Source organism: Rhineura floridana, chromosome 3 (genome assembly GCF_030035675.1).
Source record: "Rhineura floridana isolate rRhiFlo1 chromosome 3, rRhiFlo1.hap2, whole genome shotgun sequence".
Taxonomy (NCBI): Eukaryota; Metazoa; Chordata; class Lepidosauria; order Squamata; family Rhineuridae; genus Rhineura; species Rhineura floridana.
The window spans coordinates 143,190,798-143,334,976 of NC_084482.1; the positions used below are offsets into that span (position 1 = coordinate 143,190,798).

Genomic DNA, 144,179 nt, shown 5'->3' on the forward strand with positions numbered 1-144,179 from the left:
TGAGTTTTCCTTGAGAGATTAAGGTTATTTAAATGAGCAAATATATCTGCAATGTATGCTAATTTACATAACCAGTTCCAGTCATGTATACGGTCCTGCAGGTTACAAGTTTCATCCAAGAAAACTTGAAGTTCTTCTCGTAGCTCAAACAGACGATTTAGGACTTTGCCCTGCGAAAGCCAACGCACTTCAGTATGAAATAGGAGTTGTGTGTAGTCACTACCCATCTCATCACAAACCTCCCGCCTAAAATTCACAGCTGATGAGCAGGCAGGCCAGGCAGGATGGGGGGAAAAACCACTCTGCAGCCAAAGAGCGGGAGATTCCCCAAGAGGGAAGTGGCTGGCGAGATGGCAGCTGCAGGGCTGAAAATAGAGAAAAAAACCCACTTCCCTGCTTCCTGGTGTGAACATTTTTGTAGTCGAGCATACGCATAAATATCTTTGTGGCGCCATCTGTCTGTTTGTAGAAGCGTTTTTTGGTGGCCAAAGTCATTGCGAGAGAGTCCGAGTCTTATGAGCAGAGCCTGGAAAAGTTACTTTTTTGAACTACAACTCCCATCAGCCCCAGACAGCATGGCCACTGGATTGGGTTGATGGGAGTTGTAGTTCAAAAAAGTAACTTTTCCAAGCTCGGCTTAAGAGAAACTGGAGGGGTGCATTGAGAGCGAAAGAGACTACGCGTTGAATAACATCAGGATAAACCACTGTTATTATATTGATCTTCCGTCACATGATTGTGTGAGAAACTGGAGAAATCACAAGAACTGTGTTTTCTCTTAAAAGAACACACGGACACATTTTTTGCTGCTAAAACCCAATGACAAAGTACAAAAAAACCATTCGGCCGCGTACCCCTTGAAACCCTTTCGCGTACCACCAGGGGTACGCGTACCACACTTTAGGAAACACTGGTCTACAGGATAGAGGAGCCAGAGAGATGATCCGGAAGCTAAAGGCACACTTTTCCAGGTATTGGATACCTGACATAAGTGACAATGGACCCCTGTTCACATGTGAGGGATTCAGAGGATTCTGACAGCATTGGGAATTTGACCAGCTTACCTTCTCCCCAGCATATCCACAGAGTGATGGAAGAGTAGAGTCTGCCATTAAAAAAGGAAAGAAACTGCTACATCAAGCTGTCACCTCAGAGTCTGACTCCTCCTTGTCTGTCCTGGCCATTGAAATACCCTATCGCAGGGATGCCAGCACAGGCCATGATGGGGTGTAGAACCAAATCTCTGCTGCCAGCGTGGAGAGATCTGCTAGCTCCTGAACTACTAGGAAATTGCAGAGAAGAGATGGCTTGCAACCAGATGATAAGTGAAGTACTACAACCATTCGGACAGAGACCTTCTGGCCCTAGTGAAAGATTGCCCAGTGTGGATACAGCCTGTGGAAAGACACAGAAAAACATGGTCACCTGGAGATGTAACAAAAGCAGTAGCTCCTAGATCTTATTAGGTCTTATTCCAGAAGACAGCATGCTATGATGCAAACACAGACATCTTCACTCTTACAAGCAGAAAGAAGAGTAACAGCAGGGTATGTCACACTCAGCAATTACCAGAATCTGGAACTCCCTCAGAGACCAAACCACAAGGACCAGATGAGACCCAAGGGTCAGATTTTGATGAAAATATGTCTAGATTATGCCACCTTTTAAGAAAACCAGCATACCTCAAGGACTATGTAGCTAACTGAGTCCATGATAAAGATGTGACTCAGTAACAACAACAACAACAATCAAGGTCATGTACTTGTAAACTATAGCCTTGGGTGGGAGAGGGTTATAAAGCATTAAGACCAGTAAATATTTAATTGGGTAGTGTCTTTTATGAGTTTATTATTTATTTAAAGGAAAAAATAGGAAGGATGTATCATGAGTAATATAACTGAGTGGAAAAACTCAGTACCTAGAAAGGAAACAAAGTGCTGGGAGAGGAAGTCAGGGACAGAGCTCCGCCCATGTTCTCCCTACAGCTTGCCCAGAGCTGACTGATGTGAACCTACACAGAGTAAATATCTTAACTCTACCTGCAAGCCTACAACTGCTCTGTCTTAATGAAGCAGATATGAAAGAACCACACCAACAATGAAACTGCTGCATTGTCGCCAGCCATTAGAAGCAACAGACACTGAGGACTTGTCATCTCCACTTGGTGCTGCTCTCATTGGCTGGCCCAGGCCTTCTGGACCAAAGCCTAGGGCCTCACAGGCCCTCTCTTTCCCCCCTTATTTTTAAAAAGATGGGAGATAGAAGCCAGGAGATTTCAGCATGGCCCTGAAGAACAAGGCCCCACCCTGGAAATTCAACGCCTGCTATAGCATTCAAGTCACTTCCAGGAAGGTTGGGTCATTAAAGCTTGTTTTTTGAACTGTGAGCAGCCCATTTCCATTCAACCTGGTACCAGAGTGCTATCCAGGCTCTCTGCTCCTTGCCCCACCCCTTTATTTTGATTGGCCAGCAGACTCAGAAAATAATAATAATAATAATAATAATATTTTATTTTTGAGTCGCCTATCTGGCCGAGTTAACGGCCACTCTAGGCTACGTACAACATACAATACCATACAATAAAATCAATGAAGACCACAATTCATCTAAAACCCCACTCTTCAGATTAATAACCACATTAAAACTAACCCACCCCAGAGATCCCATAGGCCTGCCTGAACAGCCAGGTCTTCAGGGCCCGGCGGAAACCTATCAGGGAGGGGGCATGGCGAAGGTCAAAAGGAAGGGAATTCCAGAGGGTGGGGGCCACAATCGAAAATGCCCTCTCTCTGGTCCGCACCAGTCTCGCTGTTTTAACTGGTGGGACTGAGAGAAGGTCTTGTGTGGCTGATCTCGTCAGGCGGCATAATTGGTGATGCTGGAGGCGCTCCTTCAGATAAACTGGACCGAAACCGTATAGGGCTTTAAAGGTCAGCACCAACACCTTGAATTGGGCCCGGTAAGCAACTGGTAGCCAGTGTAGGTCTACTAACACCGGCGTAACATGATCATGGCGGCGGCTGTTCTTAATCAACCGTGCCGCCGCATTCTGTATCAATTGTAATTTCCGGACCGTTTTCAATGGTAACTCCACATAGAGCGCATTACAGTAGTCTAAGCGAGAGGAGACCAGGGCATGTATCACCCGTGGGAGCAGATGGGCAGGAAGGTAGGGCTGCAGCTTTCGTATCAGATGTAATTGATACCCAGCTGCCCGGTTCACTGCCGAGACCTGAGCCTCCATGGACAGCTGGGAGTCAAGAATGACCCCGAGGCTGCGGACCTGGTCTTTCAAGGGCAATCTTACCCCATTGAACACCAGGTCTATATCTCCCAATCTTCCCTTGTCTCCCACGAGTAACACCTCGGTCTTGTCGGGGTTTAGTTTCAGCCTATTCCTTCCCATCCATCCACTTACGGATTCCAGGCACTTGGACATGGTGTCCACAGCCAACTCTGGTGGGGACTTAAAGGAGAGATAGAGCTGAGTGTCATCCGCATATTGGTGGCACTGCAGCCCAAATCTCCTGATGATAGCCCCCAGCGGCTTTACATAGATGTTGAATAGCATGGGGGAGAGGATAGAACCCTGTGGTACTCCACAAGTGAGAGGCCAAGGGTCTGAAACCTCATCCCCCAATGCCACCCATTGGTATCTGTCTGAGAGATAGGAATGGAGCCACCGTAAAACAGTGCCCCTTATTCCTAATCCCTCCAGGGGATCTAAAAGGATAAAAGAGGACAGGAGAAAATAGAGAGTTCTAATTGGACACGTACAGGAAAGAGGAGAAATACCCATCAGAATTTGTGTCCTCTCTTCCCCTGCTGATAATGTCCAGTTAGAACTGTTCTACAATTCTAATTGGATGCTACCAGCAGAGAGAAGGGAATGTGGATCACTGGTAGAGCTTGGAAAAGTTACTTTTTTGAACTACAACTCCCATCAGCCCAATCCACTGGCCATGCCGGCTGGGGCTGATGGGAGTTGTAGTTCAAAAAAAGTAACTTTTCCAAGCTCTGATCACTGGTATAAAAAAAGTAATTACACATGAGAAATCACTTGGGAAAATCTGTCAAAAACAAGATGGCCCTGCAGGAAAAAAGGCACTTAAACTCTGGTCTATTATGTCACAGCCCTAAGAGAAAGTGGTGGCTAAGTTAGATGCAAAGGCTTGAATTCAACTAACTTATTCAGAGTAGACCCACTGAAATTATATATTTATTAAATTTATATCCCGTCCTTCCTCCCAGAAGGAGCCCATTAATGAACCACAGTTAGTCATGGTAATTAATTTCAATGAGTGTACTCTGAGTAAAATTTAGTTGAATACAACCCAAACTTTTATTATTAAAAAACACTGAAATATCTTTTATGGCAGCATTCTGGCATGAAGTCCTTCACAGATTTGACTGTGTCAACAAAACCCTTAAAAAACAGCATTGGGATGCCATGTCTGGGGAAAAGTTGCTTTCTTTCCTCGTCACCTTTGTTAATAGCATGCAAGGTAAAGGAGGCAAAGAAAATGTGTCATCATCAAGTGGAAGCCACATATTCAGATGAAAGATCAAGAGCTCAGAGACACAAATCAATTTTCCCAGATGGAAAACGTGACTGCAAGCTAACTGGCAGAGACAAATTGAGGACAGACACATACAACAGTATCTTGGATAAACTTAAAATGTAACTGGAGAAGTGCTCCTATGCTTATACAGAGGTTGCGAATTTATTGGGATTTCTTGCAAGATGGGATCATTCCTCCAATCCTTTATAAAGCATCTCCTGTGAAAGACTGTGCCGCTACCGCACTCCTAGTCAACATTGTGAAACTATCTTATCCTTCTACACCAGGAATTCTGCTTTGCTTAAGGCCAGGGGTAGATGATAGAGCAACCACACCCCACCACATAAGAGAAAACAGAATTTTTGACACTAAGTTTTGGTTTTATATATTTGCGTGATTTATTTTGCTCTCGTCACAGGAAGAACTATGTAGGGGAGGGCAGTGAAACTCTCTCCTTTCCACTGTAAACATTGGTTACTCCTTCCATTAGGTCATCTGAGGTTTGGCCAGGTATCCCCATTTTCAACCCTAAGCCCTTACAGAAGAAACTTTCAGTTCAAAGTGAGAGTTCAGTATGCAGAAATAAATGTCCAACAGAAAATTTGCATTTGTTCATGGAATTGTTGCACATATATATAGCCCTGCAAATCAGGACTCAGATGCAATTGGAATCTGATTTGTTAATCCAATCTTACAAATGGATTGCAAACCAATCTTACCAAAGGGATAACCTTTGACCTTTCTAGCAAAATAGCTTAGAAGCCTTTCAGCTTTTATTTTTACAGCAGCATCTAGGTGCGTGGCATTGACTTTACAAAGAAAGATCTCAACAAGGATCTCAGTCAACAATAGAACATGTTTGTATTCCCTCTCTTTTTTAATTTGGTAGGTGGCTTGCAGTTTGGTAGGGAAAAGTTGGCCTTCCAGCCCTTTTAGATAGCCACCAGTGCATGTCTTTAGGCTTCAATAGTAGTTCATTTGCGATAGATATCAAGGCTCCATGCACGTGATTGCATCAGCACATTTCTTGTAACATTCCAAATTACTATGGTTGTCTCAGTTAAAACATCACATTTTCTGAGGAATACCGTGCTAAGAGTAGTTATGAAATATAACAATGTACTTTGTTTAAATGTTTCTACTGACAAAAATAAGAACTGGTGTTCAAATTGCACTGTGGCATATTCTAGGATTTTAATGAATTTACCCACCCAGTTTGGAAGCAATACTTTTTAGCTGTTAATACTGTATGTGCATAGATGGCATGCAAAGCTGTGTTTTTTCCAAGAACTCAGCACAGAATACTTTTTATGTGAATCGTGCATGCAAATATAGTTTCACAATTTGAGACATGTTCTTTTGGGGGGGCAGAATTAAAGAGCAGGAATTGTAGGGAATACGCAAGATAGGAATAGCAAGTAATTAGTGGGGAGGCTGTGGATTCAGGTTGCTTCAGTGTCTTTAAGCAATGCATCCCCACCTCCATCCCATATCTAATACACATTTCTTCCCAATCACAAGGACTAGCAACCTGTTCTTCCTGACCCAAAAATAGGAATGAATTGTATGAATTACAAGCCACTTTGATTTGGTAATTTCATTTTCCCTCAATAGTCTAAGAAAATAGAGATATGGATGAAAATGCACAAAGACAGCCTAATTCCACACTATTATCAATTATTTACCCAGATAAAGAAACAGCTGCCTCCTCTTGACAATAAAGAGGAGACTCCACCACCAGCAAGCCCTTGGATTAGTTAACATGCAACTGCTGGCATCCCCAAGGTTAACACCTCACATTGGTAAAGGCAGCTGTTTATGAATAACCAAACATTTTCTGCTCCATCCTCTGCACATTTGAGCTGTTTGCCTCCCACCCCACAAAAAGGTAAGAGCTTCCTACAATCAGTTGCAAAGCCACCAAGATCACGTCCTAGTCTCACCAAATCATAATATTTGCAAATTATTCCAGCTTTTCTTAAAGCTAAGTTAGGAAAACTATAGCAATTGCGGCAATCAGATATGAGCAAAGATTGTGGGTGTTGCTCTCACCAACATGCAATGAGTTTGCCTGTTTTTCTCCTGGGAAATGGGAATGATGTAGTTGGTAACACAGGGCTGCTGTTCCAAATAGTAGAATTTAACCATGTCCTGATGTCATGAAGTTGTGTTCCATGTTCTAAATCACTGGCTGTTGTTGGCAAGGGCAGAAATTAAAAGCATTGTGTGTGCATGGGCACTCAACATAGGGTTACCTAAGGCAGTGTTTGTCAAACTTAGGTCCCCAGATGTTGGTCTACAACTCCCATCATCCCTTGCCATTGGCCAAGCTGGCTAGAGAGGGAGTTGTAGTCTAACAACATCTGGGGATCCAAGGTTGAAGAACACTGAAGTGACCACCTCACTCCATATATCCCTGACCAGAAAGTGCACTTCTTAGATGGGACACTGCTGAGAGTACCACATGCCTCAGAACTGCTTTGTACTAGAAATTGGGTTTTTTAGAGTTGCAAGCTCCAGCCCTCTGGAATCAGTTAGCAGCTGAAATTAGATAGCCCTAGCATCTTTAGACATCGACAGAAGCATGATCTAATCATTTTATGGAATATTAACTGGCCAATTGTAGAAATGTTTCAGTTGTTTAAAAGTCTGTATCTTTTGTATTTTACCCATTTTATCTTATTGTACACCATTTTGATAGCTTTTGATTGTGAGGCCATTTATAAATCTGTGAAATAAATTAATAGAACTGTGTCTTTTGTAATTTGATTTAATTTTAAATTTCCAGGGGTCATCAGAAAGCATTAAAAATGCTGATGATGCTTAGAGGTTTTTTTATATTTCTGTGAAAAATGGAATTTTATAGGGGCTTACGATCACACAAGACATTTAGGTTGTTTTTAACTGCTTTAATTATGTTTTTTAAAATTGTTGTATCCTGCCCTCGGACCTCTGGGTGAAAGGCAGGTAATAAATTCCAACAACAACAACAACAATAATAATAATATCCCACCCTTCCTCCCAGTATTATTAACAATGATACACCATACAGCATTTTTATACTAAAAGAATAAAGATTTTTATTAAGCATTGTAAGTTGCATTCAATAGCCTTCAAATACACCACACCACAATCCATCTACAACCAATCAAACCCAACAGTAGTTCATTCTTGCACAATCCATGAGTTGGGGCAGAACTCCCTTCAACTTACATTAAGATACCTACTTAGCTCTTGCGGGCAGGGAATGGGGAATTACACCTCATTTCTGATCACTAATGTGTGATGAAGAGCATCAGGAGAATTATATGAAAACAAATATAAAGAAATGATTCTGATTTTGAAGTACATTAAGTTTGGAAACACTAACAAAAACATCAAAATGATACAGGTATATTTGCTTATACTAAATTCTTGATGGGAAAGTTCTCAAGAACAAGCCATTTGTTTCCTGCTACAGAAGGGGGGTATTTCTTGAAGATCAAAGCTTTGTTTTTCCACAGAATTTCATATTTGCTAATATGAAGGCATAAAACAGCAACAGAGAACAATAATGCATACAGCAATGAGTACACCAGGGTAACGTTGATATTCAAAACGGCTAGATAATTTTTTTGTTTTAGAATAAATGCAACAGAGGTCAATAATCACAAAATTTTAAGGTTAGAGCAAGATCAGTCAATGACTAAACATAGTTAACATCTTTTATAGGACTATTACTGATTATTAGCTTTTTTTGTTTTGCAAATGGGCACAGTACTTGTAAGAATGGAAGAAAGAGGACAATAACATGCATAATATTAACTACACACTTTAAAAATTATGAACCATGCAGAAGTTCAGCTCAAATAGTAGTACTAATGGTCTACGTCTGATTCAAAACCACATAGTTCATTGATCACGGATGCATGGTATTAGTCACAAAAAGTATCAGAACACATTGTGTTTGTTTTGAAAAGGTCATTTGCATCTTCTATGATTTTAAAGTTAAATCCATTTTCACTTGTTTGTAAAGTATGTATGATGTATATTTAAAATCAGCAGAACTCCAATATTACTATTTTTTATAGTTTGCACATTTTAAACATAAAAAGAACCACATCAAGAGTGATGAAATTTAAGAAAAGAAAGAACTGTGGTTGTGCCTTCCCCCCCATAATCATGAAATCAAAGCCTTAAAGAAAGCTTTGTGACACAATAATGCAAAATCAAATATAATGGCATACATATGGTGCCAAGTACTAAAAATTATATTTTAAGCTATATATACTGAAAGACTGCCAAAATTTGTTGTTTTTTTTTAATATATTTCAAGAAACAAAAACTACGAGCTTTTGTCATAACCAGTTTAAACTTTGTGTATACTTCATTTTAAGTGCGGGAGTCAAATGCTCTTCATTCTCTTTTATTTTTGTTGTATTGTAGCATTTTGACTACAACTGGTTAAAACTAAAAATGTGTTCTTTAAATCTCTGACATCCAAGAGGGATCCGAATTTCCAAAGTCCTCATTTTTCTCTTACGGAAAGGAAAAAATGTACGTAACTGTAGGCTCTCTTTCTTTCCAGATATTCCTAATCCTGACCCTTCCAACATCCTTCACCCTCTATAAAAAATAAGTTTACTCTTCTTTTTTTAAGACAGCGGCCTCAAGAGTATCATCTTTATGGCAAACACTGTCTGTATTTAGTGCATTTAAGTGAGGATTTGTATTGCACGTTTTAGAGTCATTACTCAAGGCACTTTCAGACTGGTTGGAAGCCCTGACGTCTGCTGTATTCCCATTCATCTGGGAAGCTGGTTTCTCCTCGTTCACTACTCCGTTTTCAGCCAGGGATCCTTCTGAAGACACAATAGAGGACTTAGATTCCTCTGATTTTGACTTAAGTTCTTTGGCCACTTCTTCTGCTGAAGTAGCATAAGGAGGCTTGCCCTATTTTAAATAAAATACAGATTAAAAAGGTGGATTATAAGCACAACTGATCAAGGTACTAATATTTCACTTCAATGTCCTTGTTCACAAACTATAGCTTAGGAAACGAGTCAACCTGTGAGCTCCCAGCAATGGCTGCATCAAAGTAGCACATGGCATAGCATAGTGCAGTGGCAGAACAACTGGGGAAGAGCAACGCAGCCACAACCACTTCTCCAGCAGCCCACACACTTTCTCATTTGCATCAAGCCAAAGTTTGGCATAGTTTAGCACTAATGTTTCCTAGGCCTCTTGCTACAGAAAAAAAAGTAACCTTCTGGCACGTTAAAGACTGACAAATTTACTGTGGCATAGGCTTTTGTGGACTCAAGCCTACTTCATGCATCTGAAGCACAAAAGATTATGACACAACAACTTTGTTAGTCTTTCAGGTTCTGCAAGGCTTTTTGCTGTGCTTTGTTGATGCAAGAAACTAACACCAGTATCCCTAATCCTCTGGAAATTACTAGAGAAAAGTCATCCCAGGGTATTTATTATCTTTTATGTGATTGACATAGCAATTTCACCCATGACCTGGAAGTAACATCTCAAAATTTATTAACTGGAACTTGGTGCCCTATAATGGTCTGAAGAGCCCCTTTGGGGTATGAGGATTGTTGTCCAGTCACTTAGAAGCTGCTGATGAGCAACTTAGATTTAATCTTAAACTGCAAGGAGCAAGATCCAACACTGGCTGCATTCACAAGTACCACTAAACCAAACCATGGCTTAGCATGAATGTGCTGACTCCCAAGAAGACTGCAGACACTTTGCTCCTTCCTGCTCATTTTAACTCAGTGCAGGGCAGGTTTGGCTTAGTGTATTGTCTGAACCCGGGATTGTGGTTAAGCTCTCTCCTCCTTAACCACAGGTTGTCCTTGGCTACAGATTGTGTTTCAGGCAGACAGAGCGTAACCACGATCCTGGGTTTGGATGACATGCTAAGCCAAGCCTTGGTGTTAACTGCTGCACTACGCTGAGCTAAAAGGACCAGGGAAGAGCAAAGCAGCTGCGATCTCCTCCCTGGGAGCCAACACATTTGCATGGTTCCGATAAGCTATGGTTTGGCTTTGCCCTGATATGCAAACTAGGCCACTCTGCCAGTGGCACACCACACTTTGATATCACCCACAATTAAAGTACACAAACAGCTTAGATGTGAATCACTATTTAAAAGCAAGTTAATTCTTACAGGCCTCAAAACCTGAAAAAATATCAACCCCCAATTCTGTCGCTTATCCACAGCTCTTTTGTTCAACTATAAAATCAGATATAAAGGCATGTGTGTGCATATATCCACACATACATTGTCCTTTCTATTACTCCCCCTCCCCATCTCAAGCTGTCCATCTCTATATGTACCAATACATGTGTGAAAAAATCATTTTATCATGCACTTCTGACAATCTCATCTGTTTAATGCCATAATATTATATCATAGACTTAATTCAACATCCAGAACTGCTGAGTGAATGGAATTAGAATGCAACAAAAGCAGTGGAAAATGATGAAGTAAGCTGACTATATTGGCAGTAAACATTATTACCCTATTGATTACTGAACTAAAAACAAAAGCTGTAAGATGCAGATTATGTTCTACAATTCTATGTTCTGAATTATTTATAGGACCATCTGAAAGATGAGGGTGCAATTCATGAATTTCAATTTTTTTTCCAGAAATAGGGGAAAAAAGGCAAGGAAAGCAAGTCGAATGAAAGGCTAATATAATTTAGTTCTATAGTCATATAGTTATTTCATTTGTTCTTCCCTCTACTCCTGTATCTACAGTTAAGTTGGTATATGTGTGATTGACTAGCAATACAAACTAAACTCATGTTGCCAATCTTTTCTGACTCTAGGTTTTGTAAACTACTTTTCCCAGTACCTGAATTGCTCCCTGGTTCTTATAAGCTCTACCGTAGTATCTTCCTCCTCTGCCAAACGTTCTTATCACTGGAGTGGAAATAACTCCTCTAGGGCGCCTACATTGAATGAGAAACAAGTTAAAAACACATTTACACTTTAGATCTATGTATCTGTACCTTGTATAGAATAAAGTAAGTTTCTTTTATAAAAAATGACAGTATAGTTTTGTGCTCCTGACAATAAGATGGTTGGTTCTCTATATCTTTTAAATATATTTATTTATTATTTGATTTATATCCTGCCCTTCCACATGATGAGTGGTGGCAACAGCTGACATCTCCCAAGATGGAGAATTACATTCTTCTATGCTTGTTGGTGTTCTTCCTACTTTGCTTCTTTTCTGTGTTACTGCTGTTTCTACAGAGCATCTAACCTAGAAAATTATATTTCTCTCATTATTCATCCTAGAAATCTGTGACAAATTTATTTTTATTATTTTCAAAACCTTTTTATTGTTCAATGTCATATGATGGTGAAGAAAACCATTTGTGTTTCAAACTGGAGGTTATGCTCTATTTCTATTTTGGGCACATTCAGTTTCATGTAAAATCAGACTCATTACAATATGATGCTACTTAAGCAATGACTTTAAGCTGCTGGAAAAAAAGAACTTGGCCTACCCAAGATGCATGTTTTCAGCCTGCTATGCTTAAACTACTCCACTTAAGGAAAGGTGGGCATGGTCAATTAAAAACATAGAGCACACCTAGAATCTTGCTAGAATATATTTCACCTCCCACTGTTTTATCTTGTGCAAATTGAGACACTCCTCATGTCCACTGGAAACTATTCTGCAGAACAGTCAGTGGCATTATTCCACAGTTGTTTTTGGAGTTTTTTTTTACTGTTGCAAAGTGTTGCTGTACTTCACATATTCACAGAAACAGAAGCAAAAGAAAATGATTTACTATAGGAAACTTCCCTAAAATTGAAAAATAAATAAGACATATTTAAAGTTACTAATCTGAACTAAATCAACTGTCTTATAATGTTGCTTCCTCCCTGGTACCACAAGATCAGCACAGCACGTCCTGTTTCTTTTATTTGGGCTGATTGCAGGTGTTGCCACCACTCACCATATACTCAGAGGCACGTTACCAAATTCTTCCAAGCTCCACAGGAAGTGGATTGGACTGTGAAAGACCAACCCAAATTGCATTTGCAGTTTTACAAATTTGTAAGGCAGTCCAGTATTTCAGAGAGGAGTGGTGCATTCACTACAGCTGCCCAATTTCCCTGCTTTCTAAAGTTGGATAGAAATATCTGTGGGCTATAGGTACATTCTTAAACCGCAAGGGTTTTTTTTTGCCTATTAGTGAATTTCTCTGCTTTTTAATCTGGCATGTAAGGAATGGGATCCTGTGCAAGTTTGCTGAGAATGGATTGATCACTTGCTTGCTTATTGAGTTCAGTGGGATTTACTCCCCTGCAATCATGCTTAGATAGGTGAAGCTGACCATGGGGATGGAGGCCTGGAGTGGGCAGGGGAGAAGGAAAAAGGAAGAGAGGAGGAGAGGAAGAAGGGAGGAGAAAGGGAGAGGAGAGGGGAAGGAGGCGAAAGGCAGGTCTGATCATTCGCATGCTTACTGAGTTCAGTGGGATTTACTGCTGTGCAATCATGGTTAGGATAGGTAAAACTGACCATGCGGAAGGAGGAGGAGGAGGAGGAGAGAGTAGAGGGGAGGAGGAGGAGGAGAGAGTAGAGGGAAGGAGGAAGCGGGGAGAGGGGAGCAGAAGGAGGAGATTGGTAGGGGAGGGGTGAAGGAGCAAGAGGGAGTGGATAGGAGGGACGAGAAGGGGAGGACAGGTTTGATCATTTGCATGCTTGAGTTCCATGGGATTTACTCCTGTGCAATCATGCTTAGGATAGGTGAAACTGACCTGAGGGAGGGGCTGGGGGAGGAGGATGAGGGAGGGAATTGGAAGGGGATGGGGAGGGCAAGGGAGGAGTGAATGAAGGGGAGAGAAGGGGCAAGAGTGAGGGGATAGGAGGGAAGGGCAGGTTTGATCATTTGCATGCTTTTTGACTTCAGTGGGATTTACTCCTCTGGACTCATGCTTATGATAGATGAAACGGACCTGGGGGAAGGGCAGGGAGGGGAGGAGAAGGGAAGAAGAGGGAGGGAAGGAGATTGGATGGGTGGGCACTGGGCAGAGGGGAAGCCCTTTCCTTTCCAAAAGGAAAACACTGAACAGTATCATTCTTTTTCAGGGTTTTCCCCACCTTTTTATTCTACAGCAGGAACATGTAGTGCCCCACCCAAATTTAAACCAAAGCTGTCACTGGCCACATCCACACTAGACCTTTATTTCACTTTATACAGTCATGGCTTCTTGCAAAGAATCCTGGGAAGTGTAGTTAGTGAAGGGTGCTGAAAGTTGCTAGCAGATGCCCTGTTCCCCTCACAGAGATTCAATCAGAGCGGCTGACTGTTAAACCACTCTGGCCACTTGAGCTCTGTCAGGGAAATAGGAGTCTCCTCTCAGCACCCTTCACAAACTACACTTCCCAGGATTCTCTGAGGGAAGTCACGACTATCTCACGTGAAATCAAAGTCTGGTGTGGATGTGGCCCCTGAATAGGCAAGCCCAGGAGCTGTGAGTCTGGCTTTTAGAACACTGACAGTTGGTTCTTACTGAGCATGCCCAGCATTATCATAGTTCAATGCTAAATTTCTTAAATTAATTAAAAATCAGCCAGGCATTTTTAAACTGCAGAAGATGAAGGTCAGACTATGTGGCAAGTCAGTAATAGGATTACAGGTACTCTGTGAACGTGGCTGATTTTTAATTAATTTTAACAGATTATGAGAACTCCGACAGAAAAAAGTCCAAAAGCGGTCTGTTTCTCTCTCTCTCTCTCTCTCTTCTTACACTTTGAACTCTCGATTCTCTCTGACTGTTTTGTGTATCACCATGAAAATTTAGAGGGTTGTTAAGCAAACATTTCTGAGTTCAGGACTATGTTTTGTAAGGTTTTGTTTTGAGCTTATGGGAACCACCAGAATGGCATGGGGGTATTTTCAATTTAACATGGCGGAATGAGAAAAATCCACACTGGCTATAGTGTACAGACACTCTTGTGGCTTTCTAATCTTAAAATATATATGATTGTTTTATAATGTGAAATTTGTTTTTACAGTTATATTTCTTCCACTTACATTCTGCAGTTGCTTTATAGAGTCTTAGTAATACAGACATTGAAAACTTGTATGAATAGAAGCTGGCACTTTTTTTTTCATAGTGATCAAAATAATCTTACTGCCAGAACACATTGTCAAATACCGCTAATACTCTTAAAATAGAGTAGAAGGAATTTGTTTTTTCCCCCTGAAATTTCTTCTGAATATTTATTATCTTTATTAATTCTAAATAGAAGTTAACATTACTAATCTCATATTAGTATTGCTTGTTTTTTTTATCTCAACACTAATTACTAATGTATTAACCTGTGTTTGTAATTCAATGTACTTGTATTTCACTGCTGTTTTTAAATAATCTGCCTTAGGTGCCTTAACAAATTATGAGTAAAAACTGGTAAAGTGGTGATATGCAGAGATTTGGACCAGTTCAACTACCCAATATAGAAGATATTAACTGTTATGCTCCCTTAAATTATGATCTAATTAGGCCAAATAATTTTTTATCTGGCTGAAAAATGTTACATTTTCATAGCAGAGCTCCATTTTAAGCCCAAACTTTCCAAAATAAAAAGCTACAATGGTCCTTTTATGAGAGGTTGCTGTTTTGCATTTGGATAAAACCCAGCTGCCATCTCTTTCCCCAATAATAAATCCCAAAGTTAATCCCAACATTAGCATAACATTTATTTCTGCCTACCCTCTTGTTGGCCCTCCAACAGAAACCACCTGCAGAGGAAATGGCCCTCTCCCTCCACGACCACGTCTGCTTCCAGCCCAGTGGCCGACCACAGTGCCAGCTATTTCAAGTTTCCCTCCCTGAGAAGGAATAGGTTGGACACCTGTACAAAGATGAAAAAGAGATATTGTTCTTTGCAATGACACTTTAAAGAATGGAAGTCATTGACTTTCTCTGCAAAAATAGCTCTCCTTCTTAAGATTGAGTTTGCATGGTGTGTGCAGGCATTAACAATTCAATGCAAGTTTTGTGTCATGGTTCCCTTCATTTACTAAAAATGATCTTCTGGTAATTATATCAGCATCATAATTTAAAATAATCTGACACATACTAGAGTTATGATTTACACCCCTGTTCAGGATTAGGTCTGTTAAGATTAGTGGGCAACAGCTACAATCTTGCACCCAATTGATCCAGTTAAGTTTAATGGCCTCAATGGAACTGAGTTCACAATCGGGTACTGGGCTGCAATCCAGGATAAGAAGAGAACATTTGGACAACATGGATTTAGGTTTCCACAAATAAAGGTAGTACCAGCTATTTCTCAACTATATGGCTTGGATCCAAAGGTGACTTAAGTAGAAAGGCACTTCTACCCACCCACATATGGCACTATCTATGAAGTCCTCTATTCCACTGCAGCACTTCCATGTTCAGGAGTACAGGTGACTGCAGTGCTCAGAAGGTGCCAGTAAAGTCCCATTGTGCAAGTGGACTTCCGCTCACGCTTCATTACTTTAATCTATACTGTTGCCATTTGAGGTAGCTCCTAGCCTTTTAAAAAATGCTTAATAATTATACTGTTTTCCATTATGCAACCAGAACCCCATAAATCCCCACTTATGAAACACATCGGTTGGTTAACTTTTAAAAACTTGATTCAAAAACAACAACTGACTTCATTCTCTGAATTCTAGAATGCATCTCAACTCAAATTTGAATGTTCATGTGTGACTATTTACAAATCAATGCTACCTCCAGTAATTATGAAATCATTTCCAATAATCTAAGCAATAAACAGTAGCTACATTGACTAATAATGCTGGTAGCAATCAAAGGCTTAAAATGGGTAGAAGCAATGTGGTTATGAATTAGGCCCCAATGTTAACATACTAATTAGTACTATTCTAGTGAAGGTAGGGAAGCTTATTCCTCTCTATATTCCACAATCAGCTGTAATAGTACACCAGCTGCTTCATGAGGCTTCTGAGAGCCAGAAGTGTGGGTTATTAGCTGAAATGTTGATGTTAGAGGACACATAGGAATTTCCTGGAAGTAATAAAAATGCAGGGATTTCCTGTTCCACCTTTTTTATAAAAAAAAAAAAGAGAGGAAAATTTTCCTTTAGAAGTACATGTCCAGTTTCTGAAACATATGACCCACGTACAAATGAAACAGCAGCAACATTAAGGAACATTTTCCAAAGTATTTATTATCAACAAATTTCAAAACAAGCAAAACCCCCAGTGTTAAAACACACATCACCTTTGCAGAACTGTTCATGCAGAAATCTAAAATGAACATTTAACAAGCACAAAGATTGCAACACTTTTTTAGAGACGAACACATGACAAACGTAGCTTGTCACAAAGTTCTAAGACATTTAGGACAGTAGGAATAGTTAGTGAATAATGCGACAGCAATTTGGGCAGTAGGTTATGTAGGAAATGACAACTATATACAGTTAAACAGGAAGGGAAAAAGGAAACAAGTAACTGATTAAAAGTCTCAGATCAGAATGAGAAAAAGAAGGCTATTGGTGTAAGCTCTAAGAAAAAGGGGTTTGGCATAATTACCGCCCTGAAACTTGCTAGTCCTGTTGCTGTCATTGCCAGAGAAGGCTCCAGAGTGTCCTCCCATAGCAGCCACCCGGAAGGCCCGATAAGCGCCTGTTGCTACTGTTTCCCCATAAGGGCCTCCAAAGCCATAGACTCCTGTGAGACCCAGGGGAAAAGAGACAGGGGAAAACTGTGAGGGGGAGGGGGACATACAGGAATTCCCCTGAAAAATAAGCTGTTGATCTCGGCTTGTGTGAGTACAGTTTATCTCTATAACACCAACGCTGCATTATCTAAGAATATGCTGGATTTAGCAACCAGAGAGAAGACACCAAAGTCTTACCGCCCAGCCAGAAATTGGTGAACGTACAGGATTTGTGAACCATTTACAAATTTACTATTGACCACCAATTGTACAGGTACTTCTCAAGAGGCAGCTTGGCCACTACTATCAAGGAAACGTGGCTTGCATGTATCCTGACCATAAGTAACTTTAATATTAAAATCACCAATCAAACTTCCACTACATGTTAGACACTGATGTGACCACACTTACCAAGCTCTGAATGGCAACAGATTTTACTGAATTTATATTGCCTCCATATTGTGCCAGCACTACAAATACTCGACTACCTTTCGAAGGTTTGAAATATACAGATGCATGAACATTACATCAGGTGTGACTATTGTAGGGTTCACCAACCTTTTTGGACCTGTGGGCACATCTGAAATTTTTGAGGAGGGCCACACCCACTCTGGTTGCTTCCCACCCCCACTGCAACCACCAGACAGAGGAAGTTTGCTCTTCCATAGTGTCGGGAGAAAATAAGGATCCTCTTAAATTTGCGTCATTTAACATGAGATCCTCAAAAAACCACTTGAAGGTTTATTGACTGACTGCATAGTAAAACTCAAGATTTGATACTTCCCAACATTGGCGGAAAACTCGGAGTGAATCTGATTGAACACGTGCTAGAACCTATTTAAGGACTTATTCCGTGGCAGTGCGGGCTCAAAAGAAAGTTTTCTTTTCCGCCTCCATTGCGTCTGCCAAGTCTCGTCCAGCGGAACTGTTTCGAGTGGTCAGGGGCCTCTTAAATTCTGACCCCTGTGAATATGATGGTGACCATGCAACAGTCCGCTGTGATGAATTCGCACGACATTTTGCAGATAAAGTCACTCAGATTCACTCTGACTTAGACACCAACGTTAATACAGTCTCTGTGGATGTAACTTTGGTCTCTACTTGCTCGATTAGAATGGACTCTTTTCAGCTTGTTCAATCCGAGGATGTGGACAAACTCCTTGGAGAGGCGCATCCTACCACCTGCATATTAGATCCTTGTCCCTCCTGGCTTATAAAAAATGCCCAAGGAGGACTAATTGAATGGGTCAGGGAAGTGATTAATGCCTCCTTACTTCAGGGCAGAATACCGTCCTGCTTAAAGGAGGCAGTAATAAGACCCTTATTGAAAAAATCCTCCCTGGACCCCTCATTATTAGGTAATTATCACCCAGTTTCTAATATACCTTTTTTGGGCAAGATAATAGAGCGGGTGGTGGCGACCCAACTCCAGAGATTTTTGGATGACACGGATTATCTAGATCCCTTTCAATCTGGTTTCAGGCCCGGCTATGGGACTGAGACGGCTTTGGTCGCCTTGGTGGATGACCTACGCAGGGAAATGGACAGGGGGAGTGTGTCCCTGTTAATTTTGCTGGACCTCTCAGCTGCTTTTGATACCATCGACCATGGTATCCTTTTGGGTCGCCCAGCTGGGATGGGACTTGGAGGCATGGTTTTACGGTGGCTCCGGTCCTTCCTAGAGGGACGAACCCAGAAGGTGATTATGGGGGATGTCTGTTTGACCCCTTGGCCATTGACCTATGGAGTCCCCCAGGGTTCTGTTCTGTCCCCCTTGTTATTTAATATATATATGAAGCCGCTGGGAGAGGTTATCCGTAGTTTTGGGGTTCGATGTCACCAATATGCGGTTGACACCCAACTCTACTTTTCTTTTCCATCTAACGAAACTAAGGAAGCCGTCAAGGTTCTGAACTGTTGCCTGGTATCAGTGATGGATTGGATGGGAGCGAACAAGCTGAAATTAAATCCTGACAAGACAGAGGTGCTCCTTGTCAGTCAAAGGGCGGATCAGGGAATAGGGATCCAACTTGTGCTGGACGGGGTTACACTCCCCCTGAAATCACAGGTTCGCAGTTTGGGAGTTCTCCTGGACTCGGCCTTGAACCTGGAGGCACAGGTCTTGGCTGTGGCAAGGAGTGCCTTTGCTCAACTAAGATTGGTACGCCAACTGCGCCTGTTCCTTGACCTGTCAGACTTGACTATGGTGACACATGCCTTAGTTACATCCCGATTGGACTACTGTAATGCACTCTACGTAGGGCTGCCCTTGAAGACTGCTCGGAAACTTAAACTGGTACAAAGAGCTGCAGCCAGGATGTTAACTGGAGCTGGGCTCAGAGAACATACAACCCCGCTGTTGTACCAGCTCCACTGGCTTCCAATCTGTTTCCGAGCACAATTCAAAGTGCTGGTTTTAACCTATAAAGCCCTATACGGCTTAGGTCCAGGCTATCTGTTAGATCGTGTCTCCCTCTATGACCCTGTCCGAGTTTTGAGATCATCTGGTGAGGCCCTGCTCAATATTCCATCTTTCTCACAAGCTTGCTTTGTAAAAACACAGAATAGGGCCTTTTCAGTGGTTGCCCCTAGATTGTGGAATTCCCTCCCTAGCGAGGTTCAACTGGCTGCCTCACTTTCATCCTTTCGTGCCCAGGTTAAGACTATTTTATTCAGACGGGCTTTTAACTAATATTGTCTTTTTTTAACTTTTACTGATTTAATCCATTTTTAATTGTTTTAAACTGTATATTGCTTGTTTTTAATTGATTATGGTTTTTATTTGTAAGCCGCCCTGAGTTCCTTGGAAATAGGGCGGGATATAAATATTTTAAATAAATAAATAAATAAATAAACAAACAAACATACCTTACTAAAACATTGATCCAAGGTGTGGATCCTCATGATTTTTACAAGGACTATAGCAAAGTTGCCAACAGATCTCTTGCAAAAGTATCAGGCTCTACACTTTGGGTCCATATTTTTGTGCCATGGCAGTGCTGAAAGTTCTGTATCCATTATTTTTATGACTAGGTCAGTAAAGACAAATGTGATCTGTGATTTGATGGCAGTTGTGGGGAACCAACACATGATGAGGAGACAGTGAGCTTAGAGGCTTCGTAGGCACCAGGGCAAGACTCCAAGGGCAACATTGCATCCACAGGCACCACACTGGCAACCTCAGGGCTATAGTTTTAAAATAAGAAAGCAAGCCTTTTTTCTTCTGAAACAGAATAGGCAATCTATATTTTTTTAAAAAAATCTGAGCAATTTAATGGAGCTTAACGCTTAATACGTCTTTTCTAGTCTTCAGTACCAATTGATTCAGATGCCACTTAACACTCGTTCTACGTTGGAGAGAAATCGTTCTTTTAGTGTGTCAGGACCTTACTCTTTGGAACTCCCTGCCTACTGACAGCAGACAGTTGACTCTGTTGTATTCTTTTTGGAACCTGCTTAAAACTTTTTTGTTTAGGCAAGCCTATCCAGACACACAGATGTTGATGTGCTTTAATCTTGTTTTTAATTACTTGTTTTTAACTGTTTCTATTGAAAACTTTAATGTTTTTTGTTAACCACTTCGAGGTTTTCTACCATCAAGCAGTATATATTTGTTAAATAAATAAATAAATTTCTGTCTCTTTCTACAAACAGCTTCCAATATATTTCCAGAACAGCTCACCTGTTTAAATAGCTAGATAAGATGAACAAAACTAGGAATAACCTTGGTGGATCAGAACTAACTAGTTGAGCATCTTGTTCTCACAGTGGCCAATCAGAGCTTAAGGGAAGTCCACAAGCAGATCCTGAGTGCAATAGCACTCTTCCCACGTGATTCCCAGCAATTGGTATTCAGAGATATACTGCCTCCGATACTGGAGATGCTATTCAACCAATCATGGGTAGTAGCAATTGGATTCTAGTATTCTGACACAAAGAGAGAAATATCTACTTTCTTCACACCGTTCATAATTTTGCACACCTCTCTTGCATCTCCCCTGACATCTAAACCACAAAGGCCTAAAATGTTTTAGCTCTGCCTCACAGGGTAGTTGTTCCAGTTCCATGATCATTATGGTTGCCCTTTTCTGAATGTTTTCTAGCTCTACAATATCCTTTTCTGAGGCACAGCAAGATGGAAAATTATTTTTTTTTCATGTTGTTGATGATTTTCTATTCTGCCTATTTCTTCAAAGTGACTCAATGGAGGATTTTGTCTATAGCAATATTGTTTTCTTAGGTAGATTATTGTCAATGTTTTCCTACAAAACTAGACGGAAATCTTCCCAAGCATCCTTAATGAAATTACATTTGTAGATATGGGACTAGATCCATGCAGAAGCTGTCTTCCACTCATAGGTGGGCTGTTTTCCACATTGCTCTAGAGCAGCCTTTCCCAACCAGTGTGCCTCCAGAATTGTTGGACCACAACTCCCATCAGCCTCAGCCAGCATTGCCAATGGTCAGGAAAGATGGAGGAAGAACTCTTACTACCTTTACCTGAATCTTATTCTGCAAGAGGGAAAGATACCGGATAGTTGGAAAAATGCTAATATAACATTAATACCTAAAGAGGAGCAAGATTTAACTAAAACAAAAAATTATCGACCAATATCTCTATTGAATAATGACTATAAAATTTTTACAATGATCTTGGCAGAAAGATTGAAAATAATATTGCAACAATTTATTCAGGAAGATCAATCAGGGTTTTTACCTAAAAGACAATTACGTGACAACGTCAGGAATGTCTTGAATGTCTTGGAATATTTAGAACAACGAAATGATAAACAAGCAGCTTTGATTTTTTTAGATGCTGAAAAAGCATTTGATAATTTGAATTGGAAATTTATGTTTCAGGTTTTGGAGCAAATGGATTTTGGAGACAATTTTATAAAATGGATTAGATCGATTTATACATCTCAGAAGGCTCAGATAATTGTTAACGGAGATTTAACGGATTCATGTGAAATACAAAAGGGTACAAGACAAGGATGTCCTTTATCTCCCCTTTTATTTATTTTGGTCTTAGAAGTGCTGCTTAGAGATATAAGGCAAGATAAAAGAATTTCGGGATTAAAGATAAAAAAAGAAGAATATAAATTGAGAGCATTTGCTGATGATTTGATAATTGTACTAGAAAATCCTTTGGAAGGAATTAATGTATTGATGGACAAATTAAAAGAATTTGGACCGTTAGCAGGATTTAAGATCAACAATCAAAAAACAAAGATGTTGGTGAAAAATTTAACTTTAAGGGAACAGAAAGAGTTAATGGACAAGACAGATTTTACAATAGAGAAAAAGTTGAAATATTTAGGTATCATTATGACAAATAAAAATTCAAAGTTGTTTCATAATAATTATGAAAAATTATGGACAGAGATTAAGAAAGATTTGCTAAGATGGGATAAACTACAATTGTCATTAATGGGTAGAATATCTGTGATAAAAATGAATGTATTACCGAGAATGATGTTTTTGTTTCAAACAATACCTGTAATATCCTCTGATTTACCTTTTAAACAATGGCAAAAAGATATCTCTAAATTTGTATGGCAAGGAAAAAAACCAAGAGTTAAATTTAAACTACTACAAGATGCCAAAGAAAGAGGAGGACTGGGATTACCAAATCTGAGACTTTATTTTGCTGCCTGCTGTCTAGTCTGGATAAAGGAATGGATTTTATTGAGGAATAAAAGACTATTGGATTTGGAGGGCCATAATTTGAAGTGGGGATGGCATGGATATCTATGGTATGACAAAGTAAAAGTAAATGTAGACTTTAACAATCATTTCATAAGACGTCCTCTGTTGAAAATATGGAATAGATATAAACCAAGGTTTTATTCGAAAATACCATTATGTGTCTCAAGTCAAGAAGCGTTTTATAGAAGAGAAATGGCTGGAAAAGAGAAATGGTTAACTTATCAAGAACTATTAGAAAATGTACATGGAGAATATACAATGAAAGAGAGAGAACAACTGACAAAGGAAGGATATAGTTTTCAATGGTTTGCCTATTTACAATTGTTAGAAAGATATAAAATGGACAAGAAAATGTATGGGTTTGAAATAAGTAAATCTGATTTTGAAATAGGATTGTGTACAAATGATGAAAATATAATTGCGAAAATGTATAAACTCTTATTGAAAATGGATATGGAGGAAGAACAAGTAAAAGAGTGTATGGTAAAGTGGGCAAAAAATTTTGGTCATAACATACAAATGGATCAATGGGAAAATATGTGGAAAAAAGGTTTGAAATTTACACTATGCTATAATCTTAAAGAAAATTTTTATAAAATGATGTACCGTTGGTACATGACTCCAGAAAAGTTGTCAAAAATGTATAGTAATGTTTCTAATGTTTGTTGGAAATGTAAACAACAAGAAGGATCATTTTATCATATGTGGTGGTTATGTAAAAAGGCAAAATCATTTTGGGCACAGATAGGTAGGAAGATGCAAAAAATTCTAAAGATAAATATTCAGTCAAAACCAGAATTTTTTTAATTGGGTTTTATGGATAAACAAATAGAAAAGAAATATGGAAGAATAATATTATATATGATTACGGCAGCAAGATTATTATATGCACAAAAGTGGAAAATGGAATCAACACCAACAATGGAAGAATGGTTATTGAAATTAATGGACTTAGTAGAAATGGATAAATTGACATGTTTACTTAGAGAAAAATCGACAGATACATTTCTTAAGGAATGGAAACCTCTCTTAGACTTTTTGTTGAAAGATCAAAATAAAATGATGATACTGGGATTTGACGATTAATTAAGACAGCCTATGGAGAAAAGGGACTCTGTATGTATACATTAAGGGACAGGTTTGATGTATATTATATACTTATAGCTGATCTGCGACAAATCGGAAGTCAACTATTTTATTTTCATTTTTTGTTGATGTATTGTTATGTCTTTTTGACTTTGTTTTGTTTGTTTTTGGAAAAATTTGAATAAAAATTATTAAAAAAAAAAAAAAAAGGAAAGATGGGAGTTGTGGTCCAACAACATCTGGAGGCACACTGGTTGAACTCTTGTGAAAGTGTTTGTAGAACAGTGCTAAAAGCTGGGACCTTTGGGTGAAGGGTAGGCAATAAATCTAAATACTACTACTACTAATAATAATGATATTAACAAAAATATTTTCCCTTCAGCTCAAAATGGTTTGGGTACAGCCAAAAGACTTACATATTCCCCTGCCTTGAATTCATTTTACACAATTCATTTAGTTCAGATTTAAATGTAATTTTATTTTCTGATCAGGCTTGCATTAAATCATTTTAAGTTACTCAACGCACAATTGCAAACACTATGACAGTTACAGATGGTAAGCTAGTAGGAACATGTGTATGTGTTCAACTCTAATAGAAATAAGTAAACACACCCTGTAACAAATAAAATAATAATATTTTATACAGTAGCATAACTATATTATTCTTATTATAATAAAACTAATAATAGAAAATAGTCATACAATCTATTTTGGATGAAATACCGCACACTGAAACAATAGCACACACTTACCAGTAAAGCCTCTGCCTCTGCCCTGAGGTGGTGGAACTGGCCCAAAGTGCCGAGGATATACAGAACCTGGATAGAAAGGCATGGCAGGTGGTGGAGGAAAAGGGAGTGGATGGTTCTGCCGGGAAAAATGTAATCCTTCAAGGATGCTCTGACGCATCTTTTCAACCTTGGCAGCTTGTTCAGTCTACAATAAAGAACATGGTGCAAACACATTTATGCTATGCAAGTATTATACAGCCATGAGAGTGGCTGCATACTATAGTCAGCGTGGATATTTTGCATTCTGCAATGTTAAATTGAAAATAGCCCCCATGACATTCTGATGCTTCCCATAAGCTCATTTTAAAACAAGTCTTATAAAACATATAGTTCTGAACTCAGAAATGCTTGCTTAACAACACTCTCAATTTTCATGGTGATACACAAAACAGTCAGAGAATCGAGAGATCAGAGTGTAAAAAGAGGAAGAGAGAGAAAAATTCAGACCCCCTTTGGACTTTTTTCTGACAGAGTTCCCATAATTTGTTGAAATTAATTGAAAATCAGTCATGTTCACAGAGTACATGTAGTCTTATTACTGACCTTGCCCCATATTCTGACCTTCATCTTGAAGTAAATGATAAGTCCGGGCATGCTCAGTAAGAACCAACTGTCAAGTGTTCTAAAAGCCAGACTCACAGCTACTTGGCTAGGCTAATCAGGGGTCCACACCCACACCAGACCTTTATTTCACTTTAGACAATCATGGCTTCCCCAAAGAATCCTGGGAAGTGTAGATTGTGAAGAGTGCTGAGAGGAGACTCCTATTCCCGACAAGAGTTCCAGTGGCCAGAGTGGTTTAACAGTCAGCAGCTCTGATTGAATCTCTGTGAGGGGAACAGGGCATCTCCTAGCAACTTTCAGCACCCTTCACTAACTATACTTCCCAGGATTCTTTGGGAGAAGCCATGACTATATAAAGTGGAATAAAGGTCTGGTGTGGAAGTGGCCAGTGACAGCTTTGGTTTAAATTTGGGTGGGGCACTACATGTGTCTGCTGTAGAATAAAAAGGTGGGGGAAACGCTGAAAAGCAATGATACTGTTCACAATGTTTTCCCTTTTGGAAAGGAAAAGGTCTTCCCCTCTGCCCAGTACCCATCCATCCAATCTCCTCCTCTCCCTGCCCTTTCTACAGGTCAGTTTCATCTATCCTAAGCATGATTGCACAGGAGAAAATCCCACTGAACTCAAAATAGCACACAAATGATCAAACCTGCCCCCCTTCTCCCTCCCTCTTGCCCCTTCCTTCCCGCTTCCTTTGCACCCTCCCCCACCCCCTTGCAATCCCCTCCCTCCCGTTTCCTCCACCACAGTGTTTTTACCTATCCTAAGCATGACTACATGCAAGTAAATCCCACTGAACTCAATAAGCATGCAAATGATCAGACCCTTCCTCCTCATCCCATTACTATCCCCTGTGGTCAGTATCATCTATCCTAAGCATGATTGCAGGGGAGTAAATCCCACTGAACTCAATAAGCATGCAAATGATCAATCCATTCTCAGCAAACTTGCACAGGATCCCATCTCTTACTTCCCGGATTAAAAAGCAGAGAGATTCACCAACAGATATTTCTATCAAACTTTAAAAAGCAGAGAAATTGGGCAGCTATAGTAAATGCACCAGGGGAGGAGACCTGGTGTACCTGAGTACCTCTGTACTGCCCTACAAATTTATTTATTTATTTATTGCAGTTGTATACTGCCCCATAGCCAAAGCTCTTGGGGTGGTTTACAACAATTAAAAACATTAAAAACAAATATACAAATTTAAAAACCCATTTTTAAAAAGCAACTTAAAAACCCATGCTAAAATGCCTGGGAGAAGAGGAAAGTCTTGACCTGGCGCCGAAAAGATAACACCTCATCAGGGAGATCATTCCATAATTTGGGGGCCACCACTGAGAAGGCCCTTGTTGCCAGACTCCCAGTTTCCCTCCGAGTAGGCACCCGGAAGAGGGCCTTGGATGTTGAGCGTAGTGTACGGGTGGGTTCGTGTCGGGAAACGCATTCCATCAGGTATTGTGGTCCTAAGTCATGTAAGGCTTTATTTTGTTTATTTATTTTATTTATATCCCACCCTTCCTCCCAGCAAGAGCCCAGGGTGGCAAACAGAAACACTAATAATACTTTAAAACATCATAAAAAGATCTTAAAATACATTAGAACAAAACAACATTAAAAACATTTTTTTAAAAAGCTTTAAAAACATGTTTTAAAGAAAAAAGGGTTAAAAACATATTATTAAAGAAAACATATTAAAAGCAATCCTAACACAGATTCAGACTGGGATAGGTCTCAACTTAAAAGGCTTGTTGAAAGAGGAAAGTCTTCAAAAGGCACCGAAAAGATAGCAGAGATGGTGTCTGCCTAATATTTAAGGGGAGGGAATTCCACAGGGTAGGTGCCGCCACACTAAAGGTCTTTGCCTATATTGTGCAGAACGAACCTCCTGATAAGATGTTATCTGCAGGTGGCCCTCGCCTGCAGAGCGCAGTGATCGACTGGGTATATAAGGGATAAGACGGTTTTCGGGTATCCTGATCCTGAGCTGTATAGGGCTTTGTAGACCAAAAGTAGAACATTGAACTTGGCCCAGTAGCAAATCGGCAGCTAGGCTTTATAGGTTAAAACCAGCACCTTGAATCGAGCTCAGAAAATTTGTAAAAATGCAAACACAATTTGGGTTGGTCTTTCACAGTCCAATCCACTTCCTGTGTTAACTTGGAAGAATTTGGTAACATTTGCCCCTGAGCATATGGTGAGAGGTGGCAACACCTGCAATCAGCACAAGTAACAGAAACAAGACATGTGCTGTGCTAATCTTGTTTCAGCAGGAGGAAGCAACAATATTAAGAGTTGATAGAGTTCAGATAGTTACTTTAAATATGTTTGATTTACTTTGCAATTTTAGGAAAGTTTCCTATAGTAAATCATTCTCTTTTGCTTCTGTTTCTAAAAAACTCCAAAAATAATTGTGGAATAATGGCACTGACTATTCTGCAGAATAGTCTCCAGTGGACATCAGGAGTGTCTCAGTTTGCACAAGATAAAACAGTGGGAGGTGAAATATATTCTAGCAGAATTCTAGGTGTGCTCTATGTTTTTAATTGACCATGCCCACCTTACCCTAAATGAAGTGGTTTAAAGATAGCAGGCTGAAAACATGCATCCTCTTTTTTCCAACAGCTAGAGACACTGCTGAAGTAGCAACATATTGTAATCAGTCTGATTTTACACCAAACTAGTTTCAAATTCCACTGTTCATGTGCCCAAAATAGAAATAGAACATAATCTTCAGTTTGAAACACAAAAGGCTGTCTTCACCATCATATGACTTTGACCTATAGAAAGGCTTTGAAAATAATAAAAATAAATTCGACATAGATTTCTAGGATGAATAATGACAGAAATAATTTTCTAAGTTAGATTCTTTGTAGAAACAGTGGTAACAAAGGAAAGAAGCAAAGTAAAAATAACACCAACAAACTAACAAAAATGTAATTCTCCTCCTTTGAAGATGGCAGGTGTTGCCACCACTCACTATATGCTCAGAGGCATGTTACCAAATTCTTCCAAGCTACACAGGACGTGGAATGGACTATGAAAGACCAACCCAAATGGTGTTTGCATTTTGACCAATCTGTAGGGCAGCACAGTATCTCAGAGAGGAGGTCAGGTCTCCTGTTCCCCTGGTGCATTCACTATAAGCTGCCCAATTTCCCTGCTTTTTAACGTTGGATAGAAATATCTGTTGGCTATAGGTACATTCTTAAACTGCAAGGTTTTTTGCCTATTAGTGAATTTCTCTGCTTTTTAATCTGGGAGGTAAGAAATGGGATCCTGTGCATGCTTGCCGAGAATGGATTGATCATTTGCATGCTTACTGAGTTCAGTGGAATTTACTCCCCTGTGATCATGCTGACGACAGATGAAACTGACCACAGAGGATGGGGAAGAGGAGGAGGGAGGGGAGGAACGGCACAGGAGAGGAGGGGGATGGGAGCAGGCAGGAGGGGGGAGAAAAACAGGTTTGATCATTTGCATGTTTGAGTTCAGTGGGAGTTACTCCTGTGCAATCACGCTTAGGTGAAACTGACAGGGGGGAGGGAGGGAGGGAGGGAGTGGGGAGGGGAGGGGAGGAGGAGGGGAGGGGAGAGAGGAAGAAGGGGAAAGCCAGGTTTGATCATTTGCATGCTTATTGATTTCAATGGGATTTACTCCTATGTAATCATGGTTAGGATACGTAAAACTGACCATGGGGGAGGAGCAGGGGGAGGGGAGAGGAGAGGGAAGGAGAAAAGGAGGGGAGAGGGGAGTGGAAGGAGGGGGAGGGGCAAAGGAAGGGGCAGGGGAGGGCAGGTTTGATCATTTGCATGCTTATTGAGTTCAATGGTAGGCTGTCCTCACCATCATATGACTTTGACCAATAAAAAGGCTTTGAAGTTAATAAAAATAAATGTGGCACAGATTTCTGGGATGAATAATGAGAGAAATAATTTTCTAAGTTAGATTCTTTGTAGAAACAGTAGTAACACAGGAAAGAAGCAAAGTAAAAAGAATACCAACAAACATACAAAAATGTAATTCTCCACCACAAATTTGTAGGGCAGCACAGTATCTCAGAGAGGAGGTCAGGTCTCCTGCTCCCCTGGTGCATTCACTATAGCTGCCCAATTTCCTTGCTTTTTAAAGTTTGATAGAAATATCTGTGGGCTATAGGTACGTTCTTAAACTGCAAGGTTTTTTGCTTGTTAGTGAAGATAATATTCCTCTTGTTTATAATGTTTCAGTGAAACAACACTGTTCACACACTAGCCAGCTAGCTGACCACAAATTTTAAGTGAGACTCAATGGAAAGGAATTGCCAATATCACAGAGTCTATTTCCCTAAAATAAAATAATGTTCTCTTTAGTTTTTGATTACTACAGGCAAAAAAAGGATATTGTAAATGCTACGTCTTCAACTTACTGACTATGTATTAGCCAATGGAGACACTCATTTTTCTTAGCACAACCTTCTAAGGAGACTGAGCAACTTTTAAGAACTTATCAGAATAGTAGGCACAGAATTTTGTTTTTTGATAAATGGCAACCGTGACCTTGCAAGATACAAGAAAAAGATGGGAGAATGATTGGCTCTATTGCAAGTGGGAGATGCCTCCTAGTCCAACCCCCCCCCCCAAACAAGTCTGTCTTCAAAAGAACCTCCTTCCTAGTTGACAGAAAGGAGGAGCATCCCAGGCCAGTGTCTGGGTCACTTGGTGGTGACATGCAGGTGGAAAGAGCATCTTGATAAATTGACATAGTTCATCAATATCTATATGTGTCTACTCTATTAGATATACTGACCCCTTCCAAATGCAAACACACTATTCTTCAAAATCATTTATCAGTTAAAAACAAATAATAACCCTTAAACACATAATCAGTGTTCTCCATTCATAGGGGCCAATGACATTTAGTAGGATACAGTTAATACAATTTGTCAGACCCTTATTTATACACATGAATGTATATTAGCTACAGTATTAGTCACCACTCTTTTGGCTTAACAACCCCCCAAATGAAGTCAGCAAATTTTAATTTAATTTTAATCAAAATAATTGTTGTATTTTATATTTTACCAAAGATATTTGCAACTGACAATCACTCAAAACTAGTGAAATTCCAATAGATGTAACAGACACCTGAGGAACAACATACCTGACCATCACAGAGGTCAATGAGAGGAACTTTCTCCCGGCTTGCTTTGATGAGCTTGGTCTGGAACAGCTTCCCATCAAAGTACATCCATGGACAACAATGCTCCCATGGAATTGGCTGCCCACAAGCATCATTTGCAAACAATGCCATGTCAACACCACTCATAAACAATGCTGACAGCTGAATTCCTCGAGGATCTAAATTTTCAATCTTCGAAGACAGAAAAGGAAATCACAGTTGACTACATTCCATACAAAGTTATAAGCTTCAAGTTTACTTTGAAATGAAAGCACACCTCTCAAGAGCTTATTATTTGAAGAATATAGGTAAAGCCCCGTGACCTTGCAGCTGCTAGTTAAGCTGAACTCATTTAAATCCCACTGAAATAGAGTCTGTGGTTTGTGTAGTTAAGTTTACATTTCTCTATATTAGACCTATAGCGGGCACATTTTTCAATTTAATTCAAATGCAAGTAAATTGGACACAATGGTATCTCAGGTCCAGACTATTGCTGAAAAGCCATTACAAGGCAGTAGGCTATTTAGATAATTCTGCTTTCTTCTCTTCTCCTTCCCTCCCAGATTGTCTGGGGGAAGATATAAGGTTTGCATGCTCACTCCCTCACCAAAGGGGAAGTGAATTGTTGAGCCTAGAGATTCCACAGTTAATTTGGAAACCTCTTTAAAAAACAACAGAAGACCCAGGGTTGCCATGGGCACTGGGGTCTGCACAGTCCCAGGATTAGTTTGCCTGTTCCATTTCTCCCTGTGGTAAGGGAAACTGGAAATGGCTTGCTCCCAATGCATTTGGGGAATGGGGGTTCATTCCTTCATAATTCCCTCTCTACTTGCATCCCCCTGTGCCACCTCAAAATTTGCTACACATGCTGTAAACCACCACCATTGGTTATTGCACAGAACTTTCCTGAAACAAAGACTGGCACCTACTGGAGAGAAATTCCCATCTCATAGAGAAAAAAAATCCATGTAATTTGATTGAGTCACAGATATTATGTATTTGGAACTGAGCCTACTGCAGTGGTGCCAACACTGTTATCTTTTCGGCGCCAGGTCAAGACTTTCCTCTCCTCCCAGGCATTTTAGCATGTGTTTTAAATTGTTTTTATATTGTTTTAAATTTTAAAATTGTGTTTTAAATTGTTTTTAAAATATGTATTTTAAATTGTATATTTGTTTTAATGTTTTTGATTGCTGTAAACCGCCCAGAGAGCTTCGGCTATGGGGCGGTATACAAGTGCAATAAATAAATAAATAAATAAATAAATAAAATACAAAAAGCACACGGTCGCACAGGTTGGCTCAGCGGACAATCCCAGATACAGGAAAGCATCTCCCGGACTTCCGGGAAGGGTGACTTAGCCTGTGCCTGCTTTTGAGACGGGCTCCTGCCTCAAAAGAAGCTTATTCAGATATATCAGTCAGATTTTTTTTTTTTTTTGACTGATTAAACTTCTCCCGGGTAGGGAGAAACGAAGAGATTAACCTCAAAGCCTATTTTTGTTGGGACGACCAGATCTCATTAATTTATGGGACGAGGTCCAGCCGACGAAGGTGGGACGGATTTTCAACAACAAGCTCTATCTGATAAAGCGAACGTTCATCTTATCTTCTAAGAGAGAACGCACTAACAGGCAAGCACCCTTCTTTCTATATTTTTCTTTTACTTGACTTAAATTGTTGCTGTTTAAAAGAGATTTGCCAGATTGATCGGTTTTTGACATCTCACTGGGGAGCCATAACTTCTCTCTGCTACTCACTAATTAATAGCTTATCTCTGTTTTTGTTGCAAAAAGCTGTCCTGGATTTGCATTCTAAAGATATACACAGAAGAGGGATTTCTATTCCAGATTTTTATTTTGAAGAATATTATATTGTCTGAGACTACTCTCTTTTTGGTCTATTTTATTTTGACGAATCTGTTTCCTGACGACCGCCATTAATTGTTTCGATCCTGGGAACTGCATTTTGTTTACTTAAGCATGGAGAGATAAGGCTGTCTGCTCTGTTTATACTGTGATGTCACCAAGTTTGGAGTATTAACCCAATTGTTGCTGAAATAAGAAGTGGTTTTCCTATATTTTTCTTTTAAAATGGCAATTAAGAAAGTGGCTGAGAATCTGGAAATAACTATGTTTCAGAAAATAATGGATGAGATTGAGATAACGAAACAAAACCTGCGACAGGGTTGTAAGGAGCTGAAAATTGAATTGAGTAAAATGAAGCAGGAGATTAAAGATATAGGGGTCCCTGTGAGAGAGGTGACCCTGGAAGGGGTCCCTGTGAGAGAGGAGACCCCGGAGATTGGAACAAACGTGGAACAGGAAAAAGATTTGGAGTCTATGGACTTTAGAAACAAAATCTATTGTTTGGAGACACAGGAGATTAAAGACATAGGGGTCCTTGTGAGAGAGGAGACCCTGGAGACTGGAACAGGGGTCCCTGTGAGAGAGGAGACCCTGGAGACTGGAACAGGGGTCCCTGTGAGAGAGGAGATCCCGGAGATTGGAACAAACGTGGAACAGGAACAAGATTTGGAGTCTATGGACTTTAGAAATAAAATCTATTGTTTGGAACTCAATGTTATCTCTGAAGAAATTAATGAAGATTCTAGAGATAAAGTTATCAATGGCATGGATAATCTTCTGGACTGGAATGATGTGATGGAGCCCAATATAGAGAAAATCTATGGAATTAACTGCAGCCATGTGACAATGGAAAAACTTTCAAGAGATGACCCAGTGTATTTTGAAAAAAAGAACAGAGATATGATTTTACAGCAGTATTTCAGCAACCTATTCAGAATGGATGGCAAGAAAATATTTGGGATAGAGGTAATTCCCATCAGACTCTTACTATATGACTATGGCTTTGACAGCAAGATTATTATGGAATACTGATAATGGAAGATTGGATACTGAAATTACTGGACTTAACAAGACTACTGAAGATGGAAGATGGAAAATGGAACTAATAGGGATAATAGAACAATGGCTACTGAAATTACTGAATCTAACAGATTCTGATGTGATGGATTAATTGAAATGTTTATTTTGACTATGGTTATGACAATAAGATTATCATAATTAGTAATGAGATGGATTAATCGATATGCTTATCTGGAAAAAAAAATTGATAGATATATTTCTTAAAGAATTGAAACCTCTCTTTGACTTTTTGTGGAAAGAATAAAGTAATGTTTATGAGATTTGATGATTAAGTAAGATAACTACTGGAGGAAAGTGATTTTATAATATGACTTAAGAGACAGGATTGTTATATATTATAGACTTATAACTGATTTGATCTTTGACAAATGGGAAGTCAATATTTTACTCTTTATTTTTTATTTTTGTTTTTTTTTTCTTTTTTCTTTTTTTTTTTTGTTTAACTATTTTTGATTTTGTTTTTTGTCTTTGAATGTTTTATGATTTCGTCTTGTATGTTTTATGAAAATCTGAATAAAAATTATTGAAAAAAAAAAAAAAAAAGAAAGCATCTCCTGGGTCCTAGGACCCGTAATAACTGTCAACGGTCAATCTTTGAGCACAGTAGGAATCCCACAATACAATGCATAACATATTATGTGCCTGTAATGCTTGTTTTTAATTATTTCCCCATGGTGCTCTCTCTTATCTAAATAGCAATCTAATCTAAATGTATTTGATTCTGGGCTGCGTTGAGGGGTAGAGTAGAGACGGGGGAGGCTGTCGGCCACATATGGGCTATAGGCCAGAGGTTATCCCCTTCCTCCACTTTAAACAAATGTTCCATAGTGCTCTGCTATATACAGGGTTCCTGCGGCTGACACAGGGGGGTCCCTAGAAAATAGAAACTGAAATAAAAGAAAGTGATGTATAAAAGCTTTTCCAAGAATACAAATTTGAAAGTCACAGATGCAAAACTGAAAACAAATAAAATACCAAGTAAAGACGTCAAGAGCCAGGCCTTTTTCTTTAAAAAAAAGTCAAGCTGGTATCACAATTATGATCCATGAATTAGAATTCACCTGGAGTGGAAACCAGAACCCATTCATGCACATATACTATTTTGTTGAATGATATACATATATGGATGAAGAGAGAGAACTGATAAAGAGAAATGGGATTGCTTGAATTAAATATGGATTTAATGCCCCATAGAAGCCAAGTTTTAAAGAGGCACCAGAGATCACATCGCAAACATACATTGGATAATGGAATGGACCAAGGAATTTCAGAAGAAAATCACCCTGTGCTTTATAGATTACAGCAAAGCCTTTGACTGTGTAGATCATGAAAAACTATGGAATGCTTTAAAAGAAATGGGGGTGCCACAGCACCTGTTTGTCCTGATGCGCAACCTATACACTGGACAAAAGGCTACTGTAAGGACAGAATATGAAGAAACCGACTGGTTCCCAATCGGAAAGGGTGTGAGACAGGGGTGTATTTTATCACCCTTTTTGTTTAACCTATATGCAGAACGTATCATACGGAAAGCAGAATTGGACCAAGATAAAGGAGATGTGAAAATTGGAGGGAGAAATATTAATAATTTAAGACATGCAGACGATACCATACTACTAGCAGAAACCAGTAATGATTTGAAACGAATGCTGTTGAAAGTTAAAGAGGAAAGCACAAAAGCAGGACTACAGCTGAACATCAAAAAGACCAAAGTAATGACAACAGAAGATTTATGTAACTTTAAAGTTGACAATGAGAACATTGAACTTGTCAAGGATTATCAATATCTTGGCACAGTCATTAACCAAAATGGAGACAATAGCCAAGAAATCAGAAGAAGGCTAGGACTGGGGAAGGCAGCTATGAGAGAACTAGAAAAGGTCCTCAAATGCAAAGATGTATCATTGAACACTAAAGTCAGGATCATTCAGACCATGGTATTCCCAAGCTCTATGTATGGATGTGAAAGTTGGACAGTGAAAAAAGCTGGTAAGAGAAAAATCAACTCATTTGAAATGTGGTGTTGGAGGAGAGCTTTGCGCATACCATGGACTGCAAAAAAGACAAATAATTGGGCGTTAGAACAAATTAAACCAGAACTGTCACTAGAAGCTAAAATGATGAAACTAAGGTTATCATACTTTGGACACATCATGAGAAGACAGGATTCACTAGAAAAGACAATAATGCTGGGGAAATCAGAAGGGAGTAGAAAAAGAGGAAGACCAAACAAGAGATGGATTGATTCCATAAAGGAAGCCACAAGCCACAGACCTGAACTTACAATATCTGAACAGGGTGGTTCATGACAGATGCTATTGCAGGTCACTGATTCATGGGGTCACCATAAGTCATACTCGACTTGAAGGCACATAACAACAACAAAGAAGCCAAGTTTTAAAGTCACCTTTAGTTCCTGTAGTTGGTCAGGTTCATAGAGTTTTGGAGATAAAGCTTGAGCCAGGAAGGCATCAAGTTCCTGGCGACGAAGTATCCGAACCCCAGGCCATTGCACCACATATCTATAGAGGCAGAGAGTATCTAGTCAACATTGTTTAGAAAGCTTAAGTATTGTTACTTAGAATTTCTGTGTATAGTAATCGAAGTCCCACAAGGATTTGACAACAGCAACAAAATAATTATTATATATATGTATAATATATGTATATATATGTATATGTATATAATTACTTTCCAATATTTGGTACAATCCTGCCAAAAAAGTCCCACTATTTTATTGGGAGACATTTACATTAAATTCTTAACTCTGCTATGGAAATTAATGAGAATTAGAAGTGCTTTACCGTAGGCTTTATCTTAAATTAGTGCCGTGGCAATAATAAAAACTTATGTGTAACTTATATCAATAAATTTAGTATGAAAAATCCAAGAAGGCTAAACTTTGGAAAAACATGTAAAACTATGCCATCACAGAGGTATAATTAATGCTAGATTAAATTAGTTTAAACCATATGGATTGTATTCATTTGGTCAATGTCAAGGACAGGACACCTTGGCTTGAATCCTAACATTCTCTCCTACTCATGCAACAGGGTTGATTTCCATTTATGCTGCCTCCACTTGCAGCCTCCCAGCTCCATATCCCAAACCACCCCAAGGTCTCCCAGCTTTTAGGAACAAATTTTGAGGTGGCTTGGGGGCTGCAAACAGAAAAGGGAGCCACAAAAAGCTTATTCCAATGAAACTCGATGTCTCATGGGAGATAACCCCTATCTTTAAATGGGGTGGCTAACCTGTTGCCTTATAGATGTGGGTCGACACCCATCAGTTCCAGCCAGCATAGCCAATGGTCAGGAATTATGAGAGCTGGAGGACCACAGATTGCTCGTTCCTGGATTAGACCACCAAAGTAATCCCTCCCCATTTCTGGTGTGATTAAAAGCCAACGAAGTTGTTGGCTCCCCCCCCCAACACACACACACTTTTTTTTCATCTTCAATGTAGAAGCTGTATCTGTAGTTCTTTTTAGAGCGAGTCGTAAAGGGTTGTGTTTACTTGAAAAACTCAAGGCAGCTTCCTGGGTTCTGATGCTTTGAGCCACAGTAAGGTTCCCATCAATACAAAGAAAGCAACACTAAAGCAGCACTATTACTTTGTTTCTTCTCATGTGAACATTTATTGTGAATATGTTAATTACAACATCCTCAAGTAAATAAAATGATGCTGATAACACTGGTCCTCAACTGGCAGCTGATGCATACCATGCACTTTTATACCTTTTCAAGTATAATATCCCCTGCCTCTTATAAAAAAAAATCAAACAGGCAGATATGTCTTTAACTATTAAAATAAGACTGTACTGGTGTTAAAAAGAGCAGAGCTACTGATGAATTGGACGTCAATCAAAATATGACGACACTGAAAAACAAAAAATAATTAGTTCTACATATTCTGCTCACTGGGGCAGAATATCACCATCATGTTATGCTGCTATTGAAAGAACTGTATGGGCTTCCAATTAAGTAGTGGACAAAGTTTAAGAAGTTGGTATTAGTGTACAAAGCCCTATACAGCTCAGCATGAGGATACCTAAAAGACAGCCTCATCCCTTATATATCCAACTGATCACTGCATTCTGCAGGTGAGGCCATCCTGCAGATTCTATTTTATCAGGAGGTCCATTCCGCACAATGTCGGAAGCGGGCCTTTATTGTGACTGCACCTAACTTTTGGAACTCCCTCTCATTGCATGTCAGACAGGGGCCTTTTCTATTGTCAAACAGGTGTCTGCTAAAGATGCTCCTCTTTCAATAAGCCTGGAGATCTTTATCCCAGTTGGCATCTGTGTTGGATGTGAAATTGTTTTTATATGAGCAATTGTTCTATATGTTTTTATTGTATTATGAAATTGATTTGAGAAGCTTCATCGGAAGGGAGAAATGAAATATAATGAATGACACACGTCAGACGAAACTGTGACAACTAGAATGCAGGTAGCATAGCCATGAAGTCACACTATAGAAACTGATGTTATTTCTAAATCATGACTTCTACTAGGATTAAAACAGAAGACACACAAGAGGAATTTTCCCCCTTGCACTCAAACCAATCAACATACTCACCTTAATACACAACAGAGCACCATAAGGTGAGTGGGCACATTAGCTGGGTTTAGCATTGCTGGTGTGTCTGACCTCATGCATGCCAAAAACGCCCTCATCCGTCGATTCTTATCCTCTACTGCTTTCCCCAGCCAAAGTTTCTTCAAATTGGGACAGGTCCATTCCCTAAATGCAAGAGCTTCCACCAACTCAGGAGTCTGGGGAGACTTTCCTTTGTAAGCAGCCCATTCCTTAATTATCACTGGTGAGACTACAAAATAATAATAATAATAAAAAGAAACCAAATACTTTCAACTTTTGTATACAAATAGCCAAGCAATTTACCAACACTGAAATCTAGCCAGTATATTCAAGCTGCAAGTTATCAATTTTAGATTTAAACACACACACTTTACTGATCAACCTTAGAAGACTGAACATAGATTGTACTTCAGTTTGCGAAGCACCATACAATGAATTAGTAGTTAGTTAATACTGTCTGGATGATAACCCAAAATAATGTTAAGCTCCAATGATTTAAATTAAAAGTGTTAGCTTGACTCTCTCTAACTGAAATTAATAAGGTTTAAGCAGTTTACTTTCAGTGGACTACCCTTGATCATTTCCCTCCCCCAAGAATTCTGTGAAATGCAACACTTTAAGATAGGGATTTCAAGGTTTTCTTTATTATTTATATATTGTATTTGAACCCCAATCTTCAGCCAAAAAGGCCCCCAGAGAGGTTTACATGCAATCAATTAAAACAAGACAGTCCCTGCCCACAGGCAAAATCTAAAAAACATGACACACAAGGGGAAAGGGTCAGGGAAAGAGGGAAGAGGGAAAAAAGCAAACTCTGTCTATAGCAGTCTATCTTGTAGAGAAGTTAAAATTATTTAATGAAGCAGTGGAAGGAGACTATACAAAACAAAAATGATATCTGGGCCACAAAATTGAAAGCAGGGATTAAGCTGTGGCTCTGAATTTGGGGCTTGTCTCACATGCTTGAGTCATCAAGTTGTTTGCTCAACACTATACATCATCCCTGCTTGTAGCACTCAGCAGTCAACCAAGCTTTATTTGTTCAAACAAAGAAGCATGACAAAAAGAAACATTGGCCACATTCAGAGTATCCCATCTTAACAAACTCAAAATATGAACAAGTCTTGTGCCTCTGCAAGTAGATACCTTCCCTCTCCCTTCATTGTATACTTGAATGTAGCGCAGACGTTTTCACTTAAACATAGTTCCTTGTTTCATCCAAACTGGGAAGCTATGATCACCAACTTCGGAACAAGCCAGGCTATTAAACCAACTTCAAACTGTGGTTTAAAATCCCGTCTTGTTCCGAATCTGGCAGCCGTAGTTTCCCAGTCTGAATGAAACAGGAAACTATGGGGTTACTTGAAGACTTCTGCACTGCACTCAGGCACACCACAAAGAAAAAAGCGGCTGCATGTGCGTGCAAAACAATCATTTGTACCTTGGTTTATTAAGCTAAGACACAATCACCCAAAGAGATACATAGCGATCTGAAATGTGCAGGTTAATCAAGGAGACGGGTGGCTGGTTATGCCACTGGATGAGTAGAATGTATTGCAAGACAGCTCTGATTCTACCTGATCTTGAACTTATCTTGACCCGTTCAAATCTGGGTTCAGACCTGGTTATGGGACTAAATCGGCCTTGGTTGCCCTGATGGATGACCTTTATCAGGAGGACAGGGGGAGTGTGACCCTGTTACTCTTACTTGATCTCTTAGCGGCTTTTGCTACCACTGACCATGGTATCCTTCTGGGCTGACTTGGTGAGGTGGGTATTGGAGGCACAGTTTTACAGTAGTTCCGATCCTATCTCCACGGTCATTTTCAGAGAACAGCATTGGGTGATTGTCTTTCGGCCCCCTGGCAGTTATGCTGTGGGGTGCCACAGGGTACCACCTTGTCCCCCATGCTGTTTAACATCTATATGAAGCCCTTGGGAGCAGTCATCAGGAGATCTGGGGCGAGGTGTCAGCTCTGACGATACCCAGCTGTGACGACACCCAGCTCTATTTCTCTGTAACATCTGAATTGGGAGAGGCCATGCAAGCCCTGGACTGTTGCCTGGACTTGGTGGTGGGTTGGATAACGACCAATAAACTGAGTCTGAATCCTAGCAAGATGGAGACGCTGTGGGAAGAGTGCTGAGCAGATGAAAAACTGAAGCAGTCCAGCAGCTCTAAAACATAGAGGCCTGTGTGTTTGTCTCAAACAACAATTTGTTCTAAAACGTGGTTCGTGTAGACTATAGTTTGGTACGATGTCTAAGTCATGTCAGCAATAACAGTAGAAAGCAAATACATACATTCTGGAGGAAGTCTGTTCTTTCTAAAGGCAAGCCTCTCGGTTTTTTTCCTGCTTTCTGCCAAACTAAACAGGACTCCGTAAACATACTGGCGAACTGGCCTATAAAGAAGAGCAGCAGGAGGCAGGTCTTTGTTTGCTTCATCTTCAATAGAAACTGCAATTTTAATTTCACCCTGTACATGAACAAAATGATTAGCAGCATACAAACTCTTGCAGATTCAAGCATTAGTAGTGGTAGTCTAGTTCTTAGTACCTAAAAGCTTGAATTCATTTTAAAAATTATTCAAAATTCAAAATTTCAGTGGTTGATTAATTGATCCAGCTTTTATCCTGTATTCAGCCCAAGAACAGTTGCCTGGAAGACCTCTTGATGCTAATGCAAACCAGTTGCTAGAGAAGCACACTGAGATCTATGCCCTAAAAATTATGGAGATCAAGTCTCACTGGTGCATTTGTAATTTGTGGGGCTCAAGTGGTCCACTTTTTCCCAACAGCGTTAGTGATTAGACATCTCTCATTACAGTCACTTCCCTGGTGGAAGGAACTGTCCAGTTTAGGCATGAGAGGAGGTTGATGGGATGAGAAGTGAGGAATACTCCTACTAGAATATATAAAATATATAATATATAAAATAATATATAATCTCTCTACAGGATCTTGGGTGCAGCAACAGCAGGCATACCACTGTATGTTCACATATTTTTCCATCAAAACAGATAGCTGGCCTGACATGAGGATTTCAAAGGGGACCAAGTTCTAAATATTTTTAGAAACTGTGCATTAAGACCAACCCTGGTGAAGCAAAGAACAAGCTCAGTGTTCTTCACTTTACAAGCACCAGAGCTTCGGCTATACACGCGCTAATTCATTAAAAACAAGGGAGAACAGCAAGCATTCACTGATGCTTTTAGAATTCTTGTAGTTTTGAAGTTTGAAAACCTTACCTTAGTTAGAACATGAAAGATGTAGGGATACATTAACCCCTTTTTGTGCCTATGTTCTGCCACTCTTAATACTTCTGGTGCTACAGGTGGTAATGGAGGAGTGGTAATATCCATATGGTTTCTGGTGGGCATTGACAACAGACACGGGATTTGTGCACTACTGACTTGGTTCCCTTTAACTTCAGCTGCCTGGTTTCCTGAAGAAACGGGAGAGGAACCTTCTGCCTGTAATATATAAAAAAGTCATCTACAAAAGGAAAGTTTCTCTCTAGCTTTAAAAGTGAAAATTTTGCAAGTAAATATCAAACACCTTCAAGTGAATTTGGGAGAGTAAAATTTGAATCTACTTGTAAAGGAAGTGAAAATGCACATACATACATATACAAATCCCATTAACTTCCAGTTTCAAGAACTGTTCAAAATTTACTTTATAAAAGTGAAAGGGAATATACTTGGAGTAGGCTGAGAAATATGTGGCTTTGCAGTAAGATTAAGTGAGCATGCCCATCAACTGTACACTGCAGCTACAACATACTTGCAACTGGCATACCAATAATGCCAATTATATGAAAGCAAATGCAAATAGCTGCTGGTCAGAATAAAGTTGCAATACAGAATTGAGCATGCTGCCCCAGCTCCACCTTAAGAAGCCTTGCTATCTTACTTTATGTGCAAGAGACAACTGCTAAGGAACTATATCTGTTTGCAAAATGCAGTTCCAATGTAAAGTTCCATATGCTAAAGATAATGGAAGCGCAATGCAAATAACATGAGAGTTTCCTAAATATTTCTAACAATTATCAGAGTGATTTTACTAGATAACCAGCTTGTTTAAGTGACCAGTATTAAATGAGAGACTACAATCAACCAGATTCCCAATATTTATTTATTTGATTTATATCCCGCCCTTCCTCCCAGCAGGAGCCCAGGGCGACAAATATTTGAAACTTTCCCTTGAACATATGGGCTGTATGCACTTATTGTATTAAATAAATTGAATAGTTAGCATTTTATATGCTGTCTGGCTAAGAAAGTTTTTGTTTTGTTAGCGAACAGGGTGTGTACACACTTTGCAAACAGAGTGGTTGGAGCCAGACGTCATTCCCGCCTATTCTACCCTGCCCCTGCAGTGCAACATCTCATAGAGTTCCAGAAGGTTGGGGGACTACCTGGAACAGTGTGGCTGGAGTCTGCAGGTAGAAATAGGCAGAAGTCTCTCTCACACATTCACACACACAAAGTGCATCTCTACACTGGATCGTAGGTCTTCCATGGACAGGAGGAGTCTGTCTGTAAAAGGCAGGATCTAGAACCAACCCAGTAGGCATAATAGCAGAGTGAGGAAGGCACAAACTTGCCCTATTTAATTGGTCAACTGAAATATCTTTTTAACAAATTAGGCAGGAGAGGAAGAGATGTGTCTCACTTGGCGTAGCCCATCAGATCTAGCATGATACCACCTAGTAGAAAGGGCAAGAATGGGTCCAGGGAGTGGTTCATGTCTCATTACACGAGGGCGTTTTGCACACTGCCTTGAAAGAGGCAGCGGTGAGGCCCCTCTTGAAGAAGCCCTCCGTGGATCCGGAGGTTTTAGAAAACTACCTTCCACCTCTAATATTCACTTCTTGAGCAAGGTGACTGAGGAGGTGGTGGCCAGGTATGCCTACAGGTATGCCTGAAGGAAGCAGATTATCTAGACCCATTTCAATTTGGCTTCAGACCAGGTTTCAGTACTGAAACAGCCTTGGTTGTCCTGCTTAATGACCTCTACCAGGAAAGAGATGGCTGTGACCCTGCTGGTTCTCCTCGATCTCTCAGTGGCTTTTGACACCATTGACAACCTTGAGCAATTCAGAGGGATGGGAGTTGATTTTACAGTGGCTCTGCTCCTACCTGCAGGATCATCACCAGAAAGCAGTACTAGGATGCTGTTGCTCAGCCCCTTGGCTTTTGAGCTGTGGGGTCCCACAAGAGTCAATTTGGAGCCATCATCCAGGGATTTGGAGCACAGTGCTATCACTATGCTGATTATATGCAGCTCTCTCTCTCTCCATTCCATCTGAATCGGGAAAGGCTGTGAAGATGTTGGACTGATGTCTGGAAGCAGTGAAGGGCTGAATGGGGACTAACAAACTGAGGCTAAATCCTGATAAGATGGAGGTGCTGTGGGGTGGAGTGGTTCTCATGTCCAGGAATTAGGTGTATGACCTATCCTGGGAGAGGTTACACAAGAATAGGTTTGTAGTCTGGGAGTACACCTGCAATCCAACGTGTTGCTAGAGTCTCAAGTTGCTTCTATGGCTAGGAGCGTTTATGTCCATCTTATGCTAGTTGGCCAGATGCAGCAGTTCCTTGACCAGGATAGCCTAGCCTCAGTTGTCCATTCTCCAGTGTCCTCTCACTTGGACTGCTGTAATGCAGTCTACATGAGACTGCTGTAATGCAGTCTACATGGGACTGCCCATGAAGGCAGTCCAGACTCTGCAGAAAGTTCAGACTGTAGCAGCTAGGTTGGTAAGTGGGGCAGTCCAATGGGCCATGTGTGGTCCTGAAAGCTCTGCACTGGCTGCCAGTGAGCTGCCAAGCCCAATTCAAGGTGTTAGTACTAGCATGTGTGTGTGTGTGTGTTATGTGCCTTCAAGTCGATTACAACTTATGGTAACCCTATGAATCAGCAACCTCCAGTAGCATCTTACAAAGCCCTAGTTAGGGACCAAAGTACCTAAAGGAGCAACTCCCACAGCATCAGCCATCCCAGGCCCTGCAATTGGCAAAAGAGCCCTTGGCGCTGCTGCCTCTGGCTGCTGCCTGGTTGGCGTGGACCCATCTATGGAATGCCCTCCCTGGCGAGTTTCATCTTTCTTCCTCATTATAAATTTCTCCTGAAAAATCAATAAACATTTCTGTTTACCCAGGCATTTGATGGTTGAGAGATACTGGCATGGCAATCATGAAACTAGTAACTGTGAAGGTAGGCGATTGCTTTTAAAATGTTTTTTAAGTGTTCTAAAAGGTTTTAGATGGTTTTGAATTGTTTTAAGTATCTTATTATTTCGTTTTAACATTGTGCTGTTTTCCACCCTAGGCTCCTTTGGAAGGGCGGAACAGAAATTTAATAAATAATAGTAGTAGTAGTAATAATCCTTATTCTCATGTTGCAGCCCAACCACCGCATGCTGTATTCCTACAGTTCACAAGAGATTTACGATCTACATTCATAATGCAGCCCCTTCCACAGCGAGAAGCATAGTTTGTGAGGGTCTGGTGGCTTCCTCCCCTCCTTCATTTACTGCTTTACTGTAAAAACTGTGTTCTAAAGAAGAATTCTTTGCTCTGCTTGTTTTCAATGCCTGGTAGTACCTGGTGCAAGAAAAGACAGTTTTATCGAGAAAGCCAAAAGAACTGATCATTCCATCTCCCTTAGTCTGAAATCTATTGCACAACTTGCACAGAGGGAAGGTCATCCACCCTTTCGCCCTTCATGATCTGCAATTTCTCTCTGCAAAGAATCTTAAGAAAAAAAATCCTGAATCCTTATTTTTGCTACAATTCTTGTAACTGTTCAAAGTCCATTTTTTCCCTTTACCGGTTGGCTCTGCTGTACTAGAACAGGCTATGGTCTGAAGGCACATAAGGCCAGCTCCCTGCTGAAGCTAAGCAGGGTCAGTGCCTGGATGGCAGCCCGCCTGGGAACCATATGTAAGCCGCCTTGGTTTTCTATGATGAAAAGAAAGGGGGGGGGGTATAAATCTAATAAATAAATAAAATAAATATTACTCAATCAACCGTTCAATGAAAATAATCATTCAATTTTTGATTAAATGCCCAGTCCAAAATAAGACACAAAGGAACACATTTGCAGGGACTTGCAGCTAGATCCCCTGTAAGACTGGCCAGAGAAGAGGGTTCCCTGTCCCAAGGATGGTCAGGGGACAAGACTGCTGTGGTAGTTAAGGCTAGTTAATAGTGAAGAGGCGCAGGCAATTATCTAGGACCCAGCAACTGACTGCACCATTTTGCTTGTTGTGCCTTGGGAGCAGAGCTTTCACGTGGGTGGAGGAAGTAACAGAGAATGTGTGAGGAGAGAGAGACAGAAGAGACTAAAGTTGAGAGTGAAGAGGCCAATTACTAAACAGTGAGCTTCTCATTTTTTCCTAGCATTGTATAATATAAATGGACTGTCTTTTCAGTATAGTTGGGATCCCTTTTGAATTAAAGTGATAAAATACAAGAGCTCCAAATCCCACCCACCCAACAAACTTCTGAGGTCCCTGAACGTTTGAGATATTAATACTTGAATATGAAATTTTTATTCATAGTTAGCACTAGCAAGTGCCATGTTTCTACTTTCTTCAGTTAGATTCAGTTTAAAGGAGCCTTTAATAAATGGTCAACTGTGTTCCAAGACATTTCTATTCCTGGAGCGTAATCCTTCCCATATTATCCAGAATAGAAACTATATTAAATAGTCACCTATAAAGCTCTGACACATTCAAAGAGAATCCTTTTCTTTAACATATAGATCAAGCATGGAAAGAGCCAAACGCACACACACTCCAGAAAAAACACACATAGCACACTTTTCAAATTTCAAACTGTTATTACTGTCGGAGAGTCGTGATGCTGGGAACGGAGAGTTCTGAGAGAGCTTATGTGTGTGTGTTTGAATCCTTGCTAAAGATTACACCTTCCCTGCAAATTAGTCAGACAGAGACTTTAAGCTTTAAGAAGAAATAACTACTTTATTCTGGAAGTACATGCTTGGTAGGAAAGACTCCTATATCTAGCTAACTAGCTAAGTTGGAGCAGCAAACACTGAGCCCAGTGTCTCCCCTCATGCTTGGAGGAGAGGGAGAGACAAAGGAATATGTCTGCTCCCCTCTCAAGGAAAGAAGACTGGGAAGGAGGGAAGGAACTGTGATCAACATTCTTTGCATATCAGTCTAGCAGGAAGGAAGAGACAGCAGGTATAGGTATAGCCTAGAAACCTATAGCCTATAGGACAGGTATAGCCTAGAAACCAAGAGGTCTCCTCTCTAGCTACCCTTTTTAACCCCATGCAGCCTCAACCCACAAGTTGGAGTTGAACCACATATATTCCAACAATTAAAAGAGGCCAAAACGTTGTCAGCGAAAACAGGGTCCTGTTCAAGCAAAGTCTGGAAAAGAATTGATACTCCAAGGGGGAGGCTACCCGACATGGGCTTGGAGTAATGAAGTTTTTTCCTGCTTTTCAAGCAATTGGAGGACTGAGACAACCCACTTGGTGATGTTCTAGTGCTCACTTGAGAAAGCTAAGCAGCATGCAGTCATAATAAAATTTCTCATAAATTTCAGGACAACCACCTATAATTCTTTTTAATGTGTTAAAATACAGTCAATCAATATAAGAGCAAGAAGTTTTCTTTGCTATTCTGGAACTTTCCAGCCTGTTCTGTCAAGTATATGATGGAATGGATGAAGTATACCTATGTATATACTATGAAGTATATGATGGAATGGACTTAGCAGTCATGGAATAAGAGGAGAGGTCCTCTTGTGGATAAGGAATTGGTTAAGAAGCAGAAAGCAGAGAGTAGGAATAAACGGACACTTCTCCCAATGGAGGGCTGTAGAAAGTGGAGTCCCTCAAGGATCGGTATTGGGACCTGTACTTTTCAACTTGTTCATTAATGACCTAGAATTAGGAGTGAGCAGTGAAGTGGCCAAGTTTGCTGACGACACTAAATTGTTCAGGGTTGTTAAAACAAAAAGGGATTGCGAAGAGCTCCAAAAAGACCTCTCCAAACTGAGTGAATGGGCAGAAAAATGGCAAATGCAGTTCAACATAAACAAGTGTAAAATTATGCATATTGGAGCAAAAAATCTGAATTTCACATATACGCTCATGGGGTCTGAACTGGTGGTGACCGACCAGGAGAGAGACCTCGGGGTTGTAGTGGACAGCACGATGAAAATGTCGACCCAGTGTGCGGCAGCTGTGAAAAAGGCAAATTCCATGCTAGCAATAATTAGGAAAGGTATTGAAAATAAAACAGCCGATATCATAATGCCGTTGTATAAATCTATGGTGCGGCCGCATTTGGAATACTGTGTACAGTTCTGGTCACCTCATCTCAAAAAGGATATTACAGAGTTGGAAAAGGTTCAGAAGAGGGCAACCAGAATGATCAAGGGGATGGAGCGACTCCCTTATGAGGAAAGGTTGCAGCATTTGGGGCTTTTTAGTTTAGAGAAAAGGCGGGTCAGAGGAGACATGATAGAAGTGTATAAAATTATGCATGGCATTGAGAAAGTGGATAGAGAAAAGTTCTTCTCCCTCTCTCATAATACTAGAACTCGTGGACATTCAAAGAAGCTGAATGTTGGAAGATTCAGGACAGACAAAAGGAAGTACTTCTTTACTCAGCGCATAGTTAAACTATGGAATTTGCTCCCACAAGATGCAGTAATGGCCACCAGCTTGGACGGCTTTAAAAGAAGATTAGACCAATTCATGGAGGACAGGGCTATCAATGGCTACTAGCCATGATGGCTGTGCTGTGCCACCCTAGTCAGAGGCAGCATGCTTCTGAAAACCAGTTGCCGGAAGCCTCAGGAGGGGAGAGTGTTCTTGCACTCGGGTCCTGCTTGCGGGCTTCCCCCAGGCACCTGGTTGGCCACTGTGAGAACAGGATGCTGGACTAGATGGGCCACTGGCCTGATCAAGCAGGCTCTTCTTATGTTCTTATGTTCTTAAGAAATTGGTTCATGTAATTAAGAATATTGTAGGCTGCAAGTAATATTTGCTAGTAAGAATGTGAGATTGTGTCCCAAGTTCTATATTTTTACATTTGCACCCATTCTATAATCAGTATGATCCATCACCAACAAGAGAGGTTTTGCTGAAACTGATTTTCACTTTATACAACACTCCTTTGACATTGCAACTGCTACTACAGGGGAAGCCAACATGGTGACCTCCAGATGCTGATGGCCTCAAACTCCCATCAGCCCCAACCAGAATGGTCAGCGGTTACAAATAATGGAATCTGTAGTTCAACAACATCTGACAGGCACCACGTTGGCTGTACATCTCATATTTCCCAAGAACTCCTAGACGCTTAAGAATTACTGATAAGCATTCCAATTTACTCTTATTATGCATGCACACAAAGAAAAGTGTAGCACTTGGGTAAAAGGAATAATTTAACCCTACTGTATATTTTGCACAATGCAATCTATAAAAGCTTATTGAGAATTAATTCTAACAGAGTCCAATGGGGTTTACTTCCAAGAAAGTATGCACACAACAGCAACCTTAATGTAACTCAACTCTACTGGCAATTATTTATACAATATAGTCAATAATAACAACAATAATTATAATCATCTTTAACAACACATGCATTTTTCTAAGCATTGTACAGATACTAAAAAGGGAAGACAAAAAGAAAAAAGAATAAGGAAGAGGAAAACAATTCATTGGCTGATGAATGGGGCCAGGTTGTTCCTTTTTGCGAGGATGATCTTCCTGGGAAACGAGGTGCAGGCTTCCACTGGCTGTCAATCTCCTGGCTGGCTGCAGAGGCCAGAGTGTGCCTCCCTTGAGTTCAGAGGCCCAGGGCAACTGGCAGTTGGGACAGAGGGCATTCAAAGTCTCATTAACAAAGACTACGCACAAAGAAGAACTCTACCTTGGTTTGGTCTCCTGGATCCCCACACGCTTGATTTTCTGACTGGGTTCCTGTTTTTTCCCAGCTCAATTTGTTCCCACCAACATGACTGAAGAAAGAACAGCACACAATTTTTATTGTCAGGGTTATATAATTCAATAATGCTGTAAAACCAGATCAACATAAACACAAACCCCTTTTTTATATTTGCACTGAGACTGTTTCCAGGCTCAGTTCAAAGTGCTGGTTTTGACTTTGTGCGCACCTTCATGCCTTGGGTCAAGAGTATCTGTGGGGTCATGTTTCACCACGTGCACCTGCCCACGTGTCAGGATTTTCAACAGGGGCCCATTCCTAACTTCCCTTGCCTACCTGATATCGGCTGCAGCTCTCTGGCCATGGAATACTCTCTCTACGGAGACTCATCTGATGCTTAACGATGATGTCATTTTAGTGCTATGCAAAGAGGTGTTTTATTTTCCTAGGCTTTTAAACTCTGTTTTCATTCAGCTGTTTTATGCTGCTTTTTAAAGAACTGCTGCTTTTAGTATGTTTTAATTATATCATTTTATGATTTTACTTTGGATTTTTGTAAGCAGCGGAAGGATGGGATAAAAATGGCTACAAATAAATATTTGTACAGGTTATTGTTAGGGGTCATACTTGCACCCCAAAGTTATGTAAATTTGACTGGTGAACAGCCACTAGTCTGATGGCCTATGGCAAATAAGAATTGTCTCCAGGTGACCTGGCAGAGAAGTTTAATAAAGGAGCCTCCCTCCCTCTTTTAGGCAACAAATGGCTAACATATGTGTGTGGGCGTAGCAGTAAAAATTAGGCTAGCAAACTCTGTGGAACTTATTTGCAAGACTGATGTAAACTAATTTCTGAAACAAGTCTTCACACTCCTTAGCTAACAAGGGGTGGGGGAAGCCAACTAACATGGCCTCTTTTCCCTGCTATTCCACAATTCAATCATGTCAAAGGATTTAACATTTAAGCATTCTCAGACACAAGTTGTTTCCTCCCTACTCAAGTAATAAAGCTTGCTATAACAAAATTTTAATAATCCCTATATGCTGACAAATGCAAGGTTAGTTTTCTTATTTTTTATTTATTTATTTGGCAAACATTTCCATACTGCCAACATTAAGAAAAAATATGGCAGTGAACAGCATAAAATCAACAGTAGCATTACATTAATAAAACAAATACAAAATACATCACAAATGAGTAGAACAGATTAATACATCAAACTAGCTGATTACCCCTTAGGGAAAGGCTAGGTGGAGAGATGAGTTTTAAGCAGGTGCCTAAATGCCAATACCGTAGGTGCCTGCCTGATGGTCAGGGGAAGAACATTCCCAAGGGCAGGTGCCACCATACGAAAAGAATAACTATTTAAGACACAAACATGCATTATTAATGCATTCGTTTAAAACAAGTCCACAGCTTGCTTCATTTTCTGAATTATGTTGACAACATCTATGTCAAAAACAGTAACTTTTTACTATTACCGCAGAGACAGATACAAACAAGAGATTATTCTGAAATACAAGCATTTTTGGAATATTATGTAACGTAATAAACTAGATGAAAAGTTTATGCAAAAGCATGTAAGAGGCATTTTAAGCTGGTTGCATATAGGTGATGCATTTAGGTCTTTTCTTCATCCCTTTACTAAAAAGGGGTGGAGAAATTGACTGCCTAAACTGGGAATAGGTTACAATAACACCTTTCTGTTAATTTGGCTACTAGCAACATGAGAGAATCCATGCATGTTTTCACTTAATAACTGCAAAGGAAACACTGTCGCCTCCAAATAATCAGAATGGTGCAAAGACCTGTTTTGCCTTAAGATCAGAATGAATGTTCCTACCAGTAGGCTGGTAGTGCACAAAATCAAATCAAATCAAATGGCTGTGCTGTGCCACCCTAGTCAGAGGCAGCATGCTTCTGAAAACCAGTTGCCGGAAGCCTCAGGAGGGGAGAGTGTTCTTGCACTTGGGTCCTGCTTGCAGGCTTCCCCCAGGCACCTGGTTGGCCACTGTGAGAACAGGATGCTGGACTAGATGGGCCACTGGCCTGATCCAGCAGGCTCTTCTTATGTTCTTATGTTCACCATAAGCATGAACTAAACATAGAAATGGCAGTAGGTGCATGGACATTTCTCTGTGACATTAAATTCAAAGAAATTACCTGCAACTTCCTTTTCCAGTCCTGCTAGAAACATGTGTTGTACTTACTTCAAAGTACCCCCATTGCCTTCATCATTGTCTGAAGAAGATGATGTAGAAGAGGTAGGAAAATATGTTGAATCCACATGATTGGGGCTCCCACTCTGAGCTGGATTTATTGGAGAAGATCGTTCATATAATGGTGTATGTTTTCCTTCATGAGGAATGTTGCTATAGTTGTTCTGCTCAGAAAGACTTTTTCCACGTGTGTCCAAGGTGATGGCTGGTTCCGAAAGGCTATAGGGATATGGACCCTGACCTTGGGCATTACCTTGACTAGACATATGCTGGGCCTAAAGAAACAGTATAATATAAATTAAGACTACTTGTTTGCATCCAATATACAAAAACACATTTCTAACAAACAACAGAAGAATAGGGGTGGAGAGAAAGAGAAAAGACAGAGTATACTTGCCACATGTTTTGCTTGTAGAGGGGTCTGTGGAATGTTAAGCATCTGAGGAGAGACATACGGTGGCACGATACCCGGCATTCCAAATTGATTTGGTCTGGCTGTTATTGGAAAAATCAAAATGATTTTTAAAATACTTATTATTTATAAAAACTTGCCTTGTACATAGTTTGGTCACCTAAGAACAAATGCCTGATGTCAGCCTTTCGTTGTTTTAAAGCTTTGACCTCATTTCCTATAGTAGAGTTTATTTGTTCTCGTTCTATTTCAACATTCAGTGCCTCTGCCAGTTTTGTTTCATTTCTGCCTCTCTCAGGAGACGCATTCTTCACTTCCTTCTTGTCTGCCTGTTTGTTTTTTTCTTTCCAATATCTCTCCCTGCTGTTTATGTTACAATCGCTCCCACCATTTTAGTATCCATTGTTTACTTTCTCTTTCTCAGTAGAACAGAAAGTGTAGCAGTCAGATTCTGCTTCCAGTTCTGAAGTGGTTTTCATCTCAATTCAGATGAAACACACGAACAGAAGAAGAAACATGAAGTCTTGGAAGTTTAGGCTCACTTTAATCAGGACACTATCTTAGCAATTAAGAAGTCTTTGTGACTGGTAACATTATTCTGTTGGTCAAAAATCAAGACTTAAAATGAAAAAGAAGAGTCAAGCACATGAAAAAGGATGTATTATATGATAGAAAACTAAGTTTAAACACTACTTTAAAGCCATTAATATATCCGCTTCTGATTAGCCCTATGAATACTAATTAGGAATTATCCAGAAGAGAGAGAGATTTCTCCTATAGTATGTTGCTCATCAACTTGGCAAATAGAGAAGTAAAACTATATCAAATCTGTACCCAATGACAAGGTAGCTTATTTCAGAATAAGCAAACTATTGTGTAACTATCATGGAGTAAAAAGGCAAGCCTCTCAGTATTTACTGTCCTGTCTGATCAAGTGCCAATTACTGTGATTTCTACTGCAAACTGAGGTGAGGTGGCATCACTTCAGAACAGACAAAACCCACAGTGGGATCTGACATTTACCCAGATGGTGTTTTGCCCCAGTTTCAAGATTTTCTATTTTAAAAACTATTTTGCTTATGCAACAAATGTTACCTTTATTAAAAGTTCTAGTTTTAGATTTCCATATGGTTACATGTGTAGACTAAAACAGTTAGTTGTGACAAATGACCATAGTGCTCTTCTACCTTTGTTTACTAGGGGTGTACGCTGGATTTGGACAAATTCCGAAGCAAAGCAGGAGGTGAAACAGGATCTGCATGAAACGGCACAGGTCAAAGCGGGGACCCTGGAAGCATTTCATGGCGCTTTGCCAATGCAGGCATTAAAAAAAAAAAAAGCTCAAGGCATGTGTCTGCTGAATGCGAAAGTAATGTCTCTAAGCTTGCCATAACACCAGGGTGGGATGGTCAGGGAAGGGAGAGCAAACACCAGAGTTGGGAGAGGATGGAAGGAGAGTTCCATAGTGACTGACAGGTCAAGCTTGTAATCAGAGGGAATGATTTTACCCAGAAAGAAAGTCTTTTTTGTTTCTTCCCACCTCAAAACCCATGTGAAAAGCTGACCATCTGAAAAGCCCCTGGATCTACTTGTCTGCAATTTGACAGGCTTTATTCTCTCTGGAGGGGGTCATGTATATGCAAATCTTACCACTTTGGTCAAAAGGAAAACAAGTTTATAGTCATTTTTTAAATTTCCCCACAGCAAATCGGGAGAGCATATTTGAACAAACCTCAAGCTGAATCAGGCAGCCTATGAAATGTCTCAGATTGAAGTGGACTGTTTTCTGAAGTGCTAAATCAGGGTCAAAACTGAATATTGTGGTTGGTGCACACCACCAATGTTTACACAAATAATTATAATCCAGTGTAACATTTATCCACTGTAATTGTATGCTCTTTGGCACCTTAGTTTTGAAACTAAGTTTCCTGTGTGACATTGTTCATAGGAACGTTTACATCTGGAGACACATCAGCCAGCGTCTAATACGCTCATGTTGTCTCACACACATGCAAGCAAACACATTTCAAAACAGGATGTCATCCTGGACAAGGAAACAAAGCAGTATCTTCACACAGGAATCCCCCTGGTTGCAAATTCAACCAGTTGCATTCCCTCATATTTAGACCCCCTAAGAAGCAAGCAAAACAGCATCAAAATTATTCCAAATCTGCATCAAGTATCCTCATGTACATAACAAATGGGAGAAGAGGTTAGAGCAGCCTTTCCCAACCAGTGTGCCTCCAGATGTTGTTGGACCACAATTCCCATATTTCCTGGCCATTGGCAATGCTGGCTGAGGCTGATGGAAGTTGTGGTCCAACATCTGGAGGCACACTGGTTGGGAAAGGCTGGGTTAGAGGCATGAAACCACATATAAAAGGACCAAAGGAGACAATGGCCATGTTTGGATGTACCACTGATCCTTAATGTGGTTAGGCATATTATTTAGTCCATGCAAGCTGAGAATGCACTAACTTTACTGCTTCATTGCCCCATGGAGGGAAACAAACCATGGACTGGCTTAACCAGTGCTTATGTTTCTTTCTCTCAAACAAACTATGATAGAAAAGCCGAAGTTCTCTGCCAGGAATGAGTGGAACACTTAGGGAAGACCCACAAATATCTTGTAGGTACCACGTACCACTTAATGATCCAGGATATCAAAATGAACTTTGATTGATTTAATAGGATACATGCTGTACAATTTCTCTATCATTTCCCCTTTCTTCCCCCAGTGCAGGTCATCACCCATCTTTAACCAAAGCCCCAGTATCATACTCAAGTCTAACTTAGTTTCAGCACTTACCTAGGTAGTGTGGTGGATAAAATGGCATGGGCTTATTAGTTGCTGAATAATATGCAACTGCTCTCTTAAATCGTTTAACCTTGTCATCCGTTCTAGACTAAAAGAAATATTAAAATCTCATTAAAAATTAGACACACACACACACAAAACTATATTCCTAACGTTGCCATATGGCTGTACCCAGTATTATTCAAATTTACAGAACTCCACAAAGAACAAACTCAAGTTACTAATATCCTTTTGTGAAAGAAAATATATCCTTGGACATCACAATTATCTGAAAAAAAGGAGATGCACAGATATGTATGTGCACACACATGCACAATATACACAAATACACACACACGTATCAGTGGATTTGTTAGGACCACAACAAACTTTAAAACAAGCCTACATCCACGAATGTTGTACCTTTCTTACCTGTGAATGCTGAAAGACATCTTTAGCTATGGCATCCAAGTCAGAGGTGTCCTGAATATTGCGGACATAGTCAGCAACAGCTTTGATCACTACATCACAGGGTGGTAAAACTAACTGGTGTGCTCGTACCTAGAAACACAAACACACGTTAAAATGCCACAGCAGCTTCCTAATTGAGCTCAATTTTGCAGCTATTAAGTAGTCTGGATTAATTTCCACTGTAAAATATGTTAACAAGCAATTTTATTCACACAAGCAGTATTTAACAGCTTGTGCCCTCAAGATGTTGTTAAGACTCCAATCCCATGAGGCCCAGCTAGCATGGCCAATGGTCAGGGATGATGGGAGCTGTAGTCCAAAACGTCTGAAGGGCAGGCACCATGTTGGCTGTCCCAGTCTAAAAGCACAAAGCTTATGAGAGTTCCCTGACATCTGCATATAACTGCATGGAAGTCCATGCATGCAAAAGGTTATCGTTTCAATTTTATCTCTTTTAGAAGGATCAGATAAAAGGTGCCTGAGAGCTTAAGAGATGGTGCCAGTTGGAGCAGACCAGGCATGACTAGCCTTTGGACTTCCAGCCCTCCATGCTGCAGGACTACAACTCCCATTATCCCTGATTATTGCCTATGCCGGCTTGGGCTGACAGGAACTAGAGTCCAACAACATCTGAAGGACCACAGGTTAGCTCCCCCTGGGATAGACCATGTTGGACTAGATGGACCACTGGTCAACTGTGCACGAGAGAGCTTCATATGTTTATTTCTCATAGGTGAGCTTTTACATTTTTACCCAATACTTAATAACAATACAAAATAAAATCCCCAAGTTGTGTTTATGATAAAATTTTGGGAGTATGGGAAGTGGGGGAGAAAGCAGCAGATCAGTACAACTTCTGAACTTTGTGTACTTTCAGAATTTTAACCTGAAGCCTCACAAAAACAGTGGCCAAAATTTTGTATGCAAAAAAGTCTCCGAACATAAAACTGTTTGGAAATGCTGAACTCAATATCCTACACAACAGTGTTGCGTCAAGAGATTAGATGAACTAAACAAAAACTGGTTTTAATGCATCAATAATTCCAATGTCTACAGCATGATATTTGGGTGAGGGTGGGGAGGAATATGTGTGAAACCTGAGAACAAAATATTACCTGAAAAGCAACAGTAGACCCCATTTACAGAGCTGGGTGGCCAAGGCAACCGGTATTCTCTCTCAAGAAAGGAATTCTCTGTAGAAAATGGCCTACTGTAAAACTGAATTTTAAACAGCTTAACATGGCTGGAAAAACTGTTCAACTGCAACAATATGAAGCCAATATCCTATAGAAAAGGCTATTTGCTGTTAATAATTACTGATGCCAACATTTTCACCATTGATGAACATCTGAAAATTGCCTCATATAGAAGACGGAGCTTCAAAACCACTTACACAAGGTTTTCTATATAAAACTAAGTAAAGGCTGGAGCAAGGTATGTGCCTGCCATTTACTTACTGTGCATCATCCAAACTTGAACCCTGTGTTTAAGCAATTATTGACATTTCCTATGCTGAAGGCTGCCATGTAACATGATTCATACAATTTAAAGATACAGCAACTTTCTGCTTTAATATCTGTACAGTAGGGCCCCGCTTCTCGGCGTTCTGTTAATACAGCGCCAGAGGGGCGATCAGCTGGAGCGGGGTCTGGAGCTCTCCACGCTCCAGCTGATCTCGCCGGAGGCAGGGAAGATCAGCTGCAGAGCACTACAGCTGACCTCCTCCTCTTCTGGCGCGATCAGACTCCCGCGCTCGAGCTGATTGCGCCGGAGGAGGGGAAGATCAGCTGTACAGCTGATCTTCTCCTCCTCTGGCGCGATCAGCGGGTTAGGTTCCAGACCCCCGTGCTACAGCTGATCTGCTTTTCGGCGGTTTTTGCTTTTTGGCGGGGGTCTGGAACCTAACCTGCCATATGAGTGGGGCCCTGCTGTATTAGAAGAGATGGCATAGCTTAGTGGTTCCCAAACATTTTTCCCCATGGACCACTTGAATATTGCTGAGGGTGTTAGCAGACCACTGTCTCCCTGTTGTAGCAATTTTAACGTGCTGTTCTAGATGCTGCATGATGTTTAATTGTATTTTTACAGACATGCTACAGACAACCTGAATGAAGCTCACAGACCACTAGTCATTTGCAGACCACAGTTTGAGAGCCTCGAGCAAGAGAATGAGCTGGGAAGTCACCTCAGCCAAGAAAATCAGTGGATGTCCAAGTCCTTAGGCATAAGAACATAAGAAGAGCCTGCTGGATCAGGCCAGTGGCCCATCTAGTCCAGCATCCTGTTCTCACAGTGGCCAACCAGGTGCCTGGGGGAAGCCCGCAAGTAGGACCCGAGTGCAAGAACACTCTTCCCTCCTGAGGCTTCCGGCAACTGGTTTTCAGAAGCATGCTGCCTCTGACTAGGGTGGCACAGCACAGCCATCATGGCTAGTAGCCATTGATAGCCCTGTCCTCCATGAATTTGTCTAATCTTCTTTTAAAGCCGTCCAAGCTGGTGGCCATTACTGCATCTTGTGGGAGCAAATTCCATAGTTTAACTATGCGCTGAGTAAAGAAGTACTTCCTTTTGTCTGTCCTGAATCTTCCAACATTCAGCTTCTTTGAATGTCCACGAGTTCTAGTATTATGAGAGAGGGAGAAGAACTTTTCTCTATCCACTTTCTCAATGCCATGCATAATTTTATACACTTCTATCATGTCTCCTCTGACCCGCCTTTTCTCTAAACTAAAAAGCCCCAAATGCTGCAACCTTTCCTCGTAAGGGAGTCGCTCCAATAGGCAAGCAACTATTTCAGCAAGTGTCACAGATTAACCCACCAGTGGGTGACCTTCCAGATGTTGTTAGACTCTGCCTCTGGTCAGATCCAGCCAGCATGGCCAATGATCAGGGATGATGGTAGCTATAGTTTTATTTATTTATAGATAAATTTCTATACACTATTTTATTTAAAAATACAGCAAAACCAAAGGCCAACTATTGCCAAATGACAATTCATTGCATAAGCCAGGTGGAACAGAAAGGTTTTCAACAGGCATTTAAAGGTTAAAACACAAGGTGCCTACTGAATCTCTGTTGGCAGAGCATTCCAGAGACCTAGGCCGATGACACTTGATTTCATGGCCAATTTCATGGAGCCTCATCAACTCCAGGGACAACCAAAGCTGCTCCTGCAGACGATCTCAGTGATCAAGCTGGGATATAAGGTTTCAGGTAGTTCAACAACATCTGAGGGCCACAGGTTCCACATCTGTGCTCTATACACCCTACCTTTCCAAGTGCCTAGGAACAGCCTTTGCCTCACTTTTGTAAGGGTGGGAGCCACTGATATCATCTGTTTCTAGAAACTCCTGGTGGACTGAGAAGACAACCCCAAGACTAGTGGTTCTCTGCTGCCAGTACTCATTGCCACCACCAGGGAAGAGGTAGGAGCCACACAATACTAATTTTTATTTCGCTGACAGCTTCCGTTATATCAGATCTATTGCTGTGTACAGTATCATCTGCTGATAAATACGATTTTATTACATGAACACTGATAACCATTACAGTTGAAAAGCAATATACAAATATTACTTTAAAATAAATAAATTTTGTCAAAGGGCTCACTGTCCTTGCCTTGATGGCCCCTAACCAATCCTGGGCTTCCCATCTCAGCAGAATTCCTATCTCTTCCCAGTCCTCGCACATCTCACAGGCCATACCCTATGAGCAAAAGCCAGGATGGTACAGCAGCGACTGGCCTGCCCTTGTGTAAATCCTCCTACCCACCTCCTTTCCAGAGCAAATGTTTAAATACAAAACCTGGCATTAAAGAGAAAACTAATTAAAAATATAGACAAGAATGACTTCTTGTATATTTAATAAAATCAATAAAATATTTAGAAAAAGAAATTTAAACCCCAAACATCATGTAACCATGCAGGCAGTTGGAAAAACAAAAACAAAATAGACAGAGTGCCTAAATCATGCCTGTGCAAGAGACAATCCACAATCAGCCCAGAACCAGTACATGAATCCCCGAGAACCAGCATTTGCCTCACAATGAACAAGCCCACATTTGCACCATATTTAATGAATGGTTCTACACACACCCAAAGAGTTCCTGCTGCTCTGCCTTCCAGCAGCTTTCTACCCTCATTGTTAATTTCAAAAGGTGGTGGTGGCAGCGGGGGAGAGAAGGCTCTTACTGAGCTTGGGAACAATTGAAAGGCTAGAAGGAAGGTGGAAAATCTTGGGAGTCAACTTCCTTTTGTGGTAGGAAGGATTATGCTCACTGGACCTTACCTCAGGGGTTGAAAATGGCTTCCATCCAGTAGGAATCTTAACCGTACAGGGGAAAGAACGAATAGCAGTGGGGGCATAAAAAAGTAGAGCTTACCCATGGCAAGGCAAGGGGGAAGAGACAGAGGAAAAAACTGCATTGTTGTAAAAAGCTATTGGGAAAAGAGAGATGAGGAATATAGTATACTTTGCACATACTATGCTAGCAAGGGAGATGGGGTGATGTTAAATTTCTAAGAAGGGTACAGGGCCTGTGTGAGAGCAATGCCATCTCCCCTGTAAATCCTGTTCCTTAATTCTGTGAAGAGACAGGCCAGTTGCTCAGTAGTAAGAGAAAGCTGCTTTGCCCATGCTCAGATGCACTTTTAAATATTCCTTGTTGTTGTTATATGCCTTCAAGTCAATTATGACTTAAGGCAACCCTATGAATCTTTTGGATGCATTCATAGGGTTTTATGGTAAGAGGTATTCAGAGGTGGTTTACCATTGCCTTCCTCTAAGCCTATGGCACCGAGTATTCCCAGACGGTCTCCCATCCAAAAACTAACCAGGCCTGACCCTGCTTAGCTTCCAAGATCAGATGAGATTGGGCGTGTTCAGGGTAGTATGGCTATTTAAATATTCCTACTTGCTACTAACTGGCTACAAAGCCTAGCTACTATCTGTACACTTCTGGATCCCATCATATAGAGGCCCACTCACAGAACTATTTTACCACACTTGCATTGTCACCCAGGGTGCCTACTGGGAGGAAGGGTGGGATATAAATTTGATAAATAATAATAATAATAATTAAGAAAAGTACCTGCTTGCAACCTCTTGTATGAATTTACCCTTCAAAAACATAGAAGAAAAACTATTTCTTGTAAGTCTACTAAAGAATTCATATTGGTGCAAGAACATTTTTCAAAGTTTAATTACAGAATAATATTTTTAAGCAATCTTCAGGTTGTCATAATTTTAAGCAGGATTAGTGTAAAATATTGACAGAGCAGGATGAAAAAATTAAAATTATTTTTTTGAAAACTGTTTTTAATATAGTAATTATGCTTTGGCATCAAGCTTTACTTTTTAAATATGTTAACTATCAGGTTGTTTTCTCCTATTTTATCAAAGCTTTTTTTTTTTAAAAAAGTTTTGTTTTAATATGTTTAAGGATGTTTTGCTTTCATATATTTTAAAGTCTGTTTCTATTATTTTTACAGTGTTTTTAGTGCTTTTGTTTGCCGCCCTGACCTCCTCCTGGAAGGAAGGGTGGGATATAAATCTAATAAATAAAAATAAAATAATAAACTAAGCAAGTGCAAATGAGAGAAATCAACTGAGATATTACACCTCATCTCAGATTAGAAAGAACGGAACATACTAAGCTCTAATTTCATTTTGTACTAGAAAATAAACTAAATTTAATAAAATGCCACTTAAAAATGCTCACTGCTTTAGAGGCCCCTTCTGATTTTAATTTTAATTAGATGGTTATATTTCTGCCCATAACTGCAGTTATCTAATACACGTTATAGCTTTGTTTTTAAGCCCCCCCCAAAGTGACTAGCCTGCAAGAATTTATGTTCGCCTGTTTTTTACTTATAATGGAAGGACCCCTCTTATGAATAAAAAGCAGGCTGCTAAAAATATTTGCAGGCTACATGTGCAGCAGGCTGGTGAAGGAGAAATAGAGCACTTTATCTCTCCTTTGCCAATCCACTCACTTGGCTGGAGGGAATTCCTAGCTACCAATGGTGACCAGGTGAGTAGTTAATACAAGACTGCAAGGTCATCACTAACATCAGAGGCATTGTATGATGAAACTCTTAATACTTCATATTAGTGAAATATTAAAGGCTGCATAACCAATTCTGAATACACATTTCTGAGGGAAATGAAAATCAGAATTCATGATTATAGTTCCTATAGTCACAACAAACAGGTGCCTTAACAAGAGCAGTTTACAGCATGGCAGTCAGGTTCAAGAGACACTTAAATGGATACTGAAGTATTTTTAAAGAAATCTAATTGGGTAGCACTATAATTATGGAGGAGGAAGTGACATCACACCTGGAAAATGGAAGTTTGAAAGGAGAATTCTGCAATCCTGGAGAAGATTATATTTTTTACCCAGAAACTGGAACCGAGAAGTCCACAAAAGAAAGTAGCAGCAGCAGCAGATTAAGTGGCTGAAAAAGACAGGCAGTGAATAGAGTTTTATTCTGTAACTACTAGAAGAAAAACCTCAAACACTTCTGCTAGCACAATCAGAATGCCATAAAGGACAGAAAAGACAAAACAGCTGAAGAAAGACCATGTTAAGCAGAAGTATCTAAAAAGTTAATGGAGTATGTTTATAAAAGGAAATAGATTCCTACAAACGGAAAAATGAATTTGCACTAATGTATGAGATTAAGTAGATGTTTGTAAAATGTAGTTAAGTTTCAATAAGATTACTGAGAACATAACCAAAATGAATAATTATGAAATGGCAATGGAGGGAGAGAAAAAGTAAATTGCAACTTAATGAGGTCATGACAAGCAAAGCTCATTGCATACCCCAAAAGCCCAGCATCGGACAACTTGGAGCAATTCCTCAAAGGATGACTGGACTTTTCATAAGGCTAAAGGAAATTTAATCCTACTGTCCATGCCAAAAATCCACACTACATTTCAAAAGCACTTTTTTATCATTTCCAAAAGAAATTAGTATGTAAAAAAAACCCTAGGAAAATACTTCACATAGATTGGTAAAACTGAAAAGCTGTTTCACTGTACAGAAGAGAGCCAAACAAGCAATACAAACCCTTTCTTAAAATTAGATGTTACCTCCTTATATTTACAACAAAAAATGCCCTGGCACCAAAAAAATACTCATTAACAAAAAAGCCTTAAAGATGCGTTGTCTACTGAATAGTCACTTCTACAGTGATTAGTGAACAAATGTATTTTAACTATGAACAGAAAGAGATGGTGACATTCACTATACAATTCCCTGCAGGGTGTTTTTTTGGGGGTGTATGTGTTGACAGAGCCTTTTATGCTAACTCCAAACTCACCTATCATACATTGCCTAGTAGTTGAATCTTCCTATCACATTGCATTTTCTTTACCCCACCTTTTTCCTATATCAATTACAGCAAAATCAGACTATCAGAGAACTCATCTAGGTTAACCATTTTAGTGGATTTTACTATTTCAGACAGCAAGAGGTGGACCATGTGTTTTGCATGTTCCTTCATATAAAAAAATCCCTGTACATACAGAACTAACATTGCCAAAAGGGTTCTAGGCTAGCCTTTTCTCCTGTCATACTATTTATGCACCTTGAGTTTTTTCAATACATGGCCAGGGAAATACAGGAGAGAACTTTCTACCTGCAGTCTGAAATTGTGAAGTCCAGCAACAAATGCTTATGTCAATGTTCCTGATAATTTACATTTGCTCCTGAATTACAAATCCACTGGAGAGGCAATGTGCAAATGAGAGCTCTGCACATCTCTAAGAGCCATTTCTAGGTGTGACAACATTATGATAGGGAAAACATTGCTATGACAATTTGCACATGCATGTATTTTACCACACTGTGCATGTAGCAATATATAAAGACAGAGAGAGTGCACCTATATAAGCAAGGCACTATATATAACAAGTTACAGGTCCTACTCTCAAGGTTACAGTTCAAATAAGATAAGGGTCATCAGTCTTTTTAGGCCAGTGAGCATATTTGGAATTTTCAGAAAGTGATGTGAGTGACAGTCACATAATTGCTGCGTGGGGGTATTGCCTAACAGAAAATGGCTGTTGTGGAGGTATGGCCTAATACAAAATGGATGCCACATCTAAAAGAGCAGAAAAAGAGAAATGGGACTACAAAATGGTATAAAAAGCCCCCCAACAATGGAAAAAACACCTACATCAGCCACCATGTTTGCTCACAGACACCTTTTCACATCTCCTTTGTTCAGAACAGAAGGAAGTGAGAGTGAGTGTCCAATTAAATGTGGACATGTTTAAGGGGTGTAATGTCTGTAGAAGAAGCCAAGTCAGTGCAAACAGGAACTCAGCAGGAATGCAAACTCAAACATTCTAGATTTTTGAGTGGAAATTTATGGAGACATTTCACAAGCACCACCATGGCTACTGGTAGGCACACTGGCACCACACTGGCAACCTCTGAAGAAATATGTAATTGTTGGGAATTGTAAAAAGGGAGAGATCAGTTAAAGAATGATACACATGAAGAGCCATGAATCAGGGATTTTAAAAAAGTAAATAATGGAAGAAGCTGGACATACACCAAAATGGTAGCGTTCCAATGAATCAATGAGCACAGTGGGGAAATCAATAATGTAGCTTTGGGTTTACAGAAGACAATGATATCAGAGGAGTGAAAACAGCAGCAAGCCAGGAACATACAAAGCAAACAAGTGGAATAAAAAATAAAGGTGAAAATTATTTTATTTATTTATTTATTATTTCAGTTATATCCCGCCCTTCCTCCCAGCAGGAGCCCAGGGCAGCAAAATTAAATTGAATATAAGAAGAGAGAGCCAATGTACACAACAGAAGAGAGGAGAAGTAACATCATCATGACAAGGGCAGATTAGCTGAGCTAAAGAAAGAGAATACATGCTTGTGCCACTTTCACATGATAATCTACATACAGGTTGCCCAATACTTCCTACACAGTACTTTCTATATAAGAATTGAGGGATACAGGTCAAATACTAAGTTACTTACTATCAAGCAACAGTATAAGCTACTGAAATCTGTCCAATAGGAACCAACTTGTCTCTTGTGAATCCGATCCAACTGTAGACCCTCTCATATTATATGAAGTTATGAAGAGGAGAGTAGAATCAAGTATGCCCTAACCTCCATGTATTCATAATAAGGTATGCAAGACGATGGGGAAGATGCTGCATTCATTCCATCCAGAAATGGTTTTGATTTGCAAAACACATCTAGATTTTAGAGTAGCGGTAGGAAGAACAGGCCCACAAATGACCAATTCCTGATAGACCACCAAGTGCCAGAATTGTAAAGTATGCCAAATCAGGTAGACAGTGCTTCTTTTGCTCTTAAGCAACAGTGCATACTTGAGAACACTTAACATTGATTAGTTATGCCTAAACTGTTAAAAAATTCATTCTTGCTTTATAAATTTCACATTGGTTAACCATAAGGATGCGGGGGGAGGGGAGGGAAAAGAGAGAAAACGAAACAAGACTGAATTCAGCCCATTGTTGCCTCTGAAAATTGGCAGAGAAAAAACACTAAAAATTGGTTCTCTTATGAACTGGGACATATCTTCTTATAGTTTCAGATTTTAAAAAAACCAAAGTATTAAAAATGACTCAAAATTTAGAATAACTAAGCAGAGAGAGGGTCACAGGAGAATTTAATTTCCTTTGGCCTACTTATTGGCTGACACGAATAAAATAGTAATAGAAACATTTGCTAGATTTCTCTTGTCTGGTGCAAAGAGGTTTTTGATAATTTATTTTTATCTTGGTTTGCTCCTTTCCTTAAGCTAGTATAAGCATCATACATTTTAACTTGGTGTATGTTAGAAATTGCATGATTTTGAAGTTTTAATTTGCTTTTAAGGGGTATGCTGTGATCATAAGATATGTATTTTATAGAATTTATATTTCCTAATAAGCCAACCGAGTATACATTTTACATGGGCACTGATACCCAATAATAATACTACAAATCAAGACAATATTTGTATGTGGCTAATATTATGGCAACATGATGGATACAACAGTCCATCTATTTTTTGTTCTTTATTTTATTGCTTTATTTTTTTTACTGTTTAATGTGTACACTACCTTTAGACAGATAATGAGCAGTATATAAATATAAATAAATAAAAAGTAAATACATACGCCTATCAAATATTGTGATACATGCAAAAACTGTTTGATTTGTAAGAACCATGGGAATCACAATGTAACATACAGGGACTGTGCTTGCAAGCTGGAAAATAGGAAAAATAGGTTTTTCCAAAAAATTTATTACTAGTAACAATGGTTAATGACTTTTTTTTAAAAAAAAAAAGGCAGAAGGATGGGGAATGAAAACAGGTAGCCATTTTTTATTTTTATTCAGACGAAGATAAATACGTTATGCAAGGGAAACAATAAGCTCTAAAACAGGAGAAACAGGAATGGAGCTGGAGAGCACAAAGGTACAATAATGTACTCTGAGATGCAATGACTGCATTCCAGTATCATAGCAAAGGAAAGTTAATGGTTTATAGGATGAACACACAGATGGTTCCCACTTTGCTTCTCTCCTAGTAGGAACAACAAAACACAATCCCTGGCTTTGTGTTACATACACATTGGGATTGTGGCTTGTTTCACTCTAATGAACTGTGATTTGAAGCTAACGTTTGCTCTTGGCTTCACAAGGCTCTCCCGTTCAGATGCAACTCTAAGCCAGGGATCATGATTTGCTGTTCCTGTTAGAGAAGGAGCAAAGTGGAGCAATCTTCACATTCAAACCATTAACTATGGTTTATTGTGATGTGCAAACGCTGCCAGAGTTTTGCTGTCAACTTGAAACTTAGGCAAATGGAATTTTTTTTTGATCCCAAGAGGACTATGACTATATTAGCATGATAAAGATACAAACAAGTAAAATTCTTGAATGAATTATAAGTGATGCTACTTTACCAGAAGGAATGGGACAGATCAGTAGTTTCTGCAAGATAATATAAGAGCCTTGTTTTGAATTGCGTATCTGGTTTGGGTTACCTATTCAAGAAGAATTAATTCAAACCACTACATATAAAAAAGTGTGCTAGCTCCAGTGATAAGAATGAAAAGTTGATAAAAAGCTGAAGTAGTTAGGCCAGTTAAGCCTGCTGAAAAGGGGAAAAAGAGCAAGTGAGCATACAACTCTAATTTTACAAGTATCAGAAGATACTTCTAGAAATAACTACTTGGTTAAGGATGACTGTGGATACAGGAATCAATGGCTGTAAAATTTATATTGGAAATCAAAGGTTCCACAGCTATCAGGTTTATAAATTCTGCCTGTCTTTCTAAAATGAAGGAACAAAGCACAGTGAAATCCATGCGTGATTATTTTTAATCAGGTGCCTCATTTGTGAAACAACGGGACACACGTAGAGAATGGATGATAATGTGCTTGGATGAGCTAGACCCCAAAATATTACAAACATTTATTTGTGCTATTTTTCCCTATTACTGGCTATCTGCAAAAAAAAAAGGTAATAACTAGGTACCTTGGAGGTATAAATAATTTAAAACTATGGCCTGAATAAAAGTCAAGAAATAGATTTTTAAAAAACTTTTTTAGCAATGCAACAATTATGGGTTGGAACTAGAATTGTAATTAGCAGTTTCACTTGCACTGGGGGGGGGGAGGAAAGGGAAAGAGATTTTCACCAATTCCTCCTTGGCCTTGTAGCTCCCTGAAAAATCTTCACAGCTTGGTTGAGGAACCTTCTGGAGCACTATGAGAAACAGCACATGGGCCCCAATTTTATAAAACTGTTACGTCAAAAGGTGCCTAAGGGACAAACTAAATATATCATGGGCAACCATGTTTGTTTACGCACATCTAAAACTTGGGGAGGGGTCTGCTTTTATGGTATCAGAGCTCATTTCAGAAGAAAAGTGCCCCCCCTAACACATGCACCCCTTTTGCTGCAAATACGACTCCTTCCCCATTATATATGTGAGTATGCCAGGCATGTGTAACGTACAGAGCTTCCTCTATTAGATCTAGTTGAGTCTGAAGAAAAGAGCCTCCTCTGATCAGGTTTGCTAACAGGACTTGGACTTCTTTTGACCATCTTTGTTCAGAGTAGCTTAACTTCCCACTTTGAGACATTTGGATTGTTTTCCTTGCCTGCCCAGGCAAACAGAAAAAGGAGTAAGTACAAGAGGCCAGTGCAGGCTGGGGGAAACCTATTTGCCCATTAAAATATGTAACAGGACAGTTACTTAAGGAAGATTTGCTCCACCACACATATCATCCCCATTTCATATGGCTGTGAGACATTTCCAATTAGTTATTTATTTTAGTATTTTCTTACATTTATATTCCGCCTTTCTTTCACCAAGGAACTTAAGGTGTCATACATGAGTTAGGTTCCCAGATGGACCTCCCATCCAGGACCCAGACCTACTTAGCTTCAGCAAAGTGATGGCCTCACATGCCTTCAGACCATACCCTGGTATGTGAATTGACACCTGAATCATTATTGTGAGATTAGGATTGCTATTCACCTTCTGATCATTAACATGAATTGAACTGCTTTCCCCACCCCCAATAGATAACTACACTACTCATATTGGATATAAAGTGCAAGCAAGACCGGCAGCCAGCATGCAGATTTGTAGCCTACATGTGATGATTCTAGATGTCATGGCTTGCAATGCTGCAGGTTTAAACAGTCCAAGGTGCTTTTATTCCGCCCAAGATTTTTTTTAAATGTGCATGACCAGCCTTGAATCTTAGGGTATAAAACAAACTTACTTGGAAGCAAGTTGTAATTTCATCAGAAGAATTTATTTGTGAGTAAACATGGTTACGACTGCATTGTTACTGGGTCTGCTGCCTTCTTCTCCAAACCTATCTAAAGATGATTCTTGACACAGATACTTTCCTACAGGACTCTTGCTCATTCAACAAACATAAAAGTATTATACATTTGCAACAAATAGTTAGAAAACTTTAAGTTATACTGTTAAATCTGTCTAAGGTTCCTGCCATACTTTTTACAATGATGGTAACTTCAACACCAGAACTCTATTCTGTATGGTATGTATACAGGTGTCTAGGTGAAAAAGTGAAAAACACAAATGTAACAAAAGATGCCTATCTCGTTTAAACCATCATCTGAGTTTACTTATAACTTAACATTTGGTTTCTGATAACTTAAAAGGTCATCTGAATTTTTAAATCTAATTTACTTTGGATAACCTAAAAATTAGTTCTTCTACCAAAGAAAAAAGTATAATAGTTCTAAAAGGGTCTTTAAACTACCAGATCTCATTTTCAGCATACATTTTCAGGTATGCATGACCAACCAAGTCCAACAGATCCTCCCAGATAATCAGAAGCCTAAGACTACCACTGTTTCAGATGCCTAAATGTCATAAGCTATACACAGCTGGCAGAAGCAGCCCTCTCAGTCATCAACACCCAAGCTTTGTTACAAGTTTCTTACACCACACTTGCAACTTTTTTATTAAGCTGGTGAACATATCAAGCATAGCTGAATACATATTTTTCTCAAAGCTATCAGAAAGGAAAAAAGGAAAAGGAAAAAGAGAAAATATTGTCACACCTGCAGTCACATCACTGATGCAAGCGCATTTAGTATGAAAAAATGAGAACTAAACCTAGAAAAACAGTGTACGTTACCGTATGCATGAAAAAGGGTAAAGAACTTGCAGTGAAGCAAGTTCTCAGAGTAGTCCTCTTTAAGTCTTTGGTGATACTTTAGAGTAAGCAGACTGCAGACCAATCTCTTAATTTCTCAGGAAAACATCCAACAATATTAAAAGTTGCCCAAATTATGACTTATTTCTATACTAGGTTGTTTGTTTAAATGCCAGAAATCATATTAAAGTACCTTAAGAGAGGCTAGTGGATGTTCTGGACCAAGTAAACTCCAATGAAATGAAGCCAAATCTTCATCAGGTAGAATGTGATTACCTGGAATATACAATATGCAATACTTTTAAAGTATATACTGTATGTAACTTGTTTTCAATAAATGGTAGTCTCATTTACTTTTTTTAAAATCAAGGCAGTACTTGAAATTAGTGAAGTCTGACAGAGTTGGAAAAATAATAATCCTAAATTCAAATTTCACTTGCTGATAATGCAATTAGAGTGACTGAATATGGTAATAAGCATTTATAAGGTAACTAATCTACATTTTTCCTGTATCACTTCTAATTCAGAAACATGTTTATCCAAAACCAAGTCCTGTATCGGTGGGGCTTATTTCCAAGTAATCACATTTAGGATTGCAGCCTTACTTCAGGTACCTCTTCGACTAAAAGAACCTACTTCCATGTAAATGTGTTTGGGATAAAGGGTACAGGATTTTAATTCATTGTTGTAACTGATGACACCCCCCAAAAAGGGGGGGACTTAAAAACAGAAACCAAGAGGATGAAGAGATGATAAACTAGCATGCACAGAAATACATGGTCCTTTCATTAACACATTTTTAAAATCAGTTTAATGTGGGCTTCCACGTGTCATTCCACCTACCTAAAAGAGCAGCAAAAATAGGAAACCGATTTGGATTCAGGTCCAGTTGCTTGGCAACTTCATGCATCAGGTATTGGCTTGTTGTGAGGCTTTTTCCATTACGGCTCAGTTTTAGGGCATGGGCACTAAAATAGTAAGGGATGTTGCACAATGCGTAATCTGAATCATATGCAACCAAGCCATGGAAACCTTTTTCTCGGCAAAAAGCAATTACTTCTTGATGGTGGTCTTCAATGCTCTGTGCAACCTATGTTAAAAAAAATGAAAGGGAAGGAAGAACAAAAGACGCATTAAAGTTAAAGCAAACTGTACAAACATTTTGAAATGTGTATTAACAGTTCATGTTTAAAAACTTCTCACACATTACAAACGTGCAGCTCTAGCTTGTTGTATACTATGATATGTGTTGTTGATACCACATAGTGATCAACACCATCCTCAACCAAACTTTAATGCTGTTCTGAATCACCGTCCACCCTTCACCTAAACACTATAATCAGGGCCAGTGGAGATCCCACATTCAAAACAAGCATGCTGTCCCAGTCCAAGCATTGCCTTCTAACTGAGGGGAGGGGAAGCAACCTGACAGCCACTCCCAATTTCACTATATGCAGAGGAGAATAACAGAACAGGCCAAACTCCCTATTCTGCTCCCCCCCACCCTCAAACATCTAAATCTACATAAAAGACACGCAAGACCACCACCACACCCGCCAAGACCTTTCAGAAACATACTTGTCCCCTTCAGACAAAGTATTTACAAGACAACAGGTAATCCATTTAAGTGGTTTCAAACTCAAGATGGGCTTGTCAGGTTCCATCTTGGCCTTCTGATGGTAGATCAACAGAAGGGCTCATCCTGTGGTGTGGCATATCAGTCAGCCCCTCTCCTTCTGGAGGTAAGAGCATGGAACTTGGACTCAAGGAGGGGGAAGCAGTTTCTATCCCCAGCTCTTTGAAGCCGCCCCATGCTTCTCGTTCCACCTCTGACACTGGGGAAGGAAAAGAGACACAAGCAGAGGCTCCCAAAGGGATTTGAAAGCATCCCCATGTTGGAATTGCTTTTTAATATGTTTTTAAGCCTTTTCTTTTTAAAGCTTTTTTTAAAAAAAAGTTTTTAAAGTTGTTTTGTTTTAATGTATTTTAAAGTCTGTTATGATGTTTTAAAGTGTTTTTAGTGCTTTTGTTTGCTGCCCTGGGCTCCTACTGGGAGGAAGGGCAGGATATAAATTGAATAATAAATAAATAATTCCACACGAAGCTCTTTTTCACCTCCAATGTGAGGGATGGAAAGGAGAACTGTGAGGAGGCTTCCAAAGCACAGGACTGGCGAAGCCCCTTGCACTGTGGTTCCCACGCTTCGGAACCCCTCACAAAGGATTTTGACAGTGGGCAGGATAAGCCACATGTCAATCTTGTGACATCATAACCCATCAAAGTTGGTCAGTGAAGTGTGACTAGATAATGTAGATCGCATCTCCCATTTTGAATTTCATACATTTCTTTAACACATGCATATTAAGCAGTTGCTGTAACAATTAACCGTTTGGGTATGCTGCCTTATACAACAGGATCATAATCAAAACCTTTGGACATTCATCCATGCCCTTTGCACTGCAGATTTCTAGAAATTGTAACTAGATAAACAAAAGATTTCTGTTTGGCTCTATGTATGCAAACACATTAAGGAAGACAATTTATCTGAATAATTAAGAATTGCACACACACACTCTGCAAGTCAGTCTCAATGTACAATGTAGAATATCATGGTATCAAGTGTCCTGATTTTTCCAGAAGGAAAAAATGTAAGTTATTGGGGAAAAATATTTTTCTAGGATGGAGTATAAACGTCCATGCTATTTGTTTGAGAGTCATAAATATAAATCACTTGGAACTGAACACACTGCAGCTTAGGTATCTGGAGAACATAAAACAGGAATACATGCTCAGTGGATGATCCAAGTGAGATACTGTTGTTGTTATATGCCTTCCAAGTTCATTACGACTTATGGCAACCCTATCAATCTTTTTCGGATATATTCATAGGTTTTTCATGGAAAGAGGTATTCAGAGGTGGTTTACCATTGCCTTCCTCTAAGCCTACAGCACCCGGTATTCCCAGGTGGCCTCCCATCCAAGTACTAACCAGGCCTGACCCTGCTTAGCTTCAGAGATCAGACGAGATTGGGTGTGTTCAGGGTAATGCAATTTATTCCCAAGTGAGATATATGCCTGCTTAAAACCATGGCTTAGCGTGAATATGTGGGCTCCTGGAGCAGAGATAGCAGCTGCTTTGCTCCTCTGCAGTTGTTCTGCTGGTGTGCTAAGCCATGGCTTGTCATGTTGTCCATATCCAAGCCTGTGGTTTAACTCTCCTGGACAAACCATGAGCCATAAATCGTAGGACAAACCTTGGCTAAAGCTTGTGGTTAGTCTGGAGAGCTAAACCACAAGCTAAACAACCAGAAAACTGCAAAACAGCTACAAATCCTTCTCCAAGAGCCCACACATTTGCACTAAACCACAGCTTGGCTTAACATTACATGTGAACCAGGTCATTATATGGCAGGCATGGTTAGCCTGTGGAGCACCAAATGTTGTTGGAACTCCTATCAGTCCCAGCTAGCATAGCCAACGATCACGGCTGATAGGACTTATTGTCAAACAACACCTGGAGGACCATGTCACCCAGCTTTGTAATACGGTGTCACTTAGAATTCAGTGCCTGCAAGGAATGTTAATCCCTGGTGCAATACTAAACAGAAGACATGACTTGCAGGGCAATACTATGCAAGTCTACTCAGAAGCCCCATCCAGATTAATAAGGCTTATGTGAGGAAAATGGATACAGGATTACAGCCTTGCTATGCCATTTATAATCCTTACCTCAGAAGTCAGATATATTTCCCCGTTTCTCTATTACATAGAAAACAACATTTAATAGCTACATTCTCATATCATACTAGGCCATGGTTTACTGTAATGTGCATGAAACTGAGCAGGCCATCAGCTTACATGCCCCCCTTGCCCCACTTTCTTTTTGGGGTTAATCTGTCAAGCGAAGTGAAAAACTTTGGTTAACATTAACAGTGTAAATTTTAAACAAGCCAGCAAGCTGCTTTGTTGAAACTAACCATAGTTATGGTTAACCACTATTCTGTCCAAACAACAAACTATGGATAACTAAAAGTGGAAGCTTCTTCTTCCGGTCACATGGGATAAGAAGAGAGGAAGGGGACTGCAGGAGCGTAAGTCTCACGAAGGCTTGTGCATGTTGCACTAAATCATGGTTTAGTGTGGTATGCAAATGCAGCCAGTAGGATTAGTAGTCATTATTCAGTTTTACGTGTAAACTCTAGCAACCTATCATTTTAAAAATGCCCCTCTTTTTTAAAGGAGGCATACTAACTATGATGTTTAAATAAAAACACATTTAAATTTAAAATCCAATTTAAAAAACCTTTGATGCTGATTTATTTTATTAAAACATTTATACCTAACCATTTGAGTCTTCACAGGGACCTCAAGGATGCTCTTGTCAATTAAAATCTATAATCCATAGAACAGAGCAGTAGGTCCCTGATGAACTTCTCAGCACTGTTAATACCATCTACCAGGTGTCCTTCTGGACTATCTGGCAGGGATGAGTTTGATAAATACTGTTTTGTAGTTGTTCTGGTTCTTCCTCAAGGGTCAGTTCCAGAATGTGATAGGGATTCCTGTTAGACAACTTGGCCATTGGTGCACGGTGCCCTTCAGGAACAGATTCTGCCCATCACATTATTCAACATCTACACAGAACTGCTAGTAAAAATTTGGCGTGTATTGTCACATATGCATTCCAAGCATATGGATGTGGATTACATATTTCTCTTTGTCATCTAATATCAACAAAGCTGATTGGGTTCTGCACCTTGGAGCATCCAAATAAGCTAGTTGAGGGCCAAAGAAATTAAGCTTGCTGCAGACAAGACAGGTGTGGTCCTGGTAGAGATGTGAAGGCCTGGGAAAAAAATTGAAAAAATTCAGGAAAAAAACTTTTTCCCCAAAAAAACTTTTTTGGGTTCCCCCCCCAAAAATTGGAAAAATTGAAAAAAATGAAGAAAAAATGGATTATGGAATGTTTTATTTTAGCATGATGAATAAAATGTTTAAGACAAGGTGTTCATATATTTACTTCTCCAAATGATTTCTAAGAACTATGTACAGTATCAGATTACTACAATTTCTGTAAACCAAGGCCAAGCAAGTTCTAGGTTGCAAACTCAGACTACAACTCTCAAATGCAAGGGGAAGATGCATTTCTGCCTCTAGGGCAGTGGTTTCCAACCTTTATGAGCACGGGACCCCCTTTATAAGCTGGGGGGGAAATTGTGACCCCCTCCCCCCAGGGAGGCAGGCTGGCTGCCAGGAAGGAAGGGGGAAAGCAGCCTTTCTTTGCAGCCTTGCTTCTTTTTGCTTCACAAGAAGCCCCCTCCTCTCATTCTAAGTAAGGGCGTTGCCAGTAGCGGCAGTGCAAGGAGATGGGAATCAGTGATAGTAATCCCCTCTTCTTCCTGGTAGCTCCACCCTCAGCCTCCTTTGGCATCTGCCATGTATTTTATAGGCAGATGCCTGCCCTTAGTGCACCTGAAAGAGGCTCTGGAGCTTCAGCAAAAGGCCTCCCCTCTTGTCTGGAGCAAGGGGGAGGTGTCATCTGCAGTAGCAGTGGAAAGCAGACAGTGCAGAAGGAGTAAAGACTTTTTAAAAAAATTAATAAATAATTCATTTCTTTACTGTTCACAGCCTCCTCTGGATTACTTTGCGCGCCCCCTGGGGGTCCTGGCCCCAAGGTTGGGAACCACTGCTCTAGGGGACACTGCCATTGTCACAAGAGAAGGGAAAAGGTTTCAGTTTCTTTTTTGCTTCTGGGTGGATCTGCTTCGTTCTGGCCTCAAAGGACTGGAAGAAAGTACAGAGCAACAAAGAGGAGCTGAAAGTATACTTAATTGAAAGGTAAGTTTAAATTTACCTGATTTCAGAAAACTGAACCATATTTTAACTGCATTAGTTTATCTTCATAACCCTTATGTACATCATAATTTAATTCCTACTAATCTGATGCTTTATTGCCCCCCCCCAACCATAGCTTGGTGTTTACTTGCAAGCTAGCCACTAAATTATTTTTTATCCCCCCACCCCCCCGGAAAATGGTGAGACCAACATCTAGCATATGGAGGCATTTCCACACTATAAGTTCTTCTGAGAAAAAAATGTGATTTGCAAATACTGTCAAATGAAATATGCATTTCCAAATGCTACTAGGATGACAAAACACATTCTTATATGTAACAAATGTCCTGTAGATATTAAAAAATCCTTCATGGATCTAAGTGAGGAGGACCATAATGATGAAAGTACATGTAGCTTTCCCCAACATTCTTGTTCAATGTCCTCTTTCTGCTCCATCCGTAACATCAGCATCATCACAAAGTGTTGTCCCATCAGCAGCATCGTCAAGGAAACAAATGTTGAAAACAACTGCATCCAAAAAATACTCAATAGCTTCATTTGTAGACAAGATGACACCTGAAGATCAGGAAAACACTAACCAAACGCTTGCGAGAGTAATATATTCTTCTGCAACCCCATTGTCAATAACTGAAAATACATACTTGCAGGAAGCTTTTAAATTACTATGACCATCATACTGTTTGCCCAGCAGACATTTGTTGAGCAAGCCTCTTTTAGAGTCAGAATACGAACGTGTAACGGAATCTTGCAGTACATACAGAAGGATGGACAAATGTGAGAGAAGGAATTATAAATTTTGTGGTAATAACTCAACCAGTTTTTTACAGATGCATTGAAACAGGAGAGAACGGACATACTGCAGAGTATATCAGTTGTAAAATATGTGAAGTCCTACAGAAAATTGGGAGTGGTAAAGTATTTGCTTTGCTGACCGACAATGCAAGTAATATGAAAGCAGCATGGGAGATCATAATGGATAATTATCCACATATTACTGCAATAGGATGTGCATCTCATGGGTTAAACTTGCTTCTTAATAATATTATGAAACTGGACACCGTTCAAAGGATCTATAGAAGAGCAAAAAAGTTATAAAACGTAAAAGCTACTCATATTGTAGCTGCAGTTTTCAAGAAGCAGCAAGAAGAAAAAATGCAAAGAATAAAATAGTGACACTGAAGCTCTATAGTAAAACTCAATGGGGTGGAGTGGTGATCTCCTTTGCAAGTTTACTAAAAAACAAAGAAGCTCTGCAAGAAACAGTAGTCGCTGAGGATCTTAAAGTGCCCAGGAGTGTAAGGAACACTGTACTTGATGGGGATGTCTTCTGGGCTCAGTTGCAAAATCCTTGAAGATTCTAAAGCCAATTACTTCAGCAATTACTGCATCTGAATCAGACAGTGCACTTTTATCAGAAATTCATTATCAAATGGCCAAGATAAAAACAACTGTTTTTAAGAATCTCAGTGCATCTCCACTTAAAACTACAGAAGAAAGTAAAGTGAAAGATTTTATATAAATAAAGGGAGGAAATTTTATTGCCATCCAATTCATGCTGCTGCAAATCTGTTGGATCCAAGGCAAAAATGTAAGCGATGATAGCATTGCTACTGCATTTGACAGGATTACAAAACAAGCATCACACTTAGGACTTGATGTTGGAAAGGTACTTTCAAATGTTGCAGAATACAGGAACATCTTCAGGTATTTGGTCCAGGAATGCAGTCTGTGTTTCTGCCAAATGTATCCCTCCTGCAACATGGTGGCAATGTCTTTGCACAACACAGTCTCTGGCTCCTCTTGCTTCTCGCCTACTTCAGATTCCTCCATCTTCTGCAGCATGTGAAAGAAACTGGTTTATGTTGAAAACACATGAAATCAAGAAATAAACTGACATGTGAAAGGGTAGAGAAGCTTGCTTCAATCCGGCCAAGCCTTCAGTTTTTAGAAGTCCATGGTAACTATGATGATGACAAACATAATGAAGCAGAAGCACAGAATGAAACTGATAGTGATAGCTATAGCTCAAAAAACGAGCTTGATTAAATTTCATGCATATTCATTGAATCTTGGGCCTCCCCTTTTTCTCAGTACTTTTTATGGGAATGGGTACTTCATGTCTGCTTGACACTGTGGAGGACTAGCAGAACAAATAATTTTCTTTGCTACTGATGTTGATGGTCTCTTCTTTTTTTAATTGTTTTTTGCCTGCTCCTCATAAACTGGCAAAACCAAAGAGGTTCCTTACAGGTCAGGTGTTCCTTACAGTTCAGGAGCTTGTAGCTCCATTTGTTACCAAAAAAAGTAAAAATTTAAAAAAGGAAATTAAATTTGTAATAATTGTTTGAATAAAATGTACTTTTAATATACTAAATGTGATAATTTATGCCAAACCAACTTGTACATAATTACATTTTATGTTCCTGAAGTAACAAAGTGACTTTCAATCTGTAAAAAGTGCTAATATTGCATTTTTTTCAATTTCCCCAAAGCTTTCCATTCCCCCCCCCCAAGAACCAGAAAAAAATGGGTTTTTTTCCATGGCTTCAAAATTTCCAGAAATGTTACATCTCTAGCTCCTGGTCATGACTGTGGAACAGGATTTAACCTATTTTGGATGGGGTCGTACTTCTCTTGAAAGAATCAGATTCAGAATTTGGGAGTGCTCTTGGATTCAGCTTTATAACTGGATGAGCAGGTGGCAGAAGTGGTCTGGAGTACCTTTCCTCAGCTTTGGTTTGTGCGTGAACTGCTTCCATTCCTGACTACAGGAGCACGTGCCTTAGTTAACATAAGAACATTAGAAGAGCCTGCTGTATGAGAACAATGTCCTATCCAGTCCAGCATCCTGGCCAACAAGATGCCTATGGGAAGTCCACAAGCAGGACCTGAGCACACGCACACTCTCCCCTGCTCCTGTGTCCAGCAAGTGTCACCTCTTCTTTGCCTTATCTCTAAAGTACAAAGCACTAAATGTTGCAACCTTTCCTCCTAGGGGAGTGGCTCCATCTCCTTGATCATTTTTGGTTGCCCTTTTCGGAATCTTTTCTCTATAATATCTTTTTTGAGGTGAGGCGACCAGAACTGCACACAAGATTCCAAATAAAGTTGCATCATAGATTTGTATCATGATTATGACATCACCAGTTTTATTTTCAGTTCCTTTCCTAACGATCCCTAGCATGGAATTCACCTTTTCCACAGTTGCCGCACACTGGGTCAACATGTTCATCAGGCTATTCACTATGACCCCAAGATATTGTTCCTGGTCAGTCTGCCAGTTCAGACCCCATAAGTGTATATGCAGGTAGATAAAAATGAGTGATTTAAAAAATAATCAGAGTTTTAAAATGTAAATTGGATTGTTTTTAAAAAAATTAAAATAGTAAATGTCTCTCATTCAATTCTATCTAATTACAAACATGCTAAACTTACACTTACAGTCTCATGACAATGAATTAATGGCTTAAGTTACCTACCAATCAAACATGGGCATTCATTTCAGTTTCTCATCTCATGAAAATGGCTCTACCTAGCCTAACTACAAACTTGCTTCTTGGGAAGTTCTGGACTTTCAGTTTCTGTTTCTCTGACTAAAGTTACATGTCCAAAGACACAGGCTGGATGAGAATGAGATGATGTTGTTCTGAGCTTATATGGTAGTAGAGCTGGGCCACACAAGGCAAAGGAATTAAGAAGGAGACAACATAGACAGCTGGAGGCAGAGTAGAAAGGAACAGTGGAGAGGACTGGAAAGAAGAAAAAGGAAGACATTCTAGTACAGGCACAGCTTCCAGTTCCTACACTTTTGCCACAGAAGAGCTGCCATGGCTTCTGGATGTAAGAGACCCCATCTGGGAAAATTTTGAAGAAATTCCTTCCCTGGGCAAACAAAGGAAATGTGCAAAGTGTAAACAGGGCAAGGAGATGCAGGGCCTAGTTTCAAGAATGATGAAACTTTGTAATGAAGCCTGCTTATTGGGAGAAAATGATGTGGATGAAGATGTGGATATGTCTGAGGAACAATGTGGATCAACTGGTTAGTAAACTTAATAATTCACTTTTTACTGCATTATGGGAATGCACCATTCGTCAAGACTTTCTATGCCTTTTAGTATTAGTGTCATTCAACAAGCTGTCTGCTATGTCGAATGTTTATAGGAAAAACGTTTAACCTCCTTATGGCATGTTTAATCAGTTAACTAGGTTTAGAATCTATAACCCAAGTTCACAGCACAGAAAAGATACAGTTAAGAGTTGTCATTTTCTGGTTTTATATTAAGCAACATGCCCCTTGTTTTGGAACATCACAGCAGACCATAATGGTGATGCTGTAAGTCTATTCCCTGTTTTACTTCAGCATCACTCAGCTTCCCTAGGGAGCTCAAAAAACAAGCATCTGCAGCTTGACACAGGCAATATTATGCCCTATTTCTTAAATTAAGTAAGATCAAGTTATCGAAACAATTACACAAAGTGTACTCTACTTATAAAATGTTATATTGTTGTAAAATAAAAAAAATCAGTAATCAGATTTGCACCACTGTTTAAGAAATATGTAAAGAACTGTAAGTGACAAGCTTGATTTAAATCAAGGGGTTTCTTGGGTATTTAAATCAATCCACCCTGAGTGTATGTGAAATTAAGATTATCTGCCCCACCATGTAACACTTTACATTTTTTACACTGAATTCCATTTGTCACCCCCTTTAGGATGCACACCTTAACGTGGTGAGGGGATTTGAGAGTGTTGAAGAAGCTGAGACCAAGATGAAGGAGGTGTGAAAATTGGAGGGAGAAACATCAATAATTTAAGACATGCAGACGATACCATACTACTAGCAGAAACCAATAATAATTTTAAACGAATGCTGATGAAAGTTAAAGAGGAAAGCACAAAAGCAGGACTACAGCTCAACGTCAAGAAGACTAAAGTAATGACAACAGAACATTTATGTAACTTTACAGTTGACAATGAGAACACTGAACTTGTCAAGGATTATCAATACCTCGGCACAGTCATTAACCAAAATGGAGACAATAGTCAAGAAATCAGAAGAAGGCTAGGACTGGGGAGGGCAACTATGAGAGAACTAGAAAAGGTCCTCAAATGCAAAGATGTATCACTGAACACCAAAGTCAGGATCATTCAGACCATGGTATTCCCGATCTCTATGTATGGATGTGAAAGTTGGACAGTGAAAAAGGAGGATAAGAGAAAAACCAACTCATGTGAAATGTGGTGTTGGAGGAGAGCTTTGCGCATACCATGGACTGCGAAAAAGACCAATAATTGGGTGTTAGAACAAATTAAACCAGAACTGTCACTAGAAGCTAAAATGATGAAACTGAGGTTATCGTACTTTGGACACATCATGAGAAGACCTGATTCACTAGAAAATACAATAATGCTTAGAAAAACAGAAGGGAGTAGAAAAAGAGGAAGGCTAAACAAGAGATGGATCGATTCCATAAAGGAAGCCACAGACCTGAACTTACAAGATCTGAGCAGGGCAGTTCATGACAGATGTTCTTGGAGGTCGCTGATTCATAGGGTCGCCATAAGTCGTAATCGACTTGAAGGCACATAACAACCATTTGTCGGGACTTCCGGGAAGGGTGACTTCGCTTGTGCCTGCTTTTGAGACGGGCTCCCGCCTCAAAAGAAGCTTATTCAGATATAAATCAGTCAGAACATTTTTTTTTTGACTGATGAAATTTCTCCCGGGCAGGGAGAAACGTAGAGATCAACCTCAAAAGCCTGTTTTTGTTGGGAGGACTGGATTTCATTAATTTATGAGAAAAGGTCCAGCCAGCAATGCCGGACGGACTTCCGAACAAGCTCTATCTGATTAATGCGATACGTTTATCTTTTCTTCAAAGAGAAAACGGACTAACAGGCAAGCACCCTTCTTTCTATTATTTTTTTTACTTGGTTTCAATTGTTGCAGCAAAAAGAGATTTGTCAAATGAATCAGCTTTAAAGAACTTCTGGGTGAGCTATAACTCTTCTCTGTTATTCACGAAATTAACAGCTTATCTCTGTTTCTATTGCAAAAAGCTGTCCTGGAAGTGCATTCTAAAGATATAAATAGAAGAGGGATTTCTATTCCGAGGAACATTATATTGTCTGGGACTATTCTCTTTTTGGTCTATTTTATTTTGACGAATCTGCTTCTTCACGACGCCACTAACTGTTTTGATGCTGGGAACTAAATCTGTTTTGTATTCTTGAACATAGAGAGATAAGGCAGGCTGCTCTGTTTATACTGTGATGTCATCAAGCCTGGAATATTAACCCAATTGTTGCTGAAATAAGAAGTGGTTCTTCTTTATTTTTGTTTTGTTTTGTTTTCGTGGTTTTAAAAATGGCAATCAAGAAAGTGGCTGAGAATCTGGAAGTAATTATGTTTCAGAAAATAATGGATGAGATTGAGATAACGAAACAAACCCTGCGACAGGGCAGTAAGGAGCTGAAAATTGAACTGAGCAAAATGACGCAGGAGCTTAAAGAAATAGGGGATCCTGTGAGAGAGGAGAATGAGATCAGAGATGAGAAAAGAAAAAATAAAGGGAAGATACAAGCCCTGGAGATTGGAACAAATGTGGAATTGGAAAAAGATCTGGAGTTTATGGATATTAGAAATAAAATCTACTGTTTGGAATTTAACGTTATCTCTGAAGAAATTAATGAAGATATTAGAGATAAAGTTATCAATGGCTTGGATAATCTTCTGGACTGGAATGACGTGATGGAGCTTGATATAGAGAAAATCTATGGAATTAACTGCAGCCATGTGACAATGGAAACACTCTCAAGAGATGAGCCAGCGCATTTTGTAAAAAAGAAGAACAGAGATATGACTTTACAACAATATTTCAGCAACTTATTCAGAATTGATGGCAAGAAAATATTTGGGATAGAGGAAATTCCCATCAGACTCTTATTATATGACTATGGCTATGACAGCAAGATTATTATGGAATACTGATAATGGAAGATTGGACACTGAAATTACTGGACTTAACAGGACTATTGAAGATGGAAGATGGAATTAATAGGGATAATGGAATAATGGCTATTGAAATTATTGGACCTAACAGATTTTGATGAGATGGATTAATCGATATGTTTATTTGGACTATGGTTATGACAATAAGATTATTATTATTATTAACGAGATGGATTAATCGACATGTTTATTAGGAGAAAAATTGATAGATATATTTCTTAAAGAATTGAAACCTCTCTTTGACTTTTTGTGGAAAGAATAAAGTAATGTTTATGAGATTTGATGATTAATTAAGATAACTACTGGAGGAAAGTGATTTTATAATATAATTTAAAAGACAGGATTGTTATATATTGTAGACCTATAACTGATTTGATCTGTGACAAATGGGAAGTCAACATTTTATTTTTTTGTTTAATCATTTTTGTTTTGTTTTGTTTTTTGTCTTTGAATGTTTTATGATTTTGTTTTGTATGTTTTATGAAAATTTGAATAAAAATTATTGTAAAAAAAACAACAACAACCATTTGTCATTTTACTCTGCCCATTCACTCCAAACTGAGCAGTCCTATTGGAGCTCTTCATAATTCCTTTTGGTTTTAATGATCCTGAACACTTTACTACTATCAGCAAATTCGGCCACCTCACTGATCACTCTTAACTCTAGATCAGTGGTTCCCAACCTGGGGGTCAGGACCCCAAGAGGGCACGAGAAGCCATCCTAGGCGTGTTGTAAAGAGCCACGAGAGGAATTATTTATGAATTTTAAATATTAATTAACAGCTTGTCTATACACCACCAACTTGTGAACCTTCACTGTGTGTGTGCGCAGCCACCTCCGTCTCCCCTTCCTTCCTTTCGGCCAGTGCAGTCAGGTCCCACCGCACAGAGAGCTGATCAGTATGGCACACAAGTGAGGTGTGTGTGGTATGAATGCATCAAGAGAAGGGGCCATCTCGACTTCCGGGAAGGGTGACTTCGCTTGTGCCTGCTTTTGGGACGGGCTCCCGCCTCAAAAGAAGCTTATTCAGATATAAATCAGTCAGAACATTTTTTTTTTTGACTGATGGAATTTCTCCCGGGCAGGGAGAAACGTAGAGATCAACCTCAAAAGCCTGTTTTTGTTGGGAGGACTGGATTTCATTAATTTATGAGATAAGGTCCAGCCAACAATGCCGGACGGACTTCCTAACAAGCTCTATCTGTTTAAGCGATACGTTTATCTTTTCTTTAAAGAGAGAACGGACTAACAGGCAAGCACCCTTCTTTCTATTATTTTTTTTACTTGGTTTAAATTGTTGCAGCAAAAGGAGATTTGTCAGATTGATCGGCTTTGGACAACTTCTGGGTGAGATATAGCTCTTCTCTGTTATTCACGAAATTAACAGCTTATCTCTGTTTCTGTCGCAAAAAGCTGTCCTGGAAGTGCATTCTAAAGATAATAAACAGAAGAGGGATTTCTATTCCTGATTTCTATTCCGAGGAATATTATATTGTCTGGGACTATTCTCTTTTTGGTCTATTTTATTTTGACGAATCTGCTTCTTCACGACGCCGCTAACTGTTTTGATGCTGGGAACTAAATTTGTTTTGCATTCTTGAACAAAGAGAGATAAGGCAGGTTGCTCTGTTTATACTGTGATGTCATCAAGCCTGGAATATTAACCCAATTGTTGCTGAAATAAGAAGTGGTTCTTCTTTATTTTTGTTTTGCTTTGTTTTCGTGGTTTTAAAAATGGCAATCAAGAAAGTGGCTGAGAATCTGGAAGTAACTATGTTTCAGAAAATAATGGATGAGATTGAGATAACGAAACAAACCCTGCGACAGGGTAGTAAGGAGCTGAAAATTGAACTGAGCAAAATGACGCAGGAGCTTAAAGAAATAGGGGATCCTGTGAGAGAGGAGAATGAGATCAGAGATGAGAAAAGAAAAAATAAAGGGAAGATACAAGCCCTGGAGATTGGAACAAATGTGGAATTGGAAAAAGATCTGGAGTTTATGGATTTTAGAAATAAAATCTACTGTTTGGAATTTAACGTTATCTCTGAAGAAATTAATGAAGATATTAGAGATAAAGTTATCAATGGCTTGGATAATCTTCTGGACTGGAATGATGTGATGGAGCTTGATATAGAGAAAATCTATGGAATTAACTGCAGCCATGTGGCAATGGAAAAACTCTTAAGAGATGAGCCAGTGCATTTTGTAAAAAAGAAGAACACAGATATGACTTTACAACAGTATTTCAGCAACTTATTCAGAATGGATGGCAAGAAAATATTTGGGATAGAGGAAATTCCCATCAGACTCTTATTATATGACTATGGCTACAACAGCAACATTATTATGGAATACTGATAATGGAAGATTGGACACTGAAATTACTGGACTTAACAGGACTATTGAAGATGGAAGATGGAACTAATAGGGATAATGGAATAATGGCTATTGAAATTATTGGACCTAACAGATTTTGATGAGATGGATTAATCGAAATGTTTATTTGGACTATGGTTATGACAATAAGATTATTATTATTATTAACGAGATGGATTAATTGACATGTTTATTTGGAGAAAAATTGATAGATATATTTCTTAAAGAATTGAAACCTCTCTTTGACTTTTTGTGGAAAGAATAAAGTAATGTTTATGAGATTTGATGATTAATTAAGATAACTACTGGAGGAAAGTGATTTTATAATATGATTTAAGAGACAGGATTGTTATATATTGTAGATCTATAACTGATTTGATATGTGACAAATGGGAAGTCAACATTTTATTTTTTTTTGTTTAATCATTTTTGTTTTGTTTTGTTTTTTGTCTTTGAATGTTTTATGATTTTGTTTTCTATGTTTTATGAAAATTTGAATAAAAATTATTGTAAAAAAAAAAAAAGAGAAGGGGCCATCTCAGCTTATTTAAGCCCCAGCGCATCTCCCCCCCCCCTTTTATCAGTGGCAGTGAGTGGAGACAGATCAAGCTGATTGGCTCTGGCTGTAGAGACAGCAGGAATCTGGAAGGGGGGTGCCTGTCAAAAAAGTAATGGGAGGTTGTCTCAGAGCGTCCTCCCATGAATGCACACCTGGGCACTCATTAAAAATTCACTGTATGGTTAACTTATAGTACAATGTACATATGTCTACTCAGAAGCAAGTCTCTTCAAATTTAATGGGATTTATGTAAATCAAATTGCAGTAATCAGACCAGATTAAGATGCTATTGAAGGTGTACTACGGGGGGATAGGGCTTTATAGTACTAAGTACTATAGTATAGTACAAAGATGCATCATTCTCATTAAAGGAAGTAAAAATTTATGTCTATAACACAAGGTGTTAGGCTGCAATTCTAACCAGGTCTACTCAGAAGTAAGTCCTCTATCCTATGGAGCTTACTCCCAAGTAAGTGAGGTTAGGACTGCAGCCAGTCTCCTTTTGTGGCCATTTTAATGCTGCCTTCTATATCTTCACCACATCCATACGGCAAAAGTTAGGGTGAGAGTTAGTGGCTGGCCCAAGGCAATGAGTGAGCAAAACAATTATGGGTAAAGTAAGTTTTAAAATGTGAAACTGCACATGCTCAGTATGTTTTTGTTGCTGTTTATCAAGGTTTTGAGTGTGTTTTTATAGTTATATATGTTCATTTTAAATATTTTTATTTTAAAATATGTTAAGCTGCCCAAATTGTGTTGCTTTTACTCGAGTTTTTTGCATGGTTTAAGGTTGGCATTGGGGGAAAGCAGGGCTCTTGTGTCTTTAACAGCTGTGTGGAAGGAAGAAATTAAATCTAAATTGGGAATACAATTATGGGGAAAGATTCACCTGTTGACATTCTGTGTGTTAGACATATTATTATTATTGCCATCATTATCATTATCATCTGGAGCTTCCTGAGCTGAGTGCTGAAGATGAGCCATTGTATATTGGTGGAACACTTAAACACACAGTCCAAACGTCCTGGCATCAACCAGGCTCTTATCACCATTCTATGTGTTTCTTTTATCTCCTTCCTTTCATTTCCTTCACAGTTTGTTAAAAGTTGTTTATGTTGCTGTAACCTGCCCCGTGGTGAAGGGCAGATAATAAATATCACCATCATATTTGTTATTGTGATTAATAACAAGTGGCATTATTTTAAAATGTTAAAAATGTACTGCCTTCAATATCTGCAACCTGTATTTTCTGGTTTACTCAATGTCGTGTTATCCCTGGAATTGTATTTTATATGATATTGTGCAGGCTGCTTTGATAAACCTTTCTCGAAGGTGGCCTATAAATATTAAAAAAATAAATACCTGTAGGATCACTTCCTCCCATACCATCCTGCTCAGAAGGAGAAGCCCTTCTCCATGTCCCATCTAGAATGGAGGCATAGTAGACAGCACAAAGAGTGAGGGTCTTATCAGTGGCTGCACCAATATTGTTAGACACCTTATTCCATGAATCACAGATGGCTGCATCTCTGACTGTCTTTCTCCAGTTGGTAAAGATATTTTTATTCTAGCAGTCTTTTGCCTGCCAAGTATCTTCTGTAAGGGTCATGTTTTATTGGTGATCTCTGCCTTTGTAGTATTTTTAATTTATTTTATTGCATTGTATGACACTGCGATTTTAATTTGTTGCAAATTGTCCTGAGCGCTTCATAGAGTGGATGGGATATATCTAAAACACCAGAAGCCAGATATAAAAGTCACAAGAAGAGGGAAAGTTAAACCAAACTGAAGGTGGCAAAATAAAATGGTTTTGGCATGATGCCAAAATATCAACACAGCAGGCCAGACAGACGTGCCTGGGTTAGGAGTTCCACAGCCTCACCATCACAAGTGAAAAGGCACTGACTGGCCCATGGCAAATCAGCCCTCTGATGGCAGCAAAACATAAAGCAGAACCTCTAATGATGTTTGAGTAAGCAGGCAGGCATGTGTAAAAAAGGCAGTCCTGGATACTGTGATCCAGATACAACATAAAAGTGCACAGAGACATACCCCTTTTCTTTTCTGCTTGCCATTCACATATTTTGTCAAAAGGAAGCTGCAGTTTCCTCATCTGTCCACCCTGCCTATGACACAAACGCTATATATTCCATACTTCCCAAATGCAGCTAATATGTGCAGAAATGGCAAAGAAAAACTGTGTGGGAAAGCAGACCTTATGAACATTGGTCTTGCAACAAATAATAAATAAGAAAAAGAGACCAGTATTTACAATGAGACTGAAAATGACAACTACTCCCACAAGGTTCAGTTTAAAATCCGATTCTATATAGAAACGCACATGACATGTCAAATAGTAAACTACATTTATTATTATTTCTTCCAGAGTTTTACTTAGTGCCCCCAACATTTACTTGCCTTATGCACCCATCATCTGAATATGTAACTAAGAAGTGAAACGACGAGCACATGTCCTGAATATTGTTTCCCACGCTCCTCATAGCCTACAGATTTTCCACTGACTATGCAATTTGCTAGTCGAAATACCCACTTGACATTTCAACATACCAGTCTCAAAAACTCTTACTTCATTTGACTTAGCAGTATAGGAACGTTTGCCAACATGCATTAAATATGCAAAAACAGAAAATACTGAAAAATAAAGGATCAAGTCACTTCTTGCTGTACAAAAAAGACACAAATGAAAAATATCTTTAAAGAAAAATAGTTTTTAAGCTTTAGAAGTACTTCCACAAGCTTCTTTGAGCAACAAACTGAAGGAATAAAAATAACAAAATATAATTTGTATATTAGTATATATTACTATATTACTTATTAAAGTAATAAGTAATTACTTATTATATATTACTTATTAAAGTAAAATGAAAAATATGTACAAACAATGACACTATCACATTTAAAACAAAAAGTAAGGTGACAGAATTTTGGGAAGAAACACAAATTTTTGAGTTATAGATTATAAAAAGATTTGTTGGACCTCAGTCAAATATGTATTAAAATAACCTCTAAAATGAAATTCTCAACATATTTTATTTATTTTATTATACTTGTATGCCGCCCCATAGCCGAAGCTCTCTGGCGGTTTACAGTAACTAAAAACATTAAAACAAATGCAATTTAAAACAGATCTTATAAAAACAATTTAAAACACAATTTAAAAATTTAAACAGTATAAAACACATGCTAAAATGCCTGGGAGAAGAGGAAAGTCTTGACCTGGCAACGAAAAGATAACAGTGTTGGCGCCAGGCACACCTCATCACAAAAATCATTCCATAATTTGGGGGCCACCACTCAGAAGACCCTCTCCCTTGTTGCCATCCTCCGAGCTTCCCTTGGAGTAGGCACCCGGAGGAGGGCCTTTAATCTTGAACGTAGTATATGGGTGGGTTCGTATCGGGAAAGGCGTTCCATCAGGTATTGTGGTCCCAAGCCATGTAAAGCTTTATAGGTCAAAACCAGCACCTTGAATCGAGCTCGGAAACATGCAGGCAGCCAATGTGCAAGTGGGCCAGAATCAGTTTTATATGTTCGGACCGTCTGGTCCCTGTTACCAATCTGGCTGCTGCATTTTGCACAAGCTGCAGTTTCCGAACCATCTTCAAAGGCAGCCCCACGTAGAGTGCATTGCAGTAACCTAATTTGGAGGTTACCAGAGCATGGACAACTGAAGCCAGGTTATCCCTGTCCAGATAGGGACGTAGTTGCGCCACCAACCGAAGTTGGTAGAAGGCACTCTGTGCCACCGAGGCTACCTGAGCCTCAAGTGACAGAGATGATTCTAGGAGAACCCCCAAGCTACGAACCTGCTTTTTCAGGGGGAGTGCAACCCCATCCAGGACAGGTTGAACATCCACCATCCGGTCAGAAGAACCACCCACTAGCAGCATCTCAGTCTTGTCTGGATTGAGCCTGTTTATTAGCCCTCATCCAGTCCATTGTTGCAGCCAGGCACCAGTTCAGCACATTGACAGCCTCACCTGAAGAGGATGAAAAGGAGAAATAGAGCTGCATGTCATCAGCATACTGATGGCAACGCACTCCAAAGCTCCGGATGACCGCACCCAACGGTTTCATGTAGATGTTGAACAGCTTGGGGGACAGAACTGACCCCTGCGGAACCCCATACTGGAGAGTCCAGGGTGCCGAGCAATGTTCCTCAAGCACCACCTTCTGGAGGCGACCTGCCAAGTAGGAGCGGAACCACTGCAATGCAGTACCTCCCACTCCCAACTCAGCCAGTCTCCCCAGAAGTATACCATGGTCGATGGTATCGAAAGCCGCTGAGAGATCAAGGAGAATCAGCAGAGTCACACTCCCCCTGTCTCTCTCCAGACAAAGGTCATCGTACAGGGCTACCAAGGCTGTTTCTGTGCCAAAACCAGGCCTGAAACCCGACTGAAATGGATCCAGATAATCGGTCTCATCTGGAGATGGCCTGCCACCACTCGTTCAAGGACCTTGCCCAGGAATGGAACATTTGCTACCGGCCTATAGTTATTAAGATTTTCTGGGTCCAGGGAGGGCCTCTTCAGGAGTGGTCTCACTACTGCCTCTTTCAGGCAGCCAGGGACCACCCCCTCTCGCAGAGAGCCATTAATCACCTCCCTGGTGATTCTTCTGTAAGTGTAGACCTATAAGAGATATTACTAGTAAAGCAAGAACTTTGGACTCCAAGCTATTGTAACAAGCAGTATCAGCACTCCGTGAAATAAGCAAACAAGACTCCTCATCCTGAGTCCTATAAAAAAAAATCAGTATTGTCTACTTGTAATAACAAGTTTGCAGACACAATCATTCAGTCCTTTATTAGAAGTGCATGTCACATCTGATTAAGTTACAGATCAAAGTGTGGTTGCACTTAACAGCTTTCTACTTCCATACAGAAGAATTTAAGAAGCACACAGGAAAAGAACAACCTAACTTGTTCACAGTGCTACACTTTCATGTCTGTTATTCCTATAAGCCAATCATTACACTAGATCTGTCAGCCTGTAGGCTTATAAAATTTCTTACCAGTTACAAATGAAACAAGGGGTGGGACTTCCACTATCAATTTTGTCTGAAGTATCACCGGCTCTCTAAAATGCAGGATGATTTCTAGGCATTACAACTTAAGTTTTAAGCAGAAAATCACCCAATCCAAGCAAGCCTCTGGTATTATTTTTCCAGTTTCACTGAGCTCAGAAAAAGTTAACTTTCTTTTTTAAAAAATAAGAAATTTGTCTCTTTTTAGGAAAACTCTTCCTACCCTTAAAAATATCCTTTGTCCTTATTACAGCTATGTTTAATCTGCCAAAAGGACAGCTCAAAAGACTGATAATGTTAAGCTCCGATGACAGATCTGTGCACAGAAGGTCACATAATACTATACTATGAACTGACAAAGTCTGCAACTTTTCCCCTCTTAATGTCAAATAATGTAAGGGCAATCAGGGCTAAACAATAATCAAACTACAGCTTAAAACTATCAGCATTATTAGTTTTTAGCACAGCAGTTGCCAATTTACATGTACAATAAGGAGCTTAAAACTACACAAAATCCTTTTACCTGAGTATATTTCACCTGTTTATATCAGTCATTTTACAGGAGCTAACCTTCAGGCTAGTATAAGCTGCAACTTCCCTTCCATGTAAATCATCTGTTAAAGAGGTTGTTGCCTGCTTTCATTTTCTCAGCAAACTTGTGTCTAAAGCCCCTCAGTATTTCACTTACCGTTTAGACAAGATGCAGAAGTGATAGTACTTTTTAAAAACAAATTACTGGCTTCAAAGATAAGTCTGTTTCCAGAAGAGCTACTGCTAGCTTGCAAGGGACATTTTATAAATCTGAGTGATCAGAACAATGGCCTCCCGAACAACATGGAGTCAGAACACACCTCACTGGAGTGTTTTTAAGATGAGCAAAACTGTACGAACTCTAGAGAACAAGTGTTGCAGACTCACTTTCCTATCTACTTGTCTTCAAACTCTCAACCAGACACCAAACTTCCCTCTTTTCCATCTTATACCACTATAAGAATGGGAAAAGAAATGGAACCCGAGATGTGGAATAAGAAAGGAGGGGGATATGTATATATGCCAAAAATAAAGTGCTTACAACACAAAAATTACGATTGCAAGTCTAGTCTTTGTTACTCGTTAGGACATCTATAACTGTGGATGGAAGCCGTCGAATATTCCATATCACCTTCATCTGGTTTTCAAAGCTTGGTAAGTATGTATAAATAGAAAAATCCCCGTAGAGATTGAGGGCATCAGGGTGCTTACCAAGTCCTCCCCTTTGCCTGCTAAGGGCACCCTGCAGCTCCGGAGCTGCGAAGGGGGAGGCAAGGAGAGTACTTATTTCTGTTCGGGGGAGGAAGAGTGAGAGAGATCGACCAACACAGAAGCAGCTTAAACTTTTTGGCGACTATTAATGGCCAGCGGTGAGCATGTTTGCTCCCAGGAAACTCATAGCACCTCCTCTCCTCTCCCCGCCCAAGCCGCCGACACCGCCAGGTTTTGACGACATTTTGCGGATATGGGGAGACAGAACTTCCCTCCCACCCTTCCTCTGAACTCCGTCGAGCCATACTCAAGAGGGCAAACCCTGCTGCCATCTTAGAGTGCTGCCCCCTCTCCCCCCACAAAAAAACCCCAGTGCCAGCATCCAAGGAGTGCACAGGCGCTTCCGGGCAAAGAAAAGCAGTCCAGGAGCTGACCATTGATTCTCTGGTGCCCTGATGCCAAAGGGGCCCCAAGGAAAGCAGTAGGGGCCCCCATTTGAGTAAACGGACTAAAACATTGGCAATGGGAATGCTAGCGAGGAAACAAGTGCAGAAAAGGAATGGGGGGGCTCGAGTCACAAGGTGGCACAAGAAAGGGGGCGCTAGTGCAATGGGGCAGGGGGACAGATACAAGGGGGCGCTGGTGCAATGAAGGCCTGATGAGGAGGGAAAAGGCAGGAGCTGGCAATTTAGCGTGGACAGCACCTAGCGCCACAGCAGGCCTCCGCCGCTTGCCTACCTTGATGTGGAAGCGGATGAGGGCCAGGCGGATGCAGTGCGCCATGCAGACGGGCGGGAGGAACCAGACCTTAGGCGGCGGGGTGCCCTTGTTCTGGACGTGGCTGACGATCTGCTGGGCGGTCTGGCGCTCGTTGCCCTGGCGCTTCACCCACTCGTGGAGCCGGGCCTTTTCCAGGGCGCCGTTGAAGAAGACGAAGAGCTCGATGTTGCCGTTGAAGCAGGCCTTGGCCAGCGCCGCCAAGTAGCCCAGCATGTGGTTCCATTGCCCGCCGCTCACCCAGTCCGTGTAAAAGCCGCCGTAGAGCCGGTGCAGGCAGTTTTCGGCGTCGATGAGGAGTCGCAGCGGGGTCTGCGGGGGCCTTTGGCGGCCGCCACCCACCAGGCTGCCCCGGGCCAGCTTCTGCAACTCCACCGGCACTACGGCGCTGGGGCAATGTTTCTCGATGTAGTCCTGGAAGCCTTGCACTCCCATGGCGGCCACAGGGGGAACCAGATTGGCTTGTTGGAAGGGGAACCGGTGGTAGTGGTGGTAGCGGCGGCGGCGGCAGCAGCAGAGCAGCGGTCCGGGCGAGGCAGGAGTAAGAGTTGCGGGTGGGAAGTGATGGAGCCGGGGCTGCTGGATAATATTATTCAACTAAGATGGGTGGGTTGTTTGGTGGGTTGGCTGGCTGGCGGCTGCAGTTACACGGTGGCTCTTCAGGGGGGAGTTGTATGGATTAGTGGGGGGTTCATGGCTGCTGCGGCCGCCATGTGCTGCTCTCACAGCGCCATGGCTCAGGGGATCCGGGCTGCTGCTGCCGCTGCGGCTCCTACTGCCTGCCGGGGAAAGGGAGGGAGGGAGGGAGGGAAAAGAGAGACAGCGGGAAGGGAGGGAGGAGGAAGGGAAGGGAAGGGGGGAGCGGCACACAGCGCAGGAACCCAACCCACTCGCCGTCGCGGAACAGGCGGGACTTGGCCCGGGGTAGCGATGCCACTCACGCCGCCTGCCAGCTCGCTTGCTCTGCGCTGCTCGCCAGGCGGGCAGGCGGGCGCGGGCGGGCAGGAGGCAGCTAGGACCACGGCAGGCGTCTCCGCCCCGTCTCTCCACTCCCACCTGAAAGGGAGGGCTGGCCGGGCCGCCTTCCCCTCCCTTCTGCTCCCCCCACGCCGCCGCCACCACTACCACCCTCTACCCGGCCTCTACCTGCTACCTAAGCGGCCCCGCCGCCGCCCTGCAGCTGGGACACTCAAGCGCTGGGGCCTGTTGCATAATCTAAGCATGCGCACGGCAGCGCAGGCGGGAAGAAGGCAAAGAGAAGGATTGGCCTGGAAGTGCCTCGCAAGCGGAAATGCGGGGAGGGGGGCTTATGGGGGGGAAAGGATCGGAAGGAGAGGGGGCTTGGAAGGGAAAGTAAGCGGGAAGGCGGCTTTAAATAGACATGGGGGCAGCGACGGGCTTTAAAGGATTTCCTGGGGGTTGAGAAGAGCTGGGTTTTCACTGACTAAAAAAAATCACCCAGACAGGATAATATAATACAATCGCAGTTGTACTAACATTAAACGTAGGCACAAACAGGAGCCTTGTGGCACCTGGTAGCACGATCTTGTGAGTATTTACAGGAAAAGAATCCCACTGCGTTCAGTGAGGCTTACTCCTAGGTAAATCTGGATAGGATAGACACCTTAAAGATGAATATTTATTGTTCATAAATTGTCGATGCGTCCCCAATAGCATTACCGCAATAAATCTACCACAGTAGTTTTTCTGTGGTTTTAGACCATTGTGAATGTACTATATAGCATATACTAGGATTTGCATATGCAGTACTGTCGGAGTGGTATTTAGGTCCCGAGTGTGAGACATCAAGAGTACTGTGTGCATAAGTAAGTCCAGTGATTTTAATATGGTAGACAGACATAAGTCCTGTAGGATCAGGTTGTTATCCTCACATCTCCCACCACCAGGTTTTCCATTTGTTTTAGTATGCAAGAGAACTGGATCATCCTCATGGGGACATTTCATACATTACATTTTTAGGTGCATACCTACAAATTTAGAGAGCCAGTGTGGTGTAGTGGTTAGGGTGCTGGACTACGACCTGGGAGACCAAGGTTCGAATCCCCACACAGCCATGAAGCTGACTGGGTGACCTTGGGCCAGTCACTGCCTCTCAGCCTCGGAGGAAGGGAATGGTAAACCACCTCTGAACACTGCTTACCGTGAAAACCCTATTCATAGGGTCACCGTAAGTCGGGATCGACTTGAAGGCAGTCCATCTCACCTACAAATTTAAAGTGTGAAAGATGCACGTGTCATATACAGCAACATTAGTCAGGGAGTAGTTAGTGGCTGCACCTTCCTGTTAAGGATACTTTCAATGACAAAACTAGGTTCACCTTCATGTAAAGTGTGAAATGAATCATATTTAGTAGGTAATTACACAAATTTTCACCACTTATTAAACAGGGTATGTTAAATCAATAACAAAGGATTGATGAGTTCCTAAGGTTAAGATAGAATCTATCTAGGGGTAGCGATTGTTTGCCCTTTTACATATTAAAACTCATTGGTCAAGGCCCAAACCTTATAATGTTATTAAATCCATGAATGTAAAAACTCCTTTCATGACAGCGGAGAGATTATGAGTATGATATTTAATACCTTGATTTCAGCTGCAGAAAAAAATATGGCCTTAGCCACCTGATTCTATGTAGCATTGTTTCAGTAGGTGTAGGCATGAATAACTGCATAGGATTGGACTGTGTGTCTCTCCCATTAAAATAAACAAGTTTTGAAAGTGTTTAATAGGGTGGATTGTGCCCTGAATTGGTTTGTAGCAGTTGGCCAACAGAAGAAAAAGGGGACTACTGTATCCAAGACTTTTTGGACAAAATAAGTTGAATATTATACAATTAAGACTGCCAATTATTTATACCACATCAGATTTGTGTGCGCTATGACCAGGTGAGTCACCTACATTGCTATAGTTCACTAGATACTCTAAAGAAAAAGTCAGTAGAAGCGCATACCTAACTGTTTCTGAGTATCCAAATAACAGGCACTTCAGATATAAGTTTGGGGGCATGGAGAGTACTGATTCTCGTCTTACTAGACATTTATTATAAATGTTGGTTTCAGGGGATGGAAGCCAGAATGGAAAGAGGAAACTCCTTGCTAACCAGAGGAAAAAATAAAATCTCAAGTAGGTTTTAAATTTGGAAAGCAGGGAGGGAAGATATGAAAATGCCCATGCTTAATGAAAAGTTGAAGCAAATAACAGAGTAGAAATGTGAGTGGAAGTGGGGAAGACCAGAGATGACAAAGGAAAACGTGGCTGCTTTTCTGAAGGTGAAACAAATATATGATAAGAACCTAAGGAAAGCCCTGTTGGATCAGATCAAAAGTAGTGCAGCAAATAGTGTTGAAAAATTTCACTTGGAGGTACTAGCTCCAGATTGCAGATTATAGTTGTATATGTATTGTACTCTGAAAATCTGTCAGGAGACACTCCCAGAAAATATTATGTCTAGCTGTGATATCAAAATGGCCGCTACTAGAGCTGTGCACAGACACACACACCCCAATCCGATTTGTGGCTCTGATTTGAAAATACAGATCAGGCTCAATCTGGTCTGGACAGATTTGGACCCAATCTGACCAAACCCGGATCACAATCTGGATATTACAGCTCTCTGGAAATCCCATTGATTTACATAGCAAAACCAAAAAAACCCCGACAACTTTCTTCTTTTATCACCTAGAGACATGACATTTGGAGACACAGTAACTACTGTATAGGGGCTTAAACCTGCCAGGTTGCAGGTAGATAGCTGCAGGGGTTTCATGCTAGCCACCTTTAAATTTTAAAAAGTTTTAAAATTAAAACAGGCATAATGGTTTTGTTTTTTTCACACAGGGATGTGAAATTTGGTGACATGGTAGCACCTATAGAGAGAATTAACCCTGACAAATATCAGGTGGCTAGTTTCAGGGGTTTTCATTTTTGCCACCTTTAAAGTTTGCTTTCTTCAGGAAAGTTTTTTTTTTAAGACACTGTCATATAGGGGGCAGATTGCCAACCGCAATAGTAAGGGAAAAATAAAAATACTGTGTTGCAATCTGGTTCAGTTCTCCCTGCAACTATTTTGGTTTAAATAAATAAATATACACAAATGACACTATTTAAAGTATCATCTACCTTGCCTGGAGACTTACTTCCAGCTAGAAAATACAAGTAGCGCTGTGACTAATGACGCAGCTGGGTCAAAGTAGAAAGGAAACCCAGAGGGTGATGCACACATGTGAAAGGAGAGTCCAGAGTTGTACAGCGTACACATTAGGAACATAGAATGTGAAAAGCATGAACCAGGGAAAGTTAGAAATTGTCAAGCAAGAAATGGAACACATCAACATTACAATACTTGACGTGTGAATTAAAACGGACGGGAATGGGACATTTTCAATCAGGCAACTACAAAATATTTTATGCAGGAAATGCGAAATTAAGAAGAAACAGGGTTGCTTTAATAGGGAGAAGTGATGTAGCAAAAGCAATTAGTAGCTATAGTGAAAGTTCTGAGCTAGTTATATCAATGAGATTAAACGGGAAACCTATTAAGATAACCATCATCCAAGTCTATGCTCCAATGGCAAACACAGAAGAAGAGGAATTGGAGAGATTTTACACAGAAGTACAGGAAGCAAAACTACACACTAACCTGAGATCTGCTGATAATCATGGGGGACTGGAATGCGAAAGGGAACAGAAGAACTAGGAATTGTGGGGAAATGGGGCTTATGAGATAGAAATGAAGCAAGAGAAACACTTATTGAATTCTGTGAAGCCAATAATTTGTTTCTTGCAAACACATTTTTTGAGCAACCAAAAAGATGGTACGTGAACATCACCAAATGGTCAATATAGGAATCAAATTGATTATATAATTGGAACCAGAAATGGAGAAGTTCCATACTTTCTGCGAAAACGACCAGGAGCAGAATGCATGAACTGGTAATATCGAAAATCAGAGTAAAGCTAAAGAAGAACAACGAAGCAATTATAATGCCAAAATACAATTTAAATAACATCCCAGAAGAATATAAAGATCAAATAGCAGATTTGAGGCTTTAAACAACAGCCCTATTCCAAAGATTAGAGAAATTAAAAGGAAATTTAAACCAAGAGTAGGGATGTTGATTGAACAACAGAGGAATACACTGACTGACCAAGATAAAATAAAAGGAAGATGTAAGCAATATACTGAAGAACTCTATAAAAGAGATGCAAGGATGACAAATTCATGGAGCAACCATATGAAGAAGAACCAGAAATTTTAGAATGTGAGGTGAAAGCTGCTCTTAAAATACTTGGAAGAAACAAATCACCAGGAACAAAGTTGCTACAACCTACTGAGACTGAATTTATCCAAATTTTGACAAAAATTGTCAACCAATATGGAAAAGAAAACAATGACCCACAGACTGGAAGTATTCGATATACATCCCAATTCCAAAGAATGGGGATCCCAGGGAATGCAGTAATTATCGAACTATTGCCTTAATATCCCATGCAAGTAAAGTAATGCTCAAAATTCTACAACAAAGGCTCTTACCATATAAGGAGCGAGACATGCCAGACGGCCTAGTTGTATTCAGAAAGGGTAGAGGTACCAGAGATCATATTACAAACAGACGTTGGATGATGAGCAAGGAATTTCAGAAGGAAATCATCCTGTGCTTTATAGCTTACAGCAAAGCCTTTGATTGTGTAGATCATGAAAAACTATGGAATGCTTTCAAAGAAATGGGGGTGCCACAGCATCTAATTGTCCTGATGCACAACCTATACTATGGACAAGTGGCTACTGTAAGGACACAATATGGAGAAACCAATTGGTTCCCAATGTGAAAGGGTGCGAGACGGGTGTAGTTTATCACCCTATTTATTTAATCTATATACAGAACATATCATATGGAAAGCGGGATTGGACCAAGATGAAGGAGATGTGAAAATTGGAGAGAGAAATATCAATAATTTAAGATATGCAGACGATACCATAGTACTAGCAGAAACCAGTAATGATTTGAAATGAATGCTGTTGAAAATTAAAGAGGAAAGCACAAAAGCAGGACTACAGCTGAATGTCAAAAAAACTAAAGTAATGACAACAGAAGATTTATGTAACTTTAAAGTTGACAATGAGAGCCAGTGTGGTGTAGTGGTTAAGGTGTTGGACTACGACCTGGGAGACCAGGGTTCAAATCCTCACATAGCCATGAAGCTCACTGGGTGACCTTGGGCCAGTCACTGCCTCTCAGCCTCATGAAAACCCCATTCATAAGGTCGCCATAAATCGGAATCAACTTGAAGGCAGTACATTTACATTTAGAGTTGACAATGAGGACATTGAACTTGTCAAGGATCAATACCTTGTCACAGTCATTAACCAAAATGGAGACAATAGTCAAGAAATCAGAGGAAGGCTAGGACTGGGGGGGGGCAACTATGAGAGAACTAGAGAAGGTCCTCAAATGCAAAGATGTATCACTGAAGACCAAAGTCAGGATCATTCAGACCATGGTATTCCCGATCTCTATGTATGGATGTGAAAGTTGGACAGTGAAAAAAGCGGATAAGAGAAAAATCAACTCATTTGAAACGTGGTGTTGGAGGAGAGCTTTGTGCATACTATGGACCGTGAAAAAGACAAATAATTGGGTGTTAGAACAAATTAAACCAGAACGATCACTAGAAGCTAAAATGATGAAACTAAGGTTATTATACTTTGGACACATAATGAGAAGACATGATTCACTAGAAAAGACAGAAGGGAATAGAAAAAGAGAAAGACCAAAAAAGAGATGGATTGATTCCATAAAGGAAGCCACAGACCTGACCTTACAAGAGCTGAACAGGGTGGTTTATAACAGATGCTATTGCAGATCACTGATTCATAGGGTCGCCGTACTGGTTTCTGCTAATAGTATGGTATCGTCTGCATATCTTAAATTATCGATATTTCTCCCTCCAATTTTCACACGTCCTTCATCTTGGTTCAATCCCGCTTTCCGTATGATATGTTCTGTGTACAGATTAAACAAATAGGGTGATAAAATACACCCCTGTCTCACACCCTTTCTGATTGGGAACCAATCGGTTTTTCCATTTTCTGTCCTTACAGTAGCCTCTTGTCCAGGGTATAGGTTGCGCATCAGGACAATTAGATGCTGTGGCACCCCCTTTTCTTTTAAAGCATTCCATAGTTTTTCATGATCTACACAAAGGCTTTGCTGTAATCTATAAAGCACAGGGTGATTTTCTTCTGAAATTCCTTGGTCCATTCCATTAGCCTACGTAGGTTTGCGATATGATCTCTGGTGCCTCTTCCCTTTCTAAATCCAGCTTGGACGTCTGCCATTTCTTGCTCCATATATGGTAAGAGCCTTTGTTGTAGAATCTTGAGCATTACTTTACTTGCATGGGATATGAAGGCAATGGTTTGATAATTACTGTATTCCCTGGGATCCCCTTTCTTTGGAATTGGGATATATATTGAACTCTTCCAGTCTGTGGGCCATTGTTTAGTTTTCCATATTTCTTGACAGATTTTTGTCAAAATTTGGACAGATTCAGTCTCAGTAGCTTGTAGCAACTCTATTGGTATGCCATCTGTTCCTGGTGATTTGTTTCTTCCAAGTATTTTAAGAGCAGCTTTCACCTCACATCCTAAATTTTCTGGTTCTTCAACATACGGTTCCTCTGTGAATGAATTTGTCATCCTTGCATCTCTTTTATAGAGTTCTTCAGTGTATTGCTTCCATTTTCCATTTATTTTATCTCAGTCAGTCTGTGTTCTCCTGCTGATTATTCAACATCCCTACTCGTGGTTTAAATTTCCCTTTCATTTCTCTAATCTTTTGGAATAGGACTCTTGTTCTTCCCTTTTTGTTGTCCTCTTCTATTTCTATACAATAACTATTGTAGTAGTTTTCTTTGTCCCTACGTACTAGTCGTTGTATAGTTGAATTTAGAGTTCTGTGTTTCTCCTTTTGCTTTTGCTTTCCTTCTCTCTAACCATTTTAAGCATTTCTTCAGTCATCCATTGTGGTCTTTCTAGCAGATATTGAATGAAAACTTGGAGGTGGAGTTGATACGTAGTTTAACTGATGTTATGCCTGATTTCCCTGCACTTAATGAACAGACATGTCAGATTTCTCACTAATCCTGTCAATAAACAAAACCTTTTTGCAAATTTTTCTACCCTCAAAAACAAACCTTTTTTTGTCATATGATGAAAATATTAATACATTTACCACAATTTTGGCAAGTATGAAAAAAATGTTGGATACCACTGAAATAAAGGTGATCCAGTTGACAAAGTGTGCCTGGACTTTCAGAAAGCTTTTGACAAGGTACCTCGTCAAAGTCTCCTGAGTAAGCTTAGTCTTGGAATAAGAAGAAAGTCCTGTGGTACTGTAGTTCAGGAACTGGGTAGGAAACAGAAAGCAGAGAGTAGGAATAAATGGACAGTTCTCCCAGTAGAGGGATGTACAAAGTGGAGTCCCCCAAGGATTGGGACTTGTGCTTTTTAACTGCTTCATAAATGATCTAGAGTTAGGGGTGAACAATTAAATGGTCAAATTTTCTGGTGATTAACTAAATAGTTCAGGGTTGTTAAAACAAAAAGGGATTGCGAACATCTCTAAAAGGACCTCTTCAAATAGAGTGAATAGGCAGTAAAATGGCAAATAAAATTCAGTGTAAACAAGTGTAAAGTTATGCACATCAGAGCAAACAATCTTAATTTCACATTTACACTAATGGATCTGAACTGGCAGTGACTGACCAGGAACGAGACCTTGGGGTTGTAGTGGATAGCTCAATGAAGATGTCAACCCAGTGTGCTGCAGTTGTGAAAAAGACAAACTCCATGCTAAGGATCATTAGGAAAGGTATTGAAAATAAAACTGCCGATATCATAATGCCATTATACAAATCTATTGTGTGGTGGCATTTGGAATACTGTGTGCAGTTCTGGTCATCTCACCTCAAAAAGGATATTGTAGAGCTGGAAAAAGTTCAGAAAAGAGCAACCAAAATGATCAAGGGGATGGAGCAACACCCCAATGAGGAAAGACTGCAACATGTGGGCCTTTTTTGTTTACAGAAAAGGCAAGTAAGAGATGACATGACAGAAGTATATGAAATTATGCATGGCATGGAAAAAGTAGAGAGAAATATTTTTGTCCCTCATAACACTAGAACTATTGAACATCCAATGAAGCTATATTATGGAATTCACTCCCACAAGAAACAGTGATGGCTTTCAAAGAAGATGGATACCTACTTGATGGCTTTAATAGAAGATTAGACAAACTCATGAAGGGAGTTATTACAAACACACTCTTTCACCAGAAAAATAAATTTAAAACATCATGGAAGCACCCTCAGTCAAAGCACTGGCATCTCCTGGATTACATAATTGTACGTGCCAGAGATCGTCGTGATGTACTCCTCACCAGGGCCATGACAATTGCCAATGACTGCTGGACAGATCAAATATTAATTCGATCCACTATGGCCATTAATGTTCCTCAACGTAGGCTCCAAGGAAGAAAACCAAGGCGTAAAATGAACATCCACGCCCTTCAAGATCCTATTAAGCGAGCTTGCTTTCAAACAACTCTCAAGAAACATCTACCTATGGAACTCCCTGAAAATGTTGAGGAACACTGGATTAAACTGAAGACTTCCATCATTGCAGCATGTGAACAAACTATTGGATACCAAACTAAGAAACATCAGGACTGGTTTGATGAGAATGATAGTGAGATTGAACATATCATTGACAAGAAAAGTAAAGCCTTCCAGATATGGCAAAAAGACATTAACTGTGCTGCTAAGAAAAAAATCTACGCCAGTGCCAAGGCTGAGGTCCAAAGAAGAACTAGAGAATTAATGCCTGGTGGAGAAAGAAAGCTCAAGAAATCCAGCATTTTGCAGATGCTCATGATGCACGGGGCTTTTTTAATGCACAAAGGCCGTCTACGGACCAACAAATTACAGTACAAATCCCCTACGTTCAATAGATGGTAGCAAACTTCTGAAGGACAAAGAGTCTATTGCACTGCGTTGGAAAGAGCATTACCATGACTTCCTTAATCGTAACTCTATTGTGGCTGATGAGGTCTTCTCGCAAATCCCACAACAACAAATTAGAGATGAGTGTGACACCCTTCCCTGGCTCCCTCTGTCAGGTTCCTACCTGCTTGTGGCTACTGCCTTTCACTAGGCACCACCAGGGACTCCACCAGTCCGGACTGTCCTTTATATGGTTTCTCTCTCCGCTCTAGCACAGATCTCACTAGATCCCCCTGCTATGCAGCACCACCAGTCACGTCCTGTAACCAATATTCCCAGAGACTTTGCCTGAGTCTCTCTCTATCTGGTTACTTTTGTGACTGCATGCGTAAGCTGTTCCCAACCCCTTGGTATCTATATAGATTACACATATAACTCTGGGTTGCTCTGGATACTTGAAATGTTATTATTCCTCCCTTCGCCGCTGCCACCATTCATTACTGTTTCCCTTCAGCCTTGGTAATTACCTTGCCCTCCCTTCTGGTCTGTGAAAACCCCAGCCAAGGATCAGGCCTTCGGTAAACCAAAATAGTATTTATTAAATATCAGAAATAACAAGATTACTTTTATAATAGTACATAAGCATATGGTTTCATCTATTCCTGTGATATTTGTCTTATTATTAACTAGAACTCCAATTCTCTCTTTCTCCACACTCTCCTAACATCCACTACCAAAACCTTCTTCCTCTCACATCCACCAACTAACACCCACCCAGATTCAACTGTCATTCTTCCATTTATACTCCCAGCCATTCAAACGCTCAGCCAATCCAGCATTCTACTGCTCATCTACTCCCCCCTCCTCTTTCACTCCACTTACCATATATCTTCTATACAAACAGCGCTTACCATATTTACATTAATACAGGAACATCACATTTCCCCCCCCTTAAAAATAACGGCAAAGTATTATTCCTGCTCTAGGATTCATACGTCGCGTTAACAATAAAACCAAGTCTTTCTGGGGAAAATGTCTTTTTTTTCCCCTACGTCTGCGTCACGTCACTGCAGTCCCGGCCACCTGCCTTGAAAGTCCATCGGCCAATACATTGTCCTTGCCTTTTATGAACTTGAAGTCCACTTGATAGTCTTGTAGAGCCCAGGACCACCTCTGCAGCATAGTGTTATGATTTTTCATAGTTTGTAACCATAACAAGGCCCGATGATCCGTCATCACCGTAAATCTTCGTCCCCACACGTATGGGCGCAACTTGCTCAGTCCCCACACAACCATATATCTTCTATACAAACAGCACTTACCATATTTACATTAATACAGGAACATCACAATGAGCTTGCAGTATCTCCTAATTTGGATAAAGTCAGTAAAGCCATTAATCAAATGAAGAATAACAAAGCTAGTGGACCTGATGGGATTCCTGCTGAAGTCTTTAAAGAAGGTGGGCCTGAATTTACAGAACAACTTCATAAGCTCATCGAAAAAATCTGGATGAGAGAGGAGATCCCTGAAGACTTTAGGGATGCCATAATTATCACTCTTTTCAAGAAGGGTGATAGAATAGATTGTGGGAACTATCGAGGCATCTCACTTCTAGCTACAGAAGGTAAAATCCTTGCAAGTATCCTCGCAAATCGCCTCCTACCTATCTCAGAAGACATCCTCCCTGAACCCAAAATGGTTTCCGCCCCTCCAGGGGGACAGTGGACATGATCTTCACTGCATGACATCTTCAAGAAAAATGCAAGGAGCAACACCGACCTCTGTATATGGCGTTTATTGATCTGACTAAGGCCTTTGATACTGTAAATTGAATTGCTCTCTGGACCATCCTTCTGAAAATTGGATGCCCTGATAAATTTGTGAATATTTTGTGACTCCTCCATGACAACATGACGGCAACAATTTTGGATAACAATGGCTCTCAAAGTGATCCATTCAAAGTGGGATCACACGTCAAATAGGGATGTGTCATTGCTCCAACCTTATTTGCTACTTTCATTGCCATGATTCTACACCTTGTTGAGGGGAAACTTTCCACTAGTGTGGAAATCGCGTATCGAACAGATGGAAAGCTTTTTAACCTCAGTAGGCTGAAAGCAAAAAGTAACATAATTGCAACCTCTGTCATAGAACTTCAATATGCTGATTATAATGTAGTCTCCGCACATTCAGAGGAAGATCTTCAAACTATACTAAATGTCTTTGCAGAAGCATATGAAAAGCTCGGCCTCTCACTTAACATTAAAAAACCCAAAGTGCTTCACCAGCAAGTGCGAACCAATCCCTTTGTAGCACCATCAATCCAGCTTAATGGTGCGACGCTGGAGAATGTCAATCATTTTTCTTATCTTGGCAGCCATCTCTCTGTAAAAGCTGACATCGACGCGAAATTCAGGATCGTTTGAGCTCTGCGAGTGCCGCATTCTCCTGAATGAAGTGTAGAGTGTTCGAGGATCGGGATATTCGCAGGGAGACCAAAATGCTTATTTACAAAGCCATTGTACTACCGACCTTACTGTATGCCTGTGAAACATGGACCATCTATAAACACCACTCCCAACTTCTTGAAAGATTCCACCAACGCTGCCTTCGGAAAATTCTGCAAATTACTTGGGAAAATAGGCGGACTAATGTTAGCGTATTGGAAGAAGCGAAGACCACCAGTGTTGAAACAATGATCCTCCAACATCAACTTCGCTGGACCGGCCATGTTGTTCAAATGCCTGATCACTGTCTTCCAAAGCAGCTACTTTACTCCTAACTTAAGGATGGGAAACGGAATATCAGTGGACAGCAAAAGAGGCTTAAAGATGTTCTCAAAGCCAATCTAAAAAAATGTAACATGAGCATCGAGAACTGGGAAGCCTTGGCCCATGAGCGTCCCAATTGGAGGTCAGCCATTATCAAAGGTGGTATGGACTTTGAAGAAACACGAGCACAGGGCGAAAGGGAGAAATGAGCTAAGCGGAAGGCACGTCAAGCAAACCCTCATTGTGACCATCTTCCATCTGGAAACTCATGTCCTCACTGTGGGAGGCTGTGTGGATCCAGAATTGGCCTCCACAGTCACTTATGGACCCACTGTTAAAGATCTTACCCTGGAAGACAATCTTACCCGGCCACGAGTGATCGCCAATGAAAAAAATGAATGGAGGGAGGTTACCAGCCATGATGACTATGCCCTATCTCCACAGAGGCATTATGCTTCCAAATACCAGTCGATGGAAACCGCCAAAGAGAGTGCTCTTGTTCATATGGGAATCCCATAAGCAGGATCTGAGTGCAACAGCACTCATCCCACTTGTGAGATTCCCAGAAGCATACCCGAGGTAGAACATAGCCATCAGGGTTAGTAGCCACTGATAGCCTTATCGTACATTCAGTTCAGTTTTATTACGGTCATAGACCCATATAGGTATTGGATAAAATACAAAGAGCAACATTGTACAAAGGTAAAATGAATAAAAATATAAAACAAGTAAAGATTGGTTAATTAATAAGCATGAAAGTAAAACATAGGGATGAGAGACTCTCATTATGTGTCAAACTTGTTTTGACGCTTATATTGAGCAACATAGAGAAATTTGGCCACCAACTCGGTTTGAGATCTGTTAGAACCACTCAGGAGGTAGATTATCAAACGTTCAGGGGGTAAATTGGGAAATTTCGTTATAAGTGGGGTGATATATTGGTATCGTTCCTGTTGATAAAAGGGACAGGCAAACAAGACATGGGCGAGGGTTTCCAGAGCATTCGTTTTACACGGGCAAAAACGTTGATCGTGTGGAATACCGTAGTATCTACCATCCATAAGTGCCGAGTCCAGACAATTAAATCTGGCTTTTGAGAAGGCGTGTCGGAATTTGGGTGTTGTTAGGTATTCAAGATATAAAGGATATTTTGACGGATTTAAAGGCAGTTTGTGATGTAGGGGAGAGCAAGTTTTGAGGGCTGCAGTAGTAGAAATTTGTCGGTCTAAATCTTTGAGTCTGGTACGAATGGAGAGACTGGCTGACTTAGAATCTAATAGGGTTAACTGTTCTAAGGAGAAGCCTAATCGGGGAAGTTTTTCGTGATAGGATTTCATCCATGAGGAGAAATAAGGATCATCCCAAAGGGAAGTTATGTACCCAGGGGGACAGTTATAGGAGAGTTTAATCCAATAGTTAAAGGCAATTGTCCAAGCTTGGCATTCAATCGATGGTACACATGCTTCCAATCTAAGGGCTGCATTCGGAACAGATCTTGGCAACCCAAAGATTTGCCTGAGAAAAATTGATAGAACAGCCTCTATGTGGGGTTTGTAAGCCAAGATCCATAAAGGGGCACCAAACAGTAATTGAGGGATAATCTTGGATTGAAAGACTTGTATTGCTGCAGGGATGTAGTGCCCACCTTTGATGTAAAAATAACGTAAGATGTTCTTGGATGTGGTACGAGCAGTACACACCGCCCCATGAATATGTGGGGCCCAGGAGAGGGTAGAATGGAAGAGAATGCCTAAGTATTTATAGGAGGAGACTTGAGCAATTTCTTGCCCTTTAATTGTCCAATGAGAAAGTTTACGGCTCTTGGAAAAAGCTACAATTTTAGTTTTGTTATAATTGATAACTAAGTGATTTTCCAAACAGTAGGACATAAACACTTTCAGCAATCGTTTGAGGCCTACTTTGGAGTAGGATAGAAGGGCTGTGTCGTCCGCATAAAGCAGGACAGGGCATCTGTGCAGACCGATTCTGGGTGAGTGAAAATCTGGAGAAAGACAGTTGGATCTTAGATCATTCAGGAATAAGTTAAAGAGAAGGGGAGCCAGTACACAGCCTTGCCTAACCCCTTTCGTTGTGAAGATGGTATTGGTCAGTTCCCCGTTTCGGCCACAACGGACCCTAAGGGAAGTGTTCAGATGTAAGTTGTAAATAAGGAGCAATAGTCTTTTGTCTATTGTAGTATTTGCCATTTTTGACCATAGGAATTCCCTGGAGATGGAATCAAAGGCGGATTTTAGATCTACAAAGGCTGTGTATAATCCGCTTCCCACCTGATTCCTGTATTTTTCTGCTAGGTGATATAAAACAATGCAGTGATCTAAGACAGAGCGTCCGCGTCTAAATCCTGTTTGTTCCCATCCTAGAATGTTCTCATCCTCAATCCAGGATGAGAGTTTATTTTTTAAGTAGCTGGTGTATAATTTCCCTGTAACTGAAAGGAGTCTAATTGGGCGGTAGTTATTAGGGTCGTCTCTGGGACCTTTTTTATGGATAGGAATGATTATGGCTTCCCTCCAAGCTTGGGGAATTAAGCCCGTGTTGTTGATAAGGGTAAATAGGTTGGCCAAAATAGGAGCCCACCAATCCTTGTGGTTCTTCAATAACTCAGGAGGTATATTGTCGATTCCTGGTGCTTTGGCAGATTTTAATTTAATAATTAAATCGGCTATTTCTTCCTGAGAAACAGGGGGCCATAATATTGTGTTTGAGAGGTCAAAGGTGAAAGGGTAATATGAAGAAGAATGCAAAGTATCATGTTGTATAATAGTATAATAATGTTCCCATATATGGGCAGGGATATTACATGGCGCAAAATAGGCAGGTCTCGTTATGCCTGAAATAATAGACCAGAAACCTTTAGAGTTTTTGGTTTTGGAGGCCAGCACTAGGGCTTTCCAGCCCTCCATTTGAGCTTGTCGTTTTTTGGTGGCTAGAATCGTCTTATATTTCTTTTTTGCTATGTAGTATTCCAGGGGGAGGTTGCTACTATTACGTTGTCGGTAGCACGTATATACCAGATTTAGTTCCTTTTTAGCGGTTCTGCACTCTTGATCAAACCAGATAGGCAAGCCAGCTCTGGGGTTTGCCCTGTTGTTATTCGAATTGGGAGCTAATATCAGATTTAGTGACTCTATCAAGGATTCATATGTGATTAGGGCTGTTGGGATATTTGAGGTATTTTTTAAGTGCTGCTGGATGAGTTTAGCAGGAGGTGAAGCGATAAATGCAGCTATCTTAGAAGCTATTAGTGGGGTCCAAGTTTGTCTTTTGTGTGTGAGTTGGGCTGTATTGGATCCCGGTTGATGTTTCATCGGTAATCTAGTTCTCTCATTTAGCTGGATTGAAAAAGTTAGCGGGAGGTGATCGCTGTCAAGTCTCGTTCCCACGGAAAAGTTAACAATAGCATATAATAGATGGTGAGGGATGATAACATAATCTATGACACTGCCACCTCTGCTGGATAAGAAGGTATATTCAGCACATGCATCCCATGGTTTTAGACCGTTAAGAATGTTAAGACTACGGTTTCCTAATAGACGAGTTAAGCATATGCCCGGGTAGTTTACCTTGTGGTCTTTAGAAGCCCTGTCAGGTAAATGAGCATATTGATCGTTATCCTCCCCACCCCACAATTTCGAGGCCATAAGGGTGTCATTATTAGGGCCCATTCTAGCATTGAAATCACCCATTATGATTAGGAAGGCTTTAGGATGACTTGCCTCCAACTTTGTTATATAAGCCTCTAATTCGTCCCATTTTTTATCAACTTCAGCCCTTGAGGTTAATGGAGGCATATAAACGTTAATTAATAACAATTCTAAAGTAGGCAAGGACAACAGAAGAGACACAGCAATGTTCGTACAAGGGGAGATATTGTACAGGTGTGCAGTCAAGGCGGTAGATATTAAGATTGCCAATCCGCCTTTGGCTCTGCCTTTACTGTCCCCATCAGGGGGATTAGCTGGAAGATCAACCGTATAGTAGCCATCGATGAGTAAAGAGTGTGTGTACCATGTCTCCTGTAAAAATATTATGTCATAATGGTGTAAATAAACAAGTAGTTCAGAATTGTTAAGCTTGTTGTTCCACCCTGCTATATTCCATGATATAATTTGCAGAGGCAGCTGGGTTAATGAAGGATTTCGATTACAACCTGGAGGGGATGGTGAAGGAGCAGTTGTGGGACCGCAAAGTAGCGATATTTTGTGGGTAGGGTGTCACTGTATTTCTTCTATGCGGTTTAGAGAGCCAGAAGGGTCTGCAAAAATTGCTCCGGATTTCTTGATGGGGATAGAATTCGATTTCTTCGTATTGAAAGGATTGGCTTTAGAATGTTCCTTAGCTGTGCAGGGAGAATTTGACCGGAGTTCCGGAGGGCTCTCTGTGTCGTTCATAACTTTCAGTCGGAGGATTAGATTATGAAGATTATTGATTATCTGCGTACGTTCTGAGTTTGGAAGTTGAAAGTATAGATCCTTGAGTTGTTGCTCCTCCGGATCCAGTTCATTCGTTAACATCGCTGGGGTGTGTGGCCGGGAAGAGGGGGCTTGTGTATTAACTTCCGATTGAGGGCTGCACTGTATAGAAGACACCGAGTTGTCATATGATGGAGTTGTCTGGATTTGCAAGATGGGCTCCTTGGAAGGTTGATGGAAGGATGTAACTAAAGGTATGGGGGGGGGCAGAATTAACATAATATCTTTGAATTGTTAAGCCTAGGTCCATAAAATCCTCCCTTCTGTGATAGATCTGGTTGGCAAGTATTGACGAGTGCAAAGTGACTATCACACGAGTATATTTAGTATCTATAGATATATTGATCAAGGACTTAATGTAGCTTGTGTTGTATAAAGGATGAAGCAGGCAGGCAAAACATTTGTCAAGAAAAGGGATACTTGGAAATGGAGGACATCTATCCAAATACCTTTGGTTATATGACAATACTAATTTGTCTGTTTGCAGAGCAAGGTTCCAGGGATGTCTCTGGGTATTGATAGTAAGAGTCTTTGTATTCTTATGTGGTGACATTCTCAGTTTGCTGAAATGTATATCGCAATTTGAAGGGTCTGGAATATCATTGTTTCCCCCAGGTTTTGAGTGGGCATCATTCTTTTGTAGACTGTTTGTATTGGTGAATTTAGAGTTGATCTGATATTGTTTCTTAAGAGTTGAGTTAGTAGTCTGAGAGTCGAGGAGCTTAAATAATGGCTTGAAATTAAGTTTATTGCTTGGGGAAATTTTGGTGGCTTTGAGATTTTTTGATTTCTTAGATTTGGTCTTTTGTTTTTGTTTCTTGGCCGTTAAAGGTTTTTTAGTTGATTTGTTGTTGTTATTCTTCACTTCAGATGTATCGCTTAAGTTTGAGTCCTTTTGCACCTTAGCATCTAACAGGGTTACCGGGGCTCTTTGCTCTGCCGACTCCTGGGAGAGGTGAGTGCAAAATGATTTCACCAGGGTGGTGAGTAGGCTGTTTGTTTCTGCAAGGAATCCTTTCACCAAAGTCAATTCCTCAAGCAGTTCTACTGGCCAACCGGAGTTGGAAATCATAGGTACCGAAGGGGGAGTAAAGGTTTGGATGTAAGGTGTTGGAGACAGTTCTGATAACGTAAATTATTGTCTTGGTGAATCATGAACTGAGTCAATGGTTATCATTTCAGTGTATGCGCTCTCAAGGTCTGTGTTTGACATACAATTAAAACCAGCGTCTCTTAGTTCATCTGCCAGGGATTTTGCAGCTACGGTTGCAGCATAAGCTTTGACTGAAAAAGGGTGTTCTAAAGTCCATTCATACGTCTGTAGGGAAGGAGGGTTAAGTGCCGGGTTGTTGGAAGAGCCTGTTGAAGTGTGCAGTGAATCCTGTGCATAAGGGAAGTAGTTCGTAATTTTTGTTTGCATTTTGCTCTTTGGACTAGCTCCCTCCATTGCCCCACTCACTGCTTATGCTAGTAATCACTTGTGGGCAGAAGCCGAAGAGCTTAGAGTGATTTACAGAGTCGTTTACAGTAACTAGTTCAAAGAACTGTTGAGGGATTGATGGGAGTTAAATGTCAGTGATCAAATTACACAGCATTCACAGCTTCGGCATTTTTTATGTAGAGACTGCTTCATTAGAGCCTTCGGCTGACGTTCGTGAGTAATGGCGATTTCTCCTTCTCCGCTTTAAAGCTTTCTTATCTTATCAAACGGAATGGAATAAAACTCACAAAGAGTGTACGACAGTTATAGATATTTCCTTTAAATCAACATGTATGATGGATCTCCAGAGTCAAGATAGTTTGTAAATCCCTTTGGCAAAAAGCTAAGCGAGCAAGGAATAGTTCTTACCGGAAGAAGATCTCACTGCGAGCCCCCACTATGATTCCATTATTGTACTCCCTTATCGTACATGAATTTGTCTAATCCTCTTTTACAGCCATCTAAGTTGGTGGTCATCACTGCTTTTGTGGGAGCGAATTCCATAGCTTAACTATGTGCTGTGTGAAGTACTTTCTTTTGTCCTGCAGGGGTGGAAGTGCCTCATCTTTGCCCTGTCCCTGCAACACCTTCCCCTATGCCTTCTCTCTGACTAGCATATTTCTACTCTTGAAGCCTGTCTGGAAAAAAACAAATGGGAGAAATGTTGCAGGGGAAATCAGTGGGCATGGGGAAGGCTTAAGGGCCACTCCTCTTGCTCTCTGGTTCTCCCATGCAGATGGCCCGTGAAACAGACATTTATGCCAATGGTCACTTAGCAAGCATGAATTTAGTAATCTGTGTTGGTCAGGATAACATACACACAGGGCTGGCCTCAGGCATGCCAGGGCCCTTGGGCACCAGCCTGCCCAGGGCCCTGGCACACACACGCATGCATGCTTACCTCACCATCCGACCTACCGACCCATCTACCAGGCGGGTGGAGGAGTGGGAGGTCGGGTGGGCAGGTGAGCGAGCAAGTGGGTGGGGGGATGAAGAGCGGGTGAAGGCAGGTGACTTCCCGGAAGTGAGTGCTCAGCTGGTGACTGTCTCTGAGAGATCTCTGCCTCAGAGGAAGCTTTTTTCAGGTTAAAAGCCAGTTAAAAGGAAACTTTGACTGGCTTAAATGTTCTCCAAGGTATAGGAGAACCGATCAGATTCTCCACAAGACTTCGTTGAGCTGTCGGCGGCTGGAATTGATCAGGAAATTCCTGAGATAAGAAGGCATGCCGATCGGCTGAAGACGGAGTCAGGACTTCCATGCAAGCTGTACTGGGATAAAGCGAAGGGTTTTTTTTCCTTCAAAAAAAAACGTCCTTAACCAGCGAGCCTACTTCTGTCTAAATCTTATCATTTGGCTTAAATTACTACAATAAAAGGGATTTGTTTACGAATCAGCAACTGAGAAACCTGGGTGAGTCATACTTTTTCTCTTTTAAATATAATTAAGGAAGAAAGAAAATGTAAACAACTTATATATTCTTTTTTACGACAAAAAGCTGGCCTGAATTTGGAGCTTTAAAGTTTAAAAACGGATGAGAGGTAATTATTATTTGATGGAAATATATTTTGGACTATTTTTCTCCTTGGACTATTTTTTTTTGGATGAATCTGCTGTTCGTATATGTTACTAATCGCTTGGTGTTGGCTGTACTGGGAACCAGGATTGTTTTGCATTCTTGGACGTAGATAAGAACTGTGTTGTGCTGGCTGGACTATAATAACAGGCCTGGAATATTAACTCTTTTGTTGGTGGAGGAAAAAAAAAAGAAATAGACTGCCTCTAGGTTTTGGAACAGTGGTTAATATCAGAAATTAAAGGCTTCTTTTGAAAATGACAACTAAAAAAGCAACTAGGGCCCAGGAGCGAAGAGGTTCTATTGACCCACAGGAAGGGGCTATACCCCCAGATATGTTTCAAAAAATAATGGAAGGGATTAATGCTATAAAACAGGAAATGAAAACTGAATTGATAGATATAAAAGACTATATTAAAACACAAGTGGATGAGATTAAAGGGACAATTGGGCAAATAAAGGAGGATGCAAAAAATACTAAAGAAAAGGTACAAATCTTGGAGAATAGAACAGATATATTAAATCTGGAATTAGAAAAAAACTTGGACTATTTGGCTGTGACTGAAATGAGAAATAAAGAGCATTGTTTGAGATTCCGTGCAATCCCTGAGGAAATAGGTGAAGACATCAGAGATAAAATTGTTAATGCTTTAGTAAAATTTCTGGATTTGAATGAAGATCGGATGGAATTTGAAATAGACAAAGTGTATAGAATTAATTCCAGATATGCAACAATGAAAAAAATTCCAAGAGATGTGCTTGTTCATTTTATAAAAAAGACGACCAGAGATATGGTATTACAGCAACACTTTAAAAATACCTTTAAAATTGATGGTAAGGAAATACTGGTGATGAAAGAAATTCCTATTAGACTTCTACGTAAGAGAAAAGAATATGCTTTCCTTACAGAAAAACTTAAGCAATGCAAAATTCAATTTAGATGGGATGTTCCAGAAGGAGTGATCTTTACATTCAGACAACAGAAATATAGATTGAATACTGTTCAAAAAGCAAGGGACTTCTTGAGAAAAGCTTTAAAAGATATGGAAGAAGATAAACTCAAAGATATGGATATAATTCCTGGGAAACAAAGTCAACAAGGATACGCAGAGGAGGGGAAGGAAGATGATGGATTAAAAGGAGCATCAGGCACATTTTAAAATACACGCTTAAAGATGGATTACAAATATCTAACTTGGAATATAAATGGAGCCAACACGGCGCAGAAGAGAAAGAAAGTGTTTCATTATTTGAAAAAATTAAAATTGGATATAATTTGTTTACAAGAAACTCATATTAAGAAGAAAGATTCCAAATATTTGATTTGTAAAAATTTGGGTGAAGAATTTATTTCAGCTGGACCAAAAAAAAAAAATGGAGTTGTTCTTTACATTAACCCACAATTGCTTCCTAAATTGGTATTACTGGATGATAGTGGTAGATTTGTGGGGGTTGAAATTACTTTACAGGGTACAAACATTTTGATAGTGGGTATTTATGCTCCCAATGAAGATAAAACAAGGTTTTACACAGGACTTATGGAAAAATTGTCAGAGTTTTCATATGATCATTGGTGCGTCATGGGTGATTGGAATGGGGTAATCTCACCAAAAATTGATAGGCTTTCTGAAAAAAATATCAAAGAGACACAGGGTAAATTACCAAAGATTTGCTTTGAACTGATGGAACATTTAGAATTGGTGGATACCTGGAGATATATAAATGATAACGCAAAGGAATTTACTTATTTTTCAGAAAGACACAAAACATTCTCGAGGATTGATATGATTTGGATGTCTAAAATTTTAGCGAAGGATATTTTTAAAATGGATATATTACCAAAAACTTTTTCGGACCACAATCCTGTGATATTAACCTTAAAAAAAAAAAATCTTGGATTTAGATGGAGACTAAATGAATCTTTACTTCAGAATGACAAAGTAGTACAAGAATGTAAGAAGAAATTAAAAGAGTTTTTTGAACATAATTTACATAAAGGAACAAGTGAAAATATCGTTTGGGATACAAGTAAGGCATTTATGAGGGGATATTTTATTAAATGTAACTCTGAATTAAAAAAAAAGAAACAACAGAAAATGCAATTAATTTTGGAAGAAATAAAACAAAAAGAGGAAGAATTGAAAAAGAATCCAACTAAAGTTTCTATTGTAAATCAAATTAAAATGTTACAGAAACAAGTGTCAATGTTGACAGTTAGAGAAATTGAAAGGAAACTAAATTTTGCTAAACAAAGGACTTTTGAATTTGCAAATAAACCTGGGAAATGGTTAGCATATAAATTAAGAAAAGAACGTCAAAAAAATATTATTTTAAAGATACAAGAAGGAGATGAGACGCTGACAGATAATGTAAAAATCAAAAAGATTTTTCATCAATATTATTCAACATTGTACAAGTGTCAGGAAATTCCATCTGAAAAAATAGAAGAGTATATATCTAAACAGAATTTGCCTAAAATTACAGATTTTCAGAGACAAGCTATTAATGGCCCTATTACGTCAAGAGAGATATCTGAAGCTATAAACAAAATTAAATTAGGAAAGGCGCCAGGACCAGATGGGTTATCTGCAATGTATTATAAATGTTTGGAGGAAGAACTCTTGCTACCTTTACAGTCTACAATGAATTTTATTCTGCAAGAGGGAAAGATACCGGATAGTTGGAAAAATGCTAATATAACATTAATACCTAAAGAGGAGCAAGATTTAACTAAAACAAAAAATTATCGGCCAATATCTCTATTGAATAATGACTATAAAATTTTTACAATGATCTTGGCAGAAAGATTGAAAATAATATTGCAACAATTTATTCAGGAAGATCAATCAGGGTTTTTACCTAAAAGACAATTACGTGACAACGTCAGGAATGTCTTGAATGTGTTGGAATATTTAGAACAACGAAATGATAAACAAGCAGCTTTGATTTTTTTAGATGCTGAAAAAGCATTTGATAATTTGAATTGGAAATTTATGTTTCAGGTTTTGGAGCAAATGGATTTTGGAGACAATTTTATAAAATGGATTAGATCGATTTATACATCTCAGAAGGCCCAGATAATTGTTAACGGAGATTTAACGGATTCATGTGAAATACAAAAGGGTACAAGACAGGGATGTCCATTATCTCCCCTTTTATTTATTCTGGTCTTAGAAGTGCTGCTTAGAGATATAAGGCAAGATAAAAGGATTTCGGGATTAAAGATAAAAAAAGAAGAATATAAATTGAGAGCATTTGCTGATGATTTGATAATTGTACTAGAAAACCCTTTGGAAGGAATTCATATATTGATGGACAAATTAAAAGAATTTGGACCGTTAGCAGGATTTAAGATCAACAATAAAAAAACAAAGATGTTGGTGAAAAATTTAACTTTAAGGGAACAGAAAGAGTTAATGGACAAGACAGATTTTACAATAGAAAAAAAGTTGAAATATTTAGGTATCATTATGACAAATAAAAACTCAAAGTTGTTTCATAATAATTATGAAAAATTATGGACAGAGATCAAGAAAGACTTGCTAAGATGGGATAAACTACAACTGTCATTAATGGGTAGAATATCTGTGATAAAAATGAATGTATTACCGAGAATGATGTTTTTGTTTCAAACAATACCTGTAATATCCTCTGATTTACCTTTTAAACAATGGCAAAAAGATATCTCTAAATTTGTATGGCAAGGAAAAAAACCAAGAGTTAAATTTAAACTACTACAAGATGCCAAAGAAAGAGGAGGACTGGGATTACCAAATCTGAGACTTTATTTTGCTGCCTGCTGTTTAGTCTGGATAAAGGAATGGATTTTATTGAGGAATAAAAGACTATTGGATTTGGAGGGCCATAATTTGAAGTGGGGATGGCATGGATATCTATGGTATGACAAAGTAAAAGTAAATGTAGACTTTAACAATCATTTTATAAGACGTCCTCTGTTGAAAATATGGAATAGATACAAACCAAGGTTTTATTCGAAAATACCATTATGTGTCTCAAGTCAAGAAGCGTTTTATAGAAGAGAAATGACTGGAAAAGAGAAATGGTTAACTTATCAAGAACTATTAGAAAATGTACATGGAGAATATATAATGAAAGAGAGAGAACAACTGACAAAGGAAGGATATAGTTTTCAATGGTTTGCCTATTTACAATTGTTAGAAAGATATAAAATGGACAAGAAAATGTATGGGTTTGAAATAAGTAAATCTGATTTTGAAATAGGATTGTGTACAAATGATGAAAATATAATTGCGAAAATGTATAAACTCTTATTGAAAATGGATATGGAGGAAGAACAAGTAAAAGAGTGTATGGTAAAGTGGGCAAAAAATTTTGGTCATAACATACAAATGGATCAATGGGAAAATATGTGGAAAAAAGGTTTGAAATTTACACTATGCTATAATCTTAAAGAAAATTTTTATAAAATGATGTACCGTTGGTACATGACTCCAGAAAAGTTGTCAAAAATGTATAGTAATGTTTCTAATGTTTGTTGGAAATGTAAACAACAAGAAGGATCATTTTATCATATGTGGTGGTTATGTAAAAAGGCAAAATCATTTTGGGCACAGATAGGTAGGAAGATGCAAAAAATTCTAAAGATAAATATTCAGTCAAAACCAGAATTTTTTTTATTGGGTTTTATGGATAAACAAATAGAAAAGAAATATGGAAGAATAATATTATATATGATTACGGCAGCAAGATTATTATATGCACAAAAGTGGAAAATGGAATCAATACCAACAATGGAAGAATGGCTATTGAAATTAATGGATTTAGTAGAAATGGACAGATTGACATGTTTACTTAGAGAAAAATCGACAGATACATTTCTTAAGGAATGGAAGCCTCTCTTAGACTTTTTGTTGAAAGATCAAAATAAAATGATGATACTGGGATTTGACGATTAATTAAGACAGCCTACGGAGAAAAGGGATTCTGTATGTATACATTAAGGGACAGGTTTGATGTATATTATATACCTATAGCTGATCTGCGACAAATCGGAAGTCAACTATTTTATTTTTATTTTTTGTTGATGTATTGCTATGTTTTTTTGACTTTGTTTTGTTTGTCTTTTGAAAAATTTGAATAAAAATTATTAAAAAAAAAAAAAAGAGCGGGTGAAGGCAGGACAGCAAGCAAGTGGGCGGGGAGGGTGAGTGGGCAGGGGGGAGAGCGAGTGGGCAGGGGTGGAGGGAGAGCGAGCAGGCAAGCAGGTGGGGGGGAGAGTGAGCGGGCAGGCAGCTCCCTCCTTGCAATCCATAGCAGGGAGCCTGCCATGCAAGGGGAGCTGTACTCCCCCACCATAATGAGGGGCCCTTCAGGAGCCCTGTGGGCTACGGGGCCCTCAGCCAGGGCCCCACCTGTCCGCCCTTTGGAGCTGGCCCTGCATACACACGTGCTTTACTTGAAAGAGATTTAATGTTGGCTGAATTGCACACATATGGTATTAAATGTTTTTTAAAAAGTAATCAACTTTTTCAAATACAAGTAATTGTACAAGGGAAGAAGCCCTAATGAATCAGTGTAACTTATTTTAGAGTAAGTATACATAGTAAGAAGCTGCATGTGAAGTGCCGGATATGGGCTGAATTATGCATGACAGAACATAGAATCTAAATGACAAAAAGTTAAATATGATGCATCACCAAGCTTTATCTTGCCTTCAGTTGTGTGGCGTTCAGCCCCCCCCCAAAGCTGACATGTGAGGAAAAAATTAACTTTTCATCATCAACATTTATCTTTACTCTCTCCTAGCTAAATTCCCTAAAACGACCTTATTTTTATTATTTATGTACCTATTGACTAATAGCCCTGGACCCAACATAGCTTGGAAACCAAAACATCTGTGAAGTTTTGAAATCAGTGGTTAAAAAATGCAGTTTTTAAAGGTTCAGTCCACATCTTGATTAAGTCCAAATGCGTTGCAAAAAACAACTTTCCAAAATATATAGTAGATTTCACTTTTATCCCACCTTTTCTCCTGGGATTCTCTGGAGGAAGGTGCAGGGTATAAATCTAATAAGCAATAAATAAATGGTCTTCCACCTTCACACTTGATCCTCACAATAGTCCTATTAGGTAGGTCAGGCTGGGAGACAATGGTTGGCCCAAGGCTAATGAGCTTCATGCTGCCCTGGACTCCTATTATGAGAAAGGACGGGATATAAATCTAATAAATAAATACATAAAATAGCTGAGTGGTGATTTGAATCCTCGTCTCCCAGATTCTAGTCCAGCACCTTAACGACACCACCATACCATGCCATAGAAATCTCATGTTCACGGAACCATATATACTCACAATCTTGCATGTACCTTTTGTCTTGTTTCTGCCATCCTTGCATTTTATTTTATTTTATTTATTTATTATTTAATTTGTATCCCGCCCTTCCTCCTAGCAGGAGCCCAGGGCGGCGAACAAAGCGCTAAAAACACTTTAAAACATCATAAAAACAGATCTTAAAATACATTAAAACAAAACAGTGTTAAAAACATTTTAAAAAACAACTTTTAAAAGGGTTAAAAACATTATTAAAAAACATATTAAGCAATTCTAACACAGATGCAGACTGGGATAGGTCTCAACCTAAAAGGCTTTTATTGCCTTTCTTCTTGTATCTAATTTTATATTTTAAACTTTTTTGAGTAGTTACCTTTCTTAAAAAAATTCTGCCAATGTAACTTTATAAACAATAAAAGTAATGCCAATCATATTTGTGGATAAAATTCATTTTAAGCTTGGAATAAAGAGCAGGCTTGTTCCCTGGTGAATAATGGCATTTCAGTTCAGTCAGTGATGGATGCCAAAGTCAGAGCTATCATCCTCTCCTGTAACTGCTTCCAATATCATGGTTGATAACTTTCAGCCACATGGCCTAGATTTAGCTTCGGATGCTAGCCTGCATCACGGTTGCACACAGTTTATCACTGCAATATGAGCATAATGTCTTATTATTCCTGTATACTTCACATCTGTCTCCAGATGCCCCAGGCTAAAAATTTCATTGCTAAAGAAATAAAAATCACCCCAAGAAAAATCATAGAAGTGAATACAAAATTTCCCCCTTCCTACAAATGTAGAAGATTCATAGATTTTAAGAATATATACAACAGCTTCCATGATGTGTTATTTTGTAATGCATGTGTGCACTGGCACAACAGTAAAATAATTAGACTTTATATCAAGTAAAGTTAAAGAAAACACCTTTGAATCAGTTACACCAAAAGTGAAATTGGAATGCATTGTAAGCAGTTTCAGGAACCTCATGTTGAAGACATCTGGAAAAATAAAAAGAATTTTGATCAGAAAAACAGCGGGAACATAAGCTGATTGGTAACTATACCTTCAAGCAAGGATAGGAAACCTGTGACCCTCCAGATGTTGTAAGACTACAACTCCCATCATCCCTTTCCATGAACCATGATGGCTGGGACTGATGGGAGTTGGAGTCCAGCAACATCTGGAGGGCTAAAAGTTCCCCACCCCTGACTTAGAATATTGGGACATGTATGCTAAAAAGTGATAGCAAAACTAATCTTACTACTGACACATATTCAGGAAAGAAAACATTACTTAACAACACTTATGGATATTGTGGGCAACCATGTGCTGTAGGCACTGTGCTAACTTCTGCTACTAAGTACCACAATGATTTCTGACTTCTGGCTTTAGCATCTAAGTAACAAATTGATTTCTGATTTTTTTCAAAAAGCATTCAGAGGGCTGGAAGACCACTGGGTCCATTCCTAAGAAAAGGTCATCAATCTGCTTACTCCTTCATACCTCAGCCGGTATCATTCAGAGTAATTCAAGTGCAATTGATGTATTTATCAGCCTTCTCAAATCCACAAAATACAGCTATAAAGTAAGAGCACATTCTAGAGAGTTGGAACTTCTTGTAATGGCTCAAGAACCCAATCATTGTGTTAGATTTAACAGGGAGTGAACAAGAAAAGGTCTTGTGACATCTTAAAATATTGTCATTTATTATGGCAGGCGCCTTCATGGGGCAGAGCCCACTTCATAATCTGTTGAAGTGTGTTCTAGTGCACAAAGCTTATGCTGCAGTAGCATCTTTCTTTAGGTAGCTGCAAGATTCTTCACTTTTTCTGTAACAGGTTAACATAGTAATCCTTTGGAAGTTAGATGTTAGAGAATATGGGGAGCCTGAAACAAAACAGGAAGTGCCAGAACAAAACTTCCCTTTTATGGGATTCCTTTGTTGTTTTTGTATTCAGTGCGCTTATTGATTTTAATCTCAAAATAATTCCTATATGTTTTGTATGAGTCTTTGTTTAGGTCAGACTCACACAAAACCCTTTTATCCATATTTGTGAGCTAACAAGGCCATCTGGACTAGGGTCAGGCCTGTAGGCACATTTGCAAAATGGAGAAACTGAGATGGAAATCAGGCACAGTCTGCAACCAAGCACACATCTTGGCTACAACAGAATATTTCTTTCAAACCTAATTTCAGCAGGGGAAGGATGGAATCCGGTGGGTGCCAGGGAAGGTCTCTGCAATCACCATGTTGGTGACTCCGAAAGCTTGCCCTCTTATTTAGTGTTATTTTGTTTAGCCTAACACAGATGTTGCCCTAACACTGTTTTTGAACAGTTACCCTTTGAGATCTGGCTCATACTGGGTATTTTTATTCTGCATTGTTTTTAAGCAGAAGGTAGCCAACACAGCTGAGATTTATTCCAGCCTTTCTTGTGCTTGCTAGGTCTCGTATTTAACTTTGCATATTTTGTATATCTTAACATAATTTGAGGAAAGGCAAACAAGTAATATTTCCTGTTTAGTAACAGCATTCAAATGAGTTAAGTATTGCTTTTACATGATTTTACCAATTTTATGCCCTGTCCTTTTTTGCCAAAGGGATCTCAGAAAAAAAAGAATCTTAAAATTATTATTTAAAACTACAATCAACTTATACTAATATTTGTTTATTTGCGGTCAAAGACCCATATAACAAGATTAATTACAGAAAGGGAATAACGAATACATGATTAAAATAGCAACAAATTAAGAAAAACTAAAACTAAAACTCTTCCAATAACCAATCCGGTTACAAGGTTGATTCATATAGTTTGGGCTGCGTACATATTAATATATACAGTTTATAACTATGTTAGACTCAGAGATGATAAAATACATGATTAATATACAAGAGGTTAGGGTAAATTATTCGGATCCAAGCGACATTCTTTTCTGCTGCGCTACATATATAAACTTGGCTACCTGGATAGTAATTTGTTTGTCTGACCCGGAGAGTAAGTGAACGGTAGAGGCTGCAGGAGACAAATGTGAGATTTTTGATAAAGTCTCCTTAAGATATCCTTAAGTATCCTTAAGATACTTAGAGCGAATCTGAGAGTATAGGGAACAAGAAAGAAGGGTGTGCGAAGGGGTTTCGATATCCTTGCCACACGGGCAAACACGTTGCTCATATGGAATCCCCTTGTATCTTCCATCTAGAACCGCAGAATGTAAGGTATTAAATCTTGCTTTGGAGAACATTACTCGAAACCTAGGGATTAAGAGCAGGTCTAAGTACTCACTACTTTTTCCGGGGGCAAAGTTTAATTCCAAATGGAGTGGTGAACATCTTTTGGACGCTTGAGAAATTGCCGTTTGAAAATCTATATCCATGATTCGTGTACGAATTGTCGCCAAGGCATCCTTTGGAGAGAGCGATATTAAGTATTCTTTTGCTAGGCCAATATGTAATAATTTCAATTCCAATTTTTGATTCCATTGAGATGGCCAGTTATCGGTCCATAGTAAAGAAGTGAAACCCGAAGTAGTGACAGTAGAGATTTTTATCCAATAATTTACAGAAGCAAGCCAAGCCTGGGTTTCCAAAGATAAAAATCCACATTCTAGTCTTAGTGCCGCCGAAGGGGCACATCTAGGGACCCCTATCAGTCGTCGTAAAAAGGAGGAGAGAATAGATTCAACTAGGTTAACTGAATGTTTCAAGGAATGTATCCAGATTGGCGCTCCGTATAATAGTTGAGGGATAATTTTGTGTTTGAATATATGTATAATCGCCGGGACAAATTGTCCCCCTTTGTAATAGAAGAATCTGATCAGATTATTCAAGGATGATTTTATTCGTCTAATCATTATTTTAATATGGAATGCCCAGTTCAATGAATAGTGGAAATTTAGGCCTAGATAGTTATAATGAGTAACTTGTTCTATAGAGTGGCCTTTCACTCTCCAAGTAGGGGAGCTTATTCTCTTAGAGAACACCATGATCTTAGTTTTGTCAAAATTAATACTTAAATGATTTTCTGTACAATAGAACATGAATGCCCTTATTGTACGTTTTAATCCCACCTTCGATAATGAGAGAATTACAGCATCATCAGCGTAAAGTAATAAAGGGCATCTCTCATCTGCAATCTTAGGTGTATGAAAATCATGGGAAAGACATCTTTCATTTAAATAATTTAAGAAGTGATTAAAAAGTAATGGAGCAAGTACGCAACCCTGCCTCACCCCTGAAGTTGTGGGGATAGAGTTTGTCAGCCCGCCCTCTTTGCCACAACGTATACGTAAGGTAGTCTGTTGATGCAGTTGATATATTAAGAACAGGAGTCTCTTATCTATTGTGGATTTAGATAGCTTTGACCATAGGATATCTCGAGGGATTGAGTCAAATGCCGCCTTTAAATCGATAAAGGCGACATATAGGCCATTTCCCTTCTGTTTACTGTACTTATGTGCAAGGTGTTGTAAGATCAGACAGTGATCCAAAGTTGATGCACCTTTTCTAAATCCTGCCTGTTCTTTACCTAGAATATTTTGCTCCTCCATCCATTTCTGTAATTTTTCTTTCAGATAGGTTGCATATAGTTTAGCTATTACAGAAAGGAGACTAATTGGACGATAGTTAGATGGATCTTCTCTGTCCCCCTTTTTAAAAATGGGGATAACAATTGCTTCATGTCAGGAGATCGGAAATCTGCCCGTGTCATTAAGTCTGGTAAAAAACTTTGCAAGTAAAGGTGCCCACCAATCTGTAAAGTTTTTTAGAAGTTCCGGGGGGATGTTATCCGGCCCAGGTGCTTTACCTGTTTTTAGACCAGCGATTAAAGATTTAATTTCAGCCATGGTCACCGGCAACCATGTCGTAAGTGAATGAGGATTTGGGGGTGAATATAGGCCAATATCAGAGTGGGTGTCCTTATTATATAATGTCCTGAAGTAACCTTCCCAAACATATGGGGGGATGTTACAAAACACAGGACGCGAGGGATTAAAGGCTTTTGTAATTATTGACCAAAACTTTCTTGCATTTTTAGTCCTTGATGCTTTGATAAGATTTTTCCATTCCTCTTTCTTGGCTAGATCTTTCTTAAATGCTAGAGTTGTTTTATACTTTTGTTTTATTTGATAATACTTTGGCGGGAGGTGGTGCAATTGTTGTTGACGATAGTATAAATAAACTTGCAGTAATTGTCGTTTAAGCATAAAGCATTCGTTATCAAACCATTTGGGGCCTCTGTTCTTGTGGGCATTAAAACCTACATGTATAGAACACATCTTGTTTTCTAATTGGTCGGTTATCATCATATAAAGGTTAAGAAGTTCTCCGGGGAGCTCTGAGTTCATTAGAAGCCTCCTAGTATCCATAATATTGGGAGAGAATAAAAAAGTTTCTAACTCCTTGGCTAAAGGAACTGTCCAAGTATAGCGTTTATATTGAGAGTTGTGTTGTCCTAATGTTACGTTAAATTTAGCAGTCAGACAAGGTCTCTCAGAGATGCAGCAGGAAAAACAAACAGGAAGATGATCACTATTTAGGTTAGTACCGATGTTAAATTTTTCTATCAAAGGAAGCAGAGCATTCGATACAATTGTGTAATCGATTACACTGCTTCCTTTCAGGGATATGAACGTAAATTCTGCACATTCATCTAGGTGTTCAAGGCCATTTAATATGGTCAGATGGTGGGAGGACACAAGGCGCGCTAAACATATACCTCCTATATTAATTTTTGCATCTTTTGAATTTCTGTCTAGAGTAAAGGCGTTATAATCACTTAGTTCTCCTCTCCACAATTTAGAGGATAGCAAGGAGTTATTGTTAAGTCCTATTCTCGCATTGAAGTCCCCCATTATTAGTAAGTGAGCATGGGGATGGTTCGTCTCTAGATCTAATATATATTGGTCTAGTTCCTCCCAGCGCTTTTCTGTATCAAGACGCGACAACATAGGGGGAATATATACATTGACAAGCAGTAAAGAAGTTAACCCCATAGATATTAAAACTGCCATCGCAAATGATTCTAGCGGTTGTAAAGATGAAATTTGTATATCCAAGGATGTAGAAATAAAGAGCGCCAAGCCTCCTTTTGCTCTGCCTCTCGATGAGGGTTGTGCTGGTAAAAAAGCGGTGGTATATCCATTTAAATAGGGTTTATCGATGAGCCAGGTTTCTTGGACAAAAATGATATCGTATTTAGAGAGATAAGAACTCCATTCCTGAACCTGTAGTTTAGCATTCCAACCTGCAATATTCCAGGAAATTAGCTGCAAGGGATTATTGTTTGAAGAAATGGTTTTACAACCCGTTGTAGGTAAATGGCGGGCATTTGTAGAGGGCTGAGATACTTGTTGGGAAGATAGATGAGAATGTCAATTTAGCTCCCTTATTTGGTCTAAGTAGCCCATATCATCAATAAAGATCGCTCCATTTTTTGAATGAGGAGGCAGTCCAGTGTTATGAGAATTTGATGAAATTTGAGTTTTTATATTCTCCACCCTAAATCCAGAATCATTTGAGCTCAGTTGTTTAGAAGGTATTCTATCTTCCGGATCCTGGGATGTGCATGCTTTTGAGTTGTTTTCGCAGACAGCTACTGGACTTGTGCTTGAGTTTCCTATCATTAACTCGTTATTAGGAGATGACTCTTCTATTTTGTTTTCCTCTAAAGGTGTCAATTTAAGACGATGGATCAAGTTTGTGAACCTATTAATTAGAGAAGCTCGATCGGGTTCAGATAGGGAAGGATATAAGTCCGCTAGTTGATTTTCCTCAGGCTCCATCTCTTGAAGTAGTATCCCTGTGTTGAAAGAGTAATCCACCTGTACATACTGTTTAGGAGTTTGGGAGTTAGTTCATGTTGATGCGTTACAACATCAGAGAAGGAGGATTCATTGTATGACGGTGATATGTCCTTAGATTGATCATAATAACTAAAGGGTAATTCTAGTGGAGTAGGGGGTGATAAATCTAAGTAAAATCTTTGAACTAGAAAACCCATTTTTCGAAGAGAGAACTTTGATTGCATTATTTGATTAGCAACATCTCTTGAATAGCATGTGATAATCACACGCCATTCATAGGAGGTAAAAGGTAAAATTTTAATAGATCTTATAAAATTCATACGTTTAAAAAAAGCCTAAAGCTTTGCCAATTACAGCATCCAAAAAAGGTATATTTGGTAGCGTGTATCGGCGCTGTTTGAATGTAGATCTGTAGGAGATAGCCACTTTATCAGATTGAAGCACTAAATTTGAAGATGGTATTAAATTGCAGTTTGCATAATAACTGTGTTTTTTGGTGTTTGACGTCCCTCAGTGGGCATGGGTGAAGATTCATTCCTTTCATTTTGGGTGCGATGAGCACGTGTGTTCTTGTCTACGTCAGATTGCATGGAAATTGGGTAGCGATTATTTGTCCTCTTCTTCCCTGGGACATATTTTGATGTTGTCTTCGGATTGCGAGCGTCTAGTAGCAATCAACTTATAAAATAGCAGCAGTTAATATATGTTGTACAGATAACTTCATCTCTATTTTGCCCCAAAAGCCTCGCTGAATAAATATGTTAATTTAGGATTTATATCCCACCTTTAAACAGAAATGTCAACAGACTGTTAAAAACAAGAACAGATAGTATAAATCAATATGAAGCCAGTAAAACAAAACATGAGAAAAACTAGTACAATATCTGATGGTTTGCTCCATGTTCCACTGCCTTCAAAAGTGTGCTGGGTGGGTACACAAGAATGAAGCATCCAAATTGTGGAACCCCACTGGATAGATTTGTTTGCTGCCTCCCCAGGGTTGCCAGGTGTCCTGTTTTTGCCTGGAGACTCCAGATTCATGGGGTCCTCTCCAGGTCTCCACGTAAGTCACCTTAATCTCTGGACTCTCAGCTTTCATTTAAAAATTAAATAAAATTTCATTAAAAAAAATAAGTTTCTTGGTGGTCTGGTTCTCAAGATATACACCAAAACGTCAGCCTTCACCCTGCAATGTCTGTTAAACAAGCTTGTAGCTGGCTGCTCTAACCCCGCCCTTTCAGGTTTGTAGCCAATAGGTGTTGACCTCTGGGCAGTACCAAGACCACAATGCAATGCTTGAAAACTGTTGTTTCATAAATTGAGTCAGTATATAGTTTTCAGTCTTTTTCTCTCTTGTGTGCAGAAGTCAAACAAGTTTAAATTTTCCTGGGCTGTTGAAGAGGGCAGGGTTTTGAAAACCTTCTGTATAGGAAGCTTTAATCCAATACTCTCTTTTCTGGGAGTAAAACTGCAATGCTAATCCCACACACACAGAGTAAGAATTGTCTTTGTATTGTAAATCTATCTCTCCACTCCAATCCTATTTTTTAAAGCAATTAGGCAGGGCTTACATACATTGCTTTTATTATGTAGGAAACTAATATTGATTTTATTTTTTAAAAAATGTTCTGCAATGACCAAATGGTTTTGATAGTAAACTATTATATGGTGTGTATGTATTTTTACTGATTTGAAATGAATGCTGATGAAAGTTAAAGAGGAAAGCACAAAAGCAGGACTACAGCTGAACATCAAAAAGACTAAATTAATGACAACAGAAGATTTATGTAACTTTAAAGTTGACAATGAGGACATTGGACTTATCAATGATTATCAATACCTCGGCACAGTCTTTAACCAAAATGGAGACAATAGTCAAGAAATCAGAAGAAGGCTAGGACTGGGGAAGGCAGCTGTGAGAGAACTAGAAAAGGTCCTCAAATGCAAAGATGTATCACTGAAGACCAAAGTCAGGATCATTCAGACCATGGTATTCCCGATCTCTATGTATGGATGTGAAAGTTGGACAGTGAAAAAGGCGAGTAAGAGAAAGATCAACTCATTTGAAATGTGGTGCTAGAGGAGAGCTTTGTGCGTACCATGGACTGCGAAAAAGACAAATAATTGGGTGTTAGAACAAATTAAACCAGAACTATCACTAGAAGCTAAAATGATGAAACTGAGGATATCATACCTTGGACACATCATGAGAAGACCTGATTCACTAGAAAAGAGAATAATGCTGGGGAAAACAGAAAGGAATAGAAAAAGAGGAAGGCCAAACAAGAGATGGATTGATTCCATAAAGGAAGCCACAGACCTGAACTTACAAGATCTGAACAGGGTGGTTCATGACAGATGCTCTTGGAGGTCACTGATTCATAGGGTCACCATAAGTCGTAATCGACTTGAAGGCACATAACAACAACAATGTATTTTTACATCTTCAGTATGTGTGTATATATAGATCTTCCCAACAACCCTGTGAGGTAAGGTCGGTGAGTGGAAACCAAGGCAGCTCACAAAAAGAAATAAATCCTTTTAAAATCCAATAACCATAAAAACAAATATAAACAGTTGCAAAACAGCTTAAAGTGGCAAGATTCTGAATTTTTGGATGGGTGAGTAAGTTTCTTATCACTTGAGACTGCAGTTCTGTTTTAATTTAATTTTAATTTTAATTTGATTTATAATGAAAACTTTAGTTGGATTCTTTTTCAATTCTTCCTCTTTCTGTTTTATTTCTTCCAAAATTAATTGCATTTTCTGTTGTTTCTTCTTTTTTAGTTCAGAATTACATTTAATAAAATATCCCCTCATAAATGCTTTACTTGTATCCCAAACAATATTTTCATCTGTTCCTTTGTATAAATTGTGTTCAAAAAACTCTTTTAATTTCTTCTTACATTCTTGCACTACTTTATCATTCTGTAATAAAGATTCATTTAGTCTCCATCTAAATCCAAGATTTTTTTTAAAAAGTCAATATCACAGGGTTATGATCCGAAAATGTTTTTGGTAATACATACATATTGGAAATGTCTTTCACTAAATTTTTAGACATCCAAATCATATCAATCCTTGAAAATGTTTTATGTCTTTCTGAAAAGTAAGTAAATTCCTTTGCATTGTCATTTATATATCTCCAAGCATCCACCAATTCTAGATTTTCCATCAATTCAAAGCAGATCTTCGGCAGTTTGCCCTGTGTCTCTTTAATATTTTTCTCAGAAAGTCTATCCATTTTTGGTGAAATTACCCCATTCCAATCACCCATGACACACCAATGATCATATGCAAACTCTGATAATTTTTCCATGAGTCCTGTATAAAACCTTGTTTTATCTTCATTAGGGGCATAAATGCCCACTATCAAATTTTTTGTACCCTGTATGGTGATTTCAACTCCCACAAATCTGCCACTATCATCCAATAATATCAATTTAGGAGACAACTGTGAGTTAATATAAAGAACAACACCATTTTTTTTTAGATCCTGCCGAAATAAATTCTTCACCCAAATTTTTACAGATCAAATATTTAGAATCTTTCTTCTTAATATGAGTTTCTTGTAAACAAATTATATCCAATTTTAATTTTTTCAAATAATGAAATACTTTCTCTTCTGTGACGTATTAGCTCCATTTATATTCCAAGTTAGAAATTTGTAATCCATTTTTAGGCATGTATTTTAGAAAAGTCTGTACCTGTTGCTCCCTTTAATTCATCATCATCCTTTTCTTCCTCTACCTGTTTCTGTTGACTTTGTTTCCCAGGAATTTTATCCATGTATTTGAATTTGTCTTCTTCCATGTCTTTTGAGGCTTTTCTCAAGAAATCCCTTGCTTTTTGAACAGTATTCAGTCGATACTTCTGTTGTCTAAATGTAAAAATCACTCCCTCTGGAACATCCCATCTAAATTGAATTTTACATTGTTTGAGTTTTTCTGTGAAGAAAGCATATTCTTTTCTCTTACGTAGAAGTAGAGACCCAGGGCCTGCAGGAAGAGAACATCGCCGCCCAGGGAAGGAGAGTCTGCTGCTGCTGCTGCTGCTGTGGGATCACCACCTCCACCACCCTTCCCTGTGGGACTTCTGCCTGGCAGACCTGCATCCTGCAGGACCAGGCCCCAGGTACCCAGCCAGCTGGGACTGATTACTACCACCTGTCCCTCTTTGGAGGGATACATAAGCCGGCTGGCTGGGGTGGCCTGGGTGTTTGTTTGTTTTTTGTTTGTTTTTGTGTGCTGCTTTTTTTTTTTTTCGGTGGGATTAAGGAGGATTAATTTTATGATGTTTTAATTGGAAATTGGTTTTAAATTGTTTAGGACTGTGGTTTGTTTTTGTATATGTATATTATGTATAGCTTTTTGTTATTGTAAGTCGCCTAGAGTGTCCACTAACCTGGACAGATAGGCGACCAATAAATAAAATATTATTATTATTATTATTAAGTCTAATAGGAATTTCCTTCATCACCAGTATTTCTTTACCGTCAATTTTGAAGACATTGTTAAAATGATGTTGCAAAACCATATCTCTGGTCCTCTTTTTTAGAAAATAAACAAGCACATCTCTTGGAATTTTTTTCATTGTTGCGTATCTGGAATTAATTCTATAAACTTTATCTATTTCAAATTCTATCCGGTCTTCATCCCAATCCCAGGATTTTACCAAGGCATTAACAATTTTCTCTCTAATATCTTCACCTGTTTCCTCAGGAATTGCACGGAATCTCAAGCAATGTTCTTTATCTCTGAGTTCCATAACAGCAATATAGTCCAAAATTTTTTGCAATTCCACATTTAAAATGTCTATTCTATTCTCCAAGGTTTGTACCTTGTCTTTAACATTTTTTACGTCCTGTGTTAGTTGCCCAATTGTATCTTTAATCTGATCCACTTCTGTTTTGATATGATCTTTCAAATCTTTAAAATCCTTTTTCATATTACAAAATTCATCTTTAAAAACTTGTCTGTCCTGTTTCATCTCTTGTTTCATCTCTTGTTTAAAATCATTAATCCCCTCCATGATTTTCTGGAACATGTCTATCCCTTCTTGTGTATCAATTGAACCTCTTCGCTCTAAAACTTTAGCTGCTTTCCTGGTTGTCATTCTTGGGGGAAAAAACCCCTTTTCTATTATTAGTCAATGTTCCCAAACTTAGAGGCAAGCTGTTTCTTTTTTTCCTCCAACAATAAAAGAGTTAATATTCCAGGCCTGTTAATATGATCTAACCAGCACGGTTCTTATCTCCAGCACGTTCAGGAATGTAAAACAAATCCAGTTCTCAGCATCCAACAGCTAGTAACATACACGAACAGCAGATTCGTTCAAAAAAAAATAATCCAAGAAAAAAGGAATAAAAAAATAGTCTCAGATATATTTCCTTCAAATAATCAAATCATCTTATCTAATAAGTTGCCTCTTATCTGTTTTAATCTTTGTAATTCCAAATTTAAGGCAGCTTTTTGTCATAAAAAATAAAACAAGTTCTTTTAATTGCTCCCTTCTTCCTTAGCTTTATATGAAAGAAAAAAGGTGTGACTCACCCAGATTTCTGAATTGCTGATTCGTAAACAAGTCTCTTTTACGGTAGTAATTTAAGTCAAATGATAAGATTTAGACAGAAGGAGGCTCGCTCGTTAAAAACGTTTTTTGAAAGAAAAAAAAAGTCTCACTTATTTTCAGCACAGCTTGTTGGAAGTCCGGACTCCGTCTTCCGCTGCTAGATATGCCTTCTTATCTCAGGGGATTCCTGATCAAATCCAGCCATCTACAGCTCAACGAAGTTTCATGGATAATCTCTTCTGTTCCCCTTTATCTTGGAGAACATTTACACCAGTCAAAGATTCCTCTTGACCGGCTTTTAACTGAAAAAAGCTTCCTCTGGGGCAGAGCTCCCTCAGAGACAACCACCAGCCAGCACTCCTTCCGGGAAGTCCCCTAACATTTTAATTTGATTTATAATGAAAACTTTAGTTGGATTCTTTTTCAATTCTTCCTCTTTCTGTTTTATTTCTTCCAAAATTAATTGCATTAAAATGTTACAGAAACAAGTGTCAATGTTGACAGTTAGAGAAATTGAAAGGAAATTAAATTTTGCTAAACAAAGGACTTTTGAATTTGCAAATAAACCGGGGCAATGGTTGGCATATAAATTAAGAAAAGAACGACAAAAAATCTCATTTTAAAGATACAAGAAGGAGAAGAGATGTTGACAGACAATGTAAAAATCCAAAAAGCTTTTCATCAATATTATTCAATGTTGTACAAATGTCAGGAAATTCCTTCTGAAAAAATAGAAGAGTATATATCTAAGCAGAATTTGCCTAAAATCACAGATTTCCAGAGACAAGCTATTAATGGTCCTATTACGTTAAGAGAAATATCTGATGCAATAAGTAAAATTAAACTAGGAAAGGCACCAGGACCGGATGGATTATCGGCAGCGTATTATAAATGTTTGGAGGAGGAACTCTTGTTACCTTTACAATGTACAATGAATTCAATTTTGCAAGAGGGAAAGATACCGGATAGTTGGAAAAATGCTAATATAACATTAATACCGAAAGAGGAGCAGGACCTAACTAAAACAAAAAATTATCGGCCAATATCTTTATTGAATAATGATTACAAAATTTTTACAATGATTTTGGCAGAAAGAATGAAAATAATATTGCAACAATTTATTCAGGAAGATCAAGCGGGGTTTTTACCTAAAAGACAACTACGTGATAACGTCAGGAATGTTTTGAATGTGTTGGAATATCTAGAACAACGAAATGACATACAAGCAGCTTTGATTTTCTTGGATGCTGAGAAAGCATTTGATAATTTGAATTGGAAATTTATGTTTAAGGTTCTAGAGCAAATGGATTTTGGAGATAATTTTATAAAATGGATCAGATCGATTTATACATCACAGAAGGCACAGATAATTGTCAATGGGGATTTAACGGACTCATGTGAAATACAAAAGGGTACAAGACAGGGATGTCCACTGTCCCCTCTTTTATTTATTTTGGTTCTAGAAGTGCTGCTTAGAGACATAAGGCAAGACAAAAGGATTTCGGGAATAAAGATAAAAAAAGAGGAATATAAACTGAGAGCATTCGCTGACGACTTGATAATTGTATTAGAAAATCCCTTGGAAGGAATTAAAGTATTGATGGATAAATTAAAAGAATTTGGACCATTAGCAGGATTTAAGATCAATAACCAAAAAACAAAGATGTTGGTGAAGAATTTATCTTTAAGGGATCAAAAAGAGTTAATGGAGAAGACAGATTTTAAAATAGAAGAAAAGGTGAAATATTTAGGTATTATTATGACAAATAAAAATTCAAAGTTGTTTCATAATAATTATGAAAAATTATGGACAGAGATTAAGAAAGATTTGTTAAGATGGGATAAATTACAGTTGTCATTAATGGGTAGAATATCTGTAATAAAAATGAATGTATTGCCGAGAATGATGTTTCTATTTCAAACAATACCTGTCATATCCTCTGATTTACCTTTTAAACAATGGCAAAAAGATATTTCTAAATTTGTTTGGCAGGGGAAAAAAACAAGAGTTAAATTTAAATTATTACAAGACGCCAAAGAAAGAGGAGGACTGGGATTACCAAATTTGAGACTTTATTTTGCTGCTTGTTGCTTAGTCTGGATAAAGGAATGGATTGTATTGAGGAACAAAAGATTATTGGATTTGGAGGGCCATAATTTGAAGTGTGGAAAAAAGGTTTGAAATTTACATTATGCTATAATCTTAAAGAAAATTTTTATAAAATGATGTATCGTTGGTACATGACTCCAGAAAAGTTGTCAAAAATGTATAGTAATGTTTCTAATGTATGTTGGAAATGTAAACAACAAGAAGGATCTTTTTATCATATGTGGTGGTCGTGTAAACAGGCAAAATTATTTTGGGCACAGATAGGTAGGATGATGCAAAAAATCTTAAAGATAAATATTCAGTCACAGCCAGAATTTTTTTTATTGGGTTTTATGGATAAACAAAAGGAAAAGAAATATGGAAGAATAATATTATATATGATTACGGCAGCAAGATTATTATATGCACAAAAGTGGAAAATGGAATTAATACCAACAATGGAAGAATGGCTATTGAAATTAATGGACTTAGTAGAGATGGACAAATTGACATGCCTTCTCAGAGAAAAAACGACAGATACATTTCTTAAGGAATGGAAGCCTCTTTTGGACTTTTTGTTGAAAGAAAAAAATGAAATGATGATAATGGGATTTGACGATTAATTAAGATAGACTATGGAAAAAAGTGAATTTCGTATGTTTAGGGGACAGGTTTGATATATATTATGTACTTATAGCTGATCTGTAACAAATCGGAAGTCAAGTTCTTCTTTTTATTTTTGTTGTATTGTTTTTGTTGTTTGATTTTGTTGTGTGTGTTTTATGAAAATTTGAATAATAAAAAAATTATTACAAAGAAAAAAAAGAGACTGCAGTTCTGTGCACACTTCACTGTTTGAGTAAGCCCCACTGAATACATTGGGACTTGCTTCTGAGTAAACAGACATAGGATTACACTACAGATATCTTTACAGGTTGTGTAAATAATAAACATCTTTAACAGTTGTGCTTATATAAATATTTCTTCATTTAAAACACATGACTTCCGCTAAAGGAACCTGGGAAGTGTAGTTTCCCCCCTCACTGTTATAGTTCCCACCAACTGAACAAACGACAGTTCCCATGATTCTGTGGTGTGATTCATGTACTTCAAATATGTGTTGAATGTGCTTTAAATGAATGGTGTGTATCTGCCCTAGGTATGATGTGCATTCATTAGCGAATTGAAAAGAACAATTTTAAAAGATACTTTTTTAAAACGGGAAGGGCTGTAGCTCCGTGGTAGGACATATGCTTTGCATGCAAAAGTCCAAAATTCAATTTCTGGAAGAGTAAGTAAATTGTATGCTTAGCCATAGGCCATGTGCAAAAGAACAAATCAAATATAAACATACATACAAACAAACAACCCTTTAATTTACATAACTTTACCAGTAGAGGCAGACTCATACCTGGGAAAAATTCTCTTAGCAAAGGAGTCCCTCATTTTTTGTGCTGCCATGGCGAAATTGGCAACCGCTTGTGTTACGTAGTTACATTCATCCAGTAATAGCACAATTATCTTCACCTCTTCACCTCTTTCTGGAAGAGACTATTGCCTGGAATCCAGGACAGCCAATGCTAGTCCATGTCATCAGTACTGAGCTAGATGGTATAAAATGTTCTGAGTTGGTATAAGGCAGATTCCTTTGTTCCTAAAAGTGGAAAGAGACCCAAGGGCCACAATGACTCCAACATTTATTTGTGTATTTTATTTACAACATTTATATACTGCTTTATTGTACAAAACCTCAACGTGGTTTACAGAAGGAATTAAAACAATAAAATTATTGACAAAACAGTTAAAGACAGGTATTTAAAAACATTCAAAATAAGAAAACCAACAATGAGATGGAAATGGACTGTGTTCAAGTTGATCCTCACTTATGGCGACCCTATGAATAGGGTGTTCATGATAAGCAGTATTCAGAGGGGGTTTACCACTGCCTCCCTCTGAGGCTAGTCCTCCCCGGCTGGCTGGGGCCTGCTCAGCTTGCCACAGCTGCACAAGTCAGCCCCTTCCTTGTCCGCAACTGCCAGTTGGGGGGCAACTGGGCTCCTTGGGACTGTGCAGCTTGCCCATGGCTGCACAGGTGGCAAGGCACATAACCCCTGAGCCACTCACTGTGGGGATGATCTTTAGCTGGCCCTTGGCACCCAGGAGACACAAGCAGGGATTTGAACTCACAGACTCTGGACTCCCAGCCAGGCTCTCCTCCCCACTGTGCTATACCAGCTGTCCAACAATGAGTTAAAACAGATGAAAAACACAATAGCTCCTACATGACTGGGTAGGCTTGCCTAAACAAAAATGATTTTAGCGGGTGCTGAAAAGAGTACAATGAAGGCATCTGCCTAATGTCAATAGGCAGGGAGTTCCAAAGCGTAGGTGCTGCCACACTAAAGGACTGATGTCTTATGAGAGCAGAACACTGCACAGGTGTGTGGCACCTGTAACATGGAAAGCACTCCTTGAACTTGGCCTTGTAGCAAATCAGCAACCAGTGCTGATTTCAGAGCAGAGGTATTATGTGGTAACACGGCCTTACTCTTATCAGTAGTCATGCCATAGCATTCTGCACTAACTGCAGCCCCTGGGTCAGGTTGTGGTGCATGGGGATTTCTGTGACCCTGGCTGACTGGCTGTAAGGATTTTTTTAGTTTTGGTTTTTGGTTAGGTATCCTCACTGGTTGTGGGATACTGAGTGTTCTGCCTTACTTATAAGGAATTTTGTTGTGGTTAGAATGGTATTGCATTTAGGAAATCATCACTGACTTCTGTTTTTCTATTTTCACTTCATTTACCTTTAACCTCACTCCCTTACATCCATAGAAGCAACAACAGTGGTTCCTTCAACCCCCTTAAACCCACTGATGATGCACCTTGTTGGTTGCATAACAGTTTGTTTCTTGCCTAATAGTGGTAAAAGAGAATTCACTTACTGGGAAGTGTGGCTGCAATTGTTGTTGTTCCCAAGCTGCTGCCTGTGAAGGTAGACCAAACCATGTGTGTTTTCTCTCTGCCAGTTATTACTCACTGGAATTGGGTTGGGTGTCAAAGTGAGTTTATAGCAGCCCACAGGGTAGGCAGAAAAGGGTAGAGAATCTTCTTACTCTTACTCATTTTTCAAACTTCTTTCTGAAGTGAAGGGTCAAATCTGTAAAGAAGTTTGGAGCAGCCATGTTAAAAGGTAGGGGTAGGGCATTCGAGGCAGGAGGTTGCCCCCTGCTTTGATATAGATATCTTTGCAGAAGATCCCTAGTCAAGCTTTACCAACAGCAGAATCCAAACCATATCTAGTCAGAAGTAAGTCCTATTGAGTTCTATGGGGTTTAGTATGTGTGTTTAGAATTCCAGCCTTCAGGGACATCCATCTTTACTCCCATCCAACATCCCCACAACACTAGGCTCCTTTCTTCCTACAACAGCCTTCTGATGAGTGGTCTGGCCTGAGGGCACTCTAACCCTTCTTGTCAGAAGCGAGTAGGCTAGATTAAATGTTCCCTACCCAGGCCCCACCTTTTAGCAAATATTTCTTAATTTCCAATCAGAGAAATGTTTTTGTTTGAATTGTATGCTCCAAGCAACTGTGGTTGATGCTTAATATATCATGCTTAATGACATCACTAAGGCCCTCCCCTGTGACATTACCAGAGCCTGCCCCTGTGACATCACTAGGGTCCACCCCTGAAATCTCAGGGTTTGGGATGCTTCTGACCTGGGAACCCTACACACACACCCATCCATCTCTTGAGTTTTAGGAGGATAGCCAAGACTTTCATTACCCTATGCTTTTCATCTGTTTTGCATTGCCATAGCTGGAGGTGATCTTTGGGGGCTGAAAAACAGAGCAAAAAAATCCTAAAACAAAAATGGGAAACAGATATGAGAAAAAAGGCAGTTCCAACTGCTGTTTTAACTGTTCCCACACAGTAAAAAAGGAACATAGGAAGCTGCCTTATACTGTCAGACCATTGCTTCATCTAGCTCAGTATCGTCTACACTGACTAGAAGCAACTTCCCAGGGCTTCAGGCAGGGCTGTTTCCAGCCCTACCTGGAGATGCTAGGATTAACCCTGAGACCTGCATTATTTATTTATTATATTTATATCCCACCCTTCCTCCCAGAAGGAACCCAAGGCGGCAAAGAAAAATATTTTAAAAACAAAGACTTGAAAACACATTCAAACAAAATATCTTTAAAGCACATTAAAACAAAACGTCTTAAAAACATATTTTTTAAAAAACGTTAAAAACATCTTAAAAAGCAATTCCAGCACAGATGCAGATTGCATGCAAAGCAGATGCTCTGCCCCTAAGCTACAGTCCTTCCCCGTACAGAACATAATTCCTGCATTAATGATCAGATCTAACTATAAGTTTCCAGTGTACTGCTTTTATGGTAAGTTCCACACTGGTGCATTGCTTTTTGCTAATCAGCTAGAAGCAGAGAATGGCATCCAATGTCACACAAGTGGACTTCCACTTACCTGAGGTAGAATCCTTTCCACCAACAGTATCTATCCAGCAATGCTGACCTCCATGGCCACAATCTTCCTATAATGTTTACTCAGAGGTCCTATCCAACTAAGGTCCTATACAGTAGAAGTTTCCTCTTTGCACCTTATGCCTTTGCTTGCTTTCTCTTCAGTGGCTGGGGCATTGCTAGTAAATTGCCCCTTTGCCAGTCAGTTCCTGTTTCCCACATAGAGCGTGTTTTAATTAGAGAGTTCCTTTTATCCCCTCACTCTTTGTTTTTTGAAAAATAGAACTATTCAGCAATTAAAAATAGGTGGAACAACACTGGAATTAAATTAGAAATATTCTGGTACAGATTCTCCATAAAAAGCGAGTAGATGGCAGTTCCAAGTTCAATGGTTGGGATGGGTGCAGCATACACCTGTGGCAACAAATTATTGAAACAAAGTCATAATATTGCCAATCATTGCTTCTTCTAGAGAAGATAAATTACTTTGTGCCCCTTTTCCTGTGGCTTGAATTTATTCTCTCAAGACCTCTCATTTCTCCACTGGGGATCTTAGAAGTACAGAAGAAGACAACAGATGCCTTGTAGCAAATCACCAGAGAGTTTTCTCTCTTACTGCTATATATCACCACATATAGTTCACATCTTTGATGAGAAGCCTTGTGACTGCAGGATAGTGCTGAACCCAGAAACAAAGTTGTGCTTTTGCTCCAGCATCAGTCACAAGAAGTGTTGATGCACATCTGCACACCTGCTGTGTAGTTCAAAAGGGCTGATGGATTCAATTTAGACCAAACATTTAGTCCCTTAGATTTCTTAAGAAGTCTAATCATTTTTCCCCAGTTTTGCCATGCTTAGGCTTCTCCTGACATGTTTTGTGCTTATGGAATAACTTCCTTCCTCCCATCCCTATATATAGCTAACAGAAAGCTTTATTGAAACCAAATAGCACCTCCCCTACACATGCACTCATGCATTTGAAGAGACAGCTTGCAAACTATCCTTTTTTCATGTAGTAGTAGTAATGGAAGAAGAAGAAGAAGAAGAAATAATGGGGTGGTATATACATATACAGTGTGGTGTAGTGGTTAAGGTGTTGAACTATGACCTAGGAGACCAGGGTTCAAATTCCCACATAGCCATGAAGCTCACTGGGTGACCCTGGGCCAGTCACTGCCTCTCAGCCTCTCAGCCTCAGAGAAAGGCAATGGTAAACCCCCTATGAATACCGCTTACCATGAAAACCCTATTCACTGGGTCACCATAAATCAGAATCAACTTGAAGGCAGTCCATTTTTCATATACATGCATTAGAAAGAAAAATGAATGCCAGAATCATTTACGTGAAAAGACTGATGATCCTCAAACCACCTAGGAACACTCAAACAAATTTGAATACTCCATGTGTTGAAACATTACATCAGATTTGGTTTTCCAGATATATAATTCTGAAATGCATTGCAAACAAGATTTTAGCTGCTGTAGGTTTCTGCTCACATATTCGGGGGGGGGATGCATGGACAGCCACTTCTGACTAAATGTTTTCATATGTATGTGATGACAGGGTCACTTTACAAAAGTGATCCTGAATTGTCAATGGTATGTTGGAATCAGGCCATAGAATGACCAGCAGTCAACTATATCCCTCAAGGTAAGGAAATATTTATTCTCATGGGACCCCCTAACACAGAGGTAGCTAACATGGTGCCCTCCAGATGTTGCTGGACTACAACTCCCTTCACCATTGGCCATGCAGGTTGGGACTGATGGAGCTGTAGTCCAACAACATCTGGAGGGCACCATACTGCCAACCTCTGTCCCAACAAGTTTGTCAGCACCACAAATCAAAATGATGCTCCAAATGAAGCCATTAACTATGCATGGAATGTAACAGTTTACATTTAACAGACTGCAATGATGGCGTATTTTAATGTAGCCCATTCCAGAACCTCCTCCCCCACCCCACAATCACACTACCAGGAAGAGCCAAAAGCTAATGCTAATGCTGGATTTCTGGAAGGTAGCAACTGGTGCCCGCACCACAAGCATCAGGATTTCTTCAGGCAGGAGTTCATATCCCCTGTCAACTGCCTACAACGGGCACATTTTTTCCAGAGAAAATACCAGGGCTGCACAGAGAATGCAGGATTGCCATTGTTCTCACAACAAACTCAGCCAGTGGCTGGAAGAAAAATTATGTTCATAACACATAGGTGACAGTCTTCCAGGCTCCCTATGAGAAGGCTTTGCAATGAGCAATTGAAAAAATAATTCGACATGGAAAATGCTTATTACACAGTACATAATGCATCTATGAATGGGGAACATGCTTTTTTACAAGGAGAGAGGGGGGAGTCATTTGGCCAAGGAAGAATGCACATTTAAACAGATAATTTCACAAGAGATGACTTCATGAGTTGCCTACTACCTAAGTGAGGAAGACCAAAGAATTAGGAATCAGAAATTCACAAGTAGGGGAAGAGAAAGAAGAAAAAGGGAGAGGCAACGGGCAACCACTCTGTCAGCAACATACTAACCCTTCCACCACAGATGAATGTAAAGCTCTTGATGGGCCCTTTGTAGTCTGTCAAGCTGATGTACCCACCTTCCTTTGCTGCTTCATGCCTGTTCATGGGACAATCCCATCTGTATGTCATATTACCAAAGAGTTTTGTGGTGGAGTTCTAGCTCAGTGGAAAAGCACAGACTGAGCAGACAAGAGGTCATCTCTGAGACTCGTAGCAGAAAGTCCTGAGAAGAGACTGATGTGCACATCAGAGACCAATGGCATCACTCAAATATGTACATTTGCTACTGGGCCAAGTTCAAGGTTCTAGTTTTAGTGTACAAAGCCCTATACAGCTTGGGTCCAGGATACCTGAAAGACTGTCTTATCCCTTATATACCCATTTGATCACTGTGCTCTGTGGGTGAGGGCCTCCTGCAGATACCATCTTATTAGGAGGTCCGTTCTGCACAACATAGGAAACAGACCTTTAGTGTGGCGACACCTAGCCTGTGGAGTTCCCTCTTAAATATTAGACAGGCGCCATCTCTGTTATCTTTTCAGCACCTACTGAAGACTTTCCTCTTTCAAGAAGCCTTTTAAGTTAAGACCTATCCCAGTCTGCATCTGTGTTGGAATTTATTTGTTTGTTTATTATATTTATATACCGCCCCATAGCCAAAGCTCTCTGGGCGGTTTACAGCAATTAAAAACAATAAAAACAAATATACAAATTTTAAAACACAAAAAACAATTTAAAAACATAATTTTAAAGAAATTGCTTTTTAATATGTTCTTAAACCTTTTTTAAAATGTTTTCAATCTTAGATGATGTTTTGAAAGATTTTTTTAAGAAACGTTTTTAAAGATGTTTTGTTTTAGTGTGTTTTAAAGTTTGTTTTTATGATATTTTCAAGTTTTTAGTGTTTTTGTTTGCCACCCTGGGCTCCTGCAGGATATAAATCAAATAATAAATAAATAAACTATCTGCCTCACTTGGGCCCCAGAATGTCTTTTATTTTGCCCAGACATTTTAGCCTAGTAAATAAACAAAACATCCTGTTACACATCCCCACTGCACCAGTGACTGATCACAATTATCTGATGGCAATTTCCTCACCAGATATTTTATCTCTTGTTTACAGCCTTATAGCAAGCTTTATCATTCATACCACTAGTAAGTAACCAGAGGTGGTGGTGGGTTGTGGTGGAGAACAATCAGGAACACAGTCTCCAGTTCCTAGGTTGTAGGGAAAATCCAGGCCTCTATCCTGATAAGAGTTTGGTGATGGCAGTGAAGCTCCTGGGTCCTTTTACAGTTGTGCATCCAGTTCTGAAAATGGCCCAGAAAAGCAGATATAGTTGATTGTTGCAATGCACCAGTAAAGGAAAGTAAGAGATTGAAACCTCATTGTATAATCTTAGAAGGTGGGGTGGTTGTGCAGGGGTATGGCTGTGAGGGGGTGTGGTGTGACTATCATGAAGGGACTCTGCGCTTCTGAATTTTCCATTATATTACTGCTATTATCTGTCTCTACCTTCATTTTCCCCAGCCAGCTTTTTTGTTACCTTCTGGAGACTCTGAAGAATTCTTACTGGAGTGCTCCCAGACAATTTCAGACCTCGCTGAAAGGCAAGACCAGATTCTATTCTTCTGGGCCAGAAGGCTCCCATAACAACTCAAGGACCCAGTTAACAAACCTTTCACACAGATAGAAAAACACTTGCAGAGATATACAAGTCCCAAACACACAAGTACTCTACAATTCTGCCTCTGTGTACATGTGTCCTGGCGGCCACCATGAGCAGCATTTGCTCACAACAGGTAATGGCCTGTCTGAAAATGTGGCAACACTGAGGCCTAAGGACTAAAAGAAGTCAGTAAATTTCTGTTTGGGGCTCTGTACTGTGTCACTCCAGCAAACAAAGCTACTTTCTACTAGGTCAGACCGCTGATCCATGTAGGCCAGTATCATCAGCTCTTACAGGCAGCAGCTGTCCAGGGGCTCAACCACAAAGTTCTTTTCCATCACTTGCTGTTTGAACACTTTTAACTGTAGATGTTGGAGATCAAATCTAAGACCTTCTGCATGCCAAACAGAATTCTATGCTTCTTCCCTTCTTTTGCAAATGATTTTTTAAAAAGATCATATATGGTGACATCTTGCAAAACTGAACACATAGAGGGCAGTATCCAAGGATTTCCATTTGCACAATGGAACTTCTCCTTCCTCTCCACACACACCCTACATCCTCCCTGGATCTGCTCCAGAGGGTTGGGGGGAGCATATGGGGAGAAGCGAGGGAGTGGAAGTCCTGTTGCACAGCCAAAAGTCCTGTGCTGCTGGAACTACGTTGTTGGACACCACCCAGAATAACAGAACATTTTGAAAGCTTGCACATGGAAAACAAGGATACTAAGCCCATAGTAGTTTTTATAGCCACTGTACACAGGCTTCTAGCCTAGAAGGGTCTTCCTAACATTCTGATTCTCCTTTTCTATGTGCAGTGATCTGTTCTTATCTATGGAAAAACATAAACCATTCAGTTCCTCCCTACCTGCTGTCAGAAGAAGTGGCATGGGCGAGAAAAGTTTTGCTGCATCATCTGTGTGAATGAAGGCCATGATAATTTCATAAACTGTTTCCAACACATGTCTTCAGATAGGAAAGGGAGTCAACATCAATTCACATATATGTAGAAGCTGCAGAGCATTACATGCACTCTTATTCAATGATTAAAATATTGGTAGGTTATTAAGGCAGGGTGTATGAACTGAACAGCAGACTTCCATTTAAGTGAAGCTTAAATAACACCAGCTGTTTCAGAAGAGATTTAAAGAGATGCAAAATTACAAAAACAAAGGGATGTTTCTTAATTGTACAGATCTTTGTTTACCTCACATTGGCCAAACTTTGATTCCTTTCCCCGACCCTGCCACCGTCACAGAGATTTGGATGGTCTGTCTTTACATTCATTTATAAAATAAGTCAGAACTGTGGGTGTCTTTGATGTGCTCCTCCTTGGTAAAAGTACAGAACAGAAGAACATGTTGCTAAGCAACAGTGTGCAGTAGAATGAAACTTGTGGAAATCAGGCAAGACGGGGGAGGGGGGAGCAAGGAGAGAATGAATGGTCCAAAATTACAAGAAGAATGAAACAGCAATACATGCAGCACAGACATTGAAAAACTTTATAAGAAAATAATAGGATGTGGTTGAGGAGTACTCATGTAAAAATCTCACATTAGCACAACCTTAACCTACGCTCAAGGAAACAACCAAAGAAATAAAGCATGTCAGGTTGACTTTAGCACAGATCTGGACTTGAAAGGGAACCAGAGTTTTATTTTAGTTATTTCTACACCAGGCAAACCTATTTTTAACTAAACAAGTTTAGCAGACTAAATTGACAATAGTGTCACACCCACACACTGTGATACTCAAGTGTACGCAGTTCGTGACATTAGGTAAGCCACTTCTTTAAAAGCCCACACCCGATGGAGTGTAACAACTATAGACCAGTCGCCAACACTCCTTTCTTGGCAAAGGTGGTGGAGAAGGTGGTTGTAGAGCAACTGCAGGTACTCCTAGATGAGACTGAGTATCTAGATCCATCACAATCTGGATTCAGACACACTTTCAGAACACAATCAGCCATGGTATCTTCCTGGACCGACTCAGTGGGATGGGTACCAGAGGGACTGTCTTGCAGTGGTTCCACTTTTACCTTCAGGGCTGTGTCCAGATAGTAGCACTGGGTGAGTGTTCCTTGGCCCCCTGGCACTTGTGCTATAGGGTTCTGCAGGGTACTATTCTCTTCCCAGTGCTATTTAACATAGATATGAAGCTGTTGCGAGTGGTCATTAGGAGTTTTGGGGCAAAGTATGCTGATGTCATGCAGCTCTATTTCTCCATAACATCTAAATCACAAGAGCCTTTGAACACTCTGAATCGGTGTCTGAATGCTGTAGTGGATGAGGGCCAATAAACTGTGTTTGAATCCTGGGAAGTCGCAGGATCTTTGGGTAGGTGATTCCCATGTCCAGAAGACAGGCAAGTTACCTGTTCTGGATGGGGTCACGCTTCCTCTGAAAGTCCATAGCTTAGGGGTACTCCTGGATTCATCTTTGTCACTAGAGGTCCAAATATCCTCTGTGGCTAGGAGTGCCTTTTATCAGCTTTGACTGGTTTGTCATCTGTGGCCATTCCTGGACAGGGATAGCCTGACCTCTGTAGTCCATGCATTGCTAGCCTTGAGGCTGGATTACTGCAATGCACTTGATGTGGGGCTGCCCTTGGCCCTGGTTCAGAAGCTTCAGCTGATTCAAAAGGCAGTGGCCAGACTGCTGATGGGGGCACATGGCTTACAACGTGTGACACCGCTCTTAAAACATCTGCACTGGGTGTCCATCCACAACTGACCAGGTTCAAGGTCATTGTGTTAATTACAAAGCCCTGAACAATTTAGGTCCAGGGTGTCTTAGGTGCCTGAACCCTTATATCCCAGTTTGGTCATTGAGATCATC

General features: G+C 39.6%; 1 protein-coding gene and 1 pseudogene across 2 annotated transcripts; both read right to left on the reverse strand.

Moving 5' to 3' along the window:
- Positions 1 to 7,616: 7,616 nt before the first annotated feature.
- FAM120A (family with sequence similarity 120 member A) lies at positions 7,617 to 92,768 on the reverse strand. 2 transcript variants are annotated; one of them, XM_061618179.1, is made up of 18 exons: positions 91,499 to 92,765; positions 69,508 to 69,754; positions 68,858 to 68,940; positions 54,925 to 55,053; positions 54,505 to 54,601; positions 51,681 to 51,778; positions 51,275 to 51,558; positions 49,050 to 49,137; positions 41,374 to 41,598; positions 40,428 to 40,602; positions 38,103 to 38,352; positions 35,927 to 36,041; positions 30,555 to 30,764; positions 24,809 to 24,992; positions 17,135 to 17,272; positions 15,300 to 15,441; positions 11,419 to 11,515; positions 7,617 to 9,494 (listed from the first exon to the last, which is right to left on the reverse strand). In XM_061618179.1, exons 1-18 carry the CDS (start codon positions 91,970 to 91,972, stop codon positions 9,183 to 9,185), a joined length of 3,348 nt encoding a protein of 1,115 aa, XP_061474163.1. In that variant the 5' UTR covers positions 91,973 to 92,765; the 3' UTR covers positions 7,617 to 9,182. The 2 variants fall into 2 exon arrangements, with proteins under 2 accessions (XP_061474163.1, XP_061474164.1); XM_061618180.1 differs by lacking the exon at positions 17,135 to 17,272 and having other exon boundaries at positions 91,499 to 92,768.
- LOC133382513 (5S ribosomal RNA) lies at positions 59,747 to 59,865 on the reverse strand (annotated as a pseudogene).
- Positions 92,769 to 144,179: the final 51,411 nt, after the last annotated feature.

Excerpts from the sequence above, each read along its gene's own strand:
- FAM120A (XM_061618179.1), bottom strand. The coding sequence starts at position 91,972 with ATGGGAGTGCAAGGCTTCCAGGACTACATCGAGAAACATTGCCCCAGC. Across the intron at positions 51,779-54,504 it reads TTATCCACCACACTACCTAG|CCAGACCAAATCAATTTGGA; the intron begins GTAAGTGCTGAA and ends TTCCAATAACAG. Across the intron at positions 9,495-11,418 it reads AGAACCAGGGAGCAATTCAG|GGCAAGCCTCCTTATGCTAC; the intron begins GTACTGGGAAAA and ends TATTTAAAATAG.